This window comes from Plecotus auritus, assembly GCF_963455305.1.
Source record: "Plecotus auritus genome assembly, chromosome: 5".
Classification (NCBI taxonomy): domain Eukaryota; kingdom Metazoa; phylum Chordata; class Mammalia; order Chiroptera; family Vespertilionidae; genus Plecotus; species Plecotus auritus.
In genome coordinates, this window is record NC_137776.1 from 168964387 (window position 1) to 169104718 (window position 140332).

A 140332-nucleotide genomic window follows, 5' to 3' on the forward strand; every position below is an offset into this window, starting at 1 on the left:
ATGGGACTTGAGCCCAGACAGCCTGATACCAGAACCTAGTTTTAAGCTAGTACTTGCCTAAAGCTACCTCTCAAAAAAGGCTGTTGTATTACACGATAGAACACTTATAAAGCGCTCAGCAAAAGCCTGGCACTTATAATTGCTCAATTAAGTTTCCGACAGTCACTTTAATAGTTGGTGTTTCATGTTTGTTGTAAAACAAACACGCATATAACGCAACTTAATTCAGAGGGAGGAGTGGGGGCGGGGAAGAGACTGCTGAAGCGGGTGGGATCTGGACCCGGTCCGGTCAAGGGTGCGGGCAGGCGCCTAAGAGCAGTGAGAGCTGGGCGGGAGGAAGCGCGGTGGCCGCCCGTTGGGACGGGGGCGGGGTCACGGAGGCCCCGCCCAGCAGCCACCTGCGACAGGTGGAGCGCGCGGCGCCGGCCGGTCTCTCGGCCATGTCCGCGGAGAGCGCGGGACCGGTTTCAGGACCCGGTCCGGGACCTGAGCCGGGGCCTCTCTGCCCGGAGCACGGCCAGGCTCTGAACTGGTTCTGCTGCTCCGAGCGACGGCCGGTGTGCGCCGCCTGCACGGAGCTCGGCGGCCGCTGCCAGGGCCACCGCATCCGCCCGGCGGAGGAGCGCGCAGAAGAGCTGCGGGTGAGCGGGCGTGGGAGCCGGAAGGCGGGGGCTCGGAGGGAGCGCGCGCCGGGGCGGGGGAGGCGCTGCGAGGCCGGGCGGGGACCCGAGAGCCCGGGGCCGACTGACCCCTGCCGGGCCAGGAGCACAGGCTCCGCAGTGGTACCGGCTGTAGAACGAGGCGGTTAAAGGGTGTGGCCCCGGAGTCAGGCATACCTAAGTACGAATGTCACCTCCGTGCGTCCTCCTGGTAAAACTTACCCTCTGAGACTCAGACTCCCCATCTGTACCTTGGGGACAATAATAGCGCACACTTATTAGAGTTATTGTGCGACATAAATAAGATAATAGGATCCTCGTTGCAGAGGCTGGGAATCGGACCTGGCCTTGGGCAATAAAGGGCTCAGCTGCTCCAACTCCCACCGCCCAGGTGGAGGCTGATCTGTGATAAAACCCAGCCCCTCCTCCCTCCTCAACCTCGGGGCTCACAACCCCTCCCCTCGTCCCCCGTTCAGGCTTCCTGGTGAGGTGATTTCTTCCCTTTCAGGTTTGGTCTTGACTGGACGTCAAGCTGGTTTCACCAGAGTGAAGGGAAGGGGCGGGCAGGTATCAGGAGGTTCCTGCTAGAACCCTTCCCTTAGGTTTCTCCCCACTCCCAGCCTCCACTTGGCTCCAGGCTGGCTACCTTCCTGTCACCACCCCTCCCTGAACTGCTGAGATTGGGGAGTCAAACTCACCGTGGGGCTTCTTCCCTCCTTCCAGCCTACCTGTGTGGCCCCTGGGGATTTCCTTGCAATTTGATTAAAAGGCTTGATTCTTCCAACCTCTCCCTGGAGTTCTGCCCAGCTGTGAGGCTGAGGGCTCTGGTTGGAGACCTGCCTCCTCAGACTGGACTGTAAGGAGCACCCGGGACAGGGTGCTGAGGCCAGAGGGGATGCAGTTATTCAGTGACACCTGAAAGCTCCTGGCGGGTCCTACTTGTCACCACTATCCATGATAGTGATGACGAAAATAAACTCGGATAGTGTAGTTTAATACACTTCCAAAAAGCATAGACACTTTGCAAGTTTCAAAGCACTTCAAATACTCACCATCTGATTCCATCCAGACCAAGCCCCTTTGAAGTGGTGGTCCTACCAACATTTTATAGATGAGGAGACCTGGGCCCAGAACGGACTAAATCCTCCCAGGTTTCTACTGTCCAGGGCTGGACTAGGGCAGTCATTGATCAGAGGAAACCACCTCTTTGCTTCAGTGGTTGGAGGGAGGAAGTGACGTTAATGGGAGTGAGAATTTAATGAAAACCTTTTTTAAAAGTTGCCACCAGGCCTGAATTTGAGTGGTGGAAAGGGTGAAGGCTGGGGCAGGGTGGCAGCCTGATGCTTGTTTTGGAATATACTTTGCCTGGGACTCCTTCCCTGAACCCTCCCGAGGCCCTAAGGTATATTCATTTTCTTTCCCTGGAGAGAGGTGTTTCTTGCCCTTTCTTCCTCCAATTTTGGTTAGATTTTTCTTCTATTCCTCCAGCCAGCAAAGAAATTTCACTCCAGGGCAAGATTATTCCTGAAGTGGGCAAAAATACCACCTGTTCAAACAACTTTTCACGTACCTTCTGGGTTCCTGTCCCTGTAGCTTTTCAGAAGCTAGTCTCAGTTCCCTTAGTCCTGTGGTGTATGGTGATCACAGCTTCCTCCCAATCAACTCAGTTCTATAGCTTTGCATTTGGTTTGCCTCTCTGTTGACTAATGAGTTTGCCGACCACTAGTCTGGTGAACTGTAATGCTAATTCCTGATTTGTGTGTGTGGAGGGGGTTTACAGGGGCTTCCTAGGAGAGGTACTAGTAGCTGAGTTCCCTTCTGGAAGATGGAACTGAGGCAATCAATGCTCTTAGGGCAGCCTTGGGCAAACTACGGCCCACGGGCCAGATCCGGCTGTTCTATCTGGTTCTCTTGCTCTCCCCTCCGCTCCTTTACTTTGAATTTATATTAGTTCACACAAACACTCCATCCATGCTTTTGTTCTGGCCCTCCAGTCCAGTTTAAGAACCCATTGTGGCCCTCGAGTCAAAAAGTTTGCCCACCCCTGTTTAGGGGAAAGGGTGGAAGGGCTGCTGCTTGGAAGGGTTCCCATTGTTATTTGGGAAATGGAGAGGGAAAGCAGGGATCTGGCTATATCTCTTGGGCAAGATCCTTCTCTGTGGACCACAGTTGCATTTCTAAAACTCTCCCCTGCTCTCATGAGTGATGCTCACAGCTTAGAAGCTGTAAACTGCTGACCTTCAGTAGCCAAGGAAATGGGTTTCATTCATTCAACAAATATTTATTCAGGGCCTCCTCTGTGTAGGAACTCTCTTCTAGGCAGTCGGGCATAGAAAATAAGTCAAAGTCATGGTGCTTATGGTGCCTATTACCTTAGGACTTGCCCAAGGAGATATGGCCAGTGGTGAGGGGAAAGATACAAAAAAGTTAAACAATATACAGTCAGAGAACGATAGTACAAAGGAGAAAAGTAAGCAAAGTAAGGGAATGGAGATGTGGATCGTCAGGGAAGGCTTCTGAAAAAGTGACATGTCAGGGAGCAAGGCATAGAGATATATGGGAGAAGACAGCTAGAGTCAGAAGAAACAACAGGTGCAAAAGCACTGAGGTCAGGACAAATTTGGTGTGTTTGCGTAACAGAAAGAAGGCCAGTGTAGAGAGTGGTAGGAGGTAACATTGGGGAGATTACACAGAGTCACATAAGGTAGGGCCTTGTTGGCTAAGATAAGAAGCTTAATCTCATCTTACTGTGGTTGTATTGGAAAGTCATTGGAGAGTTTGCAGCAGGGACAGTGAGTGACCTGATCTGATTTCCTTATAAAACGTGGCAGTGTTTAACTTGGGGGGTTAAGAATGGAAGCCCAGTTAGGAGGCTCTAACAGTGGTTCCTGTGAGAGATAATGGTGATCTGGGTAGAATGGCAGGAGTAGAGGTGACCAGAAGTGGCCAGAGGAAAGAGAGAGAGAGACTTTGGAGATGGGGCTGGTAGGACTCATTGATGGGTTAGATGTGAGGCTGCAGGTTTTTTGTTTTTATTTTTTCTGGGTAATGAGGTTGATGACTGATGGTGCTGTTTAATAAGTGGGGGTGGGGATACTGCAATTTGGGAAGCCATGTTCTTCTACTCAGGTGCATGTGTAAAGTGTCAGGTTGAGACTGAGACTGTATACAGGAACATGATTATAATAATGGGCAGATGAGATTTCAGGATAAAGAGAGAATCAAGGCCACAATAAGAGGTGATGGACAGTGAAAAGAGGTAAGACTAATGTATTGGCAGTTCCAACTGAGCTGAAGAAATTGTTGGAATGGAAATTCTAGAGTTAGTAATCGAGAAGGATGGGAAGTGGTAGGCAGGGGATGGGATATTTGAGATGAAGATTTTGGAGGCGGTATAAGCTTTCCATAATGATGAGATCTGGGATGTAACCAGGGGAGTGGGTGGCAGAGGAGGGGTAAAAAGAAAAGAGTCAATGGAATGGAATGAATGGATCAACATGGATCCGGATGCCATGGGTGGTGTTTGTGTTGCAGAACAAGATTGTGGACCAGTGTGAGAGACTGCAGTTACAGAGTGCTGGCATCACCAAGTACATGGCTGAGGTCCTACCAGGGAAGAACCAGAGAGCAGTGGTAGGTAATTCCTCCCTTTCCCCCTCTACTCTGGGCCCTCTCCTAGGATAAGACCCCAGCCTTAGGGCTTGACCCAGTCTAGGTCCCATCCTAACCTCACTAACTCATTGTGCTATAGCACAAAGCTGGATGCCCAGGAAGGATGGTCTTTTTCTCTCTTTGAACCTTGGTTTTACCATCTAGGCAGAGTTGCACTCTAGTGCAAAGACTGTTTTCAGGGTAAGGGATCAGGAAGGGTAGCATTTTTCTAACATCTAATTATTTTGTGAGCAGCCCCAGAATTATCAAATAACCTAGGGGCTTGTATGTTGAATATTCTTTATCATAGTCCTGTGCAGTAGGTGGCAGTAACATCCCTGTTTACAGATGGTTAATTGACTGGACCAAGGTCCCACATCCTCCTGCCAGAGTCAGTTCTATGACCTGGATCGTCTGACTCTGCCGCCAGTGCTCCTTCTGCTGCATCACACTGCTGATCCTTGTGACTCATTGTGACATTTACATCTCTCAAGTATGCTTTTCAAGGGCAAGGGCTATGAATTTCTTCCTCCCTTTTTTTCCCCCATAGTAGTACATGAGAATGGACCATTGGATTTAGTAACATGCACCGTATTGAAGATCCTGACAAGAGGAATTTTGTAGAGTGGTGGGGTGAAAGCCTGATTGGAGTGGGTTTCAGAGAGTAATTTGGGATAGTTAACACAGGTAACTCTTGAGGTATGCTATAGAAGGGAGCTGACAAGTTGGGTGATACTGGAGAGAGATAAGAGATCAATGCAGTTTTTTGTTTATTTTCTTTTTAAGATGGGAGAAGTTACTTTATGTGTGTATGCTGATGGGGATTTTCCAGTAGAAAGGGGAAAATTAATGATGCAAGAGAAAGAGGAAAATTGGGTAGAGCAAAGTGGGGTGGGATCTAGTAAACAAGGGGAAAGGTTGGTTGTAGGTAAAAGCATGGGCAGTTCATCCACAGACACAGAGAAGGCGGAGTGAGCACAGGTGCAGGTAGATGGTTAGGTGATGGGCAGACCTTGTGGAAGTTCTCTTCAGATTGCTTCTGTTTTCCATTACTTATCACCTTTCCTGTAGGCTCTTAAGGATGCCATTTGTCAGTTTATAGATATGTTCTCCATCATCTCTTTATATGGTAACATATTAATAGAATTTCTAATGCTAAGCCATCCTTGAATTCCTGGGAAAACCAACATAACTTGGTCATTATATATATGATAATGTAAAGAAGAAAACCATATATATATATATATATATATATATATATATATATATTAACTTTTAATTTTGAGATCACTGTAGATTCACATACAATGTTAACATCTTTCTTAACTATGGTAGAATATCATAACCTGGAAATTGACATTAACACAGCTCAACCTTTCAGATTTTACCAGTTTTACACCAATTCATTTCTGTGTGTGACTTTAATTCTATGCAGTTGTATCACATGCTTAGATTCATGTGACTTCCACCACAATTGAGGTACAGAATAGTTCCATCATAAGGATCCCTTAGTATAGCTTTCTAAAAAGCATTTTTGCATCTATGCTCAGGAGTGAGACTAGCCTATGAGTTTCATTTCTTGTATAGTCCTTATCAGATTTTGTTATCAAGATTATATAATCCTTACTCAGTGGGTTGGGAAACAGAACTCTCTATTTTCACTGGAGGAGTTTGTATAAGATTGGAATTATCTGTGCCTTGAATGTCTGGTGACACCCTCTGTAAAACTATCAGGGCCTGGTGGTATTTTGTTGGTAGATTTTTAACTACTGATTCATTTTCCGTCATAACGACAGGGTTTTTCGTGTTCTGTTTTCTTTTTATTTTTTCTTTGGTTTTAGTAAATTCTTTCTGGAAAAATTATCCACTTTCCCTGTTGTTGAATTTAAATGCATAAAATTATTGTTAATATTGATAAAGTGTCACAGGTTTGTCTATCATGTTAGTCTTCAAAGAACCAACTTTTAGTATTTTAATTTTCTCTTTTATATCTTTAAAAAAAATATTATATCGCCCAGCTGGCGTGGCTCAGTGGTTGAGGGTTGACCTATAAACCAGGAGGTCAGGGTTCGATTCCCGGTCAAGGTACATGCCCAGGTTTCGGGCTCAATCCTCAGTAGGGGGTGTGCAGGAGGCAGCCGATCAATGAATAACTCTCATCATTGATGTTTCTGTCTCCCTCTCCCTTTTTGAAATCAATACAAATATATAAAAAATAAAAATATATCCTATCTTTATAATTTTTCTATTTTTTTATTTATTTTAAAATATATTGTTATTGATTTCAGAGCGGATGGGATAGGGAGAGAGAAATAGAAACATCAATGGTGAGAAAAATGTCCCCCACTGGGGATTGAGCCGACAACCGGAGCATGTGCCCTGATCAGTAAACAAACTTGACCTCCTGGTTCATAGGTCGATGCTCAACCTCTGAGCCATACCGGCCAGGCTATAATTTTTTTCTTTTAATTTTTTTTTAAATACTTTGTTTTTTAACTTACTGAGTTGAACAGTCTGCCATTTTAGTTTTTCTTATTTCTCAAGGTGAGCATTTAAACCATATAGTACCTTTTAGGTGTTGATATAGGTACATCCCACAAACTTGATGTTGTACTTGCATTCAGTTACAAGTATTTTTAAATTTCCACTATGATTTGTTCTTTCATTATGAGTTATTAGAAATAGGTTTTTAAATATCCAAGTATATGGTTTTCTTCTTTACATTATCATCATCATTTTTTTATTAATTTCTAACTTAACTGCATTGTAATCTGTATGACATCAATTGTTTGAAATTTGTTGGGACTTGCTTTATGCCTTAAAACAATATCAATTTAGGTGAGCATTTCATATTCACTTGAAAAAATATATAGGGTTCTATATGTATCTACCAATTAAGCTTATTAATTGGATCAAATCTTCTCTGTACTTACTAATTTTTTATCTGTCAGATTTATTGATTACTGGCAAAAGGCATTTATTTACATTTTCATATCATGCTGTGGACTTGTCTAGTTTTCTTTATGATTCTGTCTACTATTTTTATATGTTGGTGCTATTTATGAAATGTATATTTATGAAATGAATATATATATATTTAGATTGGTTATATATTCTTGGTAAACCATTCCTTTATCACTTTATAGTGACCTTGTATGCCCTTGCATGATGGTTTAGATGAGTATAAAATTCTAAAGCAAATCACAAGCCCAACCCACGGCAACTGAGTCCTCAGCTCCTGATTGCACTGGTTTCCTGTTTCCTTTCTACTTTTGGACTCCAGGTTATTTCCTTTAATTAGCTGCCAATGCAGCTTCACTTTTAAAAGGATGCTTTGGGTTATTTTTCCAGCATTTCTGTGTTCTAGGAGGGTTTTTCGTTTACTCTGTCATATCTTCAGAAAGGGAAGCTTTTTTCCTGTGCTATTAATTTCAGGGAATGACTCAAGAAGGGTGTTGGAATTGATTGCCATCTTCTACTCAGGGAGTATCTGATGTCTCTTGGGTCAGGGTCTGTTCTTGATCCTGATCACACAGTATAAACACAGCTGCAGAGACTCAGGGCACTGTGGGCATCAAAGTGGGAAAAGGGAAGAGCAATCGCTGATGTTACTGAGCACTCATGTGCCAGCTTTGTTCTATTTGTTTTACATGTATTAACTCATTTAATCCTCACAACAGCCTTATGAGGTATCATCCTCAGTTGACAGATTAGAAAACTGAGGCATAGGGTTAAGTAACGTGATTAAAGTTCCACATATAATAAGTGGAATAGCCAAGATTTAAACTTTGGAACTGTCTTCAAAACCTAATTTCCCAACCCCTGTGTCACATTGCTTACGAGAACACTGAAGTGGAATCTGAACTCCCAGATTCACTGGACTGTACACTTAGCCACTCCCTTTTCCCCATTGGGCAAATTATGGGTCTCAGTTTCTTCTATTAAACAGGGATAATTGTCATCTGCACTGTACAAAGCAGGTCTTCAGGGGCAGGATACAAGGAAGCTGTTGGCTATCTCTGACCTTGGCATGAAGGAGACTGTTCTCCTCTCACTTCATGCAACAGATATCTTTGGGTAGGACTGATTCCCAGATGGCAATGGTGTAGGGGGATAGTGTTGGATTGAAAGTCAAGAGAACTGGGTTCTAGTCCCAGCTCTGTCACTGACTTAGCATGTGAGTGCTATCAAGAGATTTTTTACTAAGTTGGGAAAAAATTTCCTATCAGTCATTCAGTAAATATTTGAGTGCCTACTATGTGGCAGACACTGTGCTAGTTGCTAGGAGACACACATTAACTTTATTGGCTGAGAACTGATTTCAGACCTCCTGTGTGGCAGAAAAGAATTCTACCATGGAAGCAGTTGGAATGCAGTTAGGAAATAATAAGGTTTTTGTTCTCAGACATGGTCAAAAATATCAACTGGACCACTGTTGGTACAGATCCTGTTGATGGGGATGACTTTGTAGGCCCTTCTGTTCTGTAATTCTATGACCTCTGACCTTGGTCCCTTGGCCTTGGTATTCCCATCTGTGAAATAAGCAGGTGACTCTAGTTGATCTCTAGGCCCTGCCCACCTCTTCTATTCTGGGAACCTGGTTCTGCAAGATATAGCCTGGATGTCTGGATTTCACATTTCTTTACCCTAAACCAGTGGTCGGCAAACTGTGGCTCGCGAGCCACATGCGGCTCTTTGGCCCCTTGAGTGTGGCTCTTCCACAAAATACCATGTGCAGGCATGCACGTACAGTGCGATTGAAACTTCGTGGTCCATGCGCAGAAGTCAGTTTTCGGCTCTCAAAAGAAATTTCAATCGTTGTACTGTTGATATTTGGCTCTGTTGACTAATGAGTTTGCCGACCACTGCCCTAAACCATATTTGGGAACTCTTAGGGCTGGGATGGCTTAAGTACTGTTACTGCCACTACAGTGCCCATGGCAGACATTGCTGATGAATTTTGGCACTCCTTTGGGCTGTGCCCAAACCCTCGTAATCTTTTTTTTTATATGATATATTTTTTATTGATTTCAGAGATGAAGGGAGAGGAAGAGAAAGATAGAAACATCAATGATGAGAGAGAATCAGCTGCCTCCTGCACTCCCTCTACTGGGGATCGAGCCTGCAACCTGGGCATGTGCCCTTGACCGGAATTGAACCCAGGACCCTTCAGTCTGCAGGCTGACACACTAGTCAAACCAGCTAGGGCGAAACCCTCCTAATCTTGACTGGGGCTTTGCCAGGATCGGACTCTTCATTTTTTATCCCTTGCTAGAGCATGGCCAGTGCAGCGCGGGAACTGGTCATCCAGCGGCTGGGTCTGGTGAGGAGTCTGTGTGAGACTGAGGAGCAGCGGTTGCTGGAACGGGTGCATGGCGAAGAGGAGCGGGCCCACCAGAGCATCCTGACGCAGCGAGTACACTGGGCTGAGGCTTTGCAGAAGCTCGACACCATCCGCACCAGCCTGGTGGACATGCTCACCCACACGGATGATCTCCAGCTGATTGTAAGTCAGGCAAGGGTGAGGGCATGACCCACTGGCCAGTCTCCCCCAAAAGTCTGAAAACATTGAGAATGTTTATTAGTTGGAGGTGGGTGGATAATGATAATTTGAAGCAGGGATGAGTCAAGGGAATAAAATTATATAGATTTTTAGAAATATATTTTTATTGATTTCAGAGAGGGAGAGATAGAAACATCAATGATGAGAGATTTTTTTTTTGCACCTGGTAACTATTCTTTGAATAGTGAGCAAATATTTGCCAAAACCGGTTTGGCTCAGTGGATAGAGCGTCGGCCTGCGGACTGAAGGGTCCCGGGTTCGATTCCGGTCAAGGGCATGTACCTTGGTTGCGGGCACATCCCCAGTGGGAGGTGTGCAGGAGGCAGCTGATCGATGTTTCTCTCTCATCGATGTTTCTAGCTCTCTATCCCTCTCCCTTCCTCTCTGTAAAATATCAATAAAATATATTAAAAAAAAATAGTGAGCAAATATTCATTGAGTGCCTACTATGTGCTAAGCATTGTGCTGTGGAGTGGAGTTGCAGTATACAGCTGTCAGTGACTCACAGCCTTATGGACGTGACAAATACAGAAACTGATAATTAGGATATTCTGTGGTAGATGACATTCCTGGGAGCTAGGGACCCCACAAGCCAAACTCGAGGGGGTCAGGGAAGGCCTCCTGGATAAAGTGACTTAGAAGCTGATGCCTGAAAGATAAGAGTTGCAACTATGTTAAAGGAAGTGGGGAGGTGGAGACATAACTCAATACCTGAAGAATTGACAAGGAGTCCAATATGAAAATATACAGCTCATCTTTAATCCTACCATCTAGAAATTACTATGATTAATATTTTGGTACCTATCCTTTCAAAGTACTGGTATTGTATATAGATATCCAGTTATCCGCAGTTTTAAGGGACATTGTGACATCTGAATAAATATGCCAAGCAGAGAAACGAGAATGTAGAACAACTGAGCTGTCTGTACCACTGCAGTTCAAGTAGGACAGTTTCCATGACTGCCCTAGATTGTGCATTCATTTAGTCACACAGCTTCCATGGACAGAGCACGTTCTGTCCCAAACACTGGGACAGTCACAATGGAAGATTCAGAAAGGGTCCCAGCCGTCTAGTTGCTGACAGTCTTGACCGGGGACGAAATGTTGGGTAAATATGTATTTGTCCTGAAGTGCAGGTGAAGGAAACTGAGGACACCATGGGGCACAGGGGCAGAGTGATTCATTCCGAGTGGGGGATGGGGAGGAATGCGAGGAACCCATGCAGCTTTGTGCTTTGTCTTAAAGAAGGAGTAGAATTTTTTATCCTAGAGTCTCCGTCCCCATGGAGCCGTCCACATCAGTTGAATCTATTCAGATCTTGACTGCCTGCTGGGTTTTTGGTGCCAAGCCTGATTCTGTTTTCTTTTCTCACAGCAGAAGGAGCAGGAGATTTTTGAGAGGTGAGTATGGTCCCTGATTTGCTTGGGCAGTCATGGAAACCATGGCCTTCGGGCCTCTAAATAGTTCACTGCATTCAGGCTCCGCTGCTCCTGAGGGAAAGCCCAGGGTGTGCAGCTGTGAGTGGCTCTCTGGAGCCAGGCTCGAAGGACAGGGCCTTCCTGTTCCTCGCTTGGAGAACTGCTTTAGACCCATGTGTGAGGGAGTGAAATAATTACTTATTAACTAGGGGTTTGCCACAGTCTAAGAGTATCCCATTAAAAACTGTACAGTCACCCTGTTGGAGGGTTTTACCAGCCCACCTACAGATGCGAATGCTGAGGCTCAGAGAGGGGAAGGGACTTGCCCAAGCCCCAGAGCTGGGACTGGGACCCACACCTGACACCTGTCTCCAGACTGTCTCCTCAAATTTGCATTTTAATAATGCAATATGAAAAGAATTTCACCAGGCCCTGCCTAGGTCCCAAAAGGCTGGGAACCAAGAGTCTGAGGAATGGCTAAGAGGATGTACATTGCCAGGCAAAGAAATTAAATTCTTAATCTGTGCAAGATTTCAGAGCTGTACTTGAGGAGCACAGCCCATTCTTCTTATCTATTTTTGTATTTAAGTTTCAATAGCAATACATATGTATGAGAGAAAGAAAAAAAGTCCACCAATATAAAACTATTCAAATTAAAAATGAGTCATCTCTTCCCACCCCCATTCTCTAGAGGTGATCAGTTTTAACAGTTAGTTGTATGTCTTTGGGACTTTCCTATGTACAATCATAGGAGAATTTTTGCCTCCTTAAAAAATATTTTTTTAAATACAGATGGAATCATTTTTATACTTGCTATTCTATAATTTATCAGGCTAATTTGGAATCTTTTTGGAAAGTCTGTGAAGTATTCCACAGTATGGATGCACCACATTCATTTTACTGTCTCCTTTTATTTTTTAAAATATACATTTTTATTAAGTATATTTTCATATAGAAGGAAAGGAGGAGAGATAGAAACGTCAATGATGAGAGAGAATCATTGATCAGCTGCCTCCTGCATGCCCCACACTGGGGGTTGAGCCTGCAACCCAGGCATGTGCCCTGACTGGGAATCAAACTGTAACCTCCTGGTTCATAGGTTGACCTCAACCACTGAGCCACACCGGCCAGGTTTCTGTCTCCTTTTAATGTGTATTTGGCTTGTTCCTACTTTTTCCCTCCTATAATCTTCCCACATTTCTGCTAGTCTTCTCTTTTTTCTCTGTATCATCTTCCTCTAACACAATCTGTCTGCAATATGAAGTTGATATGATTTTTGAAAAAAATTTTGATCTTTAAATTTTTTGTTTTAAATATTTTTAACTCAGAAAAGTTAGAAGTATTATAATGACCTTTGCCTAGAAATACTGATTGTGTTAACATTTTTCCATGTTTGCTCTTTCTCACTGTCTCTTTTTTCCTATCTATGAAGGTGTTTGCTCCTCTGTACCAGCATAGTATCTTTTTAAAAAAATTATAGCCCGGCCAGTGTGTCTTCAGCATTTATCTCCTAAGAACAAAGACATTCTCTCTCTCTTTTTTTTAAATATATATTTCTTTATTGATTTCAGAGAGGAAGGGAGAGGGAGAGAGAGATAGAAACATCAATGATAGGAGAGAACCATTGATTGGCTGCCTCCTGGACACGCCCTACTAGGGATCGAGCCCGCAACCCAGGTATGTGCCCTTGGCCGGAATCGAACCTGGGACCCCTCAGTCCGCAGGCTGACGCTCTATCCACTGAGCCAAACCAGCTAGGGCCAAAGACATTCTCTTACATAACCACAGTATAATTATCATTCAGAAATTTAATGTTGGTATAACACTATTATCTAATATATTAGTACAGTCTATATCCAAATCTACAGCAATTGTACCAAAAAAGTTCTTAACAGTGTTTAATGGTTTCTTTTTGTTGGTTGTTGTTTTTTTTTCCTGGTCCATCTGTTCTCTTTTAATCTAGAATTGTTCCTTCGTTTTTAAAAAAAAGAAAAACATTTTTAATGAGTCTAGGACAGTTGTTTTGTAGAACATTCCTCAATTTGAATTCATCTGATGTTACCTCATGATTGGGTTCATGTTATGCATTTTTGACAAGAATATCTCATAAGTGATGTGTTCTCAGTCTGTCAAATCAGAGGGCACATGATGTCATTTTGTCCCATTATCAGGGATGTCAGTTTTGATCACATGGATGAAATGGTGACTACCAGGTTTCTTCATTATAAAGTTATATCTTTATTTTTGTAATGAATAAGCAGCGTGAGGAGGTGCATTTTGTATAAACAGCCTCTTTACCTTCAAACTTTATCCCATAATTTTTGTCTGCATTGATGCTAAATTCCTGAATTATTCACTTATTTATTTGCTTGTTTGTTCATTCATTTATTTAGTGTAAATAGAGACTTGTGAATTCTTTTTTTTTATTCAGTGCATTATAATCTGATACTACTACTACTATTACTAATTTTGATCTTCAAACTGTCCTAGATTTGGCCAGTTTTAGTTCCTTGGGGTTGGATCCTGGATTCTTTTGACAAGTCCCCATTATTCTTTTTTAAAAAATAAATATATTTTTATTGATTTCGAAGAGGAATAGAGAGATAGAAACATCAATGATGAGAGAGAATCATTGATCAGCTGCCTACTGCATGCCCCACACTGGGGAATGAGCCCACAGCCCGGGCATGTGCCCTGACCGGGAATCGAATCATGACCTCCTGGTTTATAGGTGGATACAACTACTGAGTCACGCCGGCTGGCCCCATCATTCTTTGAGTACTTACTTGTGTTCCAGCACAACACAATGTCCCGGGCTCACCTTGTTCTTTTCCTGCCTCAGGCCTGGAACCAGCTGTTTCTCCAGGGACTCTTGGTTCCTTGTAGTGGGGAATGGTATTTAAAAACTGAGATCCGGGCAGTAGATGTGCATTGCTGCTGATGCATCATTGCTCCCAGGCCTTCTCAGTAGACAGCAGACAGAGCTGGGAAGTGAGAGTGGTCTTTTTATTCACGAGTTTGTATTACAAACTCTAATTCCAAGGGAACACCACAGTATTTTTCCTTTGATTTTTCCCATCCTACGTTTATATCTTTTTTCACAGTGAGAACCTTGGCACCCAACAACAGCAATATAGTTGTTCATTTGTTTGGTCCATAATACACACAGAGTTGTTTGAGAATTGCTTAAACAAAATACTACTGACAGCCCTAGCTGGTTTGGGTCAGTGGATAGAGCGTCAGCCTGCGGACTGAGGAGTCCCAGGTTCGATTCCGGTCAAGGGCATATGCCGGGTTGCGGGCTAGATCCCGAGTAGGGGGTGTGCAGGAGGCAGCCGATCAATGAGTCTCTCTCATCATTGATGTTTCTATCTCTCTCTCCCTCTCCCTTCCTCTTTGAAATCAATAAAAATATATTCAGAAAAAAAATACTACTGACAAATCCATTCGTAGAAGTCAAGATGTATTTGCGGTTCCTTGTGCCTTTAGACTGAGGGTGGGTACTCTCAGAGCGCTGTGTTCAGAAGTTGTCAAGCACCTTCTAGCTGGGAACTCACTTGTCTGAGAAATGCCTTTTTTTGGATCGAATTTTGTTTCCACATCCCCGGCTGGGTTCAGCTGCAGCCTGTCATGGCAACAGGTCCTGCTGCACAGACCAGGCCTTCTGATCCCAGCCAGGGCCCTGCTGTGTCCGAACCCCAATTCACTACCACGAATTTTTTCTTCTGTACCAGAAGGCACATAGACCAGCTGATTTTCTAGATTCTGGTGACTATGATTGGCCTCAGATTTGCCCTGGGATGATGGCTTAGCAATGCAGACACTGGTCCTCTTTCCTCCCCACCTGACGGCTGGGGTCCCTGAAGACCCAGCCTCACTGCTTTGAGTAGAGGCATCAGACACTCTGTTGTCCTGACCACAAAGAGCCTTTGTTACTAGAGCCTGCTCTCAGCTTTTCTAGGGCTCTGCTTACCTCGTTCTTCCCAAGCCAGGATAGTCAGTGACAGCCTTGCAAAGAGCAGGCATCCATAAGACAGGCCCCACCCTCCCCTCTCCTTCATTAATGGGCAGAGCTGGGAGATTTGGGGAAGAGAGTGTATACTCTCGGAACTGCTGCCTGATCTGAGAGCCATCTTCAGAATTAGAGGCAGTGGGAAGTTCTTTCTCAGAACCCAGTTCAAAAGGCTGCAAAGCTCTTGGTGAATCCCTACTTTGCTCTATACCCTTTGAGACTTCACTTCTGGTCAAGGAAAGAATTATGTGAACGTTTTGGTTGAGTGTCTTCTCTGTTCTCGCCTGTCAAGTGGGTAACAAGTACCTCCCAGGTTATACCAAAGATGACGTAAGATTCTGTATAGAAAGGAGCAAGCCCAGAGCCTGGCTGCTTAATAAGTGGCAATTCTCCTTGTTCCCAAATTCCCTCTCCAACCAAACCCAGTCCCCGGCCATGAGCGGAGGAGAGGTAGTTATTGGGAGCAAAGTGCTGTGAATAATTTATGATTGGGGAAATAACTGATAGTCCCTTCCTGTGTGACCCCACAGGGGTGTTGGCATTTTAAGAGCAGAGGAGTTGGTTGTACCAGCTAATCAAACCGAGGGCAGCATTACTGCTGCAATTGGTTTGGAGGGAAGTGTATTAGAGCCCCTGGGGTTCTTGTCCCAGCATTACAAAGGGTTCAGCAGTCTGGAGAAAGGAGCTGATATTCAATAAGGAGTCCAAGGAGGAAAGATAATTTTGAAAGGCATTGGGTGTCAGAGGAGCTTCAGCTAAAGACTTCCTCCTTGTCTAGGACCCTTGGTTTTTATTAACACAATTTGTCCTAAGGCAAGGTGGAGAGAATACACTTCAAAGGGTAAGGTTTCAAAGGGTAGGGTTTACAGAAGCATTGTCAGATTGGGGAATAGCCTACAGCTGTTCAGGTGTTTGGCTAACAGGAGGCAATAACATGCAGATTAAGATGCTCTGAGCTGTCTGGCAGTTAACAATCCTATTCAGGTTTGGGGGAGATGCTTTTCCAGCCGTTCCAACAGGCAAACTACATATGTGGCTCAGCCCTTGTTGAGCCTCCCAAGCTTCAGCAACCTTTTGATGAAACTCTTGTAATTATGACATGTTGGAATTGGTTCCCGGCAGAGGTGAAACTTTCTCTGGGCAGGAAAGTGGAGTGGGAAGACTGCTGCACAGAGGTCCAAGGGGCCCAAGTCCTAACCCTGGCTCTGCCCAGGACCAGATCCGTGGACGAGGAGCTTCGTCCACATAGCAGAATGACTCCAAGTTATGATACTGGCGCCAAGTAGTTACCACCCTGTCAATCATCTGCCTTGCATAATTAAGGCTTGGGGGAGTGGAGGGTGCACAGGGGGAATGTCCACCTTCCCTTTGGCCCCAGCCCCCTTTAGGCAACTCCTGTCTGGGGCTGGTTGCCAATCTTGGTATCACCCTTGTGGGAAGAGGATTTTCTGCCACCTTACCCCCCGCCTCTCCCAATCAGATACATTTCCAGAACCTTTCTGAATCTGTTTTGTTTTCTTTCTTACAAGGACTGAGGAAGCAGAGGGCATTTTGGATCCCCAGGAGTCGAAAAAGTTAAACTTTAATGAGACGTGTGCTTGGAGCCCACTTCTGACCCAACTCTGGGCAACAGCAGCTCTCGGCTCCCTCTCAGGTTAGAAGCTCGAGCCCAGCACCTGTTGGAGCAACTGGGCATCTGTCTGTCTGTCTGTGGTTTGCTGTGGCCAACACTAGGGACCAGTGCATTCGGGATGGTAGCTTAGACAACCAGTGATACAATGGACCCAAGGTTCTGGAAAGGCCTGGGGCACCTGGGCCAGGTCTTTCGCATTTGCATACCCACCTGCTCTGTAGTTGGGTTTAGGATAAATCTTGTTCTGGTAAACTACGTCCTCCTTATGCCCTGCCCTACTGAGACAGCTCAGTATTATTTCTTGGAAACCTGGTTTCTCTTTAAGAAAAGATATAATTGATGGCCAACTGGGAGCGAGAATTGAGCTTCCTGGATTCGTCTCACTTAACATTGACTAGGCTGACTGTGGACCTTACCTTGTGCTGCATGCTGGGGCCACAGAGGTGAACGTGACACGGTCTCCTGCCTCCACAAATTCCCACTTAGTGTGGGGGTTCTCAAAGCAGGCTTCCCCTAAGCTAGATAGAAGTTTCCATTCTCCCAGTTGGGGTAGTTGCACAATTCACAGACTTAGGTTAATTAGTGAGTTGACATTTTTCTCAATTTTAACCCTCCTCACCTCCCAGTGGGGAGGTTTCCCGTTCCCCATTCACCTTAAAATGCTAGCACGCACTAGAATTCTCTAGAGTCTGGTGTCAAATATTACCTGATTTGCTAGCAGTCCCATGTAGTTAGTTGTTGGAAACTGCATACCTGATGCTTCCCAGCTTCCAGGGGCACGGTGTCCCCAGGACAAGTCTGATCTGGAGGCTGCCGATTTGCCCAGCTGGAATGCAGTATGATCAGTGCTAGATGCTAGATGTAGGAACAACATGCTGGGTCTTAATTTTGTCCCTGCCACCAACTTCGTGTGTGACCTTGGGCAATTTGTTTCTCTGGGCCTTATTTCTATCAGAGTTTACAAACCGTAATAACTACTGTTATTACCACAATTTATTGAGCACATATTGTTGTTGGGTACTTTCCACGTGTCATCTCATTTGATCCTTACATCTATCCTGTGGTAAGTCCTATTTTGATCCCCATTTTACAGATGAGGAAACTGATGCTCAGAGAGAGTAAGTGGCTTGCCTGAGGTCACACTGCCAGGGAGTGATAAGGAAGCCCTTCACTACCTGGCAGGACCAGGGTAGGGCTGAGGGTGGACTTTGGGCAACTCTGAGATTCTTTCTGGCAGGCACAGAGGATGTGCGCATCGATGAGAGGACTGTCAGCCCCTTCCTGCAATTGTCAAATGATGGAAGGACTCTGACCTTCAACGCCAAGAAGTCCAAGGCCTGTGCAGATGGCCCAGAGCGCTTTGACCACTGGCCCAATGCCCTGGCTGCCACCTCCTTCCAGTCTGGGCTGCACGCATGGATGGTAAATGTGCAGAACAGTTGTGCCTACAAGGTGGGCGTGGCCTTAGGCCAGCTGCCCCGTAAGGGTTCTGGCAGTGACTCTCGTCTGGGCCACAATGCCTACTCCTGGGTCTTCTCCCGCTACGACCAAGAGTTCTGCTTCTCACACGATGGGCAGCATGAGCCCCTGGGGCTGCTGCGCTGCCCAGCACAGCTGGGGGTGCTGCTGGACTTGCAGGCCCAGGAGCTGCTATTCTACGATCCAGCCTCGGGCACGGTGCTCCACACCCACCATGCGTCCTTCCCTGGGCCCATCTTCCCAGTCTTTGCTGTGGCTGACCAGACCATTTCCATTGTCCACTGACCTTTGGCGCTGGGGAGGCTAGATGTGCCTGCCCACCATCCTTTTAGGCCACATTTCTACCCAGTATCCTTTTCCCAAATGTTGCCCATGCCCACCGGGTGGCTTTAGGAGGGGTAGGATCCATTTCAGATCTGGTATAACCACTAAATGCTGTATCTGTGGGGAAACTGCCACTCCCTGGGCCTTAGTCTCCTAAATTCACCCTCTAAGGGTGTCTTGTTCACTACTTTATCTCTGGCATCCAGCATGGTGCCTGGTGAGCGTGCAATAAATATTTGGCAAGCGAATGGGTGGATGGGTGGATGGATGGATGGATGGACGGACGGACGGACGGATGGGTGGATGGGTGCATGTGGAGAAGCACTGCCTTTCAGCCTCCTGCCCCCAGCTCTGAGCATGTAGAAGTGGTTTCTGGCAGAAAAGCCTGTGGCTGAAGTCCTTTCATCTCAACTGAGTGCTTTTCAGTACTTCCCATGACATGACACATAGGGAAAATATTTTTCTAGCACACAAAGACAACCTGGAAGGGACCTAGAACTCCTGCCAGCTGCTCCTGGTCAGAGGACTCTGGCCAGGGGGCTGTGTCCTAACCCAGGGCCTACCTGGCCACTCGGATGACTGAGAAAATCCTATCTCCAGGTAACCTGACTGCAACACGCCCATCAGCAGCTCTGCCTTGGACCTGGTGGCTGACCTCCAGCCTGTGTCCACTGCGGTAACCAGGATTAATTTCCCCCAGCTGCAGCTGATGAGTGCCCCGCCTGATGGCCCCTTCTGACATAATGTGGGGATCTGGGGTGAGAACCTTGAGTCAGAAAGAGCTGAGGGGGTAAGAGGGCCAGCCTTAGAGAACATGTACATTATTAAAGGTTTTAAAAGATTGACAATTTTCTTCCATGTTCTTTTTTTGGTAATTGGGTAACACCCTGCCCCTCTTCCTCTCCCCCACCCCCTCAAGGGCCAGCTCAAATCTTAGAGGTGTGTTTACTGGAAATTTGATGTCTTCCTCATTCATGTTCTCTGATATAAGCGGGTGGCTGAGGTCAGCATACACACCCTAAAGGACCTGGAGTTGGTTCTGTGCCCTGCACTGCTGGGACCAAGGGCAAGTCTTTTTGTGATTTTTTTTTTAATATATTTTATTGATTTTTTACAGAGAGGAAGGGAGAGGGATAGAGAGTTAGAAACATCGATGAGAGAGAAACATCGATCAGCTGCCTCCTGCACACCCCCTATTGGGGACATGCCCGCAACCAAGGTACATGCCCTTGACCGGAATCGAACCTGAGACCTTTCAGTCCGCAGGCTGACGCTCTATCCACTGAGCCAAACCGGTTTCGGCTTTTTGTGATTTTTAAGGAGCTCACATTAGAGCAGTAGTCCTCGAATTTTTGTTTCTTTGGGGAACATAGTTCAAAGGCAATCTTACCTACAACTTCAGGCTCCTGGGCTCAAAGATGAGGCCAGAGCCCTCCCCGCTAAGTTTGCTCAATAATTTACTTGAAACACTGGGTGGATCAAATCCAATCCATAGACCTATTGGCAACTATTATGACTGCAATGACTTCTGAGACCCTAGCTCATGATCCTGTCCTCACTGCCTGACACTCGGGAAGGTGCTGAGAAGAGCTTTCCTGCCTCCAAACCTGGGTCAATGCCAGATTATTCTAGATGGCACCCAAAGGCCCTTACACCACACTCCCCAAATCACCAATCTAACTCCCCACAGCAGCCCTCAATCAACAGTTCACGGGCCTGCCGCTAGAGATTCCTTGTTCTTCTGCCCATCTGAATGCCAGTCCCAGTTCAGGGTCCACTCAGAGCCCTCCCTGGCTGTTGGCACTAGATCATAACGTACATGTACCCATCTATGTGCTTTTCACCTGTGGTATCCCCTGTGTTTGGTACTGGCCAAGGCACAGAGATGTCCAGTAAATACCAAGTAGAGAGGTGTGTGAAGAGGGAGAGGCAGGAAGAGACATGGAATTTTTAAAACTCCTTCAGTTTCCAGTAATTCTCCCCACATTTACACGCCTGCCACCTTGGGCTCTGGTCCCTGTCCCCTGCATTTTCCTACCCCTTGTCTTAACCTCCTATGACTAGGGTGTCCTTTAAGAATGACATCCTTTAGGTCACCTTCCCTATTCTTCCAGGATCTCTACTGCACTGTCTCATGTGGCATGGATCCCTTTCTACTTGCAAACTAGTGGTCAAGCCAATGAATGGGCTTTGGAGTCAGGCATGCCTAAATTGGAACCCTGGCTCCCTCATGCACTAGCTGTGACCTCAGGCAGGCTACTTAACCTCTGAATCCCTTGTCAAATGGAAGTCCTACTACTTAAGCCGACTAGGTAGCTTTGAGGGTTCTATATGCATATCAAGGACTAGCAGAGTACCTAACACATGGAGTTGTGTATGTGTTGGGGGGAGGGGTTAAGTTTCTTCTCATGACTGTGATTATGGTGTTGTCTAAAATCTGATTAAACTATGTGGTCTTAGAGGACATGTCCTTAAGCACAGCTTAGCACCCTGATTTTCAAATTAAGCTCCTCTGACCTTAGACTTTGCAGGTGGGGGAAGTTTTAGAGGCTTCAGGGCCTGAATGAGGGGTCCTAGGACCTTTGCTTCACCCTCGCAGTCTTTTCTCCTGTTTTGCACATTGGGATTCCACCTAAGATCTCCCACGACAAAAGGACCCTGCTGCTAAAACCAAGTTTCAAGATAACTGATTTTGAAACTAGTTGGGCCCTTAGTGAATCTTGTTGGAAGTGAGGCAGATTTGTGGAAAAGGGATGCATGTGTGATGAATGAACCATCTCAGAGACCAGGAGCTGCTTAGTGGGGCAGGGCTAAAAGCCTCACTCATTGCTTTATAGTCAGAATGCATTATGGAGTCTGCAGGGAGGCGGTAAAGGTCAGATCTTGGGAAGGAAAGGACTTCCTGTCTGTAATGTTTGTTGGGCCCAGCCACTTCCCTCACCAGACTCACAGTCCTGTGGATGAGTTCTCCAGGCGGTTAAGGGCAGGCAGGAGATGGGACAGTGAGGGGAGGATATGTTCTTGGGGTACAGAATCTTTGACCACAGGGTCCAAAGGCCCCGGGCCAACTACTAGAAAGCTGTGCATGCCTGCAGCCCGTGCCCCCTTATAATCATAGTGGTAACTGTCCCCGATATGGGCCGCCACTGCTGGTTCTACATGAGCAAGCCTCAAAGCTTCATGGAAAATGCGGGGGTCCGGCTTGCACCAGCCAGTAGCCCCAGAGGTCAGCACAAAGTCAAAATGTTCCCGCAAACCAAGACCCATCAGGATACCCTCTAGTCGCTGGTCAAAGTTGGAGACCACTGCTAGCCTCAGACCTCGCTTTCGGCACCCCCTCAGGGTGTCCTCAGCTCCCTCCAACACCTGCCAGGTACAGGGGCTGCTGAAGTCTTTGTACAGCTGGTCAGCGATGGGGGCCACAGCCTGGGCATCCCGAGCACCCGCCAGGTGGAAGGTCTGTAGGACCACATCCAGCCACCACTGGCGGCAAGTGAGGCCCTGGCTCAAGCCATAGTTGGGGAAGCTGTGGCTCTGAGCCCTGAACACCTGCCCAAAGGCTTGTTCCAGGACTGGGGCCTCCACCTTCAGCCCATGGGCCCGAGCGCTGGAGGCATATTGCTCCCCCACGGGCCGGCGGAGCCTGAACAGTGTGTCCTTCACATCCCACGTCAGCAGTCGGATCTTTAGCTGGTGAGTCATGGGTCTGCAGGAGGGGCCAAGTCGACTCCAGATCCACCTTAAGTTCCAAGGGCCAAGGGGAAACGGAGTTGGACCACACACTTCTACAACCTAATGGTTTTCTCTTTCCAGGCTTCGTGGGTCAGAATTTCTGGTATTTGGGTAATGTCTTCACAGCAGAAGATCCTGGAATGAGATGGCAAGTAAAGTGGGAGTTCAGGTTTTAGACTGGATTCAAATTCTGGTGCTGCCAACTCAGTGTGTGGCCCTGGGAGTATCACTCTTTGAAGCCCTGTCTCCTCATGGGTAAGAACACAAGGATCCAACCTCACAAGATTATTGGACTAAATGAGATGATCTGTTCATTGCACAACAAATTTCTGAACACTGATTATGTGCTAGATGCTGGAAACAGGACAGGGTTCCGGATCTCATGGCATTTATGGCATTAAATAATAGGAGATACAGATATTAGACAAAGAACTACACAAACACTTAGGCTTAACGAATGCAGCATGAACCATGAAGTTATAAACCCAAGGACCTTATCTGGTCTTTGTCAGGGAACCTCCTAGGCAAGTGAAGTTTCAGTGGGGATCTGAAGAATGACTATGCAGGAAAGAGAGGTGGTTAAGTGTTCCTGGCACTGAAAACAGCAAGTGCAAAGGTCCTGAGGCAGGGCAAGGAGTCTGGTGCTTGGGGTGGATAGGGGTCAGCTCAGGCAGGGCTTTGTAGGTCAAGATAAGGAAACAATTATGATTGATATTCCTATTGTTAGCAATTCCAAAGACAGAAGGGTCCTTGCAGACCATCTGACCAAACACTTGGCTGTTCAGCAGGGAAGACTGAGCCAGCGAGGGACAGATATTTACCTAAGATCACAGTGAGTCAGCAGCACAGCCAGGACTAGAACCCAAACTTCCAGACTCTTTGGCTAGTGCTTCCTTCCACTGCTTAGACATATTGAATTTAAAAAAACAAAAACACTTTTTGGCAAATCTGTATAACATAGGACAAAAAGCAGACCAGAGCTGCCTGGTCCTACCTGTTTTAAGCCTCTCTGAGTCCCAGCTTCGTCTTTTTTTTTTTTTTTTAAATGTTTTTATTGATTTCAGAGAGAGGGAGAGGGAGAGAAACATCAATGGGCTGCCTCCTGCATGCCCCCTACTGGGGATTGAGCCAGCAATGCGGGCATGTGCCCTGTGACCTCCAGGTTCATAGGATGGAGTGAAAGAACTACTGCCTTTAATGCATAGGAAACAAACTCCTCCGCCTGTCGTCCACAGGCTGGATGCAGCTTCTTTCCCCCGAGTTGATTCGGGGTTCCTGCAGGAATCTGAGGGTCCAGAATTCAGAGTGCAGCCACGTGTTTACCGAGGAAGGGACGTGGCTGGTGAATCTGGGACAGGTCTTAGAGGAAGCTGGTCAAGGAAATGAATTTAAGTCTGTTTGGAATTTAGGGAGACCCACCGAAAAACCCTCCTCACTTTGCGGTAGGGAGCTGAAGGCCCAGCGAGGGGCGGAACTCCCCTAAAGTCACGCAGGGACAATGGCACAGCTAAGAGGAGAACAAAGCCTCTGGCTCCCGGAAGCCGGAGCTGGGGACTCTGGGCTACAGGCATGAACTGCTGACCCTTCCTCCCCAACTCTCGGGCTCGGTGTTGGCAAATTACAGGTATGCCAGCCGTTAGAGCGAAACCTCTCAGCTGCCGTCCGCAGCGTGACCCGGGGCGGGAGGATCTTAGGGACGCAGGCCGTGCCTGCGGCGGCAATCTGGGACCCGTTCTCAGCTCCAGCGCGGAGAGCGCATCCCGGGGGCTCAGGACTCACTCACCTGTTCCGAAGGGAAGCGGGTCAGGAGGGAAACCGCAACCCCTGCCGGCGTGGGAGGCACGGAAGCTCTGCCCGGCGCTCGGCCGCCTCTCCTCGGCCCCGCCCCTTCCTGCCTCCTCCCCCTCCGCGCCCTGTCACCCGCCCCGGTGCTCCTAGGTTCCTTCTCCGCCCCTAGGAAAGACTCACACCTCGGATCCCCATTTTAAGCCCTGCCGCCCCCAACCCTTGTATCACCGTCACCTTGCACCCTCTCTGCCTCTGCTTGCCCCTCCCGCACCGTCTGCCTTTCCTCACTCTACGGCGTCCCCCTCTCCCTCTCCCAGCCCCTCCGTCTTCCTGGGGTTGGAACACTCCTGGGAGGGGCTCGGCTGACTTGGGAAGAGGGGCTTTGGGTCCCAGAGGCTTACTGAGCGCTATGTGGACTTGGGCAAGGCAAAGCTCCTCTCTGGTCTGGGTCCCCTGTCGGCACCAGGAAGGAATTGCTTTCAGTTGGAAACTTATTTAACTCAAGACGATTTGCTGAGGACAGAGTCCTCTGCAGTAACTTAACTGCGCCCACCCTCTTTTTTAATGCTCTATTGATTTTTTTAGAAAGGAATAGAGAATCAGAAACATCGATCAGCTGCCTCCTGCACACCCCCCACTGGGGATGTGCTCACAACGAAGGTTCATGCCCTTGACGGGAATTGAACCTGGGACCCTTCAGTCCGCAGGCTGACGCCCTATCCACTGAGCAAAACCGGTTAGGGGCCCACCCCCCACCCCCCACCTTTTTTTTTTAGTGACATAAAAGAAGGTCTTCATGCTCATCTTTAAAATGTATCCCGAATACATTTGCTTTCTCCCCTCGGACCTGGTCACCACCGTTGCTCCCAGGGGTTTGCAGTAGCCTAACAAGGCTTTTTCTCGCACCCTTCCATTTTTCCGATAGCAGCAGAATGTGGGAAATTGGACCATACATAATAGGTTAAGATGCTTTAGCTGTCTTTGTATCAGATGCAAAATACATCCCAAGCTTCCTAAAAGGTGCAGGATCCACCTTTCTAACCTCTAGCCCTGTCACCCACCCTTCTCAGCACCCAGTTCCCAGCAGTGCTGCCACGCTCCTCACTGCAGGATCCTGGCACACTTGGTATTATCCTCACAGCTTCTGGTGCGCTTCCCTCTGCTCAGTAAGGACCCTTCCTTTTCCCTTGACCTCAGGGAGGTCCCCCTCCCCCATCTGTTATTCTGTCTCAGACCCTTTATTTTCTTCCAAGCACTTATTAGAATTTGTAACTGCTTTATTTGTCTGTTTTCTTGTGGCCTATCTCTCTCATTCTCTTGGTGTAGTTTCCATGCAGAGAGACAAGCTGAGGGCTGTCCGGTTAGATCCTCAGTACCCAGCACGGTGCCTGGGCACAGAAAACACACTCTCAAAAAATATCTCTTTAATAAAAAGCCTTTTCGATGGTGGCATCTCCAACAATCAGGAAATTTCTCTTTGCTTCTGAATTTTGATCCCCTGGCAATGTTTCTGCTCGTTAATGAGTAATCCTTGTCTGGGGTTTATGGCTCAGAGTATAGCAGATCGCAGGCAGCCTGGCCACCACTGGTCTGTGTGGGAATCGCCTTCCTGTGGAATCGCAGCAAGTCTCAACTTTGAACTCAGGAATGTCAATCTAGGCCTCAGGCCCAATGTCCAGCAGATTTGGCATGCTGCCAGAGGCCTTGGGCTTTCCACAGCTTCTGAGGATCCACAATCCAACTGTCTTCCTCTTCCCCTAATGCTCCAAACTCCTCTCCCAGGCCCCACAAATCTGTGCCCGTGAGAGCTTCCAAACGGAAGCAACACCAGAGGAAGGAGCTAGAGTGGCAGAGGTGGCCTCAGGGCTGACACAGGGGAGGGTGGAGAAGCTTGGCAGAGCCCATGAAGATGTGGCTGACAGTGGTAAGATTTGGCAGGAAAAGGGGACAAGGGCACAGTTCTTAAAGCAGCATTTACTTTGGTTTTCACTTCTCCAAGGCCCCGGGGCCTCTGTAAAGTTCTAGTTCTTGGGTCGTGCACACTCTCTCCATCATGCCTTCAGCCACTCCAATAGCTGAGGTGTGTAGTAGGTGATGATGATGTCGGCACCTTTGTGGGAGAGACACAGGGAACAGGGGAGGGGTGGGGATCAGCTCTGGGCATACCTTCTGGGAAATGAGGGCCAGCGGGGAAGAAGGCTACTACGAAGAGTCACAGTGGGTTTCACAACGTAAGACTGAGCCCAGTGCTAGTCAATTCTAGCTCTCTATATTGTGTGATTGTGGACAAGTCATTTTCTCTTTCTGGACCTTAATTTGCCAATGAATAAAATGCACAGTGGGGAAGCAGATAAGCTATAAGTTCCCTTCCCACACAGTGTGCCATACCAATAAAACCAGCTCCCATTTATGGAGTGAACATATGCCAATTATACCGATCATCTCATTTAACCCACATGACAACCACCTACCAGGTATCTTATCTCTACTATAGACAGGACACTGAGGTTCAGAGAAGTGGCTAGGCCAAGGCCTCACAACCAAAAATAATAGAGAGCTCTGCTTTCTTCACTGTTCCATGTTCTGTTCTACAGTCATGTCTTTTCCTCTCAGGCTGTGTCTGTTTAGATCACTGTTACCTCTGGGTCTAAGACTCCAGGCTGTTTCAGGAGTTCATTTCCATTTCTGGGCAAACTGCCTATTAGTCTGTGTCACAGGTCAAAAACCCCGCCCCTGCCAGCTTACCAGCTCTGCGGAAGGCAGTCATGACCTCCAGTACAGCGGCCTTGAGATCAAACGCTCCTGCCTGGGCTCCGTGCCACAGCATAGCAAACTCTCCAGAAACGTGGTACACGGCGAGAGGGAGCTCTGGGTGCTGCAGAGAAGCAGCAGTAGGCAGAAGTGGATGGTGGGTGTACCCCTGGGAGTGTCCCTTGTTCCCTGCCCAACCTTTGACCACCTTGAGCCCCATGGCCTGAGGCACTGCTGCGGACCCATTCTTAAACTGTTACAGCAGAGCTGTTCAAAGGCTTGTGCCCACTGGCGGCTGCTGGGCAGGGGCAGGGAGGGGAGGATTCCTGTTCAGGGGCAGATTGCTTCCAACTCTGAGATTCTGCAGTCCATCAATCTAAGGTCCCAGAGCCCGTGGACACACTCTCTCATGTCCCTGAGCCCCCTTGTCTCTGCTCTGTGCTCACCTTGTTCTTCACCTCCCGCACAATATCCAGGTAGGGCATTCCCGGCTTCACCATGACCATGTCGGCTCCTTCCCGGACATCCCGGTCCTAAGGGATGAGGTAGGATGTGGGCAGTGCCTGGGATGCGAGGGGAGAGGGGGGCAGGCTAGCTGGGGCTCAAGCTCTGTCACTCACCACTGCTCGGAGCGCCAGGCCTCGGGCTCCCGGTGGCAGCTGGTAGCAGCGGCGGTCTCCAAAAGCTGGGCTTGACTGAGCCGCGTCCCTGGGAAGCAGAAACATCAGGGAGGGCTCCAGCTTTGAGCTAACGGGTCAGGGCTTTAACAGCAGACCCTAGCCCATCCCCACTCACCGGAAAGGTCCATAGAAACAGGAAGCAAATTTGGCACTATAGCTCATCACTGATACCTGTGGAGAGAACGTGGGGATTGAGCTCAGTCAGCCCTTTCCAGATGTCTCAGGGTCACGTGCAAGAAAGGGACTTAGGCTAGGAAGTAGAGTGCCTGTGTTCTAGTCCCACTGGAGCTCTGGGCCTTGATTTCCCTATCTCAGGAGCAGAGGTTGAGACAATCCCAAAGATCTTGTCCAGTCTGTCTTCAGTTCTGTGATTCTTGGCAGATGTGGGGGCAGGGCTCTCTCCTCACCTCCCCCCACCCCTCCCCCCACCTCCCTGCCCCTACCCTGTTGCCAAATCCATGTGCCATCAGAGCCTCCTTGATGGCTTCCACGCGTCCATCCATCATGTCCGACGGGGCTACCACCTGACATCCTGAGGGACAGAGGATGGCCTTCAGAACTCTGGGACCCTCCTGTCTACTCTGCCACCTCCCTGACCCAGAGGTTCTCATCCCTGCTGGTGGCTTACTCACCTGCCTTGGCATAGGCCAGAGCCACCTCTGCCAGCCGCTGGCGGCTCTCCTTGGCCTGGAAAGCCCCATTCTCGCTCAGAAGCCCTGCACATCAGACAGCTGGATTTTAGGGAGCACCTGGCCTGTCCCACTGTGGGGAGAACTGGGCAGGGGGAGTGCAGGTGGCAGCAGGGCTGGTGGAGGGAGGGAACTCACCACAGTGACCATGGGAGGTGTAGGGGCACAGGCAGACGTCGCAGGCCACCAGCAGGCTGGGGAAGGTCTTGCGCAACAGACGAATCGCCTCGACAGCCGGGGAGTCCTCGGCGTCCGCTGCAGAGCCCCGCTCATCCTAGTGACAGGGAAAGGACAAAGCAGTGTGTCTGTCACATGAAGCCTTTGGGAGGCACAATGGCCCTCATAGAGTGCAGTCCCCATCCTCTTCTTTTATCACCATCTCAGCCTCTGGACGAGGAGGCACAGTGAGGACTCTCCCCGTTTTGCACAGGGGACTTGACTTGCCCAGTCAGGGTGTCATAGTCCTATTTAGCTTCTTGACCTTACATGGGTGCTGCCTTAGGAACAGGGGCCATGTCCATTTGCCTGTGGTCCCAGGGCCAGCACAAGGCCTAACTGAGGGTGGTCAGTGTGGAACCTCAGCTCACCTTCACCCAACCTCCCCTTCACTTCCCTTCTACTACCTCCCCTGATTCCTCACCTTGGGAACTCTACTGGGGACACCAAAGACCAGGACGCAGCGCAGGCCCTCTTCCACCAGGGGCCTCAGCATCTCTTCCAGCCGGTTCACACCATACCTGCGAGGAGGGGCTGCAGTGAGGCAGGCCCCTGGCAAGGGTCCTCCCCACCCTGCCACACTGTGCCTCTATTAAGAGCCAAGTAGCACTTGGTACTAGGAGGGCTCAAGCCCCATAGTATAGGGGGTGGGGGCCGGAACGTACCCAACAGATGGGTAAGCTGAGGTGCCAAGTGGCAGACTATGGGATTCAGCTGCAAAAGGCCCCTCCAAGGTTCTTTTATTGAACTCCCATTTGAAGTTAAGCTCTCCTCTCCAAGACTCTGCTATGATGCCTCTGGTGATGGGTAGCCCCTTACTTTACAAGGCTGCCTCTTCTGTGTGGAACAACTTTGACCCTGACAAAACCCTTCTCTCTACTGAGCTGAAGTTAGACTCTCCGGATCTTCTACCTCCTGGGTCTGCTTCTGCTTCCTGGCATCTCCACCTGTAAAATCTCTCCCTCCATCATCCCCCTGCCCTCCCCACCATGTTTCCTACCTGGCCACTCCTGGAAGGCTGGCAATAGGCTGTACATCATCAGGAACATCCCTGCAAGAGTGGGGGTGGGCTATGGATTGGTAGCTGTGGAAAGGGCCAGTGGTGAAAGGGTGACTAGGGGGGATGGTTGGGAAGCTGGGAAGGAATATGGAAGTGGAGATGTTGGGAGGAGGATAGGGTCCAGTGTCTGGTTCCCCTGCCTGGCCAAGCCCAGGGCCTGAAATAATAATAGGAACAACAAGAATAACAGTGACAGCAAGAGCAACCTTACTAAAAGACGAGCAATCATAGGAAGCACTCAAGTGGTTAAGAACTTGGACTCTGAAGTCAGAAGGTCCTCACTTACTATTGCAGTCACTTACTAGTACTGACTGGGTGACCTTGGCCAAGTTGTACCACCTCTTTGAGCCTTGAGCCCTTTTTTTATATCCTGGGTCCATTCATTCATTCATTCATTCACTCATACAACAAATATTTATTGAGCACTTATTATGTGCCAGGTACTGTTCTAGGCTCTGGCAGTATAACAGTGAACAAAACAGACAAAAATCCCTGCCCTCATGGAGAAAACAATCTAGGGTGGGAGTGGGAACCTTTTTTCTGCCAAGGGCCATTTGGATATTTATAACATCATTCGCAGGCCATAAAAAATTATCAACTTAAAAATTAGCCTGCTCTATTTGGTTAGACATTTAATTAACTCACCCCTAATGCCTTGGCAGAGCCAGATCAAATGATTTCGTGGGCCTTATAGGCCCGTAGGCTGGATGTTCCCCATCCTTGATCTAGGGGATAATATTCATACCTTCCTTATATGGATGCTGTCAGGACTGAAAGATAACAGATGTAGACGCTTAGCATAGTACCTGATACACAGTGAGTCCTCAATAAATGTCAGCTGTTGCTATCCTATATAATAAAAGGGTGATATGCAAATCGACCAAACAGCAGAACAACTGGTCACTATGATGCACACTGACCACCAGGGGGCAGACGCTCAACGCAGAAGCTGCCCCCTGGTGGTCAGTGCGCTCCCACAGGGGGAGCCCTTTTCAGCCAGAAGGCAGCGCTAAGGATGTTCAACTGCCAGCTTAGGTCTGCTCCTCACATGAGCCAGGACATTCCCCGAGGGCTTCCGGACTGCGAAAGGATGCAGGCCAGGCTGAGAGACCTCACCGCCCTCCCCCCGTGCACGAATGTCATGCACCAGGCCTCTAGTTATTAATAATCCTGACTACCACCTCTTACATGTACATAGCACTTTACAATCTACAGAATATTTCTCAGCTTCTGTCATACTGCAAAAGCTCAGGATGGCAGGTAAGGAAGATTGAATTCTTCTCAAGGTTTGTTTCATTCTTAAGACAACTGCTGTCCTTAACCCATACCTTGAGCTCCAAGCTGACAGCTCACTTTATCACCCACAAACAGATGCTTGCTCTGGTCACAGACATACCCACCCACCCACACCCTGCGGATCAGAGACTCGGCTCATTCTGGGGACTCACGTGACAAAGATGGGATAGATGAGGTTGGAGGCATTGAGCGTGGTGGCGGCTGCCTGCCAGGTCCGAAGCAGTGGGTGGAAGTAGCCGCTGTGGAGAACAGACTGAGGCTGCATGGTGAGCAGTCAGGGTACAGGGTAGCCAGCTGGTTGGAACTGAGGGCTCCTGGGGTATCTTCTGGGTGTTCAGCTATGTGGGGGCAACAGGAGGAATGTGGAATGTGAGACATGGTCCCTGTCCCCAGGAGGTGGTCATATACCCCCAAGCTCTTCTGGATTCCTGCATCTCCTGCTGTCTACCTCAGTGTTCCTCTGCGTGTAGTTCACCAGTCCTTGCTGGTCTATAAGGTAAGTAGAGAAATGAAAGTAGGCCTTAAGAAACTTTCATAGCAATTTGAACCCAATAATATAAAATTTGGGCTCATACTTATATGGCCTCTCTTCTTCTTTTTAAATAATATTTTTCTAGTAATTCATTTTTATTTTATCAAAAAATCAATTTGGGCTGGATGGAAATTAGTATGAGGAACACTGATGTAGCCAACATTTATACTTTGTTTATTCCATGAAAAATGTCCATGTACTTGGCAGAAATTTTAGAGAAACCAAAGTAAAAAACTCCCTGTAATTCTACCCGTCGCACATGGACTTGTCAAGCAGGACACACACTAAGAGGATTAAATAGCAGTCCCCAACACACACACACACACACACACACACACACACACACACCTGTAGAGTGGCCACTGACGTCCTCTTTTCTAGCCCTCGAACTTCCTGCTACTCCCCAAGCACAAGCCACACTTGGCTAGCTTCTAGCTCTGCTCACCCTGTTCCCTTTATCTAGAAGGCTTGTGCTCTCGCCACTCCTCCAGCCCCAAATCCTACCTGGCTGTCCACAAGGCACTCCTTCCTTCCCTCTCCCACTAAAGCCTCTCTTTTTGCCCAGGTCACACTCTCTCTTATATAACAGGTCTTTGTGACTATTTCTTAACTTGTCCCAGTAGACAGATCTTCTGTAGGTTTATAGTGAGTTCATTTTTTTTGTCTTCCCCACACACTCTGCCACATAGTAAATATTACATGAAATACCAGACAATATGTCCTAAATGCTAAATAAAGGATGTAAGATAGAAGGAAGCTGGGGCAGTGACATTTGTTTCTTGAGCACCTACTGTGTGCCAAGCCACACTGGGCACTTGCACACATGATTTCTCATTAAGTTGGCACTACAGTCCTGGGAGGTAGGGCTGATTGAGTGCATCTCGGAGAGGTGGAACCTCCCTAAAAGAACTATGAGTTCCAATGTGAGTTTGGAGGTTAGAAGAAGCTTGTTGAAAGATGAGGTCTTGAACTGGTTTTGCAGGATGAGTGGGTTCAGCTAGTTAGAGGAAAAGGGGAGAATATTCCCTCAGGAAGAGAAGAAAGGAGTAAAGGTAGGGAAGGAGGGATGGCTAAGGACTGTTCTTAGGACCTAAGGAGGCAATCAATGGAACCACGTGTGTATGGAGGGGAGGGGAGGGGAAGGAAGGGGGTCAGATTGGGGACAGGAAGGTTTCTGATAGGGGCGGTAGGGGTGGCCTGGTCAGAGCCTGGCTTTAGGAAGAAAATCCTTACAGACTGAGCACAGCAGATTGGAAGCAGAGGAGCACAGAGGATGTGGAGCCAGAGGGGTGGAGAAGGAAGCATCATAAGGCGGCCAAGAGGCAGTCTCTTGGGGCGGTGCTTTCTGACCTGGAGGGCAATGGAGACAGGGACAAGGCAGGAAGAGGGTAATGGGGAGCAGACCTTGGAGAGGAGGTGGAGAGCTCTGTTTTAGACACTTCCTTTTGGAGGTGTGTACAGATGTCGATGTGAACAAAAGTGACTCCATCTTTGCATCCCTGCTTTTGTTTTTCCATGCCAAGAACTCTGACCTAACTAGTCTCAGCCAGCATCAAAGCCTCACAGTTAATGATTAGCTGTGTCCTATAAGTTCACATAGTGTAACCATAGATTCCTATCAGTAAGTGACCAGAATGGCACAGCAAACAAGATAAATATCAAACTAGGTGTTGGCATTAATTTTAAGCAATTAGCCATCCTAAGACCTGGCTCACTGCATTCTTTGTCCCTTAGTCTTGTCAATCATTAGTAGTTCAGCTATACTACAAAAGGTTTATTAGTCTAGCTAATAATATGCAGAGTCGGATGGGTTGTCTCTTCTACTCTGACCCAAACTTACAATAAGTAAATGACCCCATAATAAATTCTGTTATAGTCAATGAACTTGCCTGCTTCGTTTGTCAGTCTGAAGACACCTTTACAGATTGGTGGTAATGTACTTCCACTCCACCTTCAGACGAGGTGCCTGGGGAACACTCAAGAGCCACTCATCTCTCCTTGTGTGAATGGGATCTCAAGGCTCAGAGAAAGGCAGGGACTTACCGGAGGTTACACATTCCCTTGGCCTGGGGAATCATTTAATATGCTGATGATGCCTTTCTTCCCAGTCTCCCAGGCCTCTTTTTATCTGACCTGCCTTCCTGTCAGGGTTGGGGTTATCAGGAGCCACACAGGGCCCCACCCTACCACCCCACCCTTGAGCCAGCCATATCACCTGACACAAGAGCAAGCCAGGCCTCCCCAAAATGTCCCAACTCCCAAATGAGCAATCATTCAGCAGTTACAAAGTCCCAAGTGCCCACTTTGTGCAAGATTTTGCTCTCAGCCCGGCCAGTGTGGCTCAGTTGGTTGAGTGTCGTCCTGTGTACCAAGAAGTCAAAGGTTTGATTCCCAGTCAGGTTACATGTCCAGGTTGTGGGCTTGATCCCCAGTGCAGGGCATGCAGGAGGCAGCCTATCAATGATTCTCTCTCATTGCTGCTTCTATCTCCCTCTCCCTTCCTCTCTTTATAAAATCAATAAAAGATATTTAAAAAAAAAGATTTTGCTCCCAGGTCTGCCAGCGATTAGCCTAGCTCGGAGAGACTGTCACTTGCCCAAGACTACACAGCTAGTTAGTAACAGCCAGAATTTGAATTTGTTCTAGACAATGAGTGCTGGGTTTTATCTACTAGTCCTGGTAAACACTTGATTCAGCAGGCACCTCTCTGCCTTGACTATCTTTGCTTTGCTTTGGTGGCTGGAGAGCTGAGAAAACAAGGAAACAAGAATTGTCCTTTTAGGGATAAGGGAATGGAGGCTCCGAGAGGTTAAGTAACCTCCTCAATGTCATTCTGGAGTCAAATCAGATTTTGAAGCTGGGTCTACACACGTCTCAGATGGCAGCAACCTTTGTGGCAGGCTCCCAGCTTCTGGAATCCAAAGCTGCATTCCACTGGCTTCATTCTCGCTTCTACTTTAGAAGGCTGAGGGAGCAAATTAATGCCTTCTGTTTATCAGAAGCAACAGGGCAGGGCTGCCTAGGAGCTTTGCGGGAGGGGGACAAGGGAGGGTGAGAGTGGCGAGGGAGAGGCCTCCCTGGGGCAGTTCCACTTTAATATATGTGTGTTGTTGTATTTTAACTTGAGGGTTCAGAGAGATTTGATTTGAGAAATGAGTATCAGTAATAAAGAAATTAAGTTGAAAATCACCAATCCTGTTTATTGCTTATATTCTGATGTGGAAATTGGATGCAGAGAGGCAACAGGACTTGTCTGACATCACACAGTGAGTCAGGTACAGAGCTGGGCTTGAGCACAGGATCTCCTGGCGTCTAGTCCAGTGCCATACCCTGCACCACACATGGTCATTCTGTCACAACAGGTGCTGAATCAATATCTGTGGGGTAGAAAAACACCCCTGAGCAACAGAGTTGCATCTCTGTTTGCAGAGCAAAAGCCAGGTGGAGGTTTGGGAGATTTCATAGACTTGGGAGGGCACTTCTCTCAAATCAAGGGAGCTTGCAAGTCACTGCTTAAATCCTGTCACACCTCACTGAAGTCAAGAGCAAGTCACCATGGGACCCAGCACCTATGCTCAGCCACATTAGAACAGGTTAGCTTTAACTGGAAGGCAGTATAGGGCGGTCCAGAAAAAAATCTACATTTCAGGGTCCAAGAGCCCCAGGTCTGGTCTGTGCTCAATGTGTGACTCTGAAAGGTTGCTAGCCTTTCAGATTCTATAGAATGGGAGTTAATCAAACTGGCAAAGCTGCAGAGATTAGAGATAGTGAACAGGTATGTGCTAAGTCTCACAGTAAACACGGAGCTACTTTTATATTAGGAACAGAACTGATCTGGAACTAGATCTCCAGGCGTGCCATAACATCTGTGCCTTCTGCACACACCCAGAAGGGAGAACTTTCATTCAAACCTGTGTGGGCTCCAAGGTCTTCCAAGACATCCCAGGTGGGGGTGGGGGTGGGGGTGGGATTGCTGCCTTCCAGCAGTATATGGGGGGGGGGGGGGGAGGAGAAATAATCACCACACAGATGCTACAACAGAGGGGTGGACCAGGTTATGTGAGAGGGATCTGTGTTCTCTGGGAGTCAAGGATGGCTTCAGGGGAAGAGGGGACATTGAGGAATAAGTAGCTTTTCAAACTGGTGGTAAAGGTATCTCATTTCTTAGAAGGCAACTTTCCCAACCTGGGAGTCAATTAAGTTGGGCCCTGAGAGCTGCTACCAGGAGGGACTGAGAAAGAGCTGCCCCCCATGTTATGCTCAGCTGAGGATTCCAGAGGTTATGATCTTGGCACAGAGGGCTGCGAGCTACTGCCAGCTCTAGCAGGCTCTGCCACCAGCTGGGGAGGAGGCAGTCAGGAGGGCCAGCTAGGTAGAAGGTGGCCAGGGCTGAAAAATCCAAAGCCCCTGAGGGTCCCAGGACAGCAGCTGCTAGGCAGTTCTGACAAGAGACCAACTTGTTTATTCAACTCACATTTCCTGAATATCTACTCTAGGCTTGTCCCAGTGCTACACACAGGAGTTAAAGAGAAGAATGAGACCTGGGCCTTGACCTAGAGCTTTGACGAGCCCAGTTTTCTCTGGGCTTAGCCATTTGGAGCTAGGAGGAGAATTAGCCAGGTCCACAGACTCCTAAGACATCTTGGCTAAGAGGATCCTTAAAGCTTGATTACATCATCGAAATGATGGTGAAACTGGGTTCAAGAAGGAGAGACACAGGCCCAAAATCATGCAGGGGGGGCAGTGGCAAATTTAGGGCTAGAATTCAGGTCTCCAGCAGCCCAGTTTTCAATGCCCACTATTAATTACCCCTTGGTACTTTAAGTAGAGATTTCAAAGCCCACAGCAGAGTTGGGCTGTGGAGAACTCTGGGTGAAGGAGGTGGGAGAGGGAAGCAGACCGGTGACTCTGGACCTGGATGCAGCTGGCGGCATGATAATAAAGTGTGTGGTTTTTGGAGTCTGTTCTAGCTGTCACTTTCCAGCTGTGTGACTTTAGTTGCCTCGTCTGGTAAATGAGGACTTGAATCGCCCTCAATGGGCTGTTGTAAAGACTCAATGGGCCAATGCACGTACGTACAAGCCCAGCACAATACGGCTGATATACTTCCACCATCCTCCCACATCGGCGATGTACCTCGCGCTGTGCACTTACAGAGTCCGCTGCAGCGGTGTCTAAGGGAGTAAACCCCAAGGACTGGACACGTGCCCTCAAGGACTATGGCCCCGCGGAGACCCCTGCCCCGGCTGCAGCAGGGCAATCTACCTCTAAGAGCCCAAATACCGGCCCCAAAGGACGGATCCCCGGCTGCACTGCCAGCGCTTCTGGCGCACAGCACAATCTGGATCTAGGGACGCGGTGCCACAGCCTCCGCCTCCCAGTCCGCCATCTCCCCGAGTCCGGCCCCCGCTTACCTTACCTCCTCAGAGCTGCGAGTCTACGCTCCCGCCACCGCTACCTCGCACGCAATCTAGTCTTTCCCGGTACAAGAGGGGCGGGCTGCTACCCGGAAGCAGCGTCCAACTCACACCCCGCCCCGCCAGCCTGCACGCCACACCCCCTGGGGGCTCTTCGCTGGAGGGCTAACCAGCTTCAGCCCCGGCGGGGGGCGGGCGGGCTCGCCTGCCCTTAGGCACACCCGATTGGCTAGGCCTCGAGGCTCACGTGCGTGTGTGAGGCGCGGACCAGCGCGTGGGCGGGGAAAGGCCCGGGGGAGGCTGCGGGGCAGCGCGGGAGAGGCTCAGCGGTCTGGGCGAGTGAACCTTTCTCCAAGCGGTTACAGCCCCGAGGGACTCTTTACAGTCCTCGTCTTCCCAATTTACAGCATACTGGGCGCTGGTTAATTATTTGTTGACATAATGGGACGTCAAGGACATTAAAACAACACGGTAATGCCCGACACAATTGCTAAGTTCATTTTTGCGGACTGAGCATTTTAAAGTTTTTTGAATTCAGCACCAGGATGCCTTCCAAGTTTTAAGAGAAAATTTAATCCATTGTAGGATCTACTCTGTGCCATGGTTTGGGAGATGTGATTTGAATGACATGGACGTTTTAGGCATTAGGATGAGTACAATGGGGCGGGTGGGGCAGAGTGCGTGCTCGGGCGGGGGGATCCACTGAGGCTTTGTGGGTTTGGGTGAAGTGGTGGTCGGGACCAATACCCTAACAAAGGAATGCTGTTATAGAGGTGAATCAGGGATTATAGAAAAGCTAACTTTAATCGTGAAGATGCCAGTCGATTGTACTACATTTATACTCAAATTTTCTCATAATCTGTAACCCAAACCTGTTTTATACTTCAAGCTAAAGAGGTAGAGAGGCTTAATGCTAAGGAAATAGGACATCGTTTAGTTCCCAGCTACTAGAGTTCTGATTTGTGTTCAAATAAGGAAGGTGGTAGAAAGGAATGAGGAAGAGTGAAGAAATAAAATGGGATCAGTGTGGTCAAGCTGCTAAAGGCTGAGGCATAAGGAAACGATTCTATTCTTGCTAACTAGCCTGGGAACTTAAACTTTTCAGTTGTGCATCCATGCCTGGATATACATGAACTCCATAGATAATCATCTGAGCAACTCACTTAATAAACCAGACCTGGAAGATTACCATCTTGGGTCAATCCAGAGGCTAAAAATGCAGGACTGACTTTTCTTTAAAAAATGTGCTTTTTACTTGAAAAACTTCTAAGCTTTTTTTTTTTTTTTTTTTAATTGATGGGGGCGGGGGGCGGGGGGCGGGGAAGAGGAAGAGAGAGAGATAACATTTTCAGACCGGACTTAACTGGAAACCTGGGTATGTGCCCCAGGGCAAAACTCGGTATTGCGCTTAGCTGTGTTTCAGGTTTTCAAACCTAAACACTTGAATAAAAATTTATTTTAGCAAAGCCTCCTGATTCATTTGCGTCCAGTTGACAGGAAGTAATGTGTTTTTTTGTGTGCATTAGAGTCAGAAACAGTACCATACATTTTATATTCACTTATCTGAATTTGACAACAGTTACTATCCTCATTTTACAGACTGGGAAAACAATTTCCAGGGAGATTAAAAAATTTGCCCCATCGCACACAGCTTACTTTGCAATGCCTGCTAAACATACTCAACTAACAGGGATAATTACTGCTCCCCCACCTTAATTTAGACCCCCTGCCCAACATTTCTTTCATGACACCTGTTTCATCTCTGAGTTTATTTATTTATTTTTAAAATATATTTTATTGATTTTTTTACAGAGAGGAAGGGACAGGGATAGAGAGTTAGAAACATCGCTGAGAGAGAAACATCCATCAGCTGCCTCCTGCACACCCCCTACTGGGGATGTGCCCGCAACCAAGGTACATGCCCTTGACCGGAATCGAACCCAGGACCCTTCAGTCCGCAGGCCGACGCTCTATCCACTGAGCCAAACCGGTTTCGGCCTCTGAGTTTATTGATAACTAAAAATAATTAGGACCATCTACCTCTAGGAGCCCAAACAGGGTGAAAATTTTAAAATGCTGCTGTTTGGTGTAATCTATTTTTCCCATGTCTCTTATTTTTGACTGGAAGATCTTATTGTTGTCAGTATAGCTATTACTACTGGGAAGATAAGGATTGACTGGGAGACCAAAGGGGCTTTTTTTTAGGGTGCTGGTCATGTTGTTTATTGATCTAAATATGTTACATGGATGTATTCAGTTTGTGAAAATTCATCAACTTCTAAATTTATCTGCATCTTTTAGTATGTATAATTTTTTTAAAAAGTAAAAAAACCCCACAAGAATGCCCCCACTAAACTATTGTGCCTCCTAGGTAGGTACATGGCATTGTGCTAATGCTGTGAAGAGCATTAAAGAAACAGAGATTAGTGGTTGCCGAGGGCTGGGAGAGGGAAATATGGGGAGTTAACTGCTTGATTGGTAAGGGATTTTATTTTGGATCGATGAAAATGTTTTGGAACTAGATAAAAAGTGGTTGCACAACATTGTAAATGTGCTATATGCCACTGAATTGCTCATTTGAAAATGGTTCATTTTATGTTCTGTGAATTTCAATTAAAAAAAAATTGGTGCCCTGGCCAGTGTGGCTCAGTTGGTTAGAGTGTCTTCCTGTGCATGGAAGGATTGAGGGTTCAATTCCTGGTCAGGGCACATACCCAGGTTGCAGGTTCAATCCCTGGTTGGGGTGAGTACGGGAGGCAACCGATTGATGTGTCTCTCTCACATTAATGTTTCCCTCTCTCTCTCTCTCTCTCTCTCTCTCTCTCTCTCTCTCTCTCTTCCTTTCTCTAAAATCAATTAAAAACAAAACAAAGCCCATATCCCCGGGTGAGGATTAAAAAAATAAAGAAAATTGGTTCACCAAATGCAATGTAGTATTTTGGTTTGGATCCTGGAACAGAAAAAGAATGTTAGTGGAAAAACGGATGAAATACAAACTAGTTTGGCCAATTTAATTGGACCTCTCTGTACTCTGCAACTTTTCTGTAAATATAAAAAATAGATTAGGCTGCAAAAGTAATTTTGCATGGGTAAGGATGGTAACCCTCTCACCCTCCAAATTCAGATCAGAATCTCTACGCATGAAGGCCTATGGTTAAAAAAAAGAGAGCCCGGTTGGCATGGCTCAGTGGTTGAGGGTAGACCTATGAACGAGGAGGTCAAATTTCAATTCCGAGTTGGGGTACATGCCTGGGGATTGTGGGCTTGATCCCCAGTGTGGGGCAGGAGGCAGCCAATCAATGGTTCTCTCTCATTGATGTTTCTATCGTTTTCCCTTTCGCTTCCTCTCTGAAAATTGGGGAAAAAAAAAAAAGAGAGAGAGAGAGAGAGAGAGAAACATTACCTTAGCCTAGTAAGGAATATTCAAAATCTAGATACCATTACAGGAATGAGAGAGATGAGAAAAACTGGATTACCTCAAGTATTCTTCCCAGTTCTTAAATTCTAGTTTTAAGTCATAGTCCCTACTCTCAGGAAACATGACTTTTCTTAGGTAAAGTTTGGTAAGAACTAAAGCCAGGTGGAAGTGGGGTTCTTTTGGGGATTCATTCTTGGCTGCGGCCTTCTGTTGGAGTAGAAGCAGATTAGAATAGATGGTAAGGTGAGCCTTCTTTAAGTAGGCTATGAAATAACATTTCAGTATGGATTTAATAGGAAACATCAAGAGACAGTAATAGCAATGTTGAGCCACTTGGCAAGCAGTACACAGGGGAAGCTAGGGGAAGCTGAGACAAGGCAGGAAACTGAACTCACAGGAAGTTACAGGAGTCCAGATGGGACTTGAGGGCTTAGCCAAGTGGTGCTCATGGGAATTAATAAATGATATTTCTGCTGTGGAGAAGGAAAAAAACCCACACACTGGATCTAATGATTTTTGGGGTTGTAGCTTTGTGAAATGTTATTTATAAATTCATGATTTGAGAAAGCTATGTAGATTTAGGTAATACAACACCAGACACACAGCACTCAATAAACGTTTTGGTTTGGAGTTGTTAAGCATCTATTATGTAAAGCAGTGGTTCCCAACCTTTTTTTGGCCATGCCCCACCTAAGCATCTCTAAAATCCTGATGCCCTCCCCCTGTGACATATAATTCTTATTATTCAAAAAGTGAACTCCTATTCATGTGGAGGAAGCCTAAAAGGTCATTCACTTGGTCTAAACAAGCTTCCAAAGAACATGGCATCCATGAAAGAAAAATAAAAGAACGAAAGGACAGTTGAAGTACTGCTAAGAAATTGTAAAAAAAAATAGTAACATGAAGTGATATCAAAAATAGCAAATAAAGTTTCAAAACAAATAAGAGAACTGAAATGCATAAATGTCACAATATATATTTATATACTGTATATGAGGCCCCTAGAACCATAAGAAATGCAAAAAAGTCACTGTTATTAACTCATTCTCAAATTGCCCCCCTTAAAAAAAAATCAAATTTCCCCCCTGTGGGGCATGCCCCACGTTGGGAACCACTGATGTAAAGGGTGTCCAGCAGAGCCATGGAAAGCTCTTGCGGTGGCTGAAGAGCAGCTCCCTGGCCTGTGAACGAGCAGCATCTGCTGGTCATCCAAGGCAAGGAAGCGTCCCATATTTACAAAGGTCTGGCCCAGTCCACAGCCCCAAAACTGTGTAACGCATGATCAGTGGGTATTCCCCAAAAGCACACTACAAACAAGCAGGATGAAACAGGAGTCATCACATGTAACAAGAGTGTTCTTTATTTGTACAAAGCATTATAATCTCAACATTCTTCACTCATTTATCAACAAATTTTTCACTGTTTTAATTTAACAAATTAACAGTGTCAAACTACACTTCACTACCTGTCAGCTGCCTTAGAGACAAGCAAAAAAGTGCTTGGAGCACTAAATGGAAAGAGAGAGAAAAGTCTCCCCAAACCTAAGAAAGGTCAACAGAGGTACTTCAGAAGCAGTTAAAAGGGGGTGGGGAGAGAGGCTGAGACAGGGGTGGGAGAGGATTAGATTCCTGAGCACCATCAGATTTCCTTTAAATTTCAGAGGTTTACAAAACCACTTTTGAAAGACACGAGATTAAAAAACAGAAAGAAAAAACACACACAAAAATAAAGACAAAAGAAAAGAGAGAAATAAAAGATATGAGATTAGGTTACCCAAGTTTCTGGACTGGCAGAGGGAGAAGAGGGAGAAAATGGGGATGGGGAGCAGAGGAGAGGCAGGGAGTGAGACGCACAGAAGGAGAAAGTTGTGCCTAGAAGAAATAAAGTTTGGAACTTGTCATGAATTGGGAGAATGAAAAGCTGTAGTCACAAGTCTGGGAGATGGACTACAAGAAGAGAAAGCCTGGGATTTTATACCTTCCAGGAGGTGACAACAGATTCTCAAGTTGTGCAGTGGCAGACAGTGAGGTGCATCGAAGACTAAACCATCTATCTGTTTTGTAAGAGCAAGACATTGGCAAAGTTGCTTGACTAATTCCACTCTATACTGAGGACTTAACAAGCCTATGTGCAGAGGGCAGCCACCTAACAGGTCAAATGTCTACAGGCAAGACAGAAGGGCCCCAAGCCAAGTGGGTTGGCAGAAACCAAAATTAATGTTACTGTCAAGTGAAGAGACCACAGATTTCATTGTTCTTCCACAGCCTTTTAGCCGTTTCCTAAAACTAAGCCACTGTGATCACTGTGATAAGCCAGTATTGCCAAATACTGTACAAACAGGCTGACCATGATCTAAGCCCCAATTTTTCCTGAGCCTTGACTGCCTCCTGTGATCTGGAACCCAGGTGGCATGGAAGTTACTATTTTTTGGTGGGGGTGGGAGGGAACTGGAAATCAAAAACTGCCTAATCATATACACAAGTAAATGAGATCATATTGGCTGATTAAATGATCAGTTCAGAATCCCTCTTGCCAAAAAAAGTCATAGCCTTCAGACTGATTAAGCAAAACAGGACTCTGCTACTCAGATGCTCTGAGTCTGGGAAGCGCTGGTTTTGCTACTTCTAGCCAGATTTCATTTTTGATCTTCTCGGCTCTTTTGACTGCTCTGCCGGTAGGAAAAGGCGTCACATAAACCTAGACTGCATTTCAGAGTGGTACCTTCCACGGTGCCAGTCTCCTCACCCCATTCAGTTGTCCACTTCCTCCTCTTCGTTCTGTTCTTCTTCTTCCAGCCTTTCCTCATCTTCATCATTGTCCTCATCTCTACTCTTGTCTTGCTCTTCTGAATCTGTTTTTCTGTCTTTGTCCTTCTTCTTCTGCTCCGAGGCTTCCTTTTTGCCTTTCTGCTCCCTCCGATAAGCTGTGAGGAGGAAGGAGGGGGTTAGGAGGCAGGGCTGAGCCACCGGACTGCAGCAGCTCATTTCACTGGGAAAGTGTAGCTGGGAAAGCTGGGGCACAGAGGAAACATAACCTGTCGAGAATGACAAAACAGACCTCAGGCAGTGCTAACTGACCTGTTTCTGAGTCACATCCCACACTTGCCTCCTGGGCTTAAAGGGACCCAAGCTGAGAAAGATATAGGACCAGGTGAGCAGGTCACATAGGACAAGCATCTACTTGGCTGAGGAAATAAAAAGGTCATTACCTTCCAGAGCTTCCTTTAACGGGGTAACGAAGCGCTGAAACTCCATTTCCTCCATGGCCGAGAGCACATCACTGGCATTCAGTGTCTTGCGTTTCCCCTTCATCGCGAAGTTGTTGGCACTGAAACATGGAAAGAAGAAAGATTAGAGGCTGTCAGACCCTCTATTGCCGACTGTGGATGTGGAAAAAGGAGCACCCAGAGGTGGAATGGGAATGCCCACATCTTTGATGCACGGATTTTTGTGATAAGGTAACTCTACCCTCCCCACTCCCCCTCTGCCCGGTCCCACTTCCCTGTAAAAAAGAGTTAAAGCAAAGTTATTCTGTTTCATTTGTTTCATAATTTGCAAAAATTGGGTGAGGGTTGTGAACCTTCCTCCACGAGGTAGGGACACAGTTACTGGGGTTTGTGGGTTCCCAGCCACGAACTCCGAGGGGTCCTCTTAGCGCTTCCCTTATGCCACAGTCCCAGCTAAGTTCTGGCTAGCTCTGCCCGCCTTACCAGGATGTGGCGTACAGCACGAAGACGCTGGCGGCGCGGGAGATGGCGCTCCGGGCCTCCTTGGAGATGTTGACACCGTCCGGGAGCTGTGAGAAGGGCAGGGGTGAGCCAAGCTGCCTGTTCAGGTCCGGCTTCCCCCACTGCCCGCTCGCCCGCCCCTGGCCCGTCCGTCAGTAGCTGCTCACCGCCTCCTTGATGATCCTGGTAATAACGGCATTGGGCAGGTTCAGGTCCTCGGGCCTCTCCGCCATTGCCGCCACCAGGGCCGGACCTGCGCCTCAGGCCTCCTCTTCAGGCAGCTTCAGCGTCTGGACTTCCCGCGTCGCCCCGATCTGACCCAAGGAGGCTTCCGTCCCGCCCCACGTTGCCGGTTGTGTCCCATACTGCCTCGCGCGCTATGGCCTCCTCCTCCTCCTCCAGCCCCGCCTCCGCCTCTATTGGCCGGAGCGCCCGACGTTCCAGGCCGCTATGGTTTCGGCCCTCCTGGTTCCCGTTCGGCCCCCACCGACACCCGGTGTCCTTTCTCAAGCTCATCTGTCTGCTTTACGTCACCACCACGTCTGGAGCTTTCTCACCAAATTAAGTTGGGCTCACTGGGGCTTCCGTTTCTTCCCCATAGTGCTGTGCGCTGCTGCCCGGCGAGGCGTGGCGCGTTGCCTGGGGAACGAAGAAGGCAACTGAGGCAGCGAGGCGGGGCCTGGTGGGAGGGACTTACAACCGCCTCCCGGCCCCGCTAGGACCTACGTCTTCCCGGAGGGCTTCAGCCTCCCGGCCGGGGCGTCTGCTTGGATTCCTCTCAACCACGGCCCCGACCCGAGGCCGGATTCTCCCACTTCCCTTTTTCAGAAAGAAGCGGGGAATCCTTTTTCAACTGTTACCGGAGCTGATGTCTGTCCGTAATAATTACACCCCCTTCCTCCCAACTTGGTAATAATAGTATTAAAGATAACTGTTACCTAGAATTTTCGAACGCAAATTACTTTGCCCGCATAAGCGCCAATACCATAGAGATGGACATGACCAGATGTCGGGACTCAATTCGAGATGGTCAGGTAATGAAAGGGCGGCAAGCCGATTGTAAGAATAATGCAACGTCACATTGCCATTCAAAAACAAACCCTCTTAAAATTGTATATATATTTTTTAGTTCATAAAATTGTTCGTCGAGCATCTTTCCCAGTCAAAAACATCACCATAGCTTTACAATGGCTTTTTAAGTTGTATCATATTACGTACTTAGAAATTATCCTCACTGCCACTCAGTACTAATGCTTCTTGAAACGTTTCATGTCACCCTTTGGTTTGCCTGCTTTTGATAGTGAGTACAGAGAAATATTTCTCTATTATGAGAAGAGCTGCAGCAATTTGAAAACGGCAAATGAAACGGCTTCAATGAGAAGCTGTAGGGCCTGGTGGGAAAACTTGGATAGAACAAACTTGGTTTAAAGATGTCAGGATGCTCAGCTTCAGTCAATGGCTGTCCTGTTAGAATTGGGCCCGCGTTGTCAGATATTTTGATCTCTAAAATGAGCCAGTAATCTGGACATTATGGACTATTTCCATTTAAAATAATGGCTCAAAGTACAGGCTAAACAAAACAAGTTATAGGCCAGGTGCAGTCTTTGGCCAATATTTTGTTATCTTTGGTCTAAAAAGTCTTTTAGAATAGGGACTTTGTTACTGTTCTCCATGCTTATAACAGGTTCCCTTACATATTTGGTAGTCAATAAATGTGTTGAATAAAGGAAAGTGTCTCCTTACAAAATTATTATGGATCAAGTGGTAGTGATTGCATAAGACAAATCTAGAGAGAGATGATAATATTCATTGAGCACCTATTACCACATGTAAAAGTACATTTTCTCATTTAATGCTTCTACAGTCCTACTTAGGGATTTCCCCTCCCCTACTTTATATGAGGAAACAGGCTAAAAGAGGTTAAATCACTTGCCCAGGACCATACAGACAGTAAATGAAAAGCCAATGGCTTCTGATGCAAGTTTAAGTTTACTGATTTGCTGTTTGAGCAAACCCATTAATTTTCAGTGCATATTTTAGCTGCCTGTATGAGAATTGGATCATATTGAAAAATGAAGCATGTCTTCAAAGTTTTGAGCCACCTAAAGCACTTCTGTATCTATATTTTTAATTTGATAAGGCTTTTTGGAGACAGTGATATCTTTTTCCTAGTGATTAATAAAGGGGAAAACGGAAGGATGCTGATATTTATTCTGAACTCTCTGCCAGACCTTTTAAAACCCATTAACTCATTTTTGTAATGACCCTGTGAAATAGGCTTGTCCTCATTTTGCAAATGAGGAAATTGAAGCTCAGATTAATCAATCTTTTATAAGTGAACTAGTGGCCCGGTATACGAAATGAGTGCATGCGGGAGGGGGGGGGGGTGTCCCTCAGCCCGGCCTGCACCCTCTCCAATCTGGGACCCCTCGAGGGATGTACGACTGCTGGTTAGGGATCGGGCCTAAACCAGCAGTTGGACATCCCTCTTGCAATCCGGAACCTCTGGCTCCTAACTGCTCACCTGCCTGCCTGACTTATTGCTCCTAACCACTCTGCCTGCCAGCCTGCTCACCCTCAACTCCCCCCACCCCCACACCGGCCTGCTTGCCCCCAACTGCCCTCCCCTGCTGGCCTGATCGCCTCTAACCGCCTCTGCCTTGGCCCCACCACCATGGCTTTGTCCGAAGGATGTCCCTAAGGTCTCCCAGTCTAATTAGCATATTACCCTTTTATTAGTATAGATTAGGAGACCTTCTGAAGTCAGTCTGCTCCCAAACTCTTGCTACTTTACTTCACACTATATATTTTCATACTTATTTGTTACCCAAGTCTTATCCTATGACCACCATTTACCTGTAAGAGTTCAGTAGAAATATTTGATACTTTGAGTCCATATTAAGATCTGGCTAGTGTGTAATACTAATTATGTGGTTGTTTCTCCAGAGGGCTAGAAAGCTACAAGGTTGACTTTTATCCTAAACCATTTATAACTATGGACTTGCCAGATGAGAGCCAGTGGGATGAAACCACTTGCAACTTGGCTGCTTGTCAGCATCCACAATGCTGGGCTACTATCCGCCGCATTGAGAGGGGCCACCCTCGACTCCTGGGCTCATCCTGCAAAACTTCTCTGGATGTTAACGGTGAATTAGTCAGCCCGTCTCCTCCCTTATAAGATCTTTGGACTATTTCTGTTTGGCTCCCTTTTAACATATCACATGTTTTCATCTTGTTTGCTTTCTCAGACAAACTCCCAGTGCTCACCATTGTAAACCTCTCAGATTCCTGCTTCCAGTCCAGGAGACGTCCTCATAGTCATTTACCAGGACTTACCTTCACTAAACCTCACTCTTCATTGTCTCAGCGTTCAAAGTTTAACTCCAAATTTCAAGGCAGGTAAATTATCATGGAGTCCACCTTTAAGAGCTTGCTATCTCAGAATTCTGGGTTGACTTCCTTTACCCTTGTCGAAGATTTTGAGAAAGCTGGGTTTAAAATAAAACCCCAGTTCAGCTAAAGAAGTGGTAAATAAGCAGTGGGAAATGAAAACAAAGCATTCTTTAATATATATATATATATATATATATATATATATATATTCTTTTTACAAATTTTTTTAGAGAGGAAGGGAGAGGGGGGAGAGAGATAGAAACATCAATGATGAGAGAGGATCATTGACTAGCTGCCTCCTGCATGCCCCACACTGAGAATCGAGCCCACAACCTGGGCATGTGCCCTGACCGGGAATTGAACCCTGACTGGTTCATAAGTCTACACTTAACCACTGAGCAATGCCAGCTAGGAAAAAACAAAGCATTCTTATTTGTGTTCTAGGAATTGGTTAAAATGGGTAGTTTGCTAGGGTGCCACATACAGAGTACCACAGACTGAGTGGCTTAAACAACAGAAATTTATCTTCTCAACACTCTAGAGCAGGGGTCCTCAAACTTTTTAAACAGGGGGCCAGTTCACTGTCCCTCAGACCGTTGGAGGGCTGGACTATAGATTAAAAAAAAAACTATGAATAAATTCCTATGCGCACTGCGGGCCCGGGACGAGTCAGCTGCTAAACAGGACAGGCAGCGGCACCCGGCGGGCCAGATAAATGTCCTCGGCGGGCCGCATGTGGCCCACGGGCCGTAGTTTGAGGACCCCTGCTCTAGAGGCTAGGAGTTCAAGATTAAGGTGTTGGCAGAACTGCTTTCTTCTTAGCCCTTTCTTCTTGGCTATAGATGGCCATCTTCTCCCTATGTTTTAACATGGTCTTCCCTGTGTGTGTGTCTGTTTCCTAATATCTTCTTCCTATAACCACACCAGTCATATTGGATGTGGGCCCATCTATATCACCTCATTTTACCTTAATTATCTTTTTAAAGACCCTGTCTCCAAATACATTCAAAATCTGAGGTACAAATGAATTTTGGGGGACACAATTCAGCCCATATCATTAACCTCTGTGGGTCATCAGAAAACTGTTCACACATACTTTTATTTTTAGGTATGAAATTATAAGCTCCTGAAGGAAGAAGCAATGGCTTTTCCTTATGAATATCTTACAAAGTTTAGGTACTTAAATAGTGCTTGCTGATTTATGAAGTTAAGGGAAAGGTATCTGGAAAACTTAGAAACTTAGATTTTTAAAATGTGAAGACACTGTTGCCTGGAATCAAAGCACTAGTGCCCTTGTAGTGATTTCTTGTCTCCTGTTTGATTTAAGCAGCTCTTGATTTTTCTTAGGCTGAAGGTAGTATAGAAAAGGATAGGGCTACTTTCAGGTTCTCTAGGACTCAAACCCTGGGAAAACAGCAGCTTCTCCCAGTCAAGGCAAAGCCTGTGGCATCATTTGTTTAGTCACTCATTAAGTTCACAGATAAATCATAGTGGGGTCTACTTTCCTGGGCACCGGGGATACGGTGTTTGAATAGATAAGGACCTTCAGCCTAGTTGAGGAGGCAAAGAACCATAGATTGTGGTGAATGTGGTAAGAAGAGTGCCCCCTAGGTGTGTGGAAGCACACATGAAAGATTCCTAACCAAGGGCACTGCCCTCTGATAGGCAGCACCTGGGTTTAGACCTGAAATTAGAGCAGTTTAGTGAAGTGGGGATTTTAGTTAGGAGGACAGGAAGAGAGTTCTAGACTACAGAAACAGCACATGTAAAATCCAGAAGGCAAGGGGAAATTTAGGTATCAGGAAAAAAAATTCAGTGTGTTTGGAACATAGAGCAGAAATGGGAGATGGTCAATGGGGGAGTGGGAGTAAAAAGCAGGGGCCTATATTATGTAGGACTTTATAAGTCAGGCAAAGTAGTTGGGTCTTTATCTTATATTTTATATTTACTCATTTATACATTTAACATGTTAAAAAATAAAGTAGCAAGTGATGTGAAAATGTAAGAGGATAGTATTTTTTATTGTATAAAATATACGTGACTTTAACTATTTTTAAGTGTACAATTCAGTAGTATTAAGTACATTCACCGTACTGTACAACTATAACCATTATCCATTTCTAGAACGTTTTCATCATCTCAGACAGGAACTCTCTACTCATTTCCTCCTCCTTCCAGCTCCTGATAATCTGTATTATATTTTCTGTCTATGAATTTACCTATTCTGGGTACCTCATATAAGCGGAATCATACAATATTTGTCCTTTTGTGTCTGGCTTATTTATTTAGCACAGTGGTCGGCAAACTCATTAGTCAACAGAGCCAAATATCAACAGTACAACGATTGAAATTTCTTTTAAGAGCCAAATTTTTTAAACTTAAACTTCTTCTAATGCCACTTCTTCAAGATAGATTCGCCCAGGCCATAGTATTTTATGAAAGAGCCACATTCAAGGGGCCAAAGAGCCGCATGTGGCTCACAAACCGCAGTTTGCCGACCAGGATCTAGCACAATGTTTTCAAGGTTTATCTGTGTTATAGCATATGTCAAAATTTCATTCCTTTAAAAAATATTCTTTTGTGTGTATGTACCACATTTTTTTTATTTAACATGTTTTTGGACATATATACCAAAGGTATTTAATACACTTTATTAATGGTGATGTAACTACCTATAGCTGGAGAGAGAGGAGCATAGGCTATGCATTCAGTTTGATCCAACAAATGGTTGTAAAATGTTTGCAATGTTCAATGTCTGTTTGGGAGCGGCTCCAAGGAAAAACAAACAAAACTTAAGGAGATGGCGAGATCCTACGTTCATCCAGTAAGTATTCAGTCCAAGGCTTTCTGTACCTAAGTAGAAGGCTTTTCCTCATAGCATTAATTTTATCATCCCAAGAAGTCTTTTGTGCCTCTGTCTCATGTTCATAAACTCTCATTTTCAGGCCTCACAAGGATTTACCTGACAAAGATTTGATCAACTATACTAATAGATCTCCCAAAGGAAGTCACAAATTGAAAAAGGTACTTCCTCTGCATCTTTCTTCACGAATGAGAATAAAATATTTTCCTTCTTTAGCATTGTTCCTTGGGATGACTGCAATCTGAATAATGATGATGATCATGATAACTATCTAACGTTGGGCCCTTACTATATACTAGGCTCTGTGCTAATGGCTTTACATGCTATACTGCTTCCAGAAATTCCAGATACAAGTGTGTTTGATTTGTGGCAGTTTGGCATAGGTGAGAATTTTGTCTTTATCCTACATAGAATGTGTTTAGTTGCTAAGTAGACACTGTCATCTCATAATACAAGGGTATTAGGGTGCTGGAATGGCAAACCTAAATTGGGCCTTAAGATCATCTACTCTGATGACTTTCAGACATTTTTAGCTATGTCCTATAGTAAGAAATACATTTTACAACAAAAATATGATGGAACAAGCCTTACCCTTGATAAGGGTGATGTACTCTGATATTTTCTGTCCTATTCTATTTCATCTTTAAACAATGTAGGCTGCAATTCACTCAAGTTTGATTAGATGACCTATGAATTAGTTGCAATTACAGTTTGAAGAGTATTACTATGGTGTATCTCATATATTTTACAGTTGAGGAAACTGAGACCCAGATAGGAAGTGATTTGCTAAAGCACATAGCTAGGTAGAGGCAGAACTAAATTAGAGTTTAGGAAGAGAATCCCTTTTACTTATCTACAATAAGAGAGATTTGCTATTCTTTGCAGTCCTATTGATGCCCCCCCCTTTTTTATGAGATACTTCACTTTTCAGTGTCATGTGGTGGAGAGTGTAAGGAACTAAGAGAGGGGGGATAGGTTTGAATGGATGAATGAACAAAGCACTTACCTCTTTGACCACTTCAGAACAACAGGGTTAGATTAAATTAGTTTTTAATTAATTGTTTGAATAGATAATACATGTATATGGTTCTAAATCCAAAGGGCAGGAAAGGGTTTACAGTACAAAGAAGTGTCCCCTGTCCCTCTGAGCCAATCAGTTGATTTTCATGGGGACAACCTTACTTTGAACCACCCCCTTTTTCCTACTAGGAATATGGACTAGATGACTTACAAGGTTTCCTTGAGCATCATCAGTGTTCTAGTATCTTAAGTAGCTAAATGTGAAAAGAGTTAAGACTTTCACTTTTATATAGATGCCTATAATAATAGACAGGCTTTAAAAGTAGAAAACTTGCTCTGTCCCTGTCATTTCCTTCCCTGCTCCCACATTGTATTATAATATCTCCAGAGAACCTAAGTCCTTGGAGTGGAATGGCCAGAATGAGTAGTGTTCCTTTAGGTAAGCCCCAAGGTACCTTCCTATGGGATGGGGTTGGGAGTTGCTAAATGCCACCCTCATGTCACAGGGAAGTAGGGGACATTATTCACTTACAAATATGCACTCTTCCAGGACCTGTACTGATACCTGGTTTCTTGGAATATTATAAAGATGTTTTTGGGATTGGAGCACTGTATTTATTATCTTGTGAACCACTGTATCCTTTTGGTTAATATGATAATTTAGTCCTTGGTCTTATACTGAGTACCATCAGGAGCTGGTGTCTTCAAACCATACATAGGCTTTATATTTTTCTCTTAGCTCCCAGTGCTAAATTTGAATGAGACACAAATTCCGTGCCCTCAAGATGTTAGCAATATGGTTGTAGTCTGGATCCCAAAAGAACCAGGGGCAAATGTGAGGTGAGTATCATTTCTAGAACTTAGGGGGTCTTCAACTCTTATATTCTACAAAGCCCTGCTGTTCTCTGCAGGCCTCCTTTCTGTGATCTTTTTAGCAACCTTCATGCAAGTAGCAGGAGACCAAGCAGAGAAGGTCATAGTCTCTTACATCTGCCTCTTGCTACACTGAAATTCTATTTTAATGCAGTTTGAGATTCGTGTCCTGGGATTTCTCTGCGTCAAATTCTAGGTGGCAGTAAATAGCATACAAGATAGGGCCCAATGTATTTGTGAGGTTTGATTAAGAAACAAATGCTTGCCCTGGTTAGTATGACTCAGTTGGTTCCATACACGAAAAGATGGAGGTTTCAGTTCCCAATTAGGGTCCATACCCAGGTTGCAGGTTTGATTCCAGGTTGGGGCACATACGAAAGGCAACCAATCTATGTTTCTCTCTCACATCAATGTTTTTCTCTCCTCTCTTCTCCTTCCATCCCCTCCCCTGCACTCCCATCCCCTCCTCTCCTCTCCAAAATCAATGGAAAGCATATCCTCAGGTGAGGATTAAAAAAAAAAGAGAGAAATTCTTTCTGAGTATTAGTTATTCTTACAGCTATCAGCAACTAGTGAAAAAGTTTTCAGCGAAGCACATGAATCTTTGGTCTCAACTTCAAGGCCTACCATATAAAACTTATGTACAAAGCTGAGCATGACAAAGATTACTTGGCAAAGGCCTGAAGCCTTGCTAATATTGAAATCTTTGGAAGAAAGTGTGTTTTTTTCATGACTGTTGAGGCTTTCAGATTCTTGTTAAGTGATTGTTTAGAGATGATAAAACTTAAGAATTTCTTTTAATTTCATTTTCTTTTTTAAAAATCGATCCTGTAAATGCTTCTTTACATATGCATTCTTTGTGTGTGTATACTAGTATATGGTGTAAACAAATAAAAAAACCTAAGGGCTCATATCCTTTTATATAAAAGAAGCTCAGATGTAGGTGGGCCAGGGTTAGTATGTCAGGTCCATGAGGTAATCAGAAACCAGAGTTCCTTCTAGCTTTCTGGGTCATCATCCTCATCCATGGCTTCCATCTTCTAAGAGGCTGCATGGGGGATTTTAAGGTCTATGTGATGGCTAGGGATCCAGTCATTATATCCATGTTTCAGGTAAAAAGGAGGAGGAAGACAGCAGAGCAAAAATACTTGAGCACCTCCTCATGCTAAGCAGTGAGAATTTAGTGGAGAACCAGATGGATTTGGTCCCTGTCCTTCTGCAGTCTTATGGGGTGGGCATTCAGACATAAACATCACCAACTCTAGGCATATAATTGCTCATTGGATTAATGCTGTAAAAGTAAATAACTGAATTGTGTGAGAGAATGGTGGGGAACCTAATTTAGATGTGAGGGTGGAGGTATTTTTTTAGCAGTCCCTGGGCTCCTAATGACCATCTTTGAATACTGAATAGACTATAGAAATCTTTATAGTCATCATTCACAAATATCCTTGGTGCTCTTGTTTAAGATGTCTACAAATACGTTTTGGTTATTCTTATTTCAAGTCCAGCTGAGCAGTATGTTGCTCACAGCCAGGATGGAAAGAAGAAAAGAAAGACATCTACAGTGGTAAGCTTGAAGTTTTGGCTAAAGCTTTATGATATTACTCTGTAGAGTTCATTTCCTTTCAGATATCTTCCCGCTTCCCCTGTTCTCTCTTTAAATGAATAAAAATTTGTAAAAGAAAAGCTTAAGAAATAACTACCAAATCATTTTGTATCAGAGACTCATTTCCCATACCTCCTCCCTGTAGAAAGGTGGAGAGTACCTTGAAGAGATGTTAGGAGCAACTGCTGGGTATTCAGGGGCCTAGGAGGTATAATGGGTCTGGGCTTGCACTTCTAATTCTACCATTTATTAGGTGAAGGTAGCCTTGAAAAGTCACAGAGCTAGAAGGTTGCTATGTCCATGAGAATAATGCCTTGGTCCCTTTTGTTTGTGCTGAATCCCGGCCCTATCCCTGTGCCTACACATAGTTTGCCAATAAATATTTGTTCGGTTTGTTCAGTGAATAAGCGAATAACCATTTTGGGGAAAAAACAAACAAAACAACTAATCCCCAAATGATCTGAATTCAGTAATAGGGTTGGGGAGCCAGAGAGGGAAGAATGCGGTGGCCCTCATAGTGCAGATTGGGGAGGGGGTTGCTGCTGGGCGAGGTGTGCTAACAGGAGTTTCATGTGCCGGGGTTGTGTTGGGAGGCTGGGAGGTAGGTGGGAAGGAGTGGCACTGACAGAGTGCGTCAGGGAGTTCTTTCCATTGTCTCTCTTCCAGTCACCTGAGGTTCTCTCTGGAAAGCAGAACAGAGAAACAAAGTTGAGCACTCCAGGGATAATTGTGCCTCCCCCATCCCCAGTACACTTTTCTGAGCAACTAAATTCAGAATTCCTACCTTTCTTGAACCAATTTGACACATTACCTCAGGACCTACTGAAGGAGTAAGTATGCTGGAAGCCTGTGGGAGAGCCCGAGCACCTGCTTTTCTTGAAGCTGTGAAGGGTCTCAAGCAGTGTGCTCTTTCTGAGTAGGGAGGGGAGAAAACCATCACCCTACCTGTTCACTGCATTCTTAGACTTACCGGTATGCAGTGGTAACAGTACTCACCACCATTTATCAAGGACTTACCGTTTGCCAGGCCCTGTGCTAAGTAAGCACATTACATATATTCTCTCATTTAACCCCCCACTGGAGGTAGACCCAATTACTCTTCTCTTTATAGATGAGCTATGGATAAATGGGAGGCAGAATGGAAAACTTACTGGCTTTGTGAATTTTTTGTACTTTATTTAGCCTCTTTAAGCTTCATTTTCCTCATTTGCAAAATGGGGACAATAACACTTGTCCTTAGGGTGTTGTGAAGATTCACTGGTATAAGATGCTTGAGCCTGACAAAGTGTAAACACTTCATCCATATAGTTATAATGATCATAGCTACATCTGAAAGCTGTTAGTGAATGAGTACCTGTTGGTACAGACCATTCAAACCCAAAGTGGACATTTCTTCAAATTTGGAGCCCTTTTCATGTTTCACCTCAGCCACAGTCTCCAAGAAAAGCTGTTGCTGATTGCCTGGCTGTCTCTGTGCCCTTCAGTCTTTTGTTAGATGAAGGGAAAAGGTCGCCTTGTCTGGAGACGAAGACACAATTGGCCCCGAGGAAAAAGAAACCTCTGACAAAGAGCCGACCTGAGAGCGCCATTTCTGGTCAGATGTTTTTGTCTGTGCACCGCCTCACCCTGCAAGTAAGAGTTAGGGAGCCTCAGAGCAAGATGTCTACATGCAAATCCAAACTCATCCATCTACAAGGCTGGAACAGTTGACTTTTGTTTTCTGTTTTCTCTTCTATCCTTCCACTCTGGACCCAAGCCCCAAAGAAGGGCTGGGCTCTATATAGGTGAAAGCAAATGTATGGGGAGGGGTGTGAGAAGAGCAATGTTCTTTATTTCTTCTGCACTTCGTTTTCTGTACCTTTCTCCTCTCCAGAGCCCCTGGCACAATGCTGCACACACCAGGTTCTCAAAAACTTCATGATGATTAGACAGATAAATGAATTTGGGGAATCCATTTGGGGAAAGACCTACGTTTTCCTTTTTCTCTCCAGAGACCATCATTGAAATATCCTGAACATTTGAAGAAATTATATTATAACCTGAACATAGAAGATAGGTTTTCTAGTGCTGCCAGATCTCCAGGTACCATTCCTCCTCAGCCCACAATTCTCATATTTGTTCTTAGTCCAAATTCAGTTATGTTTGTGGCCAGTCATACAGGGTCACATGTAGAACTCAGGAAACTGCAATTTCAAGAAGCAGCCCCTCCCCTCCCCCCGCCCCCGGCCTTGGCTTGGTCCTGACCAGGGAGAGGGAGTTGCCATTGTAAATCAGGGCACAGCAAGCAGCCCAGGGGAAGGGTGGAAGCTTTCAGGGAGAAGAGGATTGAGCTGGTTCTCTGACCTCCAGGTCTTTGGAAGCAGCAGCAGAGGCAGCAGCAGAGGAAGTTGAAGACACCTACTAAGAAACCGGTAGAGTGGCAGTGAGGGGCCACCTAGGACTTGCTGGGACTGCAATAAGTGGGTGCAGCCTGGAACGGGCAGGGATGTATTAGAGGCAGGATTCTCCCTGTTCTCTGTCTGGTTGTAGAACTTTGTAGATACAAAGTTCCTATTTGGTTGTGGATATTAACTTCCTTCTTTTAGACTCTTTTTGAAAAGTTTTCTTCACTTCTAAAAGTTCTAATTCAGTTCTTCCTCATGTGGGTTTCAGGAGGCTAAAAAGAAATCCAAGAATGATCCAGGGAGCCAGAGCACTTCGCATAAATCTCTAGGTACTGTGGGTATGCACGTTACAATAAGGAGAATATGGGTTGAGAGTGACAGATCCCAGGATAAAGCTGAGGGCAGGAAAAGCTGAATGTGTTTGTTATTTGGGAACCTGCCTTTGGCTTGGCTGTCACTCTTCCATCAAATATTTACTAAGCAAGTAAGCTGGGTCAGGTGTCTGCTTCACATGGGATTTGAGCGAGGACCATGAGCATGAGTCAGAGCCATCTCTCAGGTCCTACTTTAGAAAAGGCAGAGTGGTTTGAGGATGATGAGCAAGCCCACATTACTGAAGAGAAGACCTCTGAGGGTCAACTGGTTGATGAAGCAGAGATCCGGGGCCCTCACTGAAGCCCCAAGAAAGTTCTACCACAAGTTAGTCTCTGCAGCCTCAGGTTGAGATCAACATATTATCTAACCCATCTAGAAGGCAGTTAGCAGATTCTTTTTTAAAAAAATATATTTTATTGATTTTTTACAGAGGAAGGGAGAGGGATAGATAGTTAGAAACATCGATAAGAGAGAAACATCGATCAGCTGCCTCCTGCACAACCCCTACTGGGGATGTGTCTGTAACCAAGGTACATGCCCTTGACCAGAATCAAACCTGGGACCCTTCAGTCTGCAGGCCTACGCTCTATCCACTGAGCCAAACCGGTAAGGGCAGTTAGCAGATTCTTGACAGGTGATCTTTCTCCTCTAGTGTTCATGCTGGTGATAGAATACGTATCTCATCTATTTTGGATTTTTTATGTCTGAACCTGAAAGATATACTTACCCCTGTTCCTCTGACATTTCTCAGCTTGAGTGCGAATGGGAAGAAAAGAGGGAGGAAGAATCCCCCTAAACCTGGACACTACCAACTGCAATGCGAAAATAATTGTCTAACCATTAGTTTGCTCTCCAACTCTGGGGCACTGGGAGGGCTCAGGTGAGGTATTTACTGGAAAGAATCAATGCATTTCAGGACTAGCTGGGGATAAAGCAGATGCAAAAGAATTGTGGAACTAGAGCTTTATTTTTTTTTGGGGTGGGGGTGCGTGTTTCATTTTCAAAAGCCAATATGGGTACATTAGGTATGGTGCAGGAAGGTCAGAGGAGTATTCATAAACTGAAAAGGTAGAGTTAGGGACCCTTTTGCTGCTATGCTGTGCAGATAGCTGACCCTTAGGTTTCTTGGAGGAATCCTGGGTCTTTCAACACTCACTTTACCTTAATCTCTACTTCTGTAATAGCTGTGGGCAGTCACAGGTAAACAGAATCACAGACAGAACTCAGGAAGCCTAACTCCCTGTTAGCTGCCTCTAAGGTCCTGTCTTGTCCTGGAGAGGGAGTCACTTGTAGACTAGGGGTTCAACCAGAGGCCCAACAATAGGATATGAAATACAAAAAAGAAGAGAAATGAGCTGTCGTTGTGGTCACTAGGTCACAGAACTCTACCAGGCTGGGAAAGTGACAACAATCAGCAGCCGCAGATGGAGAATGGCCCCATCCTGAGACAGGTGAGAGTGTCTGAGCGCTTTTCTGCTAGGACCCTGTTTCAATTCTCTGCTGTTTAACAAACCACCCCAAAGCTGAAACCTTAGTCATTTGTTATTTCTCATGATTCTGTGGGTTGACTAGATAGTTTGTGTAGTCTTGCTTGATGTCACTCATGGAGCCACATTCAGCCGGAGTCTGGGCTGGGACTGTTGACCAAATTGCCTTGGTTTTCGTAATGAGTTCTCTACATGTAGCTAGTTTGGGCTTCTTGACAGCATAATAATCTCATGCGAGTACTTGCTTAAGGGATGGACCTGGAACTGGATCAGTGTCATACTGCAACATTTTATTGGTCAAAAAACCACAAGTCTAGCCCAGATTAAAGAGGAGAGGAAATAAAGATGGAAGGAACAGTATGTGCATACAGGAATGGGAGGAATTGTTGGCAGACACCTTTGGAGGCAATCTACCCTTAGCTGACAACTGGAAATGGGTAAAAGTAGATTCTGGCTTCATCTGGTTAGCCTGGAGGGCAAAGAACATGTGATGCAAGCTTCTCTAGTCTCAGGAGGTGGGATTTTGTCTTGTTTTAGGTGTTAATTTTTCTAAAAAAAGCATCATTTAGAAAAAAATCATTTGTTTCTTAAAGTTCCAAGTTTTCTCATACTTACTCCAATGAATTTCAGGATTCCACAGAGAGACCACAAATGGGCTATGCTGAGAACAACCTGGATTCCTTCTCCAGTAAGCAGAGTGAGTTACTAGCATGGAGGAACCTTAGGAAGTGTCTGAGGACAGGGAGAGTTGAACCTGTGTTGACCAGGATGGTTCACATCCCAGGATGACACAGTCCTCATCCTTCAGAAGGGTCCTGAGGACACCCAAGTCCTTCCTTTTCTGTCCTCCATTTGTCACAGCTAATTGGGAGAAGGCTACAGATATAATTAGTGGCTGGTTCTTCTTTTAGATCCTGAATTACCCAAGACAGAATCCACTAACAAGGACTTTGGTACTCAGATGGAGGAAGTGCCAGTAGCCCAAGAAGAGACCCCCAAGGACCTTCCATCCAGTATATCTAGAGCAAGTTGTAACCCTGAGATCAAAATACGGAGGATTTTTCAGTCCGCTGATTATGAGGCTGAGGAGAACTAACTCTCTGGGTTGCAGAGTAAAGTGTCTCCGGAGACATAGGTAGAAGGTGTCACTGGGGCAGCCTTATTCTACAGCAGGATGCTTAGAAATCCGAGGACTGTGACCTTGGACATAGGGCTGAAAGGAGTGGGGACTTCTCCTTGGGGCCTTTACCAGGGCCTGAGCTTAGGGATTCTGTGTTCTTCATTTACCTTTACTTGCCTCTAAAATAAGTGAGGAAGAAAGAGCTTCACTCCTTTTAAACTTGGATTGTTTCTCTTCCATTAGGACCAGAATAATTTCATAATTAAACATAGCTGCTGCTTAATCAAAAGACTCATTCTCTGTTTCTGGGACAGGGAGAAATATTTCTTGGTACTTTTTCTGGGTCACTTTATCTCCTCTCTGAAGTTCTGAAAGATTTCCAGTTGTAGGAAGAGTTTGACCTGAGGGAACCCCTGCTCTGCTCCTAGTTTTTCCTGTCAGTCTCTGGAAATGGACTCTTTTGAGGATGGCATCCACAAAATTATCCAATGATATTTGTTTTGTTATGTGTAATATTCCTTTGTATGTGTACAGGACTCATTAACCAGAAAGAGTCTGAAAGCTCCAGTTTCTAAGTTACTGAATCTGCAGGAACGTTTCTCTGATGCTCATAAAAACTCAGAATTTCAGAGTCTCAGGATTGCTTGAACTTGATTTTTGCAAAGAGGTTTTTCATATTTTTATCTTTAAACTTTTTAATATGGAAACATTTCTAGGAGTCTGAAAAGAAAACCAATCGACTCTTGCCTTTGAAGGCAGGTGTTGCAATAGTGCACTCCTGTGGACATTCTGAGAACAGCACCCTAAGGATCAAGGCACCTTGTTTCAATGCCTCCATTTTTTTTTCTGTCTGGGTCTCATTGCAGAAATCTTGGACAATTCTCCAACAGGGGTTCTTAAAAGGAGAGGGGTTTTAAGACACCCATTTGCTGAAGGCTATGCTAAGGCCATCTCTACAGGCGAATAATCTAATTTCTTTCCATGTCCTTCTCTATTAAAAATATAAATGCCCTCCCTACTCTAGAATCTTCCTTTTCTGCCTCCATTGGGTAAGAAGAATCCTCTGACTTTGGCTCCCAGGAGAACATCTTTTCTGAAATTCCCAATTGTGCTCTACCTTCCAGGAGGGGGAGAGGATCAGGGTGAGTGGGTAGGATGCATGGGGGAAGCCTGCTTATAAAATGGCTTTTGGAAACTGGACCTGCTCTGACCCGTGTCTAAATTGGTTCCAATAAACATTCACATTCCCTGAGCTGTTTGCAGGACATTCCTATGTAATCACAAATACATCCATGTGGGCATGTATACCTGTGCAGCCTCAAGCTGGTCTCTGCAAATACACGGGCACAAGCAGTCAAATATGGAAATGTGGACCCAGTACATGCATTCACCCCTAAGTAAGCAGACAGCATAACCATAGACCCACAGACTCAGATCATCACACACATGATCAGATGGTCAACTGCAAACACGAAATATCCCTGAGGTCAGAGGGTGACGATCATTCACATACCCCTGTTCGAGGAAGCTCAGAGCACCATGACAGCTACTGCGACCTGTCATGCACATTCATGCTTTCAATGACCACTTAGGCTGTTAAACACTCTCCCCATGCTGATTCATGCATACTAGTCATGCCCGATCCCCTCACGGGTCACAAAATCACATCTTTGTGCAAAGCCTTGGGGGCCCACAGCCTTGCACCTTCATGCACATGGCTACCCTTACATTGGCTCATGATGGATCACAACAGAGAAGTGCCACCCTAGAGGAGGCACACCCGTATGCACACAGTCCTTTCCCCTCAAAGGCATCATTGTACAGTGATGGTATTACACAATCGCAGCCTCACACAAACAGCACACGCTCTCACACTCACACGTATGACTCCTGCTCTCAGCCAGACAGAGGAAGACAGATCTGCAGAGTCTCCAGCCTGGCCCCTGGTTCCAAGTGTACTCAGTGGCCTTTCCACATCACAGGAGGTGACAGCAGCAGGGGGCAGGTGTAGCCTGTCACTGGAGGGTCCAAGGAGGGGAGTTATTGGCCACACTTATAGGTTTGAGGACTTGGCAAGCACCTTAACTTCTGTGCAGAGGCAACATCCCCTTCCTCTGGCCTTAACCCCTAGGTCAGGAGGCAGCTGGGCTATTATCTTCTTCTCTAGGGCCCAGTTTGATGGGGGAGAGGGTAGTTGGTGCTGCTTACAACTCAGGAGACATTTAAGAGACCAATGCATGGTGAGGCTGATGCTCCTCAAGTCTTGTGAAGTCCAGAGAGAGTGTCAGACTGACTCCTTATGAGGTCTAGAGTGAGTGTCAGGCTTAACCCTAGTCAGTGGTTCCCAACCTTTTTTTGGCCATGCCCCACCCCCCCAGCATCTCTAAAATCCTAATGCTCCCCAAACCCCTGTGACATATAAAGCTCATTATTCAGAAAGTGAACTATTCACATAGAGGAAGTCTAAAAGGCCATTCACTTGGTCTAAACAAGCTTCCAAAGAACATGGCATCCATGAAAGGGAAAAATAAAAGAACAAAAGGACAGTTGAAGTACTGAGGAAGAAATCACTAAAAAGTTTTTAAAAAATAATATGAAGTGATATGAAAAATTAGCAAATAAGTTTCAAAACATAACAGAGAACTGAAATGCATAAATATGTCACAATATACATTTATATACTGTTTGTGAGGCCCCTAGAACCATAAGAAATGTAAAAAATTCACTGTTAATAACTCATTCTTAAATTGCCCCCCTTAAAAATCAAATTGCCTGCCACGGGGGGCATATGCCCCATGTTGGGAACCACCGCCCTAAGTAGAGGGACTGGAACCCAGGGTCTATAGCAGTAGCTTCTGGGGCCAACCCTCCTGTCCCTCAGCTTTTGCTGACTTATAGGAAGTGTAGGAATGTGGGAAGGATTGTGCCTCTGGTGACAGTGGCAATGTGTATGACTGTGACTATGACTGTGACTGTGTGTGTGTGTGACTGTTACTGTGTCTATGACTATGACTATGTATGTGACTGTGTCTGTGACTGTAAAATTGTATACTTGGTGTAGAGAGAGTGATCATGTCACTACAACCAAATATATCCATGAGCTTGAGCAAGTGTCTACGTGTGCAGCTGTGTCTGTGTGGGTGGCTGTCCCTATGAGAGTATTTCTCTGTGCATGAGTATTTCTGACAGGGGTCTGGGTCTGTGTTGGAGAGGGTGTTGCTGTGTGTGCACTGTGGCATAAGGGAATGTGCCTGTGTGTAGCATTGTGAGTGGGAACGGCTTTGCCTGACACAGTGTCAGAACAAGCGTGAAGGCTGATTTTGAACATAAGAACTTCCTTTTTTTTCTTTATTGATTAAGATATTACATGTGTGTCCTTATCCCCCCATTGCCCTCCCACCCCCCACTCATGCCCTCAACCCCCTGGTATCTGTGTCCATTGGTTAGGCTTATATGCATGCATACAAGTCCTTTGGTTAATCTCTCCCCCTTACCCTCACCCTCCCCTAACTTCCCTCTGAGGTTTGATGGTCTGATTGATGCTTCTCTGTCTCTGGATCTGTTTTTGTTCATCAGTTTATGTTGTTTATTATATTCCACAAATGCGTGAGATAATGTGGTATTTATCTTTCTCTGACTGGCTTATATCGCTTAGCATAATGCTCTCCAGTTCCATCCATGCTGTTGCAAATGGTAAGAAAAATGGAACTCCCATTTGACCCACTGATCCCACTTCTAGGAATATATCCCAAGAAACTAGAAACACCAATCAGAAAGGATATATGCACCCCTATGTTCATAGCAGCACAGTTTACCATAGCTAAGATTTGGAAACAGCCTAAGTGCCCATCAGCAGATGAGTGGATTAAAAAACTGTGGTACATCTACACGGAATACTACGCTGCAGTAAAAAAGAAGGAATTCTTACCATATGAACTTTCCACGGTTCCCTATTGGCTTCTGAATAAAGTCCAAAATCAACTACTTGATATCCAACCCGTGTGTCGTCCTCCCATTCCCAGATCCTCCATCCTCAAACTTCCTTCCATCCACTTCTTTCCCTCTCAGGCAGTTAAGTGGGTTTCCCTAGTCTGCTGCGCAAGCTGAGTTCATCTGACCTCCATGCCCTTGTGTGTATTGTTCTTCATTCATGGAATGCCTCTTCCCCAAAGCCCACGCACACTACAGGGGCAAGTACCCCAAATAAGACTCCCATCTTCCCCACCCAAACTGCTTTTGTCTTTATTGCCTGTCTTAGTAAGTGGTGTTCAAGGAGGTTTACATGGGAAATCCTTATCAGAATTAGCCTCATCTCAGTTACAATCTGGAGAACTGAACAGGGGACCAGGCAGGAGCTGACATCTGGCTCGGGCCATGCTCCACGTCCCCTTGGAAATGCCTGCCGTAACTCCCAGGGTCCATCCTGTCCCGCATGGAAGGGCTTCCCAGGCAGAATGCAGGGCCTTGGGCCATTTGTATGTAACTGACTCAGAAAGACAATCTGTCAAAATTGTGAACTCGGGGGGATGAAAGACGCAAGAGCAGTGGGTCTGAAAGGTCCAATGTGGCCTCAGGCTTGGGGCACTGTAGTTATCTTTGCCCAAGAAGTCAGTGTTGTGGCATTCCCTCTCCCAACCCCATCTCTGCCTCTGGATGTTGTCATCCTCACACTTGCAGTTTACCCTCCCTGAGCACATGCGAATGTAAGCATGCTCATAACGCTGAAACTGAAATCCACTGGGAACCAACTCCCACCCTAACCTTGAAGAAACATGAACCATTATCCATAATTGTACATAATTCTTGAGTTAAGACTCCAAACATGTCAATTTGACACCTAAAATGTTCTTTGTATGCCCAACTTTCATCTAGTTCTGAACTAGGGTGACCATCATAATAACTAGACTCTTGATTTAAATTTACCATAAACATTATCCACATGCCAACTTAAGCCTAATAGAACTAAACTGTAACTGAAATTTAATCTAGCAATAAAACTAAAACCTGAACCCCAATCTTAATTAGTCCTGTACTCTAACACTAACCATAAAATATTTCTAACAGGAACTCAGGTTTATCCAAACTGTGACTCCTAAATGTACCTCAAATCTACGATGAATTAAAATCAACCCAAATCCTAACGTTTTCACAATTTCAATCCAATCCTAAATTTTCCCAATTGCTTTTAAATTCTAAAGCTAACCCTGGCTCCACTCTAACCCCAACCCTAGTCATAGCCATAACCTCAACCCTAAAGCCTAACCCTATTCCAACTATACCCTTAGTTCTGATCCTGTCCTGACCTCTGCATTAGGCCTGAACTAATCTAACCTTGGCCAAATCCTAAACCAACTGTTGGGATTTTAGGAAGGAGCTTGTGTGTGTTCCGGTGCTGTCCAGCCATTTCCCTGAGAGATGCAAGACAGGCTAACAGGGAGGGATGTCTGTCTCATCGGAGTCAGTCCCATTCTTGGCAAGTGGGTTCTAGAGATGTTTTCTTGGGGTTAAAGAGAGCGGGAGCAGACTCACTGGTCATGAAGAACCTTAAAAGGACAAGAATCTAGACACACCTGCTGCCAACCCAGCCCTTACCTGGTATTTCTTGGAACCAGACACAAGTACAGTGGCAAACCTGTTTCTGCACCTGGCCACAGCTGGGAGCTTTTGAACACCGAGGAACCCGAGGCAGCTCAGTAGCAGCATTAACACGATGTTGGTCCCGGCTCTAGGTCTAGCCCTGGATCACCCCCAGGTTCCTGCCTCCCTTCTGTAAGCTTCCTTTTCTCCCCCTTTTCAGTCCCTCAAATAACGACAAGGGACACTCAAGCCAGAGGACCATCTCCCTTTACTCACAGTGACAGGAGCGATTAAGTGTCCTCCTCATCTCTTCACAGTCTGTCCGTCCTAAACAGCCTCCTCAGGCCTGTCACCGGGGACCCCGCTGGGGACAGCAGAATCGGGCCCAGGTCCTTCCGAGGGCCTCCTTGACCTCCTTGTTGCGGAGGCTGTAAATGAGCGGGTTGAGAGCTGGGATGACGAGGGTGTAGAACACAGATGCCATCTTGTCGGTGTCCAGGGCGTAGCTGGAGCTGGGACGCAGGTACATGAATATGAGTGTCCCGTACAGCATGGCCACGGCCGTGAGGTGGGAGCCGCAGGTGGAGGCTGCCCGCCTGCGGCCCTTGGCCGAGCGCATGCGGATCACAGCGCCGGCGATGAAACCGTAAGACACGACGATGGCCAGCACCGTGGCTGTCTGGATGAAGCCGCAGAGGGCGAAGAGCAGGAGTTCATTGAGGCTGGTGTCGTCGCAGGAGATGGCCAGCAGCGGAGGGATATCGCAGAAGAAGCTGTTGACCTCCCGGGAGCGGCAGAAGCTCAGGCGGAAGGTGAAGGTCGTGTGGACGAAGGCGCTCACTGCGCCCCCCAGGCCTGATGCTCCCAACAGGGTCAGGCATAGACGCCGTGACATGGCCGTTGTGTAGAGAAGAGGGTTTCCGATGGCCACGTAGCGGTCATAGGCCATGGCCGCCAACAGGCAACACTCGGCATCAGCCAGCCCGGCGAACACAAACATCTGGAGGGCACAGGCCGTGTAAGGGATGGTGGCGCGGGGCAGCATCAGGTCCACTAGCATCTTGGGGCCAATGGCAGAGGAATAGCAGGCATCCAGCAGGGAGAGGTTGGCCAGGAAAAAGTACATAGGCGTGTGGAGCCGGGCATCCACGCGGATCAGCAGCACCATGCCCACATTTCCCAGCAGGCTCATCAGGTAGACGGGCAGGAAGACCAGGAAGAGGGTCAGGCGCAGGTCCCAGCGATCTGTGATGCCCAGGAGGATGAATTCTGCAGGGACCACCCTGGCCCAGGTGACATTCTCTGGAGTCATCCTGCTGGACAGAGACGGAAGAGAGGCAAAGCCAGAGGGAAAGGAGAGAAAGGTCATGATCATCTTGGAGGAGAAAGCACTTTGTTTTGGGAGTCAGCTACACTTGCGTTTCAGTCTTAATTGTGCAACAAAATTGCTGTGTGACCTTGGACAAGTGGTATCACCTCTTAAAACTTTAGTTTCTAACGCTGAGTCATCACACAATTTGACCGTCATAAGCACAGGAGCCTTGTCTGTCTGCTTTACTTTTAAAGCATTCAAAAGTGAATTAGTTCTGAGGACATTGCCTGGCACATAGTAGGTGTTCAATACGTATTTGTTAAATGAATGAAGTGTTTGTGTCCCTCACCACATCGAGCATTTTGGGCCAAGCCTAATTCTTTCCTCTATACTTAGGAACACAGAATTTTAGGGGTCTCCCCCTCTTTCTTGGGGTGGGGTGTCCCTGGTGGAGTTCAGACAACCTCTAGGGGAAGAGAAAACTTTGGGGTTCCAACCCTACCCAACTACATGTTCTCCATGAGTGATGTCAGCTGACTGGCTGGAATTCTGCATCCAGAGTCAGTTGCTGGCAAACCCCTGTGTGTTTCTGTCTGACCACATGGAAAGCAAACACTATTCACCTTCACAAAGTGATGAGTGGAGCTGTTTTGAGCACCTCTCCATTTCTCCATCTGTAAAATGGGAACAGTTAGACTTCAGGGCTTTCAAGTTGCTATGGAAAATTTGAGCTCAAGGACCTCCAAATTTCAGTTAAGTAGCTGTTACGAAGTGTGTGTGTGTGTGTGTGTGTGTGCGCGCGCACAAAACATATATGGTTAATTCTCCATTAATTTATCTGTTTCCTTATTGCCCAGGAGGAGTGAGTCTGACAATCTAGGCTAGGGTATCTTTCCCTGAAGGTAAGAAACCTGAGTTCCAAAGAAGGAAGGAGACTTGTCCCAAGATATACAGCGATGAAGGGTAGAATTAGGGCTTGAGCTCAGATGTGGCTCCAAATCGAACTCTTTTTGTCTTTAAGAAAACTCCCTATTTCAGGTCTCTTAACAGGGACCAAGTTTGTTGTTGCCACAGTCTTGCCTCAGTCCTCTCTCTTTAGATTGAGAGAAACACACCAGATCACTGGTCCCCAGTCTATTCTGTGGACTTCTGTTGTTAGAATTACCTGTGGAGCTTTATTTTAAAAAAGTGCACAGTGTCCAGAAATTCTTATTCAGCTGATCTACAGCAGGGCTCAGGAATCTGTACTTGAAAAAAATAATCCGGGTGATTCTTTCAAAACAAAACAAAACACACACACACGCATTTTTTTAAATTGTTGACAGTATTACGGAGATCGCCGATCCCTCCCCCAGGTGATTCTGAAATGCATTTTGACTTGAGACCCCGAGCAGCAGAGCTTCTCAATCTTCAATGTGCATAGGAATCACCTGGGACTCTTGTTAAATGCAGATTCTGTCTCAGAAGGACTGGGGAAGGGCCTGAGTTTCTGCATTTCTAGCAAACTCCCAGGTGATGCTGCTGCTGTTGGTTTGAGCACCACAGATTGAGTAGCAACACTTTAGATTATCTTAGACAGCGTTTCCAGCTCTGACACCTTAGGATTCTAGCTTTCTAGGGGGTTCTCTTAGCCTCTTAGCCGTTCTCTCTGCTGAAATCTGGGTTGGAATGATCCTTTCTCTCCAGGCTCCACTGTACTCATGAGCACATTTAAGTCTGGTGAGGCTGACCTGGTACTTCTCAATCTGTGGCTTGCCCATTTCCTGTCAAGTTTGAGTTCTTAGCTCATTCTTCCCTAGCACACAGACATTTGATACGTTTTGGTCCAGACACCAGCTGCTGTCACCTTGATGGTGTGTGGTTATTGGGTTGATAGGACATACCTAGAAGATGGAGGTGGGTGGGGACTTCTTCTGGCAGAGCAGCTCCAAGCCAGCTTGTAGGGTGAGCATGGCAAGGGGAGATAACAGGAACATGTCCCATCCCAGAGGTAGGAACAGGGGGGTCTTATACTCTCCTTGGCCCCTGAGGAAATGGCCTCTTACTGTTTTCCTCCTGACTCCTCCTTCCCTCTCCTCTGTTCTTTGGATGCCGTGGAGACTCTCTACCCACATCCTTTGGGGACAGCTAGTGGCAGGGGAATGCCAGGGATGACTCACTCTTTGGTGCTTGGAGAGGCTGGGAAGTTTGGGCTGAGTGGGTCCCCAGGCTCTGTGTGGGGAAGACAGTCATGCTACTTGATGAGAGGAGCCCCTTTGGCTCACTTTCTCCACCCATTCTTTGGGAATCAATACATTTATTATGCATTATGATCTACACAAACACAAATTCTTCTGGTGGTTCTCCTAATCCTTTACATAGTTCCTCTCGCCTGAAATGTCCAGCCTCTTCCTTGCCTGGAAAACTCTTGCTGTTTGTTGCAGAACCAGCTCAAATATCACTTTCAGCTTGAAGACTTCCTGCCTCTACGGCAGAGCCACTCTTTCCCTCTGTGCATCTTGGAGATGCATATACATGTAGAGCATGAATCCAACACAGACAAGGAGACATGATTGTTGGAATATGTCCCATCCACCCACCTCTGCCAGGGCTCAGACTCCCACCACCTGGTTGGAAACAGGATAAAGTGTAACAGTCTGATGCTGCAGGAGACTGGAAGAAACCTGAGGCCAGGGCCAGGCATGAGGTTAGCACTCAGGAAATGAAATCAGAACCCTTGGGGGTGGCATCAGGCAGAGGTAATTTTTAAAAGCTCCCAGGATTGAGAACCCCTTAGTATGTCCATCTAGGATTGAGAACCACTCCCCAAAAGATGGGAATGGGGCTAAGCCTGAGGTTAGGGCTGAGTGGCTTAGCCTCTAGGTATTAGATGGTTATGGAGTGGGAAGCTGCAACCTGAAATCCCCTCATTTCTATGTGTATCTTATAGCTAACCTGTCATTCATGTTAGCAGAGTGTTCATTAGTTGACATAACTAATGTTTATTGCACTCTACCATGTTCTGGGCTTAAATTTAATGATGAACCAAATAGCCATGGTCTCTATTTTCCCCATGGTTCTTATAGGGAAAAAGAGGAAGAATCTACACTAATAAAAGAGAAAGATGCAAATTGACCGCACTTTCATGATGCCCACCAGCCAATCAGGAGTGAGTATGCAAATTAACCCAACAACGATGGTGGGTTAATTTGCATACACAGTTTCCAAGTGGCTGGGGTGGGGTGGGATGCAGGCATTCTGCACCACCCCAGCAGCTCTGGGCCTCTGGGTAGCGTGGGAAGGCGGAAAGGCGGCTCTGGGTCAGAGCAAAGGCAGAAAGGCAGCTCCGGGCCGGAGCAAATGCAGGGCCGGCAGCCAGGGTAAGGAAGGCCCATTCTTGCATGAATCTTCGTGCATTGGGCCTCTAGTTAACTAAATAAAAACACAGCATAGCTCTAGCCGTGGTGGCTAAGTGGCTAGAGTGTTGGCCTACTGAAAGTCCCAGATTTGATTTAGGTTAAGGGCATGTACCTTGGTTGTAGGCTCCTGGTTGGGGGCATGTGGGAAGCAACCAATTGATGTGTCTCTCTCACATCCATGTTTCTCTCTGTCTCTCCCTCTTCCTCTCTCTCTAAAAATCAATGAAAAAATATCCTTGAGTGAGAGTTAAAAATAAATAAATAACACAGGGGAGAGTGTTTCAGGCTGGAGTAATGGTATGTGCAAAAAGGCCTGCAGGTGGGAATGCAAATGGCACATTTGAAAAATTGACAGGCCAGTGGGTTGGAGCTTGGAGAATGATGGAGAGAGGTGACTGAGCCAGAGAGGGAGGTAGAGGCTAAAGAGTGGAGCTTTACAGTCCATGCTAAGTTTTTTTTTGTTTGTTTGTTTTGTTTTTTAAATCCTAAAAGCTGTGAGTTGCTACAAAGAGATTTAAGGAATGGCTGAGACATGATGAAATGTTTGTTTCAAAAGGTCACTCTGATTGCTGTGAGCAGAAGAGATTGGAAAGGAGACCAGACAGGAGCGTGGTCACAGTCCAGGATAGAGATGATGGCGATCTGGTGAAGAAAGGGCACATGTGGAACTGGGAAATCAAAGCAGCAAGCTGCTTTTGAGAAGGCAAGATATGAATGAAGCAGGTGAATGCCATTTGAATTCAATGTGTCTGTGGCTCTAGAAGGCATGGCCATGGCAGAGACACCAGAAAGAGAGAGTACCTCTAGGATTTTGGCCCCAGCTCTGGGAGGAGGCAGAAATCTGACCCCCATAGAGCAACAGCTCCTAGCAGTGAACACAGGTAGAGCCTTTCATGAAGGAATAGCATATGCTGGTGAGAACTTTCCTTCCTGCCAAGGTTGGGATGAATATGTCCCATCCACCCACTGCTGCCATGGCTCAGACTCCCGCGTTGACTAAATGTCATGCCTATTTGCAGCAGAGGAGCACCCTGTCCACTCTCTCTAGAAATGTGGGTGCTACTAGGTTCTATAGATCCTACAAATTACTCTGCCTCTATTTCTGTGACCTGTGAGAGGGACTGGGGAAAATTCTTGCTGATGTCTGGTATACAGGAATCACCCACCCACATACATTGCAGTCACTATTCAGCCAACACTGACACCACCTAGTTGGAAACAGGAATGAAGTATAATAGCCAGTGGGATAAACTCAGAGAGGTTCGGCTGATGATCATTCACTAGTGATCTAGTGACCAGTACTCTTAATTCACCTGATATTACCAATATGGTTCAGCAACCCGGCTGTTGGCACACACTATCAATAACTCTGGGCGTGGTATTATTTCACTGAGACTCAAACTTACACAGGAAGCTCATCAAACTGCTGACCAGGAGACTCCTAAAAATACCACCATCTGAGCCATGGGTGGCTCTGCTCAGATTTGGGATGGGTTCATGTGGCTCACCCTGAGTTATGGACATTTGAACTCCTGGGTACCCATAATGTTCAAAAAATAAAAATATCACTCCCAACAAAACCAACCCAATTGTACCAGGGATATGAGTTGGATATTATCAGAACTGGGTAGCCATTCTCTTACATTAAAGGACAGAGACGATTCTGGCACTGACTGGTCGTGTTGCCCAGGTATATATTGGGGAGCTGCAAAGGTGATCCAACCTTTGGCTTTGGCTTCCACCCAAGTGGTTGGGTCGCTGTACCCCAGTTTCCCCCTGAATACAGGGGAGAATCCACTCACTCCATGGTAACAGATTGCCAACCTCCCTCTCCTTAAGGTCAGATGGACACATTCTGTTTTCCACTTAGAATCATTTGGCTGCTGTCTTTGTTCTCTCTACGGGCCTGGGGGGCATGATAGCCAGCAAAGCCTGTCTTTACTGGTGTCTCAAATGAGAGAAGCATCCTCCAAATAGGAGGCATCTATGCCAGGATCCCAACAGGGTGTTGTGAGTTCAGACCTGATGAGTCTGCTAATGTATCTTCTTTAGCAATCACCTGGGGACACAAGTGAAAACCCTGAGTAACCCGACCCCCAGTCTGGGGGATTCATAAATCAGTGATCAGATCAATGGGCGCTTGGTGGAAAAAATGTTACTTATTTTGGGAATTATTATCTTAATCTGTGTTTTCTCTTGCATGTGCCTACATTATTACTGTTGCATCTCCCTCCAGTGCAGTCAGCCGCCAAACAGCCCCTTTCATGCTAGTGGCACCCCTTGCCGACTGCTCGGGGCACACTGTGGAAGAGCGTGTGTAGGGGGCGTATCAGATTGTAAGAGAGGTCATTGGGCGGACGTGACCCAGGCTGACCTGAGAGCTGCATCCGGGCAATGGGAGGCTCCGGACCGCCCCTGGCCTAGGACCGCACTTCTCCCCGCGGTTCCCACTGAGGGAGCCATTTTCAAGGACGCAGCCTCCACAGAGCAACGTGGTGTTGAGACCACCTGGAAGTTGCACAGGACGGACCCCTTTAAAACCTCTGCGTAAACTTGAAGATTCTGGCGGCGCAGGAGCCGGACTCGGAGGTAGGTGCCTCGCTTGTTACGCTTGCCACCAACCTGAAGCGTGTGGCCTGTTCACCTCTCCCTGTGCTCCGCGTTCCGGAATCAGTTTGTGAACCAGCAGGTGGGTTTTCTATTCCTCTCCTCTGTGGCAGCTTTATGGAAGTGGACGATTTTGTGTGGGGGTGACTTTCCTATTTCCCTTTAAACGCCCCTCCCCCCTTTAAAAAATATATTTGTATTGATTTCAGAGAGGAACGGCTCCCGCAGTGGGAACCTCCTGGAGAACTTCCAGTCCAAGGCCCTGGGCCGGGTGCGGAGCCTCCCATTGCCCAGAGAGGAAGGGAGAGGGAGAGAGAAACATCAATGACGAGAGAGAATCACTGACCGGCTGCCTCCTGTATGCCCCTCACTAGGGATCGAGCACGCAACCTGGGCCTGTGCCTTCACCAGGAATTGAACCGTGACCTCCTGGTTCAAAGGTCGATGCTCAACCACTGAGCAAACATAATCGGGCTCCCTTTACTTTTTTTTTTTTTTTTTTTTAAATTCTCACCCCAAGATACGTTTTTATTGATTTGAGAGAAAGAGAGAGAGGGGAAGGAGAGAGAAACATCGATGGGTTGCCTCCTGAGCGCGCCCCCACCGGGGATGGAACCTGCAACCTTTTGGTGTACAGGACAATGCTCCAAGCAACGGAGCTGCCGGCCAGAGCGCCCTTTACCTTCCATGAGCATTTCCACCAATATTTCTTTCCCGTAAGTAGTTATGTTTTGGCTTTTGTTTAATGTAGGACCTGAACTGGTACTATAGCCAACAGAACATTTCAATGGTTGTGTGCTTTTTGGGTTGTTTCTTTGGTTATTGTTATTTTGAATTCTTTGGTTATTACAAATAATGCTACTGTGAGCATCCATGTACAGGCTTTTGTGTGGACCTATGTTTCTTATTTATATACCTAGGAATGGAACTGTTGGATCCTACGGTAACTCTGTGTTTAACGTTTTGGGAAACTGCCAAAGTGTTTTCCAAAGTGGCTGTTTTATTTTACAGTCTCACCAACATAGCAAGGGTTCACCTTTCTCTCATTTCTTGCCAACATTTTGATATTGTTCGCTGTTTTATTATAACCATCCTAGTGAAAGTGAGGTGGTATCTCACTGTGGTTTTGATATGCATGTTCCTAATGACTAAGGATGTTGAACATTTTTGATGTGCTAAATGGACATTTGTATTTTTTATTTGGGGAAATGTTTATTCAAATCCTTTGTCCATATTTATTTATTTTAATGTTATAAAATAAGAACCATTTAATTCATGATATCTATTTAATAGGTTCATGCTTGACATCCATTTCCTAGGCACTGGCAAGTGTCATAAAGATGTTTTTTCTTTTGTCCATTTTAAAATTGGATTATTTGTCTTCTTTTTATTGAGTTGTAAAAGTTCTTTATATATTCTAAATACAAATATCAGATACATGATTTGCATATATTTTCTACCTTGCATTGGGTTGATATTCATTCTTTCAATGATATCTTTGAAGCATAGACCCTATTGATTTTGATGAAGTCCCATTTATCCACTTTTTCTATTAATGTTTGTGCTTTTGGTGTCATACCTAAGAAGCCATTGTGTAATATAGGTCACAAAAACTTACTCGCATGCTTTCTTCTAAGAGTTGTGTAGTTTTAGTTCTTACATTGAAGTCTATGATCCATTTTGAGATAATTTTTGTATGTGGTGTGAGGTAAAGATCCAACTTCATTCTTTTGCCTTTGGATAACCAGTTGTCCCAGCACTATTTGTTGGCAACATTTGTTCTTCACTGAGTTGTCCTGGCAGCCTTGTTGAAAATAAATTGACAATAAATGTGAAGGTTTATTTGTAGACTCTTCATTCTATGTCTTTGATCCATACGCCTAGCCTTTTGCCAGTATAGCATTGTCTTAATTATTACAATTTTGCAGTGAGTTTTGAAATCAGAAAGTGCGAATCTTCTAATTTTGCTGTTTATTTTCAAGAATGTTTTGGCTATTCTGGGTGTCATGCATTCACATAGAATTTTAGGATCATTCTGTCATTTTCAAAAAAGTTTTTTTTATGGGGATTGCATTAAATCTAAATTGTTTATTAGTTCTAATAGGGTTTTTTGTGTTTATTAGGAATCTTTAAATATATAACACTTGACATCTGCAAATAGAGATAGTTTTACTTCTTTCTTTACAATTTGGATGCCTTTTATTTCTTTTTCTTACGTAACTGCTCTGGCTGGAACCAATGTTGACTAGAAGTGGCAAGAGTGGACATCTTTCTTTTCTTATTATCTTTTTAAATAACCGAGTTTCTTTTAATTATAGTATTATATTTTAAAATTAAAATTGTTTTTTTCACCCCACTTCCCTCCTATTTGGCAACTATCAGCTTGTTGTTTCTATCTATGGGTCTATTTTTGTTTTGCTTATTCATTTTTTTTTTTAGATTCCACATATAAGAGAAATCATACAGTATTTATCTTTCTCTGTCTTGTTTCTCTTAGCATAATACCCTCAATATCCATCCATGTTATTGCAAATGGCAAGATTTCATTATTTTTTATTGCTAATGGAATATATACAGGAGTGGTCATCTTTATGCTATTCTTGATCTTATCAGGGCAGGAATAGGAAGGCTAGATAAAGGGATAGAGGAGCTCACAAGAAAAGCAGATCATATGATCATATCCAGGTAGTTAGCGTCGATTGGTGTGAGAAGGTACTTTTTTGCAGATGATGTGGGACTTAAACAGGGTGGGCCTGGAATAGGGGAAGGTGCCATAGAGGGAAAAATAGCATTCAAATAAAAGGCTCTGAGGAGATATGTGTATGGTATATATGAGTGAATAAGAGTTCAGATGCAGTCTGCATCCCATTTTTTAATAATTATGTGACTTGAAATGGGGAGGAAACTCTTGTAGAAAATGAGAGATGTGAGGGAGAGAATCATTTTAATATTTGATATTATTCTAAAAGTCACATTATTTCAGTAAAGTAACACATTGCTTACTAAAAACCACTGAATTGTATACTTTAAAAGGACGAATTAAAAAAATGACAAAAAAGGATGAATTTTATGGTACATGAATTATATCTCAATAAAACATTAAAAACAACACATCACACTGAAAGAAAAAAAACCCAATTCATATGAACTCTGCATAGAGAAGGATTTTCTAATGATAACCCTGGCAGAAGAATCACAAGGAGATTCTTAAAATTGACTTAATATATTTAAATTGAAAACTTATGTATGTCAAAAAATCAAAAAGAAACAGGGATAAAGGTGATTGGACAAAGTTTGCACCATATGTAAGAAAGTGTAATTTTAATACAGAGAAGACTTAGACAAATCTTTAAGGTAATCAAATGACATGAAGAAATAATTACAGAAGAATAAAATTTATTTACAGACAACAATCAATTAGTAAGTAAAAACAAAACAAAACAAAACAAAAAAACAAAAAAAGAGGTACCTTTTTTGGCTTGTTATATTTGCAGCAATTAAGTCAACAATTAAACCAGAAAGTACTGGTAGGATGCAGAGAAAGGAGGTCTCTGCAGAACGTTAACTGGAATGTAAATCATTAACATTTCATAAACTCTTGGCAACATGTATCATGAGCCAGAAAAATGTTCCACCCAGAAACTTCACATCTGAAAATTTATTGTGAGCACCGGGGGAAGTTTATATAGATGGTTTACTTACAGTGATTTCCATTGTGTTATTACTTATAATAGTAAGAATAATTAGAAAAAGTTAATAACTCAAAATGGAAGATTATGTATAAATATGGCACTTGCTTCTGCTATAGTATTAATTATGAAATGTTTGTTAAGATTAAATAATAATAGTGTGGAAACATTCATCTTATAAGATCATGTGAAAAAATCAGCATCTTCACAATATCAGATAAACATATAGAGAAAAGGCCATACGAGTTTGTGTAAAGTATTTACAGAGTTGTTGTTTTTAAAAAGAAGGGATTTACATTTTTTCTTTATATTTTAGACATTCACTGTAATGACACAAATGATTTCTCAGTTGGAGAAAAACCAAAACAGAGTTTAAAAAGTAAAGAATGAAGGCTGGTCACAGCTAACAAATAAAGGAAATCACCTGTCAGAAGCAAAGATCCAATCCCAGATATGTGACAGTAGATAAATTTCTAAATCTTTTTATGCCTAGAATCCTTTTCTAGAATCTTCTTGCCCTTTCAGGCCACACATAGTTTCTGTGTACTTGGTATCATATTCTCCATATTAAGATCAATGAGTGAGTTTCTTCCAAGGCAAGGTCAAAATTGAAGCCCAGTGACTTGACTGAGGTCCTGACCTGCCTAGTCTTGATTTCATTTCTTGTGTTGGGGAAGAATTTGCAGTCCTACATGATACTCCTATTGGGTTTCCTCCTAGAAGCCAAGGGTTTACTGGCATTTTTGGTTTTCCCAACTCTGGATAGAATCTGCTTGGATACATATACCTACTCATCAACACACCCCGTAGGGACTGCTGGTCACTAGTTCTCTCCAGGCTGCAGCTCTGTCCTTAGCCTCTTGGCCCAATTGCAGCCCTACAAAGTCAGAATCTTCATTTCCTTGCATCTGCTTGTAAAACTCAGCGTCCATCCTATTTTGAATGCGAGTCTTTCAAATTTATAACGGTCAAGTCCAGCGAAGAAGGCCTGCTGAAAAGTTGGGGCTTCTACTCTGGGGAAGGATTTTTATGGGGTATAACATCTTCCCCAGCCCAAGAGTCTCCACAAAGCCCCCTTCATGTCCCTGTTCCTCAGGCTATAGATAAAGGGGTTCAGCATGGGAGTCACCATTGTGTATACCACAGACGCCACCTTTCCAGTGTCTGCTGAGTAGGAGGATGAGGGCTGGAAATACACTAGAAAGACTGTCCCATAGAAGAGAGTGACCACTGACAGGTGAGAGCCACAGGTAGAGAAGACTCTGTGTTTCCCCCCAGCAGAGGGGACCCTGAGGATAGTGTGGATGATGTGGGCATAAGAGACCAGGACACATGTGAGAGGGACCACACCCGCAAGGGCTGCTTCAGTGAACATCATGATCTGAAAGATATGGGTGTCTGAACAGGCCAGTTTGAGGAGTGGGAGAAGATCACAGAAGAAGTGTGGGATGGAATGGGAGGCACAGAAAGAGAACTGAGACATCAGGAGAGTGAGTGAGAAGGCCAGGAGGTGGGAGCAGAGCCAGGATATAGCGACCAGCCCCAGGCAGCGTTGAGGACACATGATTGTGGTGTAGTGTAGAGGAAGACAGATGGCCACATAGCGGTCATATGCCATCACAGACAGCAGGAAGTCATCCAGCAGGGCCAATGCCATGAAGAAGTACATCTGCATGAGGCACCCAGCGTGGGAGATGGTGTGGTGCTGGGTCTGGATGTTGATCAGCACCTTGGGGACAATGGAGCAGGAGAAGCAGGTGTCGATGAAGGATAGGTTGGCCAGGAAGAAGTACATGGGGGTGTGGAGGTGCTGGTCAGAAGCTATGGCCAGGATGATGAGCAGGTTCCCCACCAGGGTGACCAGGTACATGCCCAGGAAGAGCCCGAACAGGAGGGGCTGCTGCTCTGGGTGTTCAGAGAAGCCCAGGAGCAGGAAGTCAGAGACACTGGTTTGGTTTCTAATCCCCATTTAAAGTAAAACATTTGGAGGAAAATCTTGCTTAAATATACATAGACTCCAAAAAGTTCTATCATTCAAAGTCTTTCAGCTGTTTTCTGCATTCTTTTCAGAGGAAACAGAGATGCACTGATGTCTCTTGGCAGCAGGCATGTAAACATGTACAGAGGTGAGGTCTATGGACAATGATAATGGGAGATCCTGTTGAGTGTGACCTTCACATTTTAGCTCTCTAGTACGTTGTCCTGTAGACCACCTGGATGAGGTCCAACTGGAGATTAGATGGGAAGAAACTTCCTAAGTTTTAGTCTTCCCCACCTGCCCCTTTTCTAATAGGGAAGCTATCAATTTCATAGGCTTGTGAAATCTGAATAATAAGATATCTGGCCTAGCTGGTTTGGCTCAGTGGATGGAGCGTCGGCCTGCAGACCTAAGGGTCCTGAGTTCGATTCCGGTCAAGGGCAAATATCTCGGTTGCAGGCTCCTCCCTGGCCCGGGCCCTGGTCAGGGCGCATGCAGAAGGCAACCAATCAGTGTGTTTCTCTCACATCGATATTTCTATCTTTCCCTATCTTTTCTACTCTCTTTAAAAAAAAAATCAATGGAAAATATCCTTGGGTGCAGATTAAAAAAAAAAAAAAGATATCTTGGGGATATGTATTTACTATAAAATTATTAAGCACAGGTTTCTCTCTCTGTGTCTCTATCTCTCTGTGTCTCTGTCTCTGTTTCTCTCTCTTTCTGTTGCTCTGTCTCATGTGTAAGGTTAGAAAAGAAATAACTAATTACATAGGTAAGTCGTAGCTGAGACTCAGATATTCTGGGTATGATGGGAGTATCTTCCCTCTTTTTCTTTTGAAGACCCATGAAATGAGTTAATGTTGATAAAATTACCTTATAAACTCAAAGGCATTTTGCAAATGAAAGTTCCTATTATCATCATCATCATCAGTTCTTTGGAGTGTTGGCTTTGGTGTCCTGTAGAATAGATGGGAACCCTTTCTGGCTGTGTTAGCCTCAGCAACTTATATATCCTCTTATCCTGAGTTTCAGTTTCCTAGTCTGTAAATTATATGCTTACTTTGTACACTTACTGTAGATAATCAAGGATATGACATATTTAAAGCACCAGCATAGAGCAGGCTTTCAATAAATTGTGAAAACAGTTATTAATATTGCTAGGTAGATAAAATGGAACCTGGGCTTCCTGATGCACTGGAAGTTGTTAGAGAACAGCTCTAAACCCTCATTGCTTTTTATATGTTGGGTAAATTATTTACTTCCTCTGTACCTCATTTTCTTAATTTGTGAGATGTGGACATAAACCTACAGTATAGGACTGATGAAAGCATCAACATGCCGGAATCAATTAAAGGTTTATTTCAGACTCTATGGTAGAAAATCAAAATGGGAGATTTTATCTTATGTATTTGGGTGGTGTGGAAGGATGAACACACAGGCAATGTCAGCCTATACTAATGTCATGCTCTTTGATGCGGTGATAAAACACACTGCCTCTGGATCTGACAGACCCTCATTTGTCCACCAGCCCCCTTGTGTGCTGGAACATTGAACAAATTTGCTCAGTGTTTCTGGCCTCAGTTTCCGCATCTACTTGCAGGGTATAAGAGCAATACCTAACTTGTAACATTGTTGTGAGAATTAAATTAGATAAAGATCATACAGAATTAGAACTAATTTTTATCAAAAGCTGGTCCCATACTATTTTTTTTCTGTTATTACTGTCTTTTCTTGATGGTGTCAACAAAATGAGGATGCTTTCTGGAGTGACCAAATAATCCTCTGTGTTTGCCCAGGACTTTCTTGCTTTTAAAACTGAACATCCCTCAGTCCTGGGTAACCTGAACACTTGGTTACCATCTGTGGGAAATTGGACTTTGAAAACTGTTAAGTTTTATATATAGAATTGTAAGTGCCATTGTCATCAATATCATCATCATGACCCTTGGGTGGCAAAGGCTCTGACCTGGTAGTACCAAGATAAAGTATTCACTTTGATATGTGCAGACCCAGGTTTGAGTCCTAGCTGGGTTATCTTGATGAAATCATTTAACTTCTCAGAATCTCAATTATAAAATGAGCTTAAATAAATCTACCTCAAATAATTCTGAGACTCAAGTTAAAAACATGGAACAGGGCTTGCTGAACTATGGATTTTTGTGGAGATTGTTACTCTTCTTGGGTGGTGGCATAGAATGACTCTGAAAGCCACTCATGATCAAATGGGCTGAGAGTGAGTTGTCCATGTATAGTACAGGGGTCCTGAGCACTGTTGTTGTACAATTTTAATGCATCGGCCAAAGAAAGTCCTTGGGAATGACTGATCAGCATTGACTTCAGGCTGGAATTTTAGGGAGTTCATGAATATTAAATCAAGACCCTCTTCATGGTGGTTCAGAGAACCAGGTTATGTCTGGCTGAGAGAGAGGAAGAGGCAGGAAAGGAGGGAGAAATCAGGTAGAATATGTGTGTGTGTGTGAGAGAGAGAGGCCGGTATAGAGATCAGTAGTCTTACCTGGAAATTCTGACCATCCTCAGATCCCATCACCATCACCAGGTGTTGGGGCTGCTCCTCTCTTTGGTTTTTCTTTCCTACTTCCCTACAAGACGAAGTTTTCTTCCTTCCCTGTAACAGCAGCACAGGACTGAAGACCCGGGCTGAAGAAACCAGTGCTCAGGCACAGGAGCCAGGAAGAGCTGTGGACTTTTCACAGGCAGTGTCCCTGGGGACCCAATCCCAGACCTCCTAGTTAGAGACAAGATGGGGCAAATGTCCAACTTTCAGCTGTCCCCTTTGGGCCCTGGATTCCTGAGCCCCAGCAGTGTGAGGAACACCTTTGTTTCAGCGTGACCTGGCATGGGAATCCTGAGAGCACTGTTCTTCATACCCCCTTCCTGGGCATAGGAGTGGGAGGGCTTCATCTCCCCCTACCCTAACCTGCTATGGAGTCTATTCTCTCTAAGTCAGATTCCAGTCCTCATAAAGAAAACCTATGTATGGTATCAGATGGGTTATGAGATTTATTGGGATGATCATTTAGTATGTTATATAATGTATAATCACCTAAAACTAATATAATATTGTATGCCAACTGTAATTGGAAAAAAATTAAAGTAAGAAATCAAAAAATTGAAAGAAAAGAAAACCTTTCATTGTGTTTAGCTAATCATATATTTTACATAGTGTTCTTCTTGATATTTCCAGTCTAATGACTATGCTGAACACCAGAAACCAATCCTATATAATAAAAGCATAATATGCAAATTGACTGAATGGCAGAACAACCAGTTGGCGGGGTGTGGAGCCGGCGAGCAGGCGGCACCAGGCCAGACAAGATGCTGTGCCAGCAGGCAGAGGGAGGGGATGGCGATTGGTGGGGGGGGGGGTGGCAGTAACCAGTGGTGGCAGAGGGGCGATCAGGGGGTGGGGGGAAGGGTAGAGCCAGCCGGCCATCACCTAATTGGCCCGCCCAGTTGCCTCCCACAGAGGACATCCCCTGAGGGCTCCCAGACTGCGAGAGGGCGCAGGCCGGGCTGAGGGACCCCCCCCCCCCCCCCGAGTGCATGCATTTTTGTGCACAGGGCCTCTAGTACAAAATAATATTGAAAGTAAATATAATTGAAACAAGAAGAAAATATTTTATTTACCAGCAAATAAGTAGAAATAAATGAATTGAACAGATTTGGTAAAGGGTGGGTCACACAATCATTGTCTTCAAATTCCTATAGTTCTGTATGTAGAAAAAGTGAACAAACTTGTTCTCTGGGATATGAGAGGGTAGAGATATTGCTCATCTATAAAAATATGCTGAGGTCATAAGGAATTATCTGTAAATATTTATTGGTGATTCTTATATGACAAAATTATTGCAAATGTGATGGCCAAATGGTGATTCTTCTAATTCTGTTATTTCTTCTACTAGTGACCCGGTGCACGAAATTCATGCACATTAAAAGGGAATTAATTAGAGGAAGTATTTTAATATTGCTATTTGCCCTTTCTCTATATTAGAAGTGTCAGAGATGAAAGAAAATTAGTAAAATGTATATGAAAATCTTCCTCCTGTCAGAGTCTAGGGCATGCCATGGGAATCAAAATCAAGTCCCCACCCACCCATGTGTACCTCGAAATCGAGTGAGACCCAGACCTGGCTGGCCCCACCACATTGGGCTAGATCCAGACCCAGCTGGCCCCACCCCTGTCAAGCCCCGCTGGGTGGGGGGCATGGCCTCAGGTCGCCTGGCCCAGTGCTGGGGCGGGGGGGTGGGTGCAGCCTGAGGTCCCCCAGCCTGGGCTGGGGGGTGCGCCTTGAGGTCCCCATCAAGCCCTGCCAGGTGGGGCGCACGGTCTGAGGTCCCCTGTCAATCCCCACCAGGCAGGGGGTGCAGCCTTAAGTCCCCCAGCACAGGGCAGGGTGCATGGCCTGAGGTCCCCCAGCCCAGGCCGGGGCAGGAGGCATGCCTTAAGGTCCTCGTCAAGCCCTGCCAGGCGGGGGCACGGCCTGAGGTCGCCCAGGCCGGGGAGGGTGGTGCAGCCTGAGGTCCCCCGTCAAGCCTTGCCAGGCGGGGGACACGGCCCGAGGTCCCCTGTCAAGCCTCTCCAGGCGGGGGGCGCAGCCTCAGGTCCCCTGCCCTGGCCCAGCACCACGCAGCCTCGGGTCCCTGTTGATTGTTCGTTAAGGCTCCTTATGGGGAACTCAGCCTCCGCTGTGGGCACAGCCATCTTGTGTTATGGAATCTGTGCCTCCGCTGTGAGTGCAGCCATTTTGACCGTTATGGCATGGCAGTCAATTTGCATTTTCCCTCTTTATTAGATAAGATGTTTATTAGGAGTATTCTCCTATAAGAAGGGACTTACCCTATTTCTCTCTCTCTCTCTCTCTCTCTCTCTCTCTCTCTCTCTCTCTCTCTCTTTCTTTCTTTCTTTCTTTCATATCATTATGGTCTCATGGACACTTTCTTATTCTCTTGAGTTATAATCCATTACCATTATTTATTTTGTAGCTTTAAGCGTTTTCATTGGTTGAAAGGATTCTAAATGATCTCAGAGAAGCCAACTAGGAAATACTTATAACAGAAACAAAAGGAGTAAAAACTAGAAACCAAGAAACGGAAGGAAAGTTTACCCACAGGAGTGGGTCAGTAGTGGTACACAAATAATGGGGGGGGGGTGGGGCAATATAGATGTTTATATACAGACTATAAATAAAAAATAAATTGCAAACTATTTATACATTTTAAAACCCATGAGTTCGAATTGATATCTCCAATTCTAGTTTGACACCATAGAGTGTTTTCCAGCCTCTCCTTTTCCATGTACAGAGCTCCTTTCCCCGAGAGTGAGAGTCATGATCTTTTCCTCAGTGTTGACTTATTTGCTGAATCTTTGGATACATGGTGAATTGTTTCAGAATCTTGAACTCACACCACAGTTAATAACATACCACAGCTTAAAACTTTGTTTTTAGTTTTTTTTTTTAATTGTGAAAGTATATAGACAAAATTCTGGGTTCAAGAACTACTTAGGTTATTTATTTTATTTCCCCTTTTAGTGTAATTATGGTGTTAATTTAAATTTTGTTATGTTCATTTGATTTGTTTTATTCTATTTTGCTTTACTAGCCACCTTTTCTATTCATGTTTTACTTGCAAAAGGCAACATAGTCAAAACTACACAAATAATTCTACCCATCTCCCCATCACTTCTGCCCCAACTCCTGTAGATAAAAAATCCTATTAGTTTCTGATTTATTCTTCCTGTGCTTTTTGCTCAAATGGCCAGACAGATGGATATTTTATTTCCCTTCATTTTACATGAGAAGTAGCACGCTATAAATGCTCTTTTACACATTGCATTTTTTTCATTTAACAATATATCTTAATATTTCTTCGTATTAATTCATAGATATCCTTGTTCTTATTTTTTTTCACAGTTGCAAAATACTCAATTGATGTTCTGTAAAGACTATTTTAGTGATCATAAAATGAGATATTGCTGATGAGTGTTCTAAATGGTTCAAATGGCTAGAGTGGTAAATTTTATGTTTTGTATATCAAACTACAATGAAAAATTAAAGAGAGTGTAAGAAGTGATTTCTTAAGAACACAGGGAAGAATCGTAAAACAATAATAATAATGTATGATTAAGTTAATGCAGATAGTCCTTGGGTTACGTCGGACTCGACATATGTCGTTTCGTGGTTAACGTTGCCATCTCCCATTTATTTATATATAAAAAAGTTCCGTCATTTCGATGTATGTACATATGTGCTTTATGTTTTTTATTATTTATTTACCACAAGTAAAGGTCAGGAATTGTTATCTTTCTTTTAATTTTTTTTACTGTTTCACTTCATTACTGCTGTGTATGTGCTCCACGTGAGTGATGTAGGTGCTTATGTAGGTGGGTTCTGACTTATGGGGAAAATCACATTACGTTGCACCATAGGAATGGATTTCAGACGTAATCCAAGGACCTACTGTAGAGGGAGATGGATTAAAATATACATTTAATCAAAAGGGAGGAAGAGAAGAGAGAATATATGTGAAACATGTATCAAATAAAAAACATAGTTACATGTAAAATATAAATTAAAATGTATTATGATTACATTAGATGTCAAGAGATAAAATTCTCCAGAAATACAATAATTGCTGCTCTACATAAGATGAGCAATATCCAGCATTACATTGTTAATAATGGACACCTCAGAGATATAAGGAAAAAGAAAAGTTTAAAGTGATGGAAAAAATATACAATTTAAACTCTAACCGCAAGAAAGCTGCACTTTACTACCTATTCTATACTAGTATCTATATCTCTATCTGTATATTTATACCTATACTAGAGGCCTGGTGCACAAAATTCGTGCATGGGGATGGAGGGTGTGTCCCTCAGCCCAGCCTGCACCCTCTTCAATCTGGGACCCTTCGAGGGATGTCCGACTGTCCTCTCACAATCCAGGACTGCTGACTCCCAACCACTCGCCTGCCTGCCTGCTTGATTGCCCCTAACCACTTCTGCCTGCCAGCTTGATCACCCCCTAATCATTCCCCTGCCAGCCTGATCGACGCCTAACTGCTCCCCTGCCGGCCTAATTGCCCCTAACTGCCCTCCCCTGCCGGCCAGTTCACCCCCAACTGCCCTCCCCTGCAGGCCTGGTCGCCTCTAACTGCCCTCCCACATGGGGGTGGCTATCTTTGACCACATGGGGGCAGCCATCTTGTGTGTTGGAATGATGGTCAATTTGCATATTACCTCTTTATTATACAGGATGTCTGTTCATATATTTGTATGTGTACCTATATCCATAGCGATAGATATAAAGTACCTATACTAATATTAGAAGTAGATGAGTAGTTAAGGTAAAGCCCATTTCTAGAAATATCTCCTAATTATAAATGCAGTGGTGTGCTTTTATATGTATTTTTAAAATGTTTGGCTCTCTTTTTAAAAAAGCCTTATTTTGTAGCATATGCCATGTTTCATAGTGTAATTTTTCTTATCATGGCTGATTGCAATCTACCAACATGTCACTGAATGTCAGGTGGGAAGAGATCCTCACAATCAACTTGAAGCCATCAAAAGCCAGCAAAAGCCAGCATCAAAGAATAAGGTAAAAAAAAATTTCACCAGAAGAAAATCATGAGACTAAATCAGAATGTCATCAATAACATAGTATAAAAAATACATAAGCAAAAACTGACACATCTCAAAGGAGAAAAAGACAAATCCATAACTATAATTGTGCAATATATTTTGCATAAGATTTTGCATATGTCTTATGAGGTGATGAACAAGGAACAATTACTAATTGGGAATATAACATTACTAACAATCCATGTAGCAAACTTGACCTAGTTTACATATTAACCACACTGTACATGACAACAGAATGCATATTCTATTAAAGTTATATGGAGATGTTGACTATTCAGTAATTTTAGTAGATATATTTCCCTGTGCTCCTGACTGCAACAAGAGGATTTAATGATTGCCACTTAAAGAACTTAATCTTGACACACATCTCTAAGGCCTGTTTTATATCTCTGTTCCTCAGGCTGTAGATGAAGGGGTTCAGCATGGGGGTAACTACCGTATACATGACCGAAGCAATTATGTCTTTGGAACCCCATGATGAGGAGAAAAAGTGAACACCTGCAGCTGTCCCGTAGTATAAAAACACCACAGAGAGATGGGAGCCACAGGTAGAAAAGGCTTTAGAGAGTCTCTTAGTGGAGGGCACCCTCAGGATGAGGGTCCCTATATGGATATAGGAGCCCAAAATTACACCAAAAGGCAGGAAGAAAATCATTCCTCCCTCGGTGAATATGACCAGCTCATTGAGAGAGATGTCCGAACAGCTCAGCTTCAGGAGTGCAGAGAGGTCACAGAAGTAGTGGGTGATGGCATTGTCAGCACAGAAAGACAGTTGGACCAAGAGGAGGGTGTGAAAAAGGGCAATGCTACAGGAGAGAATCCAGGAGCCAGCCACCAGCAGCACACACAGCCCCTCCCTCATGATGGTGGTGTAGTGTAGAGGCTGACAGATGGCTATATACCTGTCATATGCCATCACTGCCAGAAGAAAATTGTAAAGAGTACCAAAAAGCATGAAAAAATACAACTGAGAAATGCATCCCACATAGGAGATAGATTGTTGCCGAGTCTGCATGTTCATGAGCATCTTAGGGACAGTGACAGAGGAAAGAGAAATGTCAGAGAAGGCCAAGTGGCTGAGGAGAAGTACATGGGCGTGTGCAGGCTGGAGTCCAGCCTGATGAGCAGGATGATGAGCAGGTTGCCCAGTACAGTGGTCAGGTACATGCCCAGGAACAGGGTGAAGAACATGCCCTGCTGCCCTGGTGGGATGGGGAGCCCCAGGAGGAGGATCTGGGACACGCTGCTCTGGTTCTCAGGCCTCATGCTCCTCTGTCTGCTGGGGATGAAGAAGGGTTGGGAATCTCAGGAACCTAGAAACGATGAACAGGACATCTCATCTCATACTGTCATTATTGGGAAAACCATTCATTTTTAAATACTTAAATATTAATTTCTCACACCTGTGGATGTATGCCTCTTCCCTCTCTCCCAGTATGGCTCCAGGAAAACATTGAGCCCCCAAAGTACAAGACTTCATCACACAGAAATAAGAGGAGTTTGCTGTTTACTCAAATATTACCTTTAACATCATGTCTGTGTCAGAACTTCTACTAAGGAATGAAATGCAGCAGTGAACATGAAAAGCAAGGTGCCCACTTCTATGAGTTTATATCTTGATGAGCATGGAGGGATCATTTCTACACCAGGCCAGAGCCAAACCATAATAATTCACTGTTGCAGGAATAGAAGGTGAGCCCCTTCACTGAATGTGGTGTCAGTTGCTTCTGTCTGGAAGTAATGTGAGACTCCAGTGCTGAGTGGGCGTTGTTGGACCTGCTGACTTCCATTGACCCTCAGCTGTAAACTCAGGGACACTCTGGAAATGGGTGGCCATTGAAACCCACTTGATGCCAGAATATGTCCAAAACCAGAATAGTCCACAAAATATCTTTCATAATAATGCTGAACATTTAGATGAACATTTGGGTACCAGGCTAAGGACTTTACCTATATATTCTAATTAAATCCACTCATCAGCCTTACATTCCCAGATTTTAAAACCTCTTCACAGCTGCTCTAAGGATTTGTATTGTTTGACCTATTTTAGTTTTTAAGAAATAGAAACATAAATGACACAAATTCTGCAGGCTCACAGCAGTACAGCAGGGACAGAATGGCGCACAAATACATGTGTGTGTATTAGTATCTATTACATATGTGATATGAAATGTTTATAACTTGATATATATGTATTACCATTTTCTATAAATTAGAAATCACTAAGTGTTAGCTACTTCATGGGGTTCAGTCTAATATGTCTGTGTGATCAGAAACCATGCTCTTTTTAAAAAAAATATATTTTATTGATTTTTTACAGAGAGGAAGGGAGAGGGACAGAGAGTCAGAAACATCAATGAGAAACATCGATCAGCTGCCCCCCTGCACACCCCCCACTGGGGATGTGCCCGCAACCAAGGTACATGCCCTTGACCGGAATCGAACCAGGGACCCTTCAGTCCACAGGCCGACGCTCTATCCACTGAGCAAAACCGGCCAGGGCAGAAACCATGCTCTTAACTGTTACACAGGGAAACTTCCTTTTTCTTGCTTAGGAGCCAAGCACAATATATTATTTTAGAGCTGTGAGGACCCAGAGTTGTCCAAAATGTTTTTATTCCCTTTACTGGATAATTTTATTCCTTCATATTTATTTACTTTCCAACTGACAAAAAACTCTCAAATACATTAAGATCTATTTATGCAATAACTATTTACTGAGTGTGTCTGCAAGATTCATAAAACTTGTGTCATTCTTTCCATTTTATAGACGTGAAAGTGAGACCAATGTTTTATATAACTTCCCCAAGGTCTCATCACTATTTAATGGTAATTCTGCCTAGTACCTTCACACATCATGATGCCTGGAGTTTATGGTTAGTTAGTTAGTTTGTTTCCCTGGGATGTTTAGTAAAAATAAAAAAAGGTTGGAAAATTCTGAGCAACTCAGTCACACTCAGGTACATAAAAATGATAGCAGATCCATTTCAAGAAACAGGGCGTTGCTTAGAATTTGAGTATCTTAGGTAATGGTGCCCCTGAAGGAGGACACTTTAGGAAACACTTGAGTCATGGATACAGATCACACACACACACACACACACACACACACACACACACACACACACTGCTGATTGTAGAATGTAAGTCATCCCTGACCAAGTTTCCATCCTAAAGGAAGAATCGCCAATATGTGGTTCACCTCATAAACACTCATATGCATACATACAAGTCAGAATTAACACAAAGTTGGACATACACAACATACAATAATATACCTCTCACCCCAAAACACACTAACAATGCACATCAACACACCTGCTTCATGATGCACCTGGTGAACACTCAACTCACCACATATGCATAATTTAAATACTACATCATACAAGATCACAATTCAATAATCTTACAAGAAACACAAAACACAACACATATGCACACCCAGCCACACTCACTACAACAAACAGTATACACTCTCCTATTAATGAGAGTGTATTAATGAGCTTCCCTCCTTCTGACCTTTCCCTTGCAGTCAGCATGGGACAGTTAAGCCTATTCAGTCACAGGCACAGTCATTAAACCACCACCAACACCCATGCATATGGTCACACACACGTCACATACACACAGAGAAAATCAATAATATAACTTCCAGCTCTCATACACGAGAGTGTCACCCACAGGCACAGCTCACATGTGCACAACACACTGCTGAGCAGAGGTCTGAGCTCTGTCTGAGCTGATTTTGGTTCCTGATGAGGTTGGCATCTTTTTGTCCAGCAGCAGAGACAACAGATGCTCAGCTGTGATGCCAGTGTTTGCGATCACAGACATGAAGCAGGAGTCCCTAATAACACGCCAGGAGGCTGATAACTTGGTCCACATATGCTAAAATGAGACTGTGAGTCAGATTCATAGCACATACACAACTATCAAACAGCACATATACAAGCATAAACAATACATGCGCACACACACAGGGTCATGGACACAGAGTCTCACACATGAACCCCCTAGCACAGAGGTAGATCTATTGGCAAGGGCAGATTTCCAGCTCCTCTCACCTGGGCTCATTGGTGAGTTCAGACACTTTTTGCTCTAGATTATTGCCCATCTCCTCAGGTTTTCTTCAGGAGACCTAACATCCAGACACACAGAAGAAATATCTGGGGACTTGGAACTTCTACAGACTTTCATTTTCCTTATCTGGCTCCAGAGAAATGAGTCCACAAATGACACTTAACTGCTAATGAGACACTGCAACCAAGTCCCCAAGCTTCTGGCTGATTTCTGACTGCCCATTGGGAACTGAGTGTCCGAGAGTAAGAGGGACTGGAGTCCTAGGGGACAGTGTCCCTGATTCCAGTCATGCCCTGGACTGCTTTGTTCTTGTGCATTGCTCCAGCTGGGAAGAAAGATTTTTCAACTTTCTATTTTGAAATGATTTTAAAGATATAGAGAAGTTGTAATAACAATATTAACAATTCCTGTCAATCTTTAGCCAATTCCCCAATGGTTAATATTTTACTATGTTTACCTTCTGTGTGTGTGTATGTTTATATGTATGAACTAGTATGTTTGTATGTATATTTCAGGCTTAGATTTATAGCTGATACACCAGTACATATTATCAGAATGCATATGATAATCTTTCCAAAGCTACTGTTTTTATCCTTTTTAAACAAATTTTCAAAAAAAGTTTATTGTTGAAAATATTACATATGTCCCCCTTCCCCCCCAATTAATCCTTCTAGCCTGCCCCACTCCCTTCCCCAGACCCTCACCATACTATTATCTGGGTCCATTGGTTATGCATATATGCATACAAGTTCTTTGGTTGATCTCTTCCCACCCACCCACCAACCCATGCCTGCCTTCCCTCTGAGATTCGACAGTATGTTCCATGCCTCTATGTCGCTGGATCTATTTTTTCATCAGTTTATTTTGTTCATTGGATTCCACATTTAAGTGAGATCATGTGATACTTGTCTTTCTCTGACTGGCTTTTTGCTTGTAATACTCTGTAGGTCCCTTCATGCTGTCTCAAAGGGTAAAGGATCCTTCTTTTTTACAACTGCATAGTATTCCATGGTGTAAATGTACCACAGCTTTTTTATTCACTCATCTGCAGGTGGGCTGTTTCCAGGTCTTAGCTATTGTGAATTGCGCTGCTAGGAACATAGGGGTGCATATATTCTTTCTGATTGGTGTTTTTTTTTTTTTTTTTTTTTTTAGGATGTATTCCTAGAAGTGGAATTGCGGGGTCAAATGGCAGTTCCATATTTAATTTTTTGAGCAAACTCCATACTGTTTTCCATAACGACTGCACCAATCTGCATTCCCACCAGCAGTGTATTAGGGTTCCCTATTCTCCACATCCTCACGAGCACTTGTCATTTGTTGATAGTAGCCATTCTGATAGGTATAAGGTGATACCTCATTATAATCTGAATTTCCATCTCATCTCTCTGATGATCAGTGACTTTGAGCATTTTTTCATATGTCTTTTGACTATCTGTGTGTCCTCTTTGGAAAAGTGTCTATTTAGGTCCTTTTCCATTATTAATTGGATTGTTTGTCTTCCTTTTGTTTAATTGTATGAGTTCCTTATATTTTTGTGATATTAATCTTTTATCGGATGTATCATTGGCAAATATGTTCTCCCATACAGTAGACTCCCTTTTCTTTTTTCCTCCTTTATTGATTAAGGTATTGCAAATGTGTCCTTATCCTCCCATTTTCCCCCGATTCCCCCAATCCCACCCTCACTCCCTGTTGTCTGCACCCACTGCTTATGCTTATATACATGCATACAAGTCCTTTGGTTGACATCTCCCCCTTACCCCTACCCTCCCCTACCTTCCCTCTGAGGTTTGAGCATCTGATCGATGCTTCTCTGTCTCTGGATCTGTTTTTGTTCATCGGTTTATGTTGTTCATTATATTCCACAAATGAATAAGATCATGTGATATTTACCTTTCTCTGACTGACTTATTTCACTTAGTATAATGCTCTCCAGCTCCATCCATGCTGTTGCAAATGGTAGGAGTTCCTTCCTTTTTACAGCAGCATATATTCCATTGTGTAGATGTACCAAAGTTTTTTAATCCACTCATCTGCTGATGGCACTTAGGCTGTTTCCAAATCTTAGCTATTGTAAATTGTGCTGCTATGAACATAGGGGTACATATTTCCTTTCTGATTGGTGTTTCTGATTTCTTGGGATATATTCCTAGAAGTGGGATCACTGGGTCAAATGGGAGTTCCATTTTTAGTTTTTTGAGGAAACTCCATATTGTTCTCCACAGTGGCTGCACCAGTTTGCATTCCCACCAGCAGTGCACGAGGGTTCCTTTTACTCCGCATCCTCACCAGCACTTGTCATTTGTTGATTTGTTGATGATAGCCATTCTGACAGGTGTGAGATGGTACCTCATTGTTGTTTTGATTTGCATCTGTCGGATGATTAGTGACTAAGAGCATGTTTTCATATGTCTCTTGGCCTTCCTTCTGTCTTCTTTTGAAAAGTATCTATTTAGGTCTGTTGTCCATTTTTTGATTGGGTTGTTTATCTTCCTTTTGTTAAGTTGTATGAGTCCCCTGTAAATGTTGGAGATTAAACCCTTATTGGAGATAACATTGGCAAATATGTTCTCCCATGCAGTGGGTTTTCTTGTTGTTTTGTTGATGGTTTCTTTTGCTTTTTATTTTGATGTAGTCCCATTTGTTTATTTTCTCTTTAGTTTCCATTGCCCTAGGAGCTGTATCGGTGAAGAAATTGCTTCAGCATATGTCTGAGATTTCTCTGCTTGTGGATTCCTATAGTATTTTTATGGTTTCCTGTCTTATGTTTAAGTCCTTTATCCATTTTGAGTTTATTTTTGTGTATGGTGTAAGTTGGTGGTCTAGTTTCATTTTTTTTGCATGTGTCTGACCAAATTTCCCAGCACCATTTATTGAAGAGACTGTCTTGACTCCATTGTATGTTCTTGCCTCCTTTGTCAAATATTTATTGCGCATAGTGGTTTGGGTCAATTTCTGGGTTCTCTATTCTATTCCATTGGTATATATATCTGTTCTTGTGCCAGTACCAGGCAGTTTTGAGAACAGTGGCTTTGTAATACATTTTGATATCTGGTATTGAGATCCCTCCTACCTTGTTCTTCTTTCTCAGGATCGCTTTGGCTAGCACTTCCAGTACTATGTTGAACAGGAGTGGTGAAAGCGGGCATCACTGTCTTGTTCCTGTACTTAAGGGAAGTGGTTTTAGTTTTTGCCCATTGAGTATGATGTTGGCTGTAGGTTTCTCATATATGGCTTTTATTATATTGAGGTATGACCCTTCTCCCACTTTGCTGAGCATTTTTATCAGAAAAGGGTGTTGGACTTTGTCAAATGCCTTTTCTGCATCAATTGATATGATTATGTGATTTTTGTCTCTCAGTTTGTTTATGTGATGTATCACGTTTATTGATCTGCAGATATTGTACCAGCCTTGCATCCCTGGAATAAATCCCACTTGGTCATGGTGTATGATCTTTCTAATGTAATGCTGGATCCGGTTTGCTAGAATTTTATTGAGGTTTTTAGCATCTATGTTCATTGGGGATATTTTCCTGTAATTCTCTTTCTTTGTGGTGTCTTTATCTGAACACATACACATACACACACACACACACACACACACACACACACACACACACACACTGAGTGGCCAGATTATTATGATCTCTGAATGCATAATAATCTGGCCACTCAGTGTATATCCTATATAATAAAAGGCTAATATGCAAATTGTCTCCTCGACCAGGAGTTTGACCAGCAGGCAGGCCGGCCAACCGCCCATGTCCCCTCCCCCTGGCCAGGCTGGCCGGACCCCACCCATGCGTGAATTTCGTGCACCGGGCCACGAGTGTGTGTGTGTGTGTGTGTGTGTGTGTGTGTGTGTGTGTGTATGATCTTACACCCATTTGAAACCATATATAGTTATTATAATATTATTTATTATATTCCCTATATTGTACTTTACATCCCCATGACTATTCTGTAACTACCAATTTGTGCTTTTTAATCTCTTCACCATTTTCACCCATCCCCACAACCCATCTCTCATCTGGAAGCTGTCAAAATGTACTCTGTATCTAGGAGTCTGTTTCTGTTCTGCTTGTTCATTTATTTTTATTTTTAGATTCAATTGGTGATAGATATGTATTTATTGCCATTTTATTATTCAAATTTTTGATCTTTAAAAAAATTTTCTTTTTAAAGAAGACCTATGTAATACTGGTTTGGTGGAGATGAACTCCTTTAGTTTTCCTTTGTTTGCGAAGCTCTTTATATGTCCTTTGATTCTAAACGATAGTTTTGCTGGGTAGAATAATCTTGGTTGTAGGTCCTTGCTTTTTATCACTTTGGATATTTCTTGCCAGTCCCTCTGGTCTGCAAAATTTCTGTTGAGATATCAGCTGACAGTCTTATGGGAGCTCACTTATAGGTAACTAATTGCTTTTCTCTAGCTGCTTTAAAGATTCTCTCTTTGTCTTTAACCTTTGGTTTTAATTATTATGTGTCTTGGTATGGATCTTTTGGGGTTCATCTTATTTGGGACTCTGAGCTTCCTGGACTTATATGTCTGTTTCCTTCATCAGGTTAGGGAAAATTTCCATTGTTATTTCTTTTACATAAGTTTTTGATTTCTTGCTTTCTCTCTTTTCCTTCTGGTACCCCCATGATGCGAATGTTGGTGTACTTGAAGTTGTTCCAGAGGCTCCTTATACTACCCTCATTTTTTTTGGATTATTTTTTCTTTTTGCTATTCTGATTGAGTGTGTTTGCTTCCTTATCTTCCAAATCTATGATTTGATCATCTGCTTAATCTATTGCACTGATGATTCCTTATAATGTATTGTTTTTAAAAAATATATTTTAAATTGATTTTTTTTAGAGAGAGAGGAATAGGAAGAGAGAAACATTGATGTGAGAGTGAAACATTGATTGGCTACCTCCTGCATGCCCACTACCATGGATCAAGTCAAGGCATGTGCCCTGACCAGGAATCGAACTGGCAATCTTTCTGTACACAGGATGATGCCCACCTAACTGAGCCACTCTGACCAGGGGCTGCAATGTATTCTTCATTTCAGTAATGTATTCTTCCTTTTTGAGTGGTTCTTTTTTGTGTACTTTCTAGTTCTGTTTTTATGCTTCCTATCTCTGCTGAAGTTCTCACTAAGTTCATCTATTCTTACCCTAAGTTCATTGAACATTCTTTTTTTTTTTAAAAAATCCTCACCCTAGGATATGTTTTATTGCTTTTCAAGACAGGAAGGGAGAGAGAAACATCAATGTGGGAGAGAAACATTGATTGATTGGCTCCTGTATGTGCCCCAACTTGGGATTGAACCCATAATCTTAGGTATGTGCTCTGACCAGGAATTGAATTTGCAACCTTTTGGTGTATGGGATGACACTCAAACCAACTGAGCCACCATCCAGGGCAGTGGCATTAATCTTCATATTTGTAAATGTAAATATATATTTTTATAAATAACAGTTTTTCAGGTAGGATCAAGAGACTTTCAGTTTTTACTTTATAACTTCTGTTTAAATTTCACAACTGTAGTGTATTCATGTGTTATCTGTATACTTAGGAAATAGAAAATAGAAATATAGAAGACCAGAAAAGTAGAATTAAAATATCTTTAACTTAGTGCTTTATGTGTCTTCTTGCTATCAAGTATTGACACACAGAAAACGTTAATGATATATAAAACTTTTATGATATATAAAAACATTCCTAGGAGACAGGGGAAGAAGTTCATTAATTTGCTGAACCCTAAAATTACAATACCAGCTCTAACGAATTTCAAAAGCCAACTGGCATTCTCTAAAGAGATCAGTGGTCTCAACCTTGGCTGTTCACTGAAATCATGTGGGTGCTTTAAAACTACTGATACCTAGACTACATCTCAGCTACTCTGACTTAATTAATGTGGGTGTGGCCCTGAGCATCAGGATTTTCTTATATGCTAAAGATGTGGAGGATAATGTTTCAAAGAATACAAGGAAAAAGGATCTGGCTAGACCATGCCATCTTGAGAAACAGAGCTGCTTGAGTCTAGGATCCTGGCCTCAGCACCACCCAGTCGTGTCTCTGATGCAAACCAGGACCCTGCAGCCACTGGGGATAGAGAACTGCGACCACAGCTTCAGACCAACAGACAACAAGAATCCAGTCTTCCCAGCCGCAGATTTCTGTGAGTCAAAGAGCCTATCCCCCTCCCCGCAGGATCGTGGATAGTGCCATAGTAACTGATAGACCCGCCCCTCGCTCCAGCCACAGCACCCCTATGGGAATTTGATCTTGGGAGCATGCGCACGGACTACAGCGCTGCTATGGGAATTTGAGCCTGCGCATGCACAGAGACTCTAGTCTGCTCCCCACAACGCAATCGGGCAACCAAACCCGAAGCACACGCTGGGTGGCAGTGCCACCTGACTTCGATTCTGGGCAAGCGCACACAGAAGTCTGTTTTCTGTAGCGCAGGCATGCCATAATGCTACTGTACAACCCAGTCCCCCATGGTGACCGGGACCCAGATTCTCCCAGCAAGAGGCAGCACTGAGCACCATTGACTTGACTCTGTTTTTTACCATGTGTGCCTGGGATCCCTGACTCACAGCACATTCACAGTAAGAGCCAGTGACTACAATTCTTGGTGCATGCGCACACAGGGACCCTGATTCTCAGCGAGAAGCCACACAAGGCAACAGAGACTCTGATACTCGATTCTTGGTGCAGACACAGGGAAACTCTGACTCCTGGCATGCGCTAGGGGACTCATTTTTGGCACACGCCAACAGTTCAGTGCAGGCCATGATTCTAGTTGCACACACAAGACTACACTGAACGCTGGTAAAACTGACCCTGGGAGATCCTGGTTCCCACCAACCCATGGCAGCCACACATCCTAGTGTTGGAGCACTTCAGTGACACTCAGGTGGTGTGAAGCTCCCACGGCACACAGCCCAGGTCCACACAACTCGAAGTTTGAACCTTCTGGTGATAGTCAGAATGGGGAGACGACACAATCCCCAGAGGAAAGAAAATGAGGAGTGGCCAAGAAAGGAAATTATTGAAAACGAAGCATGCAACATAACCGAAAAGAATTCAGAGTAATGGTTGTGGAATTCATACATCAGAAGGATGAGAAAATCAACAACCTATGCAAGAATCAGGAATAAATGAAAAGTGATATAGCTACAATCAAAAACACCATGAAAAGTTTCAATAGTAGACTAGAAGAAGCAGAGGACCGAATTAGTGAGTTAGAAAATCAGGTACAGAAACAAGCCCAATCTGAACAGCAACTGGAGGAAAAAATTAAAAAGCAGGAGGAAAGCCTAAGGGAGCTTTGGGACAACATGAAATGAAGTAACATACGTATAATAGGGCTGCCAGAAGGACAAGAAGAGCAGCCAGGATTAGAAAATCTACTTGAAGAAATAATGACAGAAAACTTCCTGGATATGGGGAAGAAAAAAGTTACACAAGTACAGAGAGTCCCAAAGCAGGATCAATCCCAAAAGACCCACACCAAGACATGTCATAATTTCAATGGCAAATATTAATGACAAAGAGAGAATCTTAAAGGTGGCAAGAGAGAGACAGAGGGTTACCTAAAAAGGATCCCCCATCAGATTATCAAATGATATCTCAGCAGAAACACATCAAGCTAGAAGGGAATGGAAGGAAGTATACAAAGTGTTGCAAAGCAAAGGACTGAATCCAAGAATACTTTATCCAGCAAGACTATCAATCAAAATTGAAGGGGTAATCAGGAGCTTCGCAGACAAAAAAAGGCTAAGGGAGTTTATCACCACCAAACCAGCAATGCAAGAAATGCTAAAGGGAATACTGTAAAAAGAAGAAATAAAAAGGTAAGAAGGAACACAGACACAAAAATAGATATGACTACAAACAAGTACCTTTCAGTAATAACTTTAAATGTAAATGGACTAAATGCTCCAATCAAAAGACATTGAAGGCTGAATGGAGAAAAAAACATGACCCATATATATGCTGTCTACAAGAGACCCACCTCAGAACAAGGGACTCACACAGATTGAAAGTGAAGGGATGGAAAAATATCTTTCAGGCAAATTGAAATGAAAAAAAAAAAAAAAAAAAAAAGCTGGGGTAGCAATACCTATACCTGACAAAATAGACCTCAAAGTGAAGGCCATAACAGGAGATAAGGAAGGCCACTTCATAATACTAAAGGAATCGATACAACAACAGGATATAACCCTGATAAACATATATGCACCCAATGCAAGAGCACCCAAATACATAACAAAACTCCTGGAAGATATCAAGGGAGAAATCGACAACAATACAATCATAGTAGGGGACTTTAATACACCACTGACATCACTGGATAAATCCTCTAGACAAAAAATCAGCAAAGACACAGCAATCCTAAATGACTTACTAGATCAGATGGACTTAACTGACATCTTCAGAACATTGCTTTCCAAAGCCATGGAATATACGTTCTTCTCAAGTGCACATGGGACATTTTCAAAAATAGACCACATATTGGGTCACAAGCAAAGTCTCCCCAAATTCAAGAAGATTGAAATCATACCAAGCATCTTCTCAGACCACAATGTCATAAAATTAGAAATAAACTACAATAAAACAATCCAAAAATCTGAAACATTTCGAAGCTGAACAGCATGCTATTAAATGACTGGGTTACCAATGAGATCAAAGAAGAAATTAAAAGCATCCTGGAAACTAATGACAACAAAAACGCAACAATCCAAAATCTGTGGGACACAATGCAGGCAGTCCTGAGAGGGAAGTTCATCGCTCCACAGGCCTACCTCATAAAGCAAGAAAAAATGGTAGTAAATCTTCTTACTCTACAACTGAAAGAATTAGAAAGAGAGCAGTAAGAAAAGCCCAGAGTGAGCAGAAGGAAGGAGATAATAAAGATCAGAGCGGAGATAAACGACATAGAGACAAAAAAAACACACAAAACACAATACAAAAGATCAATGAAACCAAGAGCTGTTCTTTGAAAGGATAAACAAGAAGATGAACCTCTAGCCAGGCTCACCAAGAAGCAAAGAGAGAGGACTCAAATAAACAAAATCAGAAATGAGAGAGGCGAAATAACAACAGACCCCACAGAAATACAAAGGATCGTTAAAAAATACTATGAACAACTCTACTCCAACAAACTAGACAACCTGGAGGAAATGGACATATTCCTTGAAAAATACAGCCTTCCAAAACTCAATCAGGAAGATTCTAAAAATCTCAATAGGCCGATAACTATGGATGAAATTGAAGCAGTCATCAAAAAGCTCCCAGCAGCCGAAACCGGTTTGGCTCAGTGGTAGAGCGTCGGCCTGCGGACTGAAGGGTCTCAGGTTCGATTCTGGTCAAGGGCATGTACCTTGGTTGCGGGCATGCCCCCAGTAGGGGGTGTGCAGGAGGCAGCTGATCGATGTTTCTCTCTCATCGATGTTTCTAACTCTCTATCCCTCTCCCTTCCTCTCTGTAAAAAATCAATAAAATATATTTAAAAAAAAAGAAAAAAAAAAAGGCTCCCAGCAAACAAAAGCCCGGGGCCAGATGGCTTCACAGGGGAGTTCTACCAAACATTCAAGGAAGAACTAAAACATATCCTCCTCAGATTATTCCAAAAAATTCAAGAGGTAGGAACACTTCCAAGCTCATTCTATGAAGCCAGCATCACCCTAATACCAAGTCCAGATAAAGGCAACACAATGAAAGAGAATTACAGGCCTATATCCCTCATGAATATAGATGCCAAAATCCTCAACAAAATTCTAGCAAATCGAATCCAGCAGTACATCAGAAAGAGCATACACCACGACCAAGTAGGATTTATCCCGGGCATGCAAGGATGGTACAATATCCGCAAATCAATAAACGTGATACATCACATAAACAAACTGAGAGATAAAAATCACATAATTATTTCAATTGATGCAGAAAAAGCATTTGACAAAATCCAACACCTCTTCTTGATAAAAACTCTCAGCAAGGTGGGAATAGAAGGATCATACCTCAATATAATAAAAGCCATATATGACGAACCCATAGCCAACATCATACTCAATGGGCAAAAACTAAAATAATTTCCCCTAAGAACAGGAACAAGACAGGGATGCCCACTCTCACCACTCCTATTCAACATAGTACTGGAAGTACTAGCCATTGCGATCAGACAAGAATAAGAAATAAAAGGCATCCAAATTGGAAAAGAAGAAGTAAAACTGTCCTAATTCGCAGATGACATGATATTGTACATAGAAAACCCTAAAGACACCATAAAAAATTATTAGACTTAATAAAGGAATTTGGCAATGTAGCAGGATACAAAATTAATGCCAAGAAATCTATGGCATTTCTTTACACCAATAGTGAACTCATAGGAAGAGAGACTATAAAAGCAATCCCATTTACCATTGCACCAAAAAAATTAAGATACCTAGGAATAAACTTAACTAAGGAGGTAAAGACCTATATGCGAAAAACTACAGGACATTGAAAAAAGAGATAGAGGAAGACATAAACAGATGGAAGAACATACTGTTTTCATGGATTGGTAGAATCAACATCATCAAAATGTCCATACTACCCAAAGCAATCTACAGACTCAATGCAATCCCCATTAAAATACCAACGGCATATTTCACAGACCTACAACAAACTTTCCAAAAATTCATCTGGAATAAAAAAAGACCCCGAATAGCTGCAGCAATCCTGAGAAAGAAGAACAAAGTAGGTGGGATCTCAATACCAGATTTCAAGCTGTTTTACAAAGCCACTGTTCGTAAAACAGCCTGGTACTGGTACAAGAACAGTGGAACAGATCAATGGAATAGAATAGAGAACCCAGAAATCGACCCAAACCACTATGCCCAATTAATATTTGACAAAGGAGATATGAACATAAAATGGAGTCAAGGCAGTCTTTTCAACAAATGGTGTTGGGAAACTTGGACAGATACATGCAAAAAAATGAAATAGACCACCAACTTACACCATACATAAAGATAAACTCATAATGGTTAAAGGACTTAAACATAAGACGGGAAACCATAAAAATACTAGAGGAATACACAGGTAGTGAAATCTCAGACATATGCCGAAGGAAATTCTTCACCGATACTGCTCCTAGGGCAATGGAAACTAAAGAGAAAATAAACAAATGGGACTACATCAAAATAAAAAGCTTTTGCACAACAAAAGAAACCATCAACAAAACATGAAAGCCCACTGCATGGGAGAACATATTTGCCAATGTCATCATCGATAAGGGTTTAATCTCCAGCATTTACAGGGAACTCATACAACTTAACAAAAGGAAGATAAACAATCCCATCAAAAAATGGGCAACAGACCTAAATAGATACTTTTCAAAAAAAGATGGAAGGCCAAGAGACATATGAAAACATGCTCAAAGTCACTAATTATCCGAGATATGCAAATCAAAACAACAATGTGGTATCATTTCACACCTGTCAGAATGGCTATCATCAACAAATCAACAAATGACAAGTGTTGGCCAGGATGCGGAGAAAAAGGAACTCTTTTGCACTGCTGGTGGGAATGCAGACTGGTGCAGCGACTGTGGAGAACAGCATGGAGTTTCCTGAAAAAAGTAAAAATGGAACTTCCATTGACCCAGTGACTCCACTTTAGGAATATATCCCAAGAAACTAGAAACACCAATCAGAAAGGATATATGCACCCCTATGTTCATAGCAGCACATTTTACCATAGCTAAGATTTAGAAACAGCCTAAGTGCCTATCAGCAGATGAGTGGATTAAAAAACTGTGATACATCTACACAATGGAATACTATGCTGCAGTAAAAAAGGAGTTCTTACCATTTGCAACAGCATGGATGGAACTGGAGAGCATTATGCTAAGTGAAATAAGCCAGTCAGAGAAAGATAAATACCACATGATTTCACTCATTTGTGGAATATAATGAACAACATAAACTGATGAATAGGGACAGATCCAGAGACAGAGAAACATCGATCAGACTGCCAAACCTCAGAGGGAAGATAGGGGAGGGTGGGGGAAAGGAGGAGAGATCAACCAAAGGACTTGTATGCATGAATATAACCCTAACCAATGGAGACGAACACCAGGGTGGTGAGAGCATGAGTGGGAGGAGGTTGGGGGCTTAATGGAGGGATGAGGACACCTATGTAATACCTTAATCAATAAAGAAATTTAAAAAAAAGGATATGTCTAGAACTAGCTTAAAATTCTGGAATACTACTCAGACATAAGAAAAGATGAAAAAGAAAAGAAAAGATGAAATACTGCAATTTGCGTCAACATGGATAGATTTAGAGAATATCATGCTAAACGAAACAAGTCATAGAAAAAGTTAAGAACCAAATGATTTCACGCATATGTGGAATATAAAACTGAAAGAAACAAATGAACAAACAAAGACTCATAGACATAGACAACAATATGGTGGTTACCAGAGGAAAGGGATGTGGGAACGGTATTAAAGGATAAAGGAGGTCAAATATATGGTGATGGTAGAATATTTGACTTTGGGTGGTGGGCACACAATGCACAACACAGATCATGTATCATAGAAATGTACACTTAAACCTATATAATCTTGTTACCAATGTCACCCCCCCAAAATTTAGTAATAAAAAAATCCCCTCCATCTAAAACAGGTTACTCAGTAGCTCCTTCCAGTGCTAGCCTTGGAGGATTGGCCTCAGGAGGAAACCAGGAAACATCCTGTAGAAAAGTTTCTGAGCCACTGTCACTGCAGAAGCTCCTCAGAGAGATGAGGTCCAATCTCAGCTTTCTTAATGAGGCTCTGGGGAGCTCTTGCTGGTGAACCTCCAGGCTCCTTTACTTGGATGATAACAAACTACTCAGAGCATTTGTTACAGACCAATTGAATAGAATCCAGGTGCAAAAGTTTGGCTCCTCCTTGTGAATGGTTGGTTGGGAATTAAACCAGTTGTCTCTTAGCACATCAGATCAGTCTCAATGTAACCATGGCTACAACTGATCTCAACACAGCCCCTGGTCAGAGAAACAGACTACGAAGGCACATTTATCACACCGTCTAGTCTGAGAAGCGTGCTTTACCTTGAGAGCAAAAGTGTCGATCTCCTGTTCAGAAGGACATGGGCTCATCTGGTTCAGAATTCTGAAGTAGGAGCCAAGAAGGGACTGTGGGGAATGTCATGGCTGTCCTTGGTGATATCCTCACACAGGTTAAAATGTAGCCTCAGACAGCTCCCACTTCTCCCCATGCTGTTTGGGTAGGCACTTCTGATTTAGAGCTAGTCAATTTTGAGTTTGAATTCTATTTACTACTTACCTGATGGTGACTTTGGGTAAGTTAGTTCACCTCTTTGAACTTCAGTTTCCTCATCATTAAAATGAGGTTATTAATTACCATCAGTCAGAATTCTGGATGATTGATTTGTACTAGTTGCCTTTCCATTACCATGATAACCTGTGTACATGTGTTGGCATCTTTAAATTTATTTAACAGTCCAATTATAAAATGGGCAGAAGACCTGAATAGACACTTCTCCAAAGAGGACATACAGATGACTAAAAGACATATGTTCTTAACATCACTAATCATCGGAGATATGCAAATTAAAACCACTATGAGATATCACCTCCCTGCCAGGATGGCTAGCATCAATAAATCAACAAACAAGTGCTGGCAAGGATGTGGAGAAAAAGGAAATCTACCTAGTACACTGCTGGTGGGAATGCAGCCTAGTACAGCCATTAGGGAAAACAGTGTGGAGTTTCCTCAAAATAGAACTGCTGTTTGACTCAGTGACCCCACTTCTAGGACTATATCCCAAGAAACTCGAAACACCAATTAGAAAGAATATATGCACCCCTATGTTCATAATTTACAATAGCTAAGATCTGGAAACAGCCAAGTGCCCATCAGTAGATGAGTGGATAAAAAAGCTGTGGTACATTTACACAATGGAATATTTTGCAGCTGTGAAAAAGAAGGAATTATTACCATTTGTGACAGCATGAATTGATCTGAAGATTATTATGCTAAGTGAAATAAACCAGTCAGAGACAGAGAAAAATAACATATGATCTCACTTATATGTGGAATCTAATGAACAAAATAAACTGATGAACAAAATAGAAGCAGAGGCATGGAAACATGGAACAGACTGATGAATCTCAGAAGGGTAGGGGAAGGGAGAGTGGGAGATTAACCAAAGAATTTATATTCATATATGCATTGCCCATGGACATAGACAATAGGGTGGTGAAAGACTTGGGTGGGGCAGGAACTGGGTAAAGGAGGGCAGTGGGGAAAGAGAAGGAAGGGGACATCTGGAATACTCTCAACAATAAAGATAAAAAAGTCACTGTGTGTGTGTGTGTGTGTGTGTGCGTGCGTGTGTGTGTATGTGTGTATATATATGTATATACACACATATACACACACACGCACACACACACATATATATATAAAAGTACAGTTGGCCCTCTGTACCCATGGGTTCTGTATCAGCAGATTTAAGCAACTGTGGATAGAAAATATTAAAAATAAATGTTATCTATTGATGACATGGACTATATAATTAGGCTTACAATAGTTGTGTCTGTACTGAACTTGTACAGACTTTTTTTTCTTGTCATTCCCTAAACAATGCTGGTATAACAGTATAACTAGTATAACAACTAGTATAAAAACATTGGCATAGCATTTACATTGCCTTAGGTATTATAAGTAATCTAGAGACGATTTAAAGTATAAGGGAGGACGTGCATAGGTTATATACAAATACTACATCATTTTATACAAGGGACTTGAGCATCCATGGATGTTGGTATTTTTGGGAGGTCCTGGAAGCAATCCAGGGGACAGTAGTATATGCTGGCTCACAACATGATGGAAATTATGAGAGGGCATTGTGGTAAAAAACTCAGGAAAATTTGGATCTCTAAGACTCAGTTGGCCAAGGAAACTTGGCAAAGTGGAAGCAAAGCAGCACAGAATCTGAATGCAGAGAGAGAGAGAGAGAGAGAGAGAGAGAGAGAGAGAGAGAGAGAGAGAAAGCTAATTTTATAATTGAAGCTGAATGCAAATGATTTGGAGAAAATACTTGCAAATGCATATAGCAAACAAATGGTTAATATGTACTGGTACTTTCTGCTCCCATGGCCATAGGATACATTGTAATCAATCTTTATTCATCTTTCTTCATTCAGCCCAGAGGTAGGGAAAAGATTTTTTCACTACAGCATTTGAGGAAGTCCTTATTAAATTATCAGAGTAGGTATGGAAGTGAAAACTAATTTGCCATGCATGCAACAAAGGAATGAAATTGGGCAATATATACTCACCGAGACTGTCTTGTCTCACCCTAGGTTTGGCATGATTGAGGCAAAATCAAAGGCATTTAAAGACGCCTTATTCTATCATTTAAAATCTTTAAGATCATCCATTTATTCCTTGTCTAAAATACCATGAAAGATTAATTTATTTGACTTAGACATTTCCATCTATTAAGATACAAACACCAGGAGAGAATGAGACAGAGAGAATCACAATAAACTGCAGGTTTTCTTCACAACAAAACAGAAAATTCATCTGGCTGCATTGATATAATTCATTCTCCAACTAAATTGAAGCTTGTTTTATATTAGGCATTCTTAACAAAGCTTCTTCTTAGTAGTTTACATCATTTTCTTTACTCCAGTGGCCGCAGGAATCATTTCTGATTACATGGAATAAAGCTTTCATTCTTAAAAAAAATGACAGAGACAAGACACATGGAAACACATGTATCTCTAGAGAGGAGAGCACACAGGCAAGTAGCCCCAGGAAGAATCAGGTGATGGATGCACTCTGAGCATATGAAGGATGCACTCTGAGCATATGAAGGAGAGGAAGAGTCGAGACCAAAACATGTGTAGAAGCATAGAGCTGGCTCACTAATAGTAAATTAGGTGCTTGATGTCAGTTGTTGGGAATCTAATAACCAGAACCCAGGATATTCAGCTTGGGAGAATTTAAAGAAAGGGCATAATCAGGGAACAGACTCTACATTGGGAAGCTTCTAGACTCTACATTGGGCAGCTTCTAGACTTATAGGAAGTTGACACACACACACACACACACACACACACACACACACACACACACACATTCACCCACACCCCTGGAAAGAAATTCTAAGTTTCAAATAGGATAGAGTGGTTATGTATGCATAAACATCTCTGCATGTATATACTTTCTGTATAGATATGTATAAAAATTTTCTGGATATTCAGTGAACAAACAGGGTTGAATTTATAAGTAGATAGAAATATGGAAGTTTCCAAATAAATATGGAAGGAGTAAAGAGAATGTGATTTTCTGGAATGGAGAGATATTATGGGGTAGGTCTGCAATCATAGCCCAGGTATTAAGACTGAGTGGAACTGTCCTGCCATGGCATGACAGAGACCACAGGGTGGAGAACCACAGGGTGCAGCTACAATGATGAAAGAGTGTTTCTCCACCAAAGACTTGCCTCAGGTGCTGGTTGCGTGTGTTTGTGTGTACACGTTAGTGTGCAAGTGTGTGTGTGTGTGTGTGTGTGTGTGTGTGTGTGTGTGTGTACAAACACAGCATACCTTGCAATTAGGGTCCATGAATTTTGTTGATTGTTGTAGTAGAAAGCCTATCCATTTCAGACTTAATCCTGTTTATCAGTTTCTCTAAGCCCCTTTTCATGTCTTTGTTTCTTAAACTGTAGATAAATGGGTTCAACATTGATGTCAATACAGTGTATATGATCGTTGCTATTCGGTCCTTGACAGTATAGTTTGATAATGGCTGGAAATAGACATAGCTAATACTCCCATAAAACAGAGTCACCACAGTGAGATGGGAGCTGCAGGTAGAGAAGGCTTTGCGTTTTCCAGCAGCTGAGGGAATATTAAGGACAGCAATGAGGATCCTTAGGTAAGAAATGATGATGCAGGCAAATGGGGCCATCACAGAGGCCAGCCCTTCTGTCATGGCTACAACTTCATTGATAGAGGTAGAAGAGCAGGCCAGTTTCAGAACAGGGTTGACATCACAAAAGAAGTGATGGATAACATTTGATGCACAAAAGGTGAGTTGATTCACCAGGAGAACATGTAGGAGGGAGTGGAGGCAGGAGAAAGCTATGGAAAAGACCACTAGCAACAGACAGCGTTTGTGGTTCATAACAGTGACGTAGTGGAAAGGGTTACAAATGGCTACATAGCGGTCAATGGCCATAGCTGCCAGGAGATAACTATCCATGTTTCCAAAGACCAGGAAGAAATACATCTGTGCCAGACATTCAGCATAGAAAATGGTCTTTGTGTCTGATAAGAAGTTCACTAACATCTTGGGGACTATGACTGTTGCGTAGCAAATATCAGCAAAGGACAAGCTGCTCAGGAGGAAATACATGGGGTTTTGGAGTTGAGGATCTGAGCGGATAGCCAAGATGATGAGCAGATTTCCCATCAAGGTGACCAGGTACATGATAAGGAAGAGGGCAAAGAGTGGCTTCTGGTCCTCTGGGCGAGAGGAGAGTCCCAAGAGGATGAATTCAGGAAGTCTTGTCAGGTTGCACATTTCCATGGACTTATATGCACCTGAAGGTAAACAACACTGTCAATAAATGATTCTTGTCATCTAGAATGTGTATTTTACATCTTGTTTTTATACTGAGCTGTTATTAATAGAGCATTTACTCCAGTGTTTTTCTTCCTGAATATGGAAAAATCAGAGCCGAAAGTGTGTTTTAACTTGTTCTTTTAAAATCTTTGAGATAGAAATCTAAAGAAAAAGATGGGAAGCAGGGGGAAAGAAAGAGAGAGAGACTAGGTTGGAGAGCTGGATTTTCTTTTCTGCCTCCTGACTCTGGGCTGATAAATCACAGGCCCCACAGATGCAGGCTTTGAATCAGGTTCAGATCAGCTTTAGATTAAGGATTATCAGTGGCTAATCCATACCCAGCTAATCATGATAGCTATCTCACCTAGCTTGTGGTTGATGAATAACTATCATTTTAAGTCAAGATGCCTCTTTCCACATAATCTACAATGGATACAAGAAAGTCATTTAGCCGAAACCGGTTTGGCTCAGTGGATAGAGCGTCGGCCTGCAGACTGAAAGGTCCCGGGTTCGATTCCAGTCGGGGGCATGTACCTTGGTTGCGGGCACATCCCCGGTGGGAGGTGTGCAGGAGGCAGCTGATCGATGTTTCTCTCTCATCGATGTTTCTGACTCTCTGTCCCTCTCCCTTCCTCTCTGTGAAAAATCAATAAAATATATTAAAAAAAAAAAGAAAGTCATTTAAAGAACATTGAAATGAATGTAAACAGTTACAGGGAAAAGAAAGATGGAGGGAGGGAAAGTGAGAGAAAGGGAGTGAACTTGTGTGAAAAAATACTCTCCCAAATTTCCCTACTTTTTGGCTGATAATTTATATCATGAGATCAGGGAACTGTGCCTCACAAGTAAACTAGGGCAAAGGCAGATTGAACTTTAGAGTATACATGCAAAAGACATCAACATTTACCATGAACATAAGTTAGCTCTCTTATTTAGTGTCTCTCTGAGATAAGATATTCCCACTTCTCAACAGGCATTCTCAAAGTTGATTTCTTACCTAGAAAGGACATTGAGCTCTTGTGTAATGTGTTCTATTTATTCCATTCCTTTCCTTTATGCTCCATGAAATGATTTGTGAAAAAGAAGACAAAACTCTGCCAAGAGACAGCATACAGAAAGATACCTGATAAAAATCTCCGAATGCTTCTTGAATCCAAATGTTCCCTTCCTTGGATTCTTATCATCCTTCCTTCATAGGTGTAGCTACTCATATGCCCTGTTTCTCTTATGGGAATATCCTCTGAGACTGTCTCACTAAGTTTCTGATGTTCGATGAGGGAGAGAGTAAGAAAACAAACATCTATTAACTTAGTGCAACGTTGTCTCCAAGGAGCCAGAGGAACTTAACAAGTGTTGTCCCTTTTCAGGTGGTCTACATGCCTCTCCTTGACTCTGGGTATAATGCAACATCTGCTTAGCCTGGAGGAGGTGTTGGAAACAGACAATACTTTTCTGTCCCTGGCTCTTCCAGCCTTTCTGGGGGCTTACCTGGGAGATGTCATCCCATGTAGCACTGAGGACAGAGTACCAGGCAGGACACCAGGATCCAGTGTTTTCTTGAACTTAAAAAGGTTTGATAAGACCTCCCCTTAGTGTCTCCATTTCTCTGAAGGACAACTACTCAGTGTAGCCCAGCATTGGGTACCTTCTGTTCCACTCCTCTCAAGTTTAGATACATTTGCTAGTTTAGTAGGTGTGACTTTATGATGCTATCCTCCGACAAAAGAGAGTGTTGTAACCTTTGAACCTGGCCTCAGGTCTCCCTTCCCTTGTTAGGCAGCCCTCATTCCTTGCTATTACAACTAGGGGAAGCCACCTCTTCAGATCTTTTACTCTTTTTAATTCATGAAAGCACACAGAATTCATACAGCAGGGTCCCAACATGCCCTGCCAAATGCATATTGCCTATTTCCTGTCACTGATTTCTAGTCACATCTTACAATTCACTCACTTCACTTTCTTTCTTTTTAAAAATAAATATTGTTCAGATTATTGCAGTTGTTCCTCTTTTTTTCCTCCCATAGCTCCCTTCCACCTGGTTCCCACCCCACCCCATGCCTTTATTCCCCCCCCCCCCGTCCCACTGTCCTCGTCCTTAGGTGTGTGATATTTGTCCAGCCTCTTCCCTCACCTCCACAGCCCCTTCCCCCCCAGATTGTCAGTCCACTCCCTTTCTATGCCCCTGATTCTATTATATTCACCAGTTTATTCTGTTCATCAGATTTTTTATTCACTTGATTTTTAGATTCACTTGTTGATAGATATGTATAACTTTGTATGTATGTTGTCACTTTGTTGTTGATAATTTTTATCTTTACCTTTTTCTTCTTCCCCTTCTTAAAGAATACCCTTCAGCATTTCATATAATACTGGTTTGGTGGTGATGAAGTCCTTTAGCTTTTTCTTATCTGTGAAGCTCTTTATCTGCCCTTCAAATCTAAATGATAGCTTTGCTGGGTAGAGTAATCTTGGTTGTAGGTTCTTGCTATTCATCACTTTGAATATTTCTTGCCACTCCCTTCTGGCCTGCATAGTTTCTGTTGAGAAATCAGCTGACAGTCGTATGGGTACTCCCTTGTAGGTAACTAACTGTTTTTCTCTTGCTGCTTTTAAGATTCTCTCTTTGTCTTTTGCCCTTGGCATTTTAATTATGATATATGTTGGTGTGGTCCTCTTTGGATTCCTCTTGTTTGGGGTTCTTTGCGCTTCCTGGACTTGTATATCTATTTCTTTCACCAGGTAGGGGAAGTTTTCTGTCATTATTTCTTCAAATAGGTTTTCAGTATCTTGCTCTCTCTCTTCTTCTGGCACCCCCATAATTCTGATTTTGGTACGCTTAAAGTTGTCCCAGAGGCTCCTTACACTATCTTCATATTTTTGAATTCTATTTTTATTTTTGTTTTTCCGATTGGGTGTTTTTTGTTTCTTCGTATTTCAAATCTTTGACTTGATTCTTGTGATCCTCTAGTCTGCAGTTGGATCTCTGTATATTATTCTTTTTTTAAAATTTAATAAATCTTTATTGTTCGGATTATTATAAGTGTTCCTCTTTTTCCCCCCATAGATCCCCTCCACCTGGTTCCCACCCCACCCAATGCCCTTACCCTCCCCCTCCCAATGTCCTCATCCATAGGTGTACAATTTTTGTCCAGTCTCTTCCTGCACCCCCCACACCCTTTTCCCCCAGAGAATTGTCATTCCACTCCCTTTCTATGCCCCTGATTCTATTATATTCACCAGTTTATTCTGTTCATCAGATTTTTTATTCACCTGATTTTTAGATTCACTTGTTGATAGATATGTATTTGTTGTTCATAATTTTTATCTTTACCTTTTTCTTCTTCTTCCTCTTCTTAAAGAATACCTTTCAGCATTTCATATAATACTGGTTTGGTGGTGATGAACTCCTTTAGCTTTTTCTTATCTGTGGAGCTCTTTATCTGACCTTCAATTCTAAATGATAGCTTTGCTGGGTAGAGTAATCTTGGTTGTAGGTTCTTGCTATTCATCACTTTGAATATTTCTTGCCACTCCCATCTGGCCTGCATAGTTTCTGTTGAGAAATCAGCTGACAGTCATATGGGTGCTCCCTTGTAGGTAACTAACTGTTTTTCTCTTCCTGCTTTTAATATTCTCTCTTTGTCTTTTGCCCTTGGCATTTTAATTATGATGTGTGTTGTGTGGTCTTCTTTGGATTTCTTTTGTTTGGGGTTCTGTGCACTTCCTGGAATTGTAAGTCTATTTCTTTCACCAGGTGGGGAGAAGTTTTCGGTCATTATTTCTTCAGATAGGTTTTCAGTATCTTGCTCTCTTTCTTCTTCTGGCACTCCCATAATTCGGATGTTGGTTCGCTTGAAGTTGTCCCAGAGGCTCCTTACACTACCTTCATATTTTTGGATTCTTTTTTTTTTTTTTTGCTTTTCCGGTTGGGTGTTTTTTTCTTCTTAGTATTTCAAAACTTTGACTTGATTCTTGCGATCCTGTAGTCTGCTGTTAGATCTTTGTATAATATTTTTTATTTCAGTCAGTGTATGCTTAATTTCTAGTTGGTCCTTTTTCATATCCTTGAGGGTCTCGCTAAATTTATCGGCCTTTTCTAGAAAATTCTTGAGTAACCTTATAACTATGGTTTTGAACTCTATATCCAGTCGTTTGCTTTCCTCCATTTCTTTCATTTGTGATCTGTTTCTTTTTCTCCGCATTTTGGCTGCTTCCCTGAGTTGATAGAGTGGCTTTGTGTGCTAGGTGTCCTATAGGGCCCAGTGGCTCAGCCTCCCCAGTTACCTGAGGTGAACTCTCTTGGTGCACCCCTTTGTGGACTGTGTGCACAGTCTTGTTGTAGTTAAGCCTTGATTGTTGTTGGTATCACTGGGAGGAATTGACCTCCAGGCCAATTGGCTGTGAGGATCAGCTGTGTCTACGCTAGGAGAACTTCTGTGCGGGAGACACCCTAAAGAGATAAGACTTGCAAAAGCTCCCTTAGTATGTGAATTGTCATTAAACACAAATCATGTGCTCAGCTTGGATGGGGCAGAGTCTCAGGGCGGAGCAGATAGCATTGGTTTCCCGTCAGCCCTGTCCTAATAGGCCCCTGTGTCTCAGTGTCCCATGGTAATCTCTGCAAGCACCTCTGAGAGAAAGCCGCCCTCGAGTTCTGCCCGCTTCCAGACAGTCCACTTTCTCCCCGTATGAGTCTGGGTCCCCAGAGTCTCGCCTGGAACTGGAGTTTAGCGCAGTTGGGAGCTTTTGTCTTCCTCCCGCTTGAGAAAGCCAGCCGCCCACTCAGTTGCCAGTCCTCTCCGCACAAACGCTTCTCAGTACCTCTGCCTCCTGCAGCTCCTCTGAGTCTCAGTGTGCTTTTCTCTTTCCTTCTAGTTGTAGAATTTCCACTCAGCCAGCCTTCCTGTGGCCTGGATCATGTCCATTTTGTCTTATAGTTGTAGTTTTGAAATTGTTGTGCGAGGCAGCAGTTTAGGTGTTTACCTATGCCGCCATCTTGGTTTTTCTTGGATATTATTCTTTATTTCAGTTAGTGTGTGCTTAATTTCTAATTGGTCCTTTTTCATATCCTCGAGGGTCTCACTAAATTTATCAGAGGTCTCTAGAAGATTTTTGAGTAACCTTATAACCGTTGTTTTGAACTATATATCCAGTAGTTTGCTTTCCTTCATTTCTTTCGTTTGTGACTTGTTTCTTTGTCTCACATTTTGGCTGCTTCCCTGTGTTGATAGAGTGGCTTTGTGTGCTAGGTGTCTTATAGGGTCCAGTGCCTCAGCCTCCCTAACTTCCTGAGGTTGACACTGTTGTTGCACCCCTTTGTGGGCTGTATGCACAGTCTTGTTGTGGTTAAGTCTTGATTGCTGTTGGTATCACTGGGAGGAATTGACCACCAGGCCAGTTGGCTGTGAGGACCAGTTGTGTCTACAATGGGAGAACTGCTGTGCTGGAGACACCCTTATGGGGCAGGACTTGCTTCAGTGGGGCTTTGGTGCTCACTGTGTCTGCCCCTTGAGGTGTCGCTTATGGATGTGAAGAGTTGTACTCTGGTATGGTCTCACTCTGACCATTGGGTACACTGGCTCTTGGATCTCTAAGGAGGTGCTAATTTAGCCTCTGCCTGAGGCCATCCAGCAGGAGCTACAGAGAGATCTGCAGATTCCTCCTCTTTGTTTGGGGTTTGGAAGTGCCCAGATGAGGCCCAGCTGTGAAGCAATGCAGGCTGCTGTCAAGGCCTTCTTTTGGAAGCTTTGGTGCTCTTTGACCCAGCTGCAGTTTGTTAGGTTTCAGATTGCAAAACAGTAGGCCATTCATATGCAAAAGCCTCTGCACACAGCTTGGTTGGGGTTGTAAATTGGGTGGGGTGGGGTCTCAGGGAATCATCAGGGTGGAGCAAACCATAATGGTTGCCAGTCTGCTCTGCCTTGGAGAGGTCCCGGGGTCTCTGTGTCCTGCGGCCCTGTGCAGGAACAATGATCGCTGCAAGCACCTCTGCAAGAAAGCAACCCTGGCGTTCTGACCTGTTGTCAGACAGTCCAATTTCTACCTGTATGAGTCTGGGTCCCCAGAGTCTTGCCCAGAACTGGAGTTCAGAGCAGTTGGGAGCTTGTATCTCCCTCCTGATTGAAAAAGACAATAGCCTATCCAGTTGCCAGCCCGTTTCCGAGTGCGCCTCCGTACCTCTGCACTTCCGCAACTCTGCACCCCCTACCAGTTTCAGTGCGCTTTTCTCTTTCCTTCTAGTTGTAGAATTTCCACTCAGCTAGCCTTCCCGTGGTTTTGGATGATATCCGTTTTGTCTTTAGTTGTAGTTTTGATGTGGTTGTGCGAGGCAGCAAATACAAGTGTGTACCCATGCCGCCATCTTGGTTCCTCCCACCACTCACTTCACTTTCTTATATTTCTCCCTTCACCTGGGTCTTCAAGTTCAAACACAGCCTCTTACAAAAAGCTTTCTTTGATGAACTAATGGGATGTCTTTTCTGCTCCCTTAGTATGTGAATTGTCATTAAACACAAATCATGTTCATTGTTACGTAATTTTTCACTTAAAGGAAGACAACTAACATTTACATCTTCAGTAATTTTTTTTTAAAATATATTTTATTGATTTTTTACAGAGAGGAAGGAAGAGGGATAGAGAGTTAGAAACATTGATGAGAGAGAAACATCGATCAGCTGCCTCTTGCACACCTCCTACTGGGGATGTGCCCGCAACCAAGTTACGTGCCCTTGACCGGAATCGAACCTGGGACCTTTCAGTCCGCAGGCTGACGCTCTATCCACTGAGCCAAACCGGTTTTGGCATACATCTTCAGTAATTTATAAGCTTTTTTCACGCAACCCACACAACCACCTCATACTATGTGTACTGATTGTCTTCATTTTTATAGTGACTTAGAAAAACAGGGTAACTATTAAACATAACTTGAACCAAAGGCCATTTGAATCCAAACCATGTAGTGAAACTCTCTGTTTTTCTCTGACAAAGTTAAAATTTTATATTAAGGAACAGGTTTCAAATGACTAATGGAGCAAAAATTTTGCCTTACTTTGCCAGATTAAACTTGAAAGTATGTACTTTTAGAATAAGCACTACTTTTCTTTGGAGCATTAATTCAAATGCAGGCATGATTCCAGAAACTATACTCTGTATTTTCTATGATCCAGCTCTCATATTTTATTGATAGCTGGTATCTGAGAGACTAATATTTTCCCACATTTTAACATTTCTTATATGGGGTGAATTTAAATATATGGCAGCATTTTATCCCACGATGGTACATTAAAATAATACATCTTATGTTCAACTTTACTAGCTATTTGGGAAGTGAGAACAAAAACTAAAGATCAACCAAAGGACTTGTATGCATGCATATAAGCCTAACCAATGGACACTCCTTAATCAATAAAGAAATTTTTAAAAAACAAAAAACTATGAGTGCCCTAGTCAGTTTGGCTCAGTGGATAGAGTATTAGACTGTGGACTGAAGGGTCCCAGGTTCGATTCTGGTCAAGGGTATATGCCTGGGTTGCGGGCTCAATCCCCAGTAGAGGGTGTGCAGGAGGCAGCTGATCAATGATTTTCTCTCATCATTGATGTTTCTCTCTCTCCCTCTCCCTTCCTCTCTGAAATTAACAAAAATATATTAAAATAAAACCTGTAATGAGATACCACCTCACACCTGTTAGAATGGCTGTTATCAACAGGACAAGTAATAACAAGTGTTGGAGAGGTTATGGAGAAAAAGGAACCCTCATTCTCTGCTGGTGGAATGTAAATTGGTATAGCCACTATGAAAAGCAGTTTGAAGGTTCCTAAAAAAATTAAGAATAGTTACCATAGCCCTAACCGGTTTGGCTCAGTGGCTAGAGCGCCGGCCTGGGGACTGAGGGGTCCCGGGTTCGATTCCGGTCAAGGGCATGTACCTTGGTTGCGGGCACATCCCCAGTGGGGGGTGTGCAGGAGGCAGCTGATCGATGTCTCTCTCTCATCGATGTTTCTAACTCTCTATCCCTCTCCCTTCCTCTCTGTGAAAAATCAATAAAATATATTTAAAAAAAAAAAAAGAAAAAGAAAAAGAATAGTTACCATATGTCCCAGAAAACCTTCTACTGGGTATCTACCCAGAAAATTTGAGAACATTTATTCAGAAAGATATATGCACCCTGTGTTCATTGCAGCATTATTCACTGTGGCCAAGACATGGAAACAACCGACATGTCTTTTGATAGATGATTGGATAAAAAAAGATGTGATACATATATACAACGGAATACTACTCAGACATAAGCAAAAGTGAAATACTCATATTTGGGATATAAAACAAAGCAATAAATGAACAAACAAGACAAGCAAACAAAAATTCATAGGTACAGACAACAGTATGGTGATTACCAGGGGAACCAAGAGTACACAAAACACTATTGGGGAGAAAATATGTTAGAAGACTCATGTATCCCTATTTCAAAACTTATTACAGTGCTACCACAATAAAAATAATGTGGTACTTGCGAAAGGATAGACCTACAGATCACTGGGATATAATTGAGAGTCCAGGAATAAACCCATTTATTTTTGTCAATTGATTTTTTAAAATATATATTTTTATTGATTTCAGAGAGGAAGGGAGAGGGAGAGAGAGATAGAAACATCAATGATGAGAGAAAATCATTGACTGGCTGCATCCTGAATACCCTCCACTAGAGATCGAGCCTGCAACCTAGGCATATGCCCTGACCGGCAATTGAACCATGACCTCCTGGTTTATAGGTTGACCCTCAACCACTGAGCCACGCCGGCCGGGCGTCAATCAATTTTTATTGTTGACACTATTATAGATGTCTCCTGTTCCCCCCCTTTGCCTATCTCTACCCAGCCCCTTGCAATTCCATGTGAATATTAGGATTTCCTTTTCCATTTCTATAAATTAATTGATTGGGATTTTGATAGAGATTGCATTGAATCTGTAGATCAATTTGTGGACACTCGCCATTTTAACAATACTAGTATTAAGTCTTCCAATCCATTATTAATAAACATGGAATGTACACGTATAGGCAGGGGTAACGACTCAGGTAGAGGGAGTAAAAAACAGCCTAAAATTCAGGACTGTCTGCTTAGGGTGAGACTGGTAGAAATGAATCTCATCCAACCATTTTCAGTCCTCTTACTTTTCCCCCAAAGTAAGTAGAACTGTTAGAAAATCAAATAGCTGCTCTGCAAACAAAAATAAATGTATTACACTTTTTGAGGAAATTGATTACATTTTGTTTGATTAGAATCTCTTTGTGTTTCCAATTAATTTTGATCATATTTACCAATTAGTAGTTAGAATGGGACTGAGTTTCTTCTGTGCAGGTCAATGGTGGAAAATACTGGTATGTATTCAGTTTGTAACCATTTCCATAATATATAATCTATATCAATAAGCCATATGTCATTATTACTATATTTTAAAATGAGACCAAAAATTTCTCCAGTTTGCATAGTCTCAGATTTTTTGATGTGCTGCTCTACATCCTGCTCTTTCTTTTATACTCAAAGACTTGTTTAAATCAAGTAGTCTGAGGATGATAGTTCCTAAAATTAGATAAGCAAAATGGCTGGATGAAATCCCGCAAAAGCATGCAATTATACGAGGGTGGGAAATAAGGAAGTCATTGGAGAGTGGTCAGAGTTGTCTTATTGCTATCCCATAAAGCCTCATGCCTTGCAACTAATGCAGCTGAATTAAAAAAGCAAACACTCAATAATTACAGAACTGATAGGTTAGAAAAGATGGTTTCTTGAGGTGATGAAATGAGAATAAATTTCTCCTTGGGGTTTTTTCCTTGCCCACCTGTTGACATTGTGCAAAGCTATGGTGATCCCCAAAGGGTAGACCTTCCCTACAGACATAATCGTTTTCAGAAGCTTTTTTTTTTTTTTTTTCCCTCAGTGAGATCTAGGTACAAGGAAGGAGGAGCAGACTCCTGAGCTTCTTCATGTTTATAATGAAAGATAGAAGGGCTCAGCCCATTCTAATCAACATTTCATCAGAACTCAATTGGAGGCTTCTGGGGTTGCTAGAGTCTCAGAGTGCATACATGTAAGCAAGGCTGCTTCAATGGGATGAGTTGTCCTATAGAAGGCTTTTATGGAGAATTACACAAAGGCAATCTCTAATTTTATGAGAATGTAGCTAGGAGATCAGACTTTCTAACTTGAGTGTATGATGTTGGATACAGAGAAAAGGTGAGGATAAGGTTATAATCTGCCCTAATAGTAAATAAAAAGGGAATAGAAAATAAGACATTATAATCCTCTTGTAAAAATCGCATGATATTTGTACCAAGAAGACCAATGAATAGAATGTGGTAAAAGTATTAAAATAAAGGTAAGCAATGGGATGGAGGAATTGTCAATAATAACATGAAGGGGTCGGTTTTCGAGTGAAAAAATGAAGGTGTGGATGGAGAATATAATCATGCAATTAGGTAGGGTATGGAGAGACATTTCATAGTTTCCAGGTACAAGAAATGTGTGACAGCGGATCCAATTTATTTTGTGAGAATTTGAAAGATATATTCTTGAGACAGAGAAAAAGGAAGTTCTAATATACATATCTCAGATTCAATATTTGTGGTTCATCAACACAGGGTATGGACTAGAAACAGAATTTAGACCAAAAAGACATTAACTAGTACACATTCCTAAGATTTAGATATTGATAAAACAGTGAAGACTCATATGTCCCTTTGGGCTTTCATCAAAGAAGAAAGACAAGAATACCGGCAAGTAGGTTTAGGCCTTGACACTCTAGCTCCCTCCCTTATCTTTTACTCTAGATGTCCCTGAAGCACCAGGTGGGAATTAGAAGATCTGAGATGCTTTTGGTTCTCATTTCAGGGATTCTTCTTTTTGTTTTTGTTTGCCAGATTTCAGTTTAGGTTACTATCTTAAGGTGTTCAAATGTGTACATGTGCATATCGTCATATTCTAACAAATTACTCTTCTCTCTGGCATCAGCATCCTTGATCCCTCAAAGTTGTCTGAACGGGATCCACAGAGCTCAGGCTCTGATGGGAGCATGTTGAGATATTGGAAAATAGGAAAGATAAAGAGATGAATCTTGATGAAGTCAGCCAGTAAGAGTACTACAACTGCTTATTACTCTTATTGCATATAATTGGTTTAAAAATACAGTTTTGCTGTACTTGGGAAAAATGGACTCTGTTATTATATTCTTATTCTCATAGTGGATAAATCTATACTTTTTGTTTCTTTTTGCCCCTTGGAAGCCATTTTCTCTCCCTTCCCCAAGGAAGAGACTTATTCCCTCTCCCTTTCTTCTCATCTCTTCTTCCCTTTCACCTTCATCTGTACCTCAATATAGACATCCCTATGTGGCCACTGCCTTGAATGAGTAATAGGACCACAAGAGCATATAGTTGAGCTATATCTATGGACACAGAGAAGGATACAGGAAGAAATAAAGACAAAAGGTAAGTTTTACATTTTAAGTTTCTGCTTTATGTGTGATCTTTAGAGTAAAGAAAGCACCAAGAGAGATGTCCTTAAATGGTTTTGATTCTTTATCTCAATGTTAAGAGTATTCTCCTTTAGTTGGGTGGAATACTGGTCTCATCAAAGAATAAATGCAACTATAGCACACCATTTGGCTCTGCAGTGAAACATACTTACATAGTTATACTAATGTAAATGTTGTCTGTTGATTCTCTTTTACCTGGAAGAGTTACCTATAGTTATAACTCCTAATTTATATGTTTTCAATCTTGACAATAAACAAATATAGTACAGCTTTCCAAAGTTAGGGAGGTTGCAGGGGTGAAGACAATAGGTATAGCCTTAAGTTGATGGAATAAGAAATACAGATTTAAGTATGTTATTTAAAAGCAAAAAAGTAACTAATTGTAGAACTAAAATAATCATCCAAAAATGGGAAAAGGAGGAGAAAAGTGGGGATTATGTAAACAAGATAAAATTTCATCTTTCATAATAAAGTCAAAAGATAATCCTAAATTGATAAAATTGTTACATAGACTATAAACAAATAGTATATTATTTAAATGCATTAACATTGAGAGAGAAACCAAGTTGGCGGCATAGGTAAACATCTGAAATTGCTGCCTCGCACAACCACTTCAAAACTACAAAGTGAAAGACAAAACGGACATCATCTAGAACCACAGGAAGGCTGGCTAGTGGAAATTCTACAACTAGAAGGAAAGAGAAAAGCACACTGAGACTCAGAGGAGCTGCGGAAGTAAAGTACAGAGGTATGGAGGTGCATGCAGGGAAAGGGCTGGCAACTGAGTATGCGGTTGTCTTTCTCAATTGGGAGGGAGACACAAGCTTCCGACTGCTCTGAACTCCAGTTCCGGGTGAGACTCTGGGGATGCAGACTCATACCGGGAGAAACTGGACTGTCTGGCATCGGGCAGACTCGAGCGCGGCTTTCTCTCAGAGGTGCTTGCAGCGATTACCGCGGGACACTGAGACCCGGGGGCCTCTTAGGGCAGGGCTGACGATCAGCCATTGCTGTTTGCTCTGCCCTGTGGATTCCCTGAGATCCTGCCCCACCCAAGCTGTGAGCAGAGGCTTTTGCATATGAATGACCTGGCCCTTTGCAATCTAAAATTACCTAACAAATTGCATCTGGGTCAGAGAGACCCAGAACATCCAAAAGAAGGCCCAGGGCCCCATAGAATCTTGCATTGCTTCACAGCTGGGCCTCATCTGGGCACCTCCAAACCCCAAACACAGAAGAGGAACCTGCTGATCTCTCTGTAGCTCCTGCTGGGTGGCTTCAGGCAGAGGCTAAATTAGCACCTCCTAAGAGATCCAAGAGCCAGTGTACCCAATGGTCAGAGTGGGACCATCCAGATTACAACTCCTCAGATCCATAAGGGACACACTCAAGGGGCAGACTCAGTGATCACCAAAGCCCCACTGAAGCAAGTCTTGCCCCATAAGGGTGTCTCCAGCACAGAAGTTCTCCCATCATAGACAGAGCTGATCCTCATAGCCAGCTGGCCTGGAGGTCAATTCCTCCCAGTGATACCAACAACAATCAAGACTTAACTACAACAAGACTGTGCACACAGCCCACAGAGGGGTGCACCAAGAGAGTTCACCTCAGGTAACTGGGGAGGCTGAGCCACTGGGCCCTATAGGACACCTAGCACACAAAGCCACTCTATCAACTCAGGGAAGCAGCCAAAATGCGGAGAAAAAGAAACAGATCACAAATGAAAGAAATGGAGGAAAGCAAACGACTGGATATAGAGTTCAAAACCATAGTTATAAGGTTACTCAAGAATTTTCTAGAAAAGGCCGATAAATTTAGCGAGACCCTCGAGGATATGAAAAAGGACCAATTAGAAATTAAGCATACACTGACTGAAATAATAATATCCAGAGATCCAGCAGCAGACTAGAGGATCGCAAGAATCAAGTCAAAGATTTGAAATACAAAGAAGCAAAAAACACCCAACCAGAAAAGCAAAAAGAGAAAAGAATCCAAAAACTTGGAAGATAGTGTAAGGAGCCTCTGAAACAACTTCAAGCGTACTAACATCTGAATTATGGGGGTGCCAGAAGAAGAGAGAGAGCAAGATACTGAAAACCTATTTGAAGAAATAATGACTGAAAACTTCCCCCACCTGGTGAAAGAAATAATTAAAATGCCAAGGGCAAAAGACAAAGAGAGAATCTTAAAAGCAGCAAGAGAAAAACAATTAGTTACCTACCAGGGAGCACCCATATGACTGTCAGCTGATTTCTCAACAGAAACTTCAGGCCAGAAGGGAGTGGCAAGAAATATTCAAAGTGATGAACAGCAAGAACCTACAACCAAGATTACTCTACCCAGCAAAGCTATCATTCAGAATTGAAGGGCAGATAAAGAGCTTCACAGATAAGAAAAAGCTAAAGGAGTTCATCACCACCAAACCAGTATTATATGAAATGCTGAAATGTATTCTTTAAGAAGAGAAAGAAGAAGAAAAACGTAAAGATAAAAATTATGAACAACAAATACACATCTATCAACAAGTGAATCTAAAAATCAAGTGAATAAAAAATCTGATGAACAGAATAAACTGGTGAATATAATAGAATCAGGGGCATAGAAAGGGAGTGGACTGACAATTCTCGGGGGGAAAGGGGTGTGGGGGGTGCGGGAAGAGACTGGACAAAAATTGTACACCTATGGATGAGGACAGCGGCGGGGGGGATGTAAGGGTAGAGGGTGGGGTGGGAACCGGGTGGAGGGGAGCTATGGGGGGAAAAAGAGGAACAACTGTAATCTGAACAATAAAGATTTATTAAAAAAATAAAAGCATTAACATTATGAAACACTAGAATAGTTAAAACTAATTAAACATGGAGGTGGGCAAAGTTAGAGAACCCTGCTTTTTATTATATGTTCTCTTATACTGTACTATTTTAAAATTACTTTCTCACATTTACAAAGAAAAATATTTCATCAAAATATCCTTATCCATATAGCAGCCTCAGAAAGTTACCTCTTTGGTGTACCATGTAGATCTGCCTATAGGGAAAACCAGAGCTGAAAAGACTTGAGAATTCTATCCCTGTAAGATTTTATTATTAATTGAAAATTAATCATTAATAAAATCAATGATTATATTAATTGCTTCTACTCGCATTTCAGGTAAATTTAGTTGACTAAATGGAATAAAAATTCCCCTCCCAAAAGAACATACAAAATTAGGACCAGATCTTTATTGCAGTGCCCCCATCAAGGATGTAGAGACTGACATCTGGCTGGAGTCTTGACATCTTTCCCTTTCCTCTCCAACTCTGACAGCTAGCCAAGTGTGGTGCTTAAGTCCAATAAAACTATACAGGGTCAAGCCCAGTTTTTGTCTCTCAGATCTTTAATACAGTAGTCTCTTTGATTTACTTTTCTCATCTGTAATATTGGTCTTAAAGTACTATAGTTTCTATCATATGGGATTGTTGTGAGAACCAAATGTGGGATATTTAGTTTGCTCTTTAGCTCATAAGAAGCATCAAGGAAATTCTGTGTATAGTGTGATGCCTTTCTTGTTGTATAGTAAATTTCTTAAAAGCAGAGACCATGTGTAATTTATCTTGCTGTCCTTCATATCTATAAAATTGAAAGATACTCAGTGATCAATAAAGAACCTGGAATAAACTAAAGAATGGATGAGTGAGTGGTTGGATAGAAAGATCATGGCAAGGGAAATGAATTAAAGGGAAAAAAAACCCTCTTTTGGAAACTAGAGTCATTCATGCAAGAAAAGATGTTTCCTAATAGTTATCCCAGAGTAAATTTCAGCATTATTTGATCTTAACTCTTGCTTTTCGCAGGGAATGTGGATTGTGTCTTATGGCCACTAGAAACAGGACAGAAGTAACAGACTTTGTCTTATTGGGCCTGTCCAGCTGTCCAGAGATGCAGCCAGTTATTTTTGGGATTGTCCTTGCTATGTACCTGGTGGCAGTTATGGGCAATGCCCTGTTAGTAATTGTTGCCCTCTCAGACCCCAAACTTCAGACCACCATGTATTTCCTGCTCTGCCAGCTTTCCTTTATTGACATATTTCTCACAACCATCACTGTTCCCCAGATGCTGGTCCACACACTGTCTGTGAATAAAACCATCTCCTTTAATCACTGCATGCTCCAGCTGTTCTTTTTTATGGCTGTGGGAAGCATGGAAGGCCACCTGTTGGCCGCCATGGCCTATGACCGCTATGTTGCTATCTGTGACCCCTTAAGATACTCTGCCATCATCAGCCGTCGCTTCTTTCTATACATAACCTTGATCTCATGGGTGGTTGTCAGCCTCAACAGCCTCCTTTATAGTGTGTTGGTCACCCGTTTAACCTTCTGTGGTAACCAGGTCACCCACTTCTTCTGTGACATCACACCCTTACTGAAGCTCTCCTGCACCCGACCAGTAGTCAGTGAAATGCTAATATTTACTGAAGGGGTAGCTGTGGTGATCAGTCCCTTCTTCTTCATTCTGGGTTCCTATGCCCGCATTGGTATTGCCATAGCCCGTATGCACTCAGTTGCTGCCCTGCGCAAAGCTCTGTCCACCTGTGGCTCCCACATCCTGGTTGTGCTGCTCCTGTATGGTTCTGTGATCCGCATGTACCTCCGGCCCTCCTCCAGCTATGACTTGGATCAGGATCGCCAGGTCGCCATCTTTTACACAGTAGTTACCCCTATGCTAAACCCACTGATCTACAGCCTGAGGAACCAGGAAGTCAAGGGAGCTCTGCGAAGGCTTTCCAGGAAACTCTGCATCTCAGGAAACTTCCAGCCTGGCTCCCAGGCCACCCGGGAAAGTTAAGATCTAACTTAAAGATGCCTCGAATCGATGGGTTGCACTCCTGATAACTGGTATGGTCACATTCCTGTGGGATAATCTTTTCTGTGACTCCTTCTTACTTGGATTTGGCAAGAAGTACATTTTTGAATAAATAGTCTGGTCCCTATTGACTGACCTAGAATCTCATTACTTTGAAACTGAAAAGATACTTTTAAATCATCAAACTTGAACCTCTCATCTTTCAGATCTAATATAAGGTATGGGGGATTACTAAGCCGAATTATTACAGATCAGCATGGTCTGCAGAAATTTGATCATTTTTTTATATTTTATTTTTTTCTTTTAAAAGTTAATTTATTTTCCCAATTACAGTTGACACACAATATCATATAAGTTTTAAGTGTACAAAATAGTGATTAGACATTTAAATGACTTATGATGTGATCACTCCCATAAGTCTAGTACCCATCTGACACCATACATAGTTATTGCATTATTGACTGTACTTCCTATGCTGTACTTTAAGAAATTTGATCATTTTAGTGATGATATAGCATGTACTGTTTTCCAGAGAGAAGTCAAAGTGAGGTACAATACCACTATACAGAAGAGAGATTTTTCAGCAAACCATAGAGTAGTCTAAACCTCTCTTAAAATGGTAATAATGTTATGGTTTCTCATTATTCCAAACTCTGTAATAATAAGCAGTTTAATACTTACAGTGACTGAATGATTTCATCTGAAATTTTGTGTCACTTCATAAAAGACACTGTAGGTCACTGATAATAAAGAGTGGAGGGGAATCTTCATAGTGGCTCTAACACCAGGAGTAGGTGGTCATATATGGGGCATATGGTAAGTAGAGCTGTTGAGACACACTGAGAAACTAGACACAATATGTAAGGGAAAAGGAAGAACCAAGGATGGACTGTGAAAATGGGTGGAATAATTATTTATATGTGTAAGGCTCTGTGAAAGTGGAGGCATATAGATATGGTGGGAGAGGGGTGCAAAATCAATAACTTGTTTTTGGCCATATTTTGTGATATCTACCCAAATGGAGATATTTCATAGGCAGTTAAATACATAATTCTTGAGCTTAAGGCATTGTCTTGAGATAGACATGTCACAACAAAATGTAGATGACATTCGAAGCCATGGGGCTGGGTAAAATCACCTAATGAGAAAATATAGAAAAGACAACTATGAACAGAGTCCCAAGATGGTTGCTCACTCCAGCATTTAGAGGTCTGGGAGAGGAGACAGCAAAGGAAACTGAGAAATGGCTGTTTACAGGAATAAAGAAGGTAAGTTTGATATGTCTGGATCCTAGGAAAGAGTATTTCTGGAAAATGGGAGTGGTCACTCTCTCAAATGCATTTAAGAAGCCATTAACGAGAACAGGTAATTGATTATTAGATTTGACAAGATATAGATTATTGAAAACTATGGTAAAGCCAGTTAAGTGAAGTGTTAGGGGGAAAATGACAATTATTGTCATTTTATGATACAACTAGAGGCCTGATGCATGAATTCGTGCATGGGTAGAGTCCCTAGGCCTGGCCGGCAATCAGGGCCAATTGGGGCCTGCTGGCTGGGGGAGGGATGGGGATAGGGACCATGGGAGGTTGGCCGGCCAGGGGAGGGACCACAGGAGGTTGGCCTCCGGCCCTCGGAGGGAGCTGGCCCTTGGCCTTCCTGGGAAAGGGGCTGTGTCTGCTGCCACCCACCCCTGGCTCCCCATCCCAGCCTGGGGCCTGAAGGCCCAGGTAGGGTTGGGACAGGAGGCGACGGTCGCCGGGCCAGGTGTGGAAGGAATAGACACTGGACACCACTGCCATTGGCGCCCCACCACTGCATGGTTCCCCACCTCCCCCCTTCCTTCTTCCCTCACTGCTGCAACACTACCGCGGCAAGCGGGTGGTGGGCCAATCGGGGCCTGCCAGTTGGGGGCAAGGGATGGGGGGGAGGGACCACGTGCAGTTGGCTGTCCACAGAAGGTTGGTTGTGGAGTGCACTGACCACCAAGGGGCAGTTCCTGCATTGAGCGTCTGCCCCCTGGTGGTCAGTGTGCATCATAGCGACTGGTCTACTGGTTGCTCCAGTTGTTCCGGTCGTTCGGTTGTAACGGTCGCTTAGGCTTATATATATACTAGAGGCCCAGTGCATGAAATTCGTGCATGGGGGGAGGGAGTCGCCTCAGTCCAGCCTGCACCCTCTCCAATCTGGGACCTCTCAGGGGATGTCCGACTGCCGGTTTAGGCCCGATCCCCCTGGGGATCGGGCCTAAACCGGCAGTCGGACATCCCTCTCATAATCCGGGACTGCTGGCTCCTACCTGCTCACCTGCCTGCCTGCCTGATTGCTCCTAACTGCCCCCCACTGCCAGCCTGATCACCCCTAACTGCCTCTGCCTGCTGGCCTGATCGCCCCTAACTGCCCCCCTGCTGGCCTGGTTGCCCCTAACTCCCCCCCATCCCCGCTGGCCTGGTCTCCCCTAACTGCCCCTCCCACCCACCTGGTCTCCCCTTACTGCCCCCCCTACCTATCAGAGGCAGCCTGATCACCCCTAACTGCCTCTGCCTGCCTTCCTGCTTGCGCCTAACTGCCCCCCCTCTGCTGGCCTGGTCACCCCTAACTGCCCCCCCTGCCAGCCTGGTCGCCCATAACTGCCCCCCCTGCCGGCCTGGTTGCCTCCAACTGCCCCCCTGCCAGGCTGGTTGCCCCAACTGCACCCCCCCCCCCACCGGCCTGGTCACTCCCAGCTACCCACCCTGCCGGCCTGGTTGCCCCACGCAGCCTGCTGTTCAGTTGTTTGGTCTTCCCTCACTAACGCCCCTGCCAGCCTTGTTGCCCCATGTAGCCTGTGTTCAGTTGTCCGTCTGGTTATTTTGGTCATGACAGCCCCTGGCTTTTTATATATTAGCATAGGTTGCAAGTGAGTAAGTGGAAGCTGTGATAATAGACATTTCTCAAGTATAATTTTAAAAAAAGAAGATAGATTAAAAAAGTCGTGTGTAACTTGAGGAGGACAAGAGTCAAGGGAGAATTTCTTCTAATTTTTAAAGACTGGTGACATTAAGCATCCTTTACTGGTAGAAATAATTCAGTATATAATGAAATATTCAGGATTCAAGAAAGAAAGTAATTAATTGCAGGAATAGAGTCCTTGAAATGGGATGCATATCTATTAAGGGGATGTTTTTATCTAGGAGATGAGCCACTTCTTTCCCTGTAACAAAAAGGAAGTCAGAGTATGCAGATGGGCTGGTTGATTTGATGGTGGGAAGATGGCATATACTTGAAAAGACTTCAGCTGAGAGTGGTGGGGAGCAGAATTGTTTTTGAGAATTGTAGAAGGAAATTAGGTGAAATATGCTAGAGTTTGAGAAAGTGAAGTACTAGAAAAATGTTCTGGTAAGCCTCAATTCTGCAAATATTAAGTGCCCATTTAGGCATTTCATTTACAAGTTTAATATTAGTCATGTCAGCATGGTTGGTGATATTCTGCAACAATTATCAGATAATCAAGTACAATCATGAATAAACAAAATACTGGTAGAGCTAAAGGGAACAAAGAATTAAGGATGTTTACAAGAAGGTGGTTTACAGTTCTGGATCATAAAATCTATTCTTGTAAAGGTGGGAAGTAAGGGCATAAATTAGGTGATGGATAATGAAAATCAATTTCAAGGGACAGTAGATCTCAGTGATGTCAGAGAATTGCAGTTGAAGAACTAAATTAAATAAGGTGGAAAATATAGAAGCGGATAAGAAGTGAAAAGTTTAAAATTGAGATTCACCTGTGGTGTAATCTATAAGAATAAAAGCGTAATATGCAAATTGACTGAACGACTGAACAGCAAAATGACCATCTGGACGACCTTCCAGATGACCATGCTATGACACCCACTGGTGCCAGGCCAGCCAAGGCGGGTGTGATGCAATTGGTCAGGGGCCCCACCATTGCCCCATGATCGCCCTGCAGAGGGAGGCCCAGGCTACCGGCCAGCAGGGCAATCAATCAGGGCATGATCAATTGCCCCAAAAAGGGAGGCCCAGGCTACCCTGCGGTGGCGCTGTGGCGGGTGGGTGTGGCCTACCTCTTTGGGGTGATCAATCACGGGGCTTCTGGACTGTGAGAGGGTACAGGCCAAGCTGAGGGGCCCCCTCCCCCAGTGCATGAATTTCGTGCACCAGGCATCTAGTTATTTATAATGGCAAAGTCTAAGATATGACCATATCTGAGTGGGTGGTTAAGATGGGATAAAGTAAAAGATTGCTGAAGTTAAACAGGTCAGGAACTGAGAACCCAATTTATTTGTAAGATAAACCAGTTATATGGGCATTAGTGTTTCCAAAGTGATAATTAAATAGTGGTGGAGAGAGTTAGAGATCAGATGCTAAAGTCATCAAGGAGCGAGGGTGAAACACCAGAAAGTTTCCTTACTTATGTTATTTTATTTTTTAAAATAAAAATAGTATAAATGTAAGTTTAGAACATGATGATTTGATATACAGGGTGTGGCAAAAGTAAGTTTATAGTTGTGAGTGTGAAACAGTTTATTTTGGTATTGTTATTTATTAATTATTGTATTCTTTTCCATACAAACAATTATAAATTTACTTTTGCTCTAGCCTGTATTATGTAAAGCACTCATAAGAGTGACCAGCCCATAGTAAGTACCATATATGTATATATTATTATTATTATTTTCATTATTAGCATACAGATGAAGAAATAATGGGAGATAAGTACAAAGAGCTGCTAGATAAAGGCTTGGGTATCTACTAGTATTTGTATTTAGAGACTATTGATGAAATGAGAGTAAGATCAGGAGTTAATCTGCCTCATTCTTTTTATTGACTGAATAGCAATCCATAGTATACTTATATTGTGTTTGGGATTTTCTTCAAAGCACTGAATAAGAAATAATCCAAAACCTCTGTACTTTATAATAACAGACATTTATTTCTCAGTCTAAAGTCTGCAGGTTGAAATCAGAAAGGATATATGCACCCCTATGTTCATAGCAGCACAATTTGCAATAGCTAAGATTTGGAAACAGCCTAGGTGCCCATCAGCAGATGACTGGATCAGAAAACTATGGTACATCTACACAATGGAATACTATGCTGCCATAAAAAAGAAGGAATTATTACCATTTGTAGGCACCTGGATGGAATTAGAGAACATTATGCTAAGTGAAATAAGCCAGTCAATGAAAGAAAAATACCACATGATCTCACTCATTTGGGGATAATGAAAAACAGTATAAACTGATGAACAAAAAGATAGATACAGAGGCAGTAAAGCATCAAACAGACTTTCAAATTATAGCGGGAAGGTTAGGGAGAGGTGGGGGAAATAAGAGATCATCTGAAGGACTTACATGCATGCATATAAGAGTAACTAACGGATGCAAAACATTGGGGGGTGAGGGCATGTATGGGAGTGGGGTGGGGGGGCAATGGTAAGATATGTACACATATAATACCTTAATAAAAAAAATAAAAATAAATAAAGTCTGCAGGTTGAAAGAGTCAACTGTGCTTCAGACTCTGGGTCAAGTTGAAGTCTGTTCTATGTATTTCTCATTCTGAAACCCAAGCTGAGGGGATCTAGTTATATGGATGAGCTTATCTTCCCATGCTGAAATCCAAAGCTCACGAGGGCAACCAAACAGTCTAAACCAGGGGTGGGCAAACTTTTTGACTTGAGGGCCACAATGGGTTCTTAAACTGGACCGGAGGGCCGGAACAAAAGCATGGATGGAGTGTTTGTGTGAACTAATATAAATTCAAAGTAAAGGAGCAGAGGGGAGAGCAAGAGAACCGGATAGAACAGCCGGATCCGGCCCGCAGGCCGTAGTTTGCCCAAGGCTGGACTCTAACCCCATTCAGAGGTGTTTTTTTTTTTAATTTTTATTTTTTTATTGGAAGCAGCATTTGTTATGTCTGTTCACAAACTGCTGGTAAAACAAGTCCGAAGTCAATGGGATGGAGATATATATTTTGCCTTCAGTGAAGCCATGGCTAGGACAGGAAAGGAAGGAAGAATTGTGAACATATAATACTATCTATCTAACTACTCAACACAATGAGCCAAGATTCCAATAATATGCATAAAGATTATTTATAATTTTTCACTGTCATAGACAGTGTGTTTAACATAAAATACATGTACGTTTGTATATATAATATATATTCATTCATGATATATAGGGGTTGGCAAAAGTAGGTTTACAGTTGTTTGTATGGAAAAACATACAGGTTATGATTATTACAATAGCTTTATTAACCCTGTGTCTTATGTACTTACAACTGTGAGAAAAACTCCTGGAATAGGAAAGGTATCATCTAAAAACAATTTTTTAAAAATAGAATTGTCCATCTGCTCTTCAAAAATGTATTATTTTACATTCCTATTTCTTTACCTTAAGAAAGTTCTTTAAATGGGAGCAGGGGGGATTCTTAGAAGAGGCTACATTGCTAAGAAGTGAGGCTAATTAGTTGGTCAAGACTAAAGAGGATAAGTAATTGAACTGCCAGTGAAGACAGAGAAAGGAAGGAGGTAGGTCAAGGAGGCAGGAAAGATAAAAATTAGAGGAAACGGTGGAGTCCAGAAGAAAAATATTGGGTATGTAAGATACTTTCTGGCAAATGGAAAGAGCTAATTAACTAACCAAAAGTTGGATTGATTTCCTTGTTATTATCATTTTTAAAAAAATATATTTTATTGATTTTTTACAGAGAGGAAGGAAGAGTGATAGATAGTCAGAAACATCGATGAGAGAGAAACATCGACCAGCTGCCTCCTGCACATCTCCCACTGGGGATGTGCCCGCAACCAAGTTACATGCCCTTGACCGGAATCGAACCTGGGACCTTTCAGTCCGCAGGCCGACGCTCTATCCACTGAGCCAAACCGGTTTTGGCTGTTATTATCATTTTATAAGTGCCAGGGCCTCCTTCATCTTGGAAATATTTATTATCTTAGTGTAGCCAAAGACAGGAAGAGTAGCTTCTTAAACCAATTTCAGTGGTATAAATTTTGACCAACACTTATATATAGGTTATAAGACACTTTTTTTTCCCTAGCCCTTTACACAAAATTACCATAATTTTAGTTCCTTCTCAACTCAGTGCCATAACCAGGCATATCTTATAATTGAAACTTTTTCCAGACAAATAGACTAAATCAGTCACACTTGCACCTTCTGCCCCATGTCCCTTGGAGGCCCCTCTCACCTTTTCCTTTTGATCCTATACCCATGAAACTGAAGAACTGATATTGTAATAGACATAACGGCTCTTGGACATTTTCCTCACCTCCAGCATTGATTGGTCAGCAGACAAATAACTAGTAAAATAGGTAAGTTCCATATATCAATTATAGAAAAAATCAGGAGTGTACAGAGAGAAAGCAGTTTAAGTTGTTCTTGAATGGAAAAACTTGTGAATTTAAGGAAATGCAAGTTGGAGAACTATGACAGTGGCTTAATTGTGGAACATCTGTAACCTTATTCAATGGATATTAGTCATTATATCCCTCTCCCTATATTGAAATAATCCTCCCATTTCATTTATCTTGGTCAGAGACAGAACCTCATTCTATCTTATAGAGAATAAAAGCAGCCGTGTTGCTCTCCCAGTTTCCCTGTGAACTAGAACATGGGCGAGTGATCAAGACTTGGCCAATCACCTGTACCACCTTATTTGAATCTGGATGTGTTGGTGCAAAGAATAAGAACTGGGCAGTTCTTTCTGGAGGTGGTCGCATCTAGTCTTTATGCCTCCAAGGGCTATGCCCAGTGATTGTTGCTGGTAACTATTGTTGGTGGGGGTACAAGTGGCAGTGAGCAGTTTGGTGATTATAGCATTGAGCTCATCAGACCAATCTGAGATATGATTTTGACTGTGTTTCTTTTCCATTTTATTGAGCCTCGTTGCTTAGTCTTCTTGGACAATCCATGTACATTTTCCATAACCATATTACCTTCAAGAATCAATGAGAATCGGTTTCTGCTCCTTGCATGTAAGTAACTCTGAGCATTAGAACCTGGGTGTTTAATGACAGGTCCAGAAGACAACCTCAACTATAACCAAAGCCATGCTATTGTTTTACACTAAATACATAATTTCATGTGCTTTGGGTTTAAGGGATATCTCGGGACAATATCCAATAAGAAAATCTGCGAAATGTATTTAATATAGATACTTCTAGGAAGTTCTAAAAGAAAAACATACGAGGGACAAAACTGTTTCCCCAGAATCACAGATAAAATTTGGAACAGTGTTTTGGGGTTTCATCTAGAGAAAGAAATCCATGATCTGCTCCTCCATTTCCTGAAGGCTCTCTTGACATCCCCATTTCTCAGGCTATAAATGAAGGGGTTCATCATGGGGGTCACCACTGTGTGCATGACTGTCAGGATGCGACCGTTGGCCACTGAATAGCTGGTAATAGGCTGGAAGTAGACCCATGTGAGTGTGCCATAGAAGATAGCCACCACAGTGAGGTGGGAGCCACATGTAGAAAAGGCTCTCCACTTGCCCTTGGCTGAGGGACTCCGGAGGACCACTGAGATGATGCAGGCATAGGAGGCAATGATGAAGGCCAGAGCTCCATTGATGACAATAACACCTTCTGTGTGAATCATCAGGGTGTTGAGGTGAGTGCTGGAGCAGGATAACTTCATCAGAGGGTAAAGGTCACAGAAGAAGTGAGGGATCCTATTATCTGCACAGAAGATCAATTGGCCCATGAGAAAGGTGTGCAACAGGGCATGAAGATGGGAGAGGATATGGCACAGGGCCACTATCTGTGAGCATAGCATCCTGGTCAGAATCATATGGTAGCGGAAAGGGTGGCAGATGGCGATGTATCTGTCATAGGCCATTATAGCCAGGAGGAAGTTTTCCATGGCTGCAAAGCATATGAAGAAATAGGTCTGGGCTAAGCAGTGCATGTAGGAAATGGTCTTTGTAGGAGAGAAAATGTTCTACAGCATCTTGGGGACTGTGGTGGAGGTGAAGCAGATGTCTACCAAGGCCAAGTTACTGAGGAAGATGTACATGGGGGTGTGGAGATGTGGAGTAGAGATAATCAGTGTGATGATGGCAAAGTTGCCAGAAATGTTGATTGCATACATAAATAGAAAAAGAAGGAAGAGTGGGATCTGTTCTTGTGGGTAGGCAGAAATGCCCAAGAGAACAAAATGGGATACACTGGTCCAGTTGGTATTTTCCATCTGTTGGCATAAGAACAAAAATGATTATTACTAGTTTTTTATTGAGGTATAATTGACATATAACATTATACTAGTTTCATGTGTACAATATAATGATTCAGTATTAGTATAGGTTGTGGAATGATCACCATGATAAATCTAGGTAGCATCCAAATGCTAGTGTACTAATTACAATTTTTTTTCTTGTGATGAGGACTTTTAAGATCTACTCTGTTAGCAACTTTCCAATATGCAATATAGTATTATTAACTCTAGTGCCATGCTGTGCATTGTATCCCCATGACTTATTTATTTTATACCTGGAAGTTTGTACTTCTGGATCCCTTTCATCCATTTTGCCTACCTCCTCTACCTTCACCTCTAGCAACCACAAATCTGTTCTCTGTACCTATGAATTTTTTCTTTAGATTCCACATATTAATGAGATCATATGGCATTTGCCTTTCTCTGTTTGACTTATTTCACCTAACATAGTACCCTCAAAATCCATACATATTGTTGCAAATGGCAAGATTTCATTCTTTTTTTTTTATGGCTGGATAATATTCCTTTATTTCTATCACATCTTCTTTATTCATTTATCCATTGATGGACAGTTAGGTTGTTTCCCTGCCTTAGCTATTGTAAATAATGCTGCAGTAAATATGGGGTTGCATATATCTTTTCAAATTAGTGTTTTTGTTTTCTTTGAATAAATACCCAGAAGTAGAATTGTTGGATTACATGGTGATTCTATTTTTAATTTTTTGAGGAACCTCTATACTGTTTTTCAAAAAGGGTTATTTTTATAGACTTGTACATGTGAGCAGGCCATTTAGTTACTATCACTTTTTTGCTCCAATGTAAACTACATATGGTGTTTATGAAAGGATCAAGTGCTTGTTTTCCAAAATAATGAGGTATGAATTTTTCATTATAATTAACATTGTCACTATCACCATAGCTAACATTCACAGAGAACTTACCTTGAACCAGGGACTTTGCTACCTTATCACATTTAATTTTTATAATAACTCTATGGAAGAAATTATTATTATTATTATTATTATTATTATTATTATTATTTCACAAATGAGAAAACTGAGCTATAGAAAGTTTAAGCTCATAAAAGGGCAAAATCTGGTTTTGTTTATCTGGCTCCAGAGGCTATACTAGTGACACTACATAACATAACTCCTCAAATTAAAACCAAGGCATCTCATGCATGGTAATAAGACCTGTTGATGGGCTATATAACCAAGGCATTTTGGCTAACAGGGATTTCAGAGAGGTCATTTGGTCCAGCAATTTCTATTTTGGGGAATGCGTAGCCCAGTGATACCCAACGACTTTTCAGAGTGCACAGACATGGTTTTAGGAGAATCAGTATCCAGATTCTCAGCTTTTGCATTTTTCTTTTCTTAAATCATTTTGTCTTCAAGATGTCACCTTATGCATTATTCTGTCTCCCACTTAACAAATGAAAGACATACTTTAGTCCATCCAAGTCTTATGCATTGGCTCAGGATATAAAAACCTCAAAGGAGCCAAATGAAGGGACAATTAGAACTATTAAGAAAATGAATTACATTAATGAACAGAATACAAATATTTTTAGGTTGAGGGGTTTCCATTGCTTGCTCTCAGAAAATTGAGTACCTAATCTAGTTGTCAGCACATCATTAAAAATAATTTTTGATTATATGTAACACTAGTTACTGTCATATTCCTTGGACAGCTTTTGGTCCCCTGGAATCTCAAAGAACAAGTCTACTATTTTTCAACATTAAATCTAAACATCAATCAACAGAGGCAGTGAGCTAGAACCCTGGTGCTTTCATTTAACAGCCATATGACCTTGAGGAAGTCACTTACCCTCTAGGAGCCTAGGTGTTCTCATCTGTAAAATGGGGGATTTTGATAGCACATTACTCAAAGTTGTTATGAGGATTAAATGAGAGTACCTGGTCCTTGGCAACTGTTCAATGCCAGCAACTATGCCTATCAATTTTTCAGTCTTCTCTACACAGAGTCTTCAGGTTTTTCTGGCAGGACAGTGTTTTGCCATCCAGGTCTCTCTACAGTGAAACTGCTCCAGTTTGTACATTGTCTTACCATTTGCAACAGCATGGATGGATCTGGCGAGCATCATACTGAGCAAAATAAGCCAGTTAGAGAAAGATAAATATTATATGATCTCACTCATTTGTGGAACATAATGAACAAGATAAACTGATGAACAAAAATAGATCCAGAGAGAGAGAAGCATTGAATAGACTGTCAAACTTCAGAGGGAAGGCAGGGGAAGGGTTGGGTAAGAAATCAACCAAAGGACTTATGCATATAAGCAGAACCCATGGACACATAGGTAGGGGGATGAGGGCATGTGCTGGGGGGTGGGTCAGGAATGGCCTGGGAGAGGTCAATGGGGGAAAAAGGAGACATATGTAATATATTACACAATAAAGAATTAAATAAAAAAATAAAATGTGGCTCTCAGAACTAAGCAAAATTCTTGTGAGTCTGCTCTTTCATCACAGGGTAATCATGATGATTTGGTTTGGTCACAAATCATAGCTTTTTGGGTGGAGATCAGAGTTGGCAGTCCACAAGTGAGCTATGTCCATGGCTATCCCAAGAATACTTAAACTTCACGATTAAGTTGTTGGAAGAAAAAAGTGCAAACAATTAAGATCTGCCCCCTATAAGGCCCTTTCAGATGCATTGTCTCACATAACCCTACAGCACTTCTAACTGCAGCAATCACTTACCCTCATTTCATGGATGAGGAACCCAAAGCATAGGGAGGTGAGGTGATTTATTCAGCATAAATGGTCTGGCTGGACTTTACACTTATGTCTGAATACCTTGAGTACTGTGTGTGTCTGACTACATCACACTCCCCTTTAGCTTACTTATCATCTTCCCTATGGAAATGGGTTTATTCACCACTCCTGGACTGTCTGCTTTTATATGTCAAATTAAAGGTTGTCACCATAGTACAGCTTAAGAGGGTGAGCATTAGCTTGTTCAATTATAAAAGTGTACAAATTCCTAATATGCCATTGAGCTATCCTTAATTGATTTCACTATGGTATGATGAGGAATAAGAACTAAGAGTTATGCCCTAACTGGTTTGGCTCAGTGGATAGAGCGTCGGCCTGCCATCTGAAGGGTCCCAGGTTTGATTCCGGTCAAGGGCATGTACCTTGGTTGTGGGCACATCCCCAGTAGGGGGTGTGCAGGAGGCAGCTGATCGATGTTTCTCACTTGTCAGTGTTTCTAACTCTCTATCCCTCTCCCTTCCTCTCTGTAAAAAAATCAATAAAATATATTAAAAAAAAGAGTTGTAACCACATTTATTAAGCACTTAATGTAAACCAGGAATTATTCTAAGAGCTTTATATATGTGTTTTTCCTTGATGATCACAGCAATTCTGTGATATAGGTATTATTTTCTCAATTTATAGATGAGGAATTTGGAGCTCTGGGGGGTTCTGTAACATGCTCAGAGTCACAGAGTCAGTAGATGGTAGAAATGGAATTTAAGTTCGGTTCCTCCTGACCTCAATTTCCATGCTCTTAACCACTGGGCTATGCCACCTTTTAAGCTTTCCCCAACTATTGCAGTTCCTACTTTCCTTTTCCACTGTGCTACCTTGTGCATTTGGCCTACCTTGTGATAAGTGTCTATCATAGTTTTTCTAGTTTAATCCTTGTAGAATTAGGAACTAGATATTATTTTTCCCATTTTTCACATCATGAAATTAAGGACCAGGGGATGAATTAACCTCCCCCTCCCCTCACCAAGGTCACAGAGCACAGGATTGGAGCCAGATTCATCATGGATTTATCTAACTTGGAAGCAATGCTCTTTCCCACCTCATCCATTTATCACCCATGTTTCATTCTCGTCCTGCTCTTGGTTCAGGAAAAATGGGATGTCTCCTCTCAGTTCTAGGGAAGGCCTAAGAAAGAGACTCAACTCTGTTTGACAGTTAGCAGACTATGGCTGCTACCTGGGGCAATGCCATATAACTCCTGTGACAAAGCTCCCCAGAAGGCTAGAGAGAGCCCCAGAAGTGGTTGGTGGGTGAGTTGCCTAGAACCTTGGAGTCCTCCTCGTCTGCCTCGTGGCCAGCAGAGATTATCCTGCTTGACCCATACTGCAGCATATCAGCTCTCTATGGGCACTGGAGAAGAATGTGGTGTGTGGCAAGGGGGTAGGGAGCCAAGAATGGGGAACTACTAGAGAAGAATCTTGCATTAGATAAGGATGTGGAAGCAGCTGCAATAGTGTGGTGTGTGAGAATGGGTCTTGATCCAGGAATCAGAAGATTTGGGCTTTGGTCTCAGATCTGCTATGAAAATTTCTCTGAGACCTTAAAATCATTTTACTCTTTTGGCCCTCAGTTTCTTCACCAGAGAAATGGGAAGAATAGTACTTGTTTTCAACCCACAGGCTTTGTAAAAAAATAAAACAAAACATAAGAGACTGTGGGCATAAAAGCCCTTTGACAAGCCTGATGAAGCAGTGAGGAATTGTTCGCGTTAGATTTATGTAGGAACTTGGATTCTCTGTCACAAGTAGGTCCCATAACTTCCAATAGTCTGATTCAGAGACTTTCTGATAACACAGCTGCCTTTCATTCCAAAGTGAGCTTTGTAAATAGTGGAGGCACTTGGATAGCAGTCTATTCTCTGAGTTTCTCTGTTTGATCATTAATTCCTAGAAGTGGAAAGAAAAGTCTGGACCTATCATTAAGAGAAGACAAAGTGGACAACCATGTCCAGGGGCCGATTTTTGGTTCATCCAATCCTGATTACCCATAATACCTCCCCAACTGATTGATGCTTTCTGAAATTCCATTGGATATTTTCTCTTTGAATCAGGATAATGTCCCTGAGTGGAACATTCTTGACTAACTAAATTATTCATTCTTTTTTGTGGTTAAATTTTAATAAGGGGAGGGGAGAGAGTCCATGAACACACAACATATCTGAGGATGGTGTAGGGAAGAGGCACTGCGAAGGGAAAGAAGAGAAAAAGGAAGATGACTTAGGGAGTCAGAGACAAACTTCACAGGATGCATAATATTTGAGAAAGATGGTCTTCCCTCTGGAAATTACTAGGAGCCTATGTAGGAATAGTCTAAGGTGCTCAGAAAGCACTGTGTAGGTGTGCAGCCCTAAGCGCAGGCACTCACCTTACTGCAGACCCCCGATTAGACTGCAATGGGCTGGGCTTGGCACGTCCATCCTCCCTTAGGCAGCACGTGTCATCATGTTTTGTTTTGACAGCAGCCCGGGGCAGTCCACTTAGAGAAGACAGAGAAAGTTGTCCAGCACAGAAGAAAGAAAGGTATCAGGAAGGGGTTGAAGGGCAGAACAGCTGTATACCTGGGGTGCTTCTGCTTGTCAGAGGCAGGAAAGCTTGTCCGGTAAAGGCTCTGGAAGGACTGAGCATGTGTTTCTACATGAATTCCCTGTTTCCTGAAGCACAGTTTCCCAAGTGTGTCATTGGCCAAACTCACTGCCTTCTCTGGGGAGTGGGGCCCATGAGGCAGTGCTTCCACTGTTAGTATTAGTGACCATGGCTTGGCATCTCAGCTGATCCCAGGAGAGCAGCCAGGACCTGGGAGACCAGCCTGGACATGGGGTTCTCTGATGTGAGCTCCAAACTGTGGCACTGAGAAGAAAGCTCAGGAAAACTTTGATATGGTCAAAGCATGGATGGGTGTCTCCCTGCCTGAGTCCTGGAAGATGTAGCCACCTTTTAAGTGATACATTCTTATTTTTTAAAAAAATTTAGCTGTGAAACATGTATTGAAAACTGAGATACTGTTTCTCACTTTTCCCATTCCTCTCCAGGGGTGATCTCTGTTAATGTTTTGACATGTACCCATTAACACATTTTCCTGTACACATATGTATATGTACAATTTTGTTTCCACAGAAATGCGTTCATTTGTTCTGGAGCTTTCTTTGTTTATCTTATCAATATATCATGGTCACCATCAGGCCCTACCTCATTATTTTGAAAGTATTTTTTAGATTATTAGATGTGCCAGAACTTATAAAATATCCATATGCATGCCACTTAATCTCCTTTTTTGGGGAAGCTATTACAAAAGAAACACTACATGGATATTCTTTTACAGGCTTTTCATGTACATATATTTTTATAGAAATGAAAATGCTAGATGGAAGTATATGTGTATTTTAAATTTCATCAGTGCCACTGGATTGTCCTCAAAAAAGTTAAAACTGATTTATACAGCCTTTAAGGGCATGTGAGAGTGCCCTTTCCACACAACCTGACAGCACCATTTGCAAACTCTTTGCTGTTTCCCAACCTAATGACAAAAAATATAAACTACAAGAGGTTTACTTTTTATTTTCCTAATTGCTGGGGGTTATTTTTTAACCATTTTAGCTTTTCTTCTCTGAATTTTCCTACTATATCCTTGCTCACTTTTCCATGTGGTTGCTATGTTGTTTTTTTGTTTATTTATAAGGGTTATAATGTGGTAAAGAGATATTCTCTTAGGCTTTCCTTCTTGATCTTACTCATAACTCTCTAACTATTCTTAGTATCCAGCTTGTTTGGACACTTTTTTCTTTTACTTATGCTCTGTTCATTCTGAGAACACAAATCATTAGTTTCCCTAGGAAGTAGTGTAACATTTCTTTTTATTATTATTATTATTTTTAATCGATTTTTAGAGAGGAAGGGAGAGGGAGAGAGAGATAGGAACATCAATGATGAGAATCATTGATCGGCTGTCTCCTGCACGCCCCCTACTGGGGATCGAGCCTGCAACTCAGGAATATGCCCTCGACGGGAATCGAACCTGGGATCCTTCAGTCCACAGGCCAACGCTCTATCCACTGAGCCAAACCCACTAGGGCTGTGTGACATTTCTTTATCAGCTTTCATATCAGTCAGTGCTCAAAAATCTGAAACACATATGAACACTGGCATCATCGAATGGACAGAGTTGGCAATAATAACAGCTCACATATGTTGAGTGTTTACTATGTGTCAGGCATTCTGTTTAAAGTGTTCAAATGCTTGTATGTCATTTAATCCTCACAGTAACCATATATATGAGTTACCCTATGTTCATTGTAGCATTATTTATGACAGTCAAGACATGGAAACAGCCTAAGTGTTGTTTATTGAGCATTTACTGTGATCTAAGTTAATTAACATATTATTTACTACTTAGAGGAATCCAATGATGTAGTTATTCTTTCAGTTTTACAGAAAAAGAAACCAGAACTGAGACAAAGAACTTTCCCGAAGTTACATAGTATGAAAGTGGTGGACTTTCGGTTCTGACTTGTAACTTCTGACATCAAGTCTTGAGTTTTTGTCACTAAAATACTAAATATAATTAGAACTAGGGTGGGTATATGTGTGGAGGGGCTTAGACTAACATAATCCATTTACTTTAACTTATAAATAAGGGAACCAAGTCTCAGAGACATTAAGTGATTATCTAGCAGTCACACAGTTCATTGATGGCAAAGCCAACACTGGCACCCAGGACTTAAAGCTTCATTCTTATTCTTCTCTAGAATACTGCCCGTTTAAGTGTAAAGTATCTGGTCATTTCCTTTGTATTTCGTTCTACC

At 43.5% G+C, this 140332-nt stretch overlaps 9 protein-coding genes and 1 pseudogene across 13 annotated transcripts; 3 read left to right on the plus strand and 7 right to left on the minus strand.

Moving 5' to 3' along the window:
- Positions 1-338: 338 nt before the first annotated feature.
- On the plus strand, positions 339-19584 carry BSPRY (B-box and SPRY domain containing). The gene is made up of 7 exons (XM_080667555.1): positions 339-641; positions 4194-4292; positions 9586-9816; positions 11248-11273; positions 16833-16957; positions 18174-19104; positions 19248-19584. The coding sequence occupies exons 1-6, from the start codon at positions 441-443 to the stop codon at positions 18698-18700; spliced, it is 1209 nt and encodes a 402-aa protein (XP_080523681.1). The 5' UTR covers positions 339-440; the 3' UTR covers positions 18701-19104; positions 19248-19584.
- Positions 19585-19852: 268 nt separating this feature from the next.
- Positions 19853-24379, minus strand: HDHD3 (haloacid dehalogenase like hydrolase domain containing 3). The gene is made up of 2 exons (XM_080667556.1): positions 24255-24379; positions 19853-22606 (listed from the first exon to the last, which is right to left on the minus strand). Exon 2 carries the CDS (start codon positions 22439-22441, stop codon positions 21686-21688), a length of 756 nt encoding a protein of 251 aa, XP_080523682.1. The 5' UTR covers positions 22442-22606; positions 24255-24379; the 3' UTR covers positions 19853-21685.
- Positions 24380-25519: 1140 nt separating this feature from the next.
- ALAD (aminolevulinate dehydratase) lies at positions 25520-37276 on the minus strand. Of its 4 annotated transcripts, none has more exons than XM_080667559.1 (12): positions 36898-37276; positions 31104-31289; positions 29596-29646; positions 29020-29116; positions 28518-28653; positions 28323-28406; positions 28134-28222; positions 27806-27861; positions 27631-27718; positions 27457-27543; positions 27005-27134; positions 25520-26369 (listed from the first exon to the last, which is right to left on the minus strand). In XM_080667559.1, exons 2-12 carry the CDS (start codon positions 31214-31216, stop codon positions 26311-26313), a joined length of 990 nt encoding a protein of 329 aa, XP_080523685.1. In that variant the 5' UTR covers positions 31217-31289; positions 36898-37276; the 3' UTR covers positions 25520-26310. The 4 variants fall into 4 exon arrangements, with proteins under 4 accessions (XP_080523685.1, XP_080523683.1, XP_080523686.1 ...); XM_080667557.1 differs by having other exon boundaries at positions 29596-29812; positions 36898-37083; XM_080667560.1 differs by having other exon boundaries at positions 36903-37007.
- Positions 37277-41653: 4377 nt separating this feature from the next.
- On the minus strand, positions 41654-44706 carry POLE3 (DNA polymerase epsilon 3, accessory subunit). Its single transcript, XM_080667561.1, has 4 exons — positions 44213-44706; positions 44028-44113; positions 43527-43645; positions 41654-43241 (listed from the first exon to the last, which is right to left on the minus strand). The coding sequence occupies exons 1-4, from the start codon at positions 44276-44278 to the stop codon at positions 43069-43071; spliced, it is 444 nt and encodes a 147-aa protein (XP_080523687.1). The 5' UTR covers positions 44279-44706; the 3' UTR covers positions 41654-43068.
- A 247-nt stretch (positions 44707-44953) lies between these two features.
- LOC308247848 (uncharacterized protein C9orf43) lies at positions 44954-55988 on the plus strand. Its single transcript, XM_080667576.1, has 8 exons — positions 44954-45079; positions 46992-47191; positions 47294-47444; positions 50384-50462; positions 52061-52161; positions 53701-53764; positions 54470-54633; positions 55795-55988. The coding sequence occupies exons 1-8, from the start codon at positions 45072-45074 to the stop codon at positions 55805-55807; spliced, it is 780 nt and encodes a 259-aa protein (XP_080523702.1). The 5' UTR covers positions 44954-45071; the 3' UTR covers positions 55808-55988.
- A 9107-nt stretch (positions 55989-65095) lies between these two features.
- LOC308248366 (olfactory receptor 5C1-like) lies at positions 65096-78330 on the minus strand (the record flags this gene model as incomplete). Its single annotated transcript, XM_080668325.1, has 2 exons — positions 76781-78330; positions 65096-66062 (listed from the first exon to the last, which is right to left on the minus strand). The coding sequence occupies exons 1-2, from the start codon at positions 77719-77721 to the stop codon at positions 65096-65098; spliced, it is 1908 nt and encodes a 635-aa protein (XP_080524451.1). The 5' UTR covers positions 77722-78330.
- Positions 78331-85717: 7387 nt separating this feature from the next.
- LOC308248367 (olfactory receptor 1J4-like) lies at positions 85718-86656 on the minus strand (annotated as a pseudogene). The gene has a single exon. The product of its transcript is annotated as an olfactory receptor 1J4-like (transcript).
- A 19458-nt stretch (positions 86657-106114) lies between these two features.
- Positions 106115-107092, minus strand: LOC308247837 (olfactory receptor 1L3-like; the record flags this gene model as incomplete). Its single annotated transcript, XM_080667566.1, has 1 exon — positions 106115-107092. One exon carries the CDS (start codon positions 107090-107092, stop codon positions 106115-106117), a length of 978 nt encoding a protein of 325 aa, XP_080523692.1.
- Positions 107093-122507: 15415 nt separating this feature from the next.
- On the plus strand, positions 122508-123479 carry LOC308247838 (olfactory receptor 1f45-like; the record flags this gene model as incomplete). The annotated part of the gene is made up of 1 exon (XM_080667567.1): positions 122508-123479. One exon carries the CDS (start codon positions 122508-122510, stop codon positions 123477-123479), a length of 972 nt encoding a protein of 323 aa, XP_080523693.1.
- Positions 123480-131767: 8288 nt separating this feature from the next.
- Positions 131768-132712, minus strand: LOC308247840 (olfactory receptor 1Q1-like; the record flags this gene model as incomplete). Its single annotated transcript, XM_080667569.1, is given in 2 exon segments — positions 131768-132463; positions 132467-132712. Coding segments are annotated over 2 exon segments (942 nt in total).
- Between the last annotated feature and the right edge of the window lie 7620 nt (positions 132713-140332).

Bases quoted from the DNA above. Each gene is read 5' to 3' on its own strand.
- BSPRY (XM_080667555.1), top strand. From the start codon at position 441: ATGTCCGCGGAGAGCGCGGGACCGGTTTCAGGACCCGGTCCGGGACCT. The intron at 4,293-9,585 runs GTAGGTAATTCC...ATCCCTTGCTAG, and splicing joins GGAAGAACCAGAGAGCAGTG to AGCATGGCCAGTGCAGCGCG. The intron at 9,817-11,247 runs GTAAGTCAGGCA...CTTTTCTCACAG, and splicing joins CGGATGATCTCCAGCTGATT to CAGAAGGAGCAGGAGATTTT.
- HDHD3 (XM_080667556.1), bottom strand. From the start codon at position 22,441: ATGACTCACCAGCTAAAGATCCGACTGCTGACGTGGGATGTGAAGGAC.
- ALAD (XM_080667557.1), bottom strand. From the start codon at position 31,137: ATGCCTCCAACCTCATCTATCCCATCTTTGTCAC. The intron at 27,544-27,630 runs GTGAGTGACAGA...CTCATCCCTTAG, and splicing joins GCCTGGCGCTCCGAGCAGTG to GACCGGGATGTCCGGGAAGG. The intron at 26,370-27,004 runs GTAAGCTGGCAG...TCTCCCACAAAG, and splicing joins GACTGCCTTCCGCAGAGCTG to GTGCCGACATCATCATCACC.
- POLE3 (XM_080667561.1), bottom strand. From the start codon at position 44,278: ATGGCGGAGAGGCCCGAGGACCTGAACCTGCCCAATGCCGTTATTACC. The intron at 43,646-44,027 runs GTAAGGCGGGCA...TCCATGTTTCAG, and splicing joins GTGCTGTACGCCACATCCTG to TGCCAACAACTTCGCGATGA. The intron at 43,242-43,526 runs GTAATGACCTTT...TCCTCCTCACAG, and splicing joins GTTAAAGGAAGCTCTGGAAG to CTTATCGGAGGGAGCAGAAA.
- LOC308247848 (XM_080667576.1), top strand. The intron at 47,445-50,383 runs GTAAATTATCAT...TCTCATTTTCAG, and splicing joins AACTCCAAATTTCAAGGCAG to GCCTCACAAGGATTTACCTG. The intron at 50,463-52,060 runs GTACTTCCTCTG...TTTTTCTCTTAG, and splicing joins GAAGTCACAAATTGAAAAAG to CTCCCAGTGCTAAATTTGAA.